This window comes from Ruditapes philippinarum, unplaced genomic scaffold (genome assembly GCF_026571515.1).
Source record: "Ruditapes philippinarum isolate M1 unplaced genomic scaffold, ASM2657151v2 ctg6021_1_1_1_1, whole genome shotgun sequence".
Taxonomy (NCBI): Eukaryota; Metazoa; Mollusca; class Bivalvia; order Venerida; family Veneridae; genus Ruditapes; species Ruditapes philippinarum.
Window position 1 is genome coordinate 13970 of NW_026856506.1, and position 144179 is coordinate 158148.

The 144179-nt window shown below is 34.1% G+C and overlaps 7 protein-coding genes, 1 long non-coding RNA gene and 1 pseudogene across 13 annotated transcripts in view; 3 read left to right on the plus strand and 6 right to left on the minus strand.

Annotated features, from left to right (window-relative positions):
* Positions 1 to 17253: 17253 nt before the first annotated feature.
* On the minus strand, positions 17254 to 19249 carry LOC132746796 (uncharacterized). Its single transcript, XM_060736046.1, has 2 exons — positions 19187 to 19249; positions 17254 to 19007 (listed from the first exon to the last, which is right to left on the minus strand). Exon 2 carries the CDS (start codon positions 18987 to 18989, stop codon positions 18045 to 18047), a length of 945 nt encoding a protein of 314 aa, XP_060592029.1. The 5' UTR covers positions 18990 to 19007; positions 19187 to 19249; the 3' UTR covers positions 17254 to 18044.
* Positions 19250 to 31054: 11805 nt separating this feature from the next.
* LOC132746797 (uncharacterized) lies at positions 31055 to 32138 on the plus strand. The gene is made up of 2 exons (XR_009628034.1): positions 31055 to 31162; positions 31792 to 32138. It is a non-coding gene; the product is annotated as an uncharacterized LOC132746797 (long non-coding RNA).
* A 4238-nt stretch (positions 32139 to 36376) lies between these two features.
* On the minus strand, positions 36377 to 45766 carry LOC132746798 (uncharacterized). Of its 3 annotated transcripts, none has more exons than XM_060736049.1 (7): positions 45677 to 45766; positions 43911 to 43990; positions 42594 to 42732; positions 41570 to 41707; positions 40476 to 40561; positions 39190 to 39628; positions 36377 to 37490 (listed from the first exon to the last, which is right to left on the minus strand). In XM_060736049.1, the coding sequence occupies exons 2-7, from the start codon at positions 43926 to 43928 to the stop codon at positions 36790 to 36792; spliced, it is 1521 nt and encodes a 506-aa protein (XP_060592032.1). In that variant the 5' UTR covers positions 43929 to 43990; positions 45677 to 45766; the 3' UTR covers positions 36377 to 36789. The 3 variants fall into 3 exon arrangements, with proteins under 3 accessions (XP_060592032.1, XP_060592031.1, XP_060592033.1); XM_060736048.1 differs by having other exon boundaries at positions 45637 to 45766; XM_060736050.1 differs by lacking the exon at positions 45677 to 45766 and adding an exon at positions 44310 to 44371.
* Positions 45767 to 54748: 8982 nt separating this feature from the next.
* Positions 54749 to 87257, plus strand: LOC132746799 (uncharacterized). Of its 2 annotated transcripts, none has more exons than XM_060736052.1 (6): positions 54749 to 55049; positions 76311 to 76437; positions 77025 to 77162; positions 80590 to 80675; positions 83029 to 83479; positions 83928 to 87257. In XM_060736052.1, the coding sequence occupies exons 1-6, from the start codon at positions 54933 to 54935 to the stop codon at positions 84626 to 84628; spliced, it is 1620 nt and encodes a 539-aa protein (XP_060592035.1). In that variant the 5' UTR covers positions 54749 to 54932; the 3' UTR covers positions 84629 to 87257. The 2 variants fall into 2 exon arrangements, with proteins under 2 accessions (XP_060592035.1, XP_060592034.1); XM_060736051.1 differs by having other exon boundaries at positions 54751 to 55100; positions 83928 to 87256.
* On the minus strand, positions 56677 to 58003 carry LOC132746795 (uncharacterized). The gene has a single exon (XM_060736045.1). It carries the CDS (start codon positions 57970 to 57972, stop codon positions 57124 to 57126), a length of 849 nt encoding a protein of 282 aa, XP_060592028.1. The 5' UTR covers positions 57973 to 58003; the 3' UTR covers positions 56677 to 57123.
* Positions 87258 to 94403: 7146 nt separating the features above from the next.
* On the minus strand, positions 94404 to 96596 carry LOC132746801 (glutathione peroxidase-like; annotated as a pseudogene). The gene is made up of 3 exons (XR_009628035.1): positions 96222 to 96596; positions 95506 to 95649; positions 94404 to 94899 (listed from the first exon to the last, which is right to left on the minus strand). The product of XR_009628035.1 is annotated as a glutathione peroxidase-like (transcript).
* Positions 96597 to 103311: 6715 nt separating this feature from the next.
* LOC132746800 (protein CDV3 homolog) lies at positions 103312 to 110344 on the minus strand. Of its 2 annotated transcripts, none has more exons than XM_060736054.1 (5): positions 110032 to 110344; positions 107278 to 107354; positions 106479 to 106636; positions 104461 to 104683; positions 103312 to 103746 (listed from the first exon to the last, which is right to left on the minus strand). In XM_060736054.1, exons 1-5 carry the CDS (start codon positions 110227 to 110229, stop codon positions 103635 to 103637), a joined length of 768 nt encoding a protein of 255 aa, XP_060592037.1. In that variant the 5' UTR covers positions 110230 to 110344; the 3' UTR covers positions 103312 to 103634. The 2 variants fall into 2 exon arrangements, with proteins under 2 accessions (XP_060592037.1, XP_060592036.1); XM_060736053.1 differs by having other exon boundaries at positions 110017 to 110344.
* A 4445-nt stretch (positions 110345 to 114789) lies between these two features.
* On the plus strand, positions 114790 to 134528 carry LOC132746803 (sorting nexin-4-like). The gene is made up of 14 exons (XM_060736055.1): positions 114790 to 114921; positions 118706 to 118812; positions 119448 to 119586; positions 121174 to 121251; positions 122122 to 122193; positions 122532 to 122579; positions 123776 to 123831; positions 125579 to 125651; positions 127977 to 128104; positions 128636 to 128725; positions 129822 to 129912; positions 130928 to 131085; positions 133412 to 133526; positions 134251 to 134528. The coding sequence occupies exons 1-14, from the start codon at positions 114829 to 114831 to the stop codon at positions 134296 to 134298; spliced, it is 1296 nt and encodes a 431-aa protein (XP_060592038.1). The 5' UTR covers positions 114790 to 114828; the 3' UTR covers positions 134299 to 134528.
* A 4352-nt stretch (positions 134529 to 138880) lies between these two features.
* Positions 138881 to 144179, minus strand: part of LOC132746804 (kanadaptin-like) — a 6788-nt gene continuing 1489 nt past the window's right edge. The window contains exons 2-4 of the mRNA XM_060736056.1: positions 142097 to 142910; positions 141291 to 141465; positions 138881 to 140940 (exon numbers count right to left, since the gene is read on the minus strand). Coding sequence (XP_060592039.1) covers positions 139528 to 140940; positions 141291 to 141465; positions 142097 to 142857 — 2349 coding nt within the window. The 5' untranslated portion in view covers positions 142858 to 142910 and the 3' untranslated portion in view covers positions 138881 to 139527. The remainder of the gene's footprint in view (positions 140941 to 141290; positions 141466 to 142096; positions 142911 to 144179) is intronic.

The following is a 144179-nucleotide window of genomic DNA, read 5'->3' on the forward strand; positions in this document are numbered from 1 at the left end:
TAATTATAATAACATGCTAACTCTCCGTATAGTACCAGTATGATGAACCTTGCTTTTGTACCTTTTGAGTAATAGCAGAATTCAGATTTCATTGACATAAAGAAAGGAGTGAGCCTTTAGTCCCCTCTTGGTGAAAACAGAAGGGGACTAAAAACAACAATTTATTCTAGTTTCAATTCTCAGGTTTATTACTATTCATTAAACCAGGCAAGCTTAGATACATGTAATAACTTATACAGCATGCTAGCTCTGAATGTATGTCATTGCTAAACATTACACAATAATTTGATAAATTGGAATGTGCAGTCATATGTTACACAAGTCCCAGGGAAGCTTTTGGGGATATCAGTCAAAATTAAGTTTAATCGGTATATCAAAGTTACCAACTATCCTGACATCCTGACAAATGGAGTCAGTTAGTTCATTTTAAAACAAACAAAAAATATCAGTAACTTTGTATATATGGAGATAATAAGTTATATAGCAGGTACAAAAGCAAAGACATAGATATTATCTAGATGTTATCTTCATCTCTGACGCCATTTAAAATAGAGAAATAAAGAATCCCTAAAGAACGTACAAAACGATAAAATTGAAAATGTTGCAGACTCAGTATGATTGAGCCTGTTCATGGACGGTAATGGAATGTACAATATAAACGTCGCCCCCGAGCACCGGCTTAAGCAGTATTCAACATTTTACATGAACTGGTAAAATTTGGAATTTTGAAACATCCGCTGATGTGTTCATATGGCGGTTATCATGGAACCTTCAATGTGACACGTTAGTGCCATTCCATGAAAAGCACCCTATGGTCCTCAAGTAAAAAAAATGCGTTTGTCCTAAACGAGAAAACAATGGGCGTAACTAAATAAAATGGAATTTTAATTGGGGATCAGAGGTTATGAAGCCTGACTATACCACAATGCATTAAAAAAGGAAAAAGTTTAAACAAATACTAATCCTTCCTTCATTACTTTTATGTCAATTCATAATCACATAATATATTATAAGGTCTGATATGACATTTTTGTTCGTTCTTAGCATACGAGTGTCAATAAAATGCTGCAGTAGAAGAAAGAACTTTCAAATAAAATGAGAGAATATGCAATGAATATTTTATGTGAAATTATCCTACCTAATCATTTCATTTCAATGAACTAAAGTTAAATATTTAGATTCATCTGCTTCTATAACATGCCTGATCACGGTTTTAATTTAAAACTGAGGTCTCACCGTCTGGTGTATGTGAAACTTATTTGGGAGTGAACAATATTGCGTTTTATCACGAAACATATCTAATGTACAAATATACATCATGTACATATATTCAAATATCATACTTTAGAGTTCCGCAAGGCCAATTTTCTCATTCAATTGTAACAATTTATGCACAAATACATTATATATAAGTGATTTCGCACATAAAACCCTAAAAACATTTGTAATTGTTTCTGTGTTAATGATATAATTTTACTATTTATATGTTCCGCTACTTCAATTTTAACTATCTTTGAATTTGTAAACTAAAATGATTTTTTGTCAGAAACATCTTCCTTGAAGGTAACGAGAAATATAACAAGATCTTTGCCATACGTTTTATTCAAAATTAATGCATGAATGCAGTTAGTTGTTACTTTTTTTAAATACCATAATACGTACATTGAACTATCCAAGAAAAGCATTTAAATTTTATACATACCCTTACTTACACTCCTCTGTCAAATCAATCATAAAAAGCATCTTGGTTAGGTTTTCAACACACACACTTAATTATTTCTATGTCTGTCTGATTCTTGACTTTTCACTTAAAAAATCAATGAAATAATAATTTTCTTAATTTAAAACGCTCGATTATCGATGTATATGGGTCTACAGACAAAACTACTGAATGATGTCATAATTCAAAATTTCTTTTGCTTTTTATTTACAAACGGTTCTCAAATGAATTTTTGATTACGAATAAATTAATTCATTTTATCCTTTCATATCATGTTCATAATTACATTCGTATTTTTCACATTCGAGTTGCATGACAATCTCCACGCAGTGATCACCCCTTAAGAGAAACGGATTTATACCATCGATATTTCAAAGACAGATTTAAACGATAGAGGCGAATACAGAGTAAATTGCGGTAACACAGTGTCGAATTCAGTATATTTGAATATTGGTAACTTTGTTATGTTGCTATAACATTATTCTTAAGATAAATTGTTAAAGTGATTTTTTATATCCCCCCTCCCTCCTAAGGAAAATGAATAAATACATAAAAGATCAGATTCAGATTTAATGGGCCAGACGTAGACCATAGGTCAGCCATTTTGAAAACACTATGTCATCATCTAAATCAAGGAAAATGGTGTTACACTCAAGTTTTTACATGTTTTGGTTAAAATTACTTAATGTTGTAATGCCCAATTTGAAATATTTAAACTATCCTTACTTTTGTAACTCAAAAGTATTTTTTCGACAATCAGGAACGTTTATAAATTGATGATTGTTTCAGACATATACATGCATATTTATACTATTAGGACTTTATTGCAGAAATTTGTAAATTGTTGTTCTGTTTTAAATTTAATTGCAAAACTGACATACATAATAGTTCCTTTGTAAACTATGCGGTAAGATTATTTTCCTCTACATATTTAACATTATTGTAAATATGTTCTGTCATAATTACATTTACCAATATAATGAACAATAATGATATTCACATATATATGTAGTTAATGATTTAAATATTTCAGTTCTACCAGTACCAGTATTTTCCAACGTTGAAAGCAAGTCTTATTGCAAACCTGAAGGATGTATATATAATCAGGTTAATAAAATATTGAATTGAATTAAAAATTGATATACCTGAATTTTCTTTCATTCTTTTCTTTATACCTAATTTGTTTGTTAATATACTTGCGTCCAGAAAACTGACGTTTTATGAACGTATTTTGTGATAATCATCTAACTACATAAATTTTAAACAAATTGCATGAAAATATTAGATTCCGGTCTATACATTTTCTCTTTTTCTAGGATGTAGATTTTTTTAACAATTATTTCCGAGAGGTCACACAAAATTTGATTCTTTTTCTTTCTTCGCTTTATACAGCCATACAGTACAGACTTTCTCGGAGAAAGTGTACGCAGTATCTGAATTTTTAGAGTGTTCGCAGTATCCTATGTCGATTTTCTGTAAATAGTGCGTTTCAAGTCATGTTTCGTATAAAGGAAAACGGACGAAGATGTAAAGATACATTTTTGAAATAGATTCTACAATAAACCTACTTCCAGTCGTCTGAAACATAAAGTTTAATCGACAATTGCTTTAACATTTCAACGCCGGATGTACGTAGTATCCAGAATCAAAATCGCATTCAACGCGAAATACTGACGAGAAAGAGAAGAGTTGTGTTCATGCGTTTGGAATACAAAAACTAGACGTAAGGGCATCTTCTTTGCAAAAGAAATCAAAATCAAATCTATTCTGATTGTTTTACATGACTCTGTTTTGTTCAAAATACCGGATGATAAAGTGTTCGCGGTTTCAGAAATTTGGGGATGAGCGCGCATCGTATGACCCCCTTGATATAAGTATAAACATTGCAGTAACTTTAGATTAGTTGGCACGAAATGCATATACATTTACACTGTACTACGCAGGACAGTAATTCATTATTACCAGTTTAATTATATATCTTAATTAATAGATAGACAATATAACAAACTTACTCATGTATGACACTATACGTCTGTTGTAATATTTAAAAAACAGACCATTTGTGAAACCCGAACTTGTGACAAGATATTTGAACGCAAGGAATCATTGTAGGAGCACATTTGTCTCGGAGCACATTTGTCTCACGAAGTGTGACCGATGTGTTCGTACACATTCATATATGCGACAAATTGGAAATGAGACAGATGTGTTCGACACACAATAGAAAGGACACTCGAAGCACATTTGTCTCACATTTTTCCATAAAATTCTTAAAAGGTAATAATTATGCCCGTCCGTTTACCGGCAACCAGCCATTGTTCTGTGTGTTTTTCTGTATTTATAAAACCGTTTTTAGGTCACTTCCGGTCAGTCAAAAACTTCCTGCCTCTGCATAGGAGTCATATATTAAATTAAAGAATATCCCTGTTCTGCATTTCTACAAGTGCAGCATCCAGAACCTAAACACATATGAAGCAAGTCTATTGTTATCGTTATCAATTGTGATACGTTTATTTTCAATGCTTAAAGTTTTATAAATGATTTATGGCAATAGAAATATTCTTAGCAAAAACAAGGTAGTATCTACTGTGGCATAAAGGGGACATACAATTTTCTTATTTATTATGTGCGCACACGATAGCTTTTACGTGGCCACGCGATACTATTATGTGCGCACGCGATAGCTATGACTTGCGCACGCGGATATGTATTCCGCATTTGGACACTGACTGGGATCCTCGCAAAGTTCGATGAATAGTTCGATGCCCCGTGTATATGTCGAACTTACAGCGGTTAGGGACAAGTGTTTTTTTTAGCTCACCTGTCACAAAGTGACAGGGTGAGCTTTTGTGATCGCTTTTCGTCCGGCGTCCGTCGTCCGTCGTCCGTAAACTTTTACTTTAAATGACATCTCCTCATTAACCACTCAGCCAATTTCATCCAAACTTCACAGGAATGTTCCTTTGGTGGTCACCTTTGAAAATTGTTCAAAGAATTTAATTCCATTCAGAACTCTGGTTGCCATGGCAACCAAAAGAAAAAACTTAAAATATCTTCTTCTAAAAAACCCAAAGAGCTAGAGCTTAGATTTTTGGCATGAAACATCTTCTGGTGAGTGTCTACCAAGTTTGTTCAAATAAAAGCCCTGGGGTCAAAATTGGCCTCGCCGCAGGGGGTCATTGATTTCCCCTATATGCATATAGTAAAAACTTAAAAAATCTTCTTTTAAAGAACCAAAAGAGCTAGAGCTAAGATATTTAGCATGAAACATCTTCTAATGGGTGTCTACCAAGTTTGTACAAATAAAAGCCCTGGGGTCAAAATTGGCCCCGCCCCAGGGGGTCATTGATTTTCCCTATATGCATATAGTAAAAACTTAAAAATCTTCTTTTAATGAACCAAAAGAGCTAGAGCTAAGATATTTAGCATGAAACATGTTCTAATGGATGTCTACCAAGTTTGTTCAAATTAAAGCCCTTGGGTCAAAATTGGCCCCGCCCCAGGGGGTCATTGATTTTCCCTATATACATATAGTAAAAACTTTAAAAAATCTTCTTTTAAAGAGCCCAAAGAGCTAGAGCTAAGATATTTAGCATGAAACATCTTCTAATGGGTGTCTTCCAAGTTTGTTCAAATAAAAGCCCTTGGGTAAAAATTGGCCCCGCCCCAGGGGGTCATTGATTTTCCCTATATGCATATAGTAAAAACTTAAAAAAATCTTCTTTTAAAGAACTAAAAAAGCTAGAGCTAAGATATTTAGCATGAAACATGTTCTAATGGGTGTCTACCAAGTTTGTTCAAGTAAAAGCACTGGGGTCAAAATTGGCCCCGCTCCAGGGGGTGATTGATTTTCCCAATATGCATATAGTAAAAACTTAAAAAATCTTCTTTTAAAGAACCAAAAGAGCTAGAGCTAAGATATTTAGCATGAAACATCTTCTAATGGGTGTCTACCAAGTTTGTACAAATAAAAGCACTGGGGTCAAAATTGGCCCCGCCCCAGGGGGTCATTGATTTTCCCTATATGCATATAGTAAAAACTTAAAAATCTTCTTTTAATGAACCAAAATAGCTAGAGCTAAGATATTTAGCATGAAACATGTTCTAATGGATGTCTACCAAGTTTGTTCAAATAAAAGCCCTTGGGTCAAAATTGGCCCCGCCCCAGGGGGTCATTGATTTTCCCTATATACATATAGTAAAAACTTTAAAAAATCTTCTTTTAAAGAACCCAAATAGCTAAAGCTAAGATATTTAGCATGAAACATGTTCTAATGGGTGTCTTCCAAGTTTGTTAAAATGAAAGCCCCGGGGTTTAAACTGGCCCCGCTCAGGGGGGCCTATGTACAGGTGAGCGACTTCAGGGCCATCATGGCCCTCTTGTTTAATCAATCGGCCACGGAGGCCCTTAAATGATCTATGAAGACCATTACACACGTATTTTGTTTTCATCAGAAATATATGTATGTAAAAATCGTCATTTTCCAAGAATTGCGGCTTTCAGATTCGCCATTGAAAAAGCACTTACAACATGTTTGAGTTCCTAAAATAATCCGGGTAATGCCATAATTACATTGTATGGAATATCGGACCACTCAGAATCGTGCGAGACGCGACATTCCGATGAGACACGAAGCGAGGCACGATATTTTTACACGAGATCTCGCAATGTCGAAGTATCCCCCGTACTACGAGATTTAAGAAATGGATAAATTTTTACTTCTTTAGATAGAGCAAGTATGAATTTATTAATATTCAAATAATGATTTCTTAGGAGGTTAGATGATTGTAATCTAAAGAAATTCGCGATAAATGTGAAATAATGCGTCATAAAAGTAGCAAAATGTAAACAATGTAGTATTTTGACTTCAATACAAAATTCTAAATCACTTCAACTGTACAAACTGCAAAAGAGCAGCAGATGAAAAATGCTTTAGGTAATTAGCCAATGAGTAACTTTTTGGAGCTATAAAAGTATACCAAAATACAAAGCTTTTAAGGAATACAAATAAAGGCATTTGTCAGGCATAATGGGCCTTTTAGTGATTTTATGTAGACTATAAAGGGAATACTACTTAGCGGTATATGACCTGGAATCAATTTCTTGTCTCGCGTCGACGAACGGGATGCGAAACGAGACGCGAGATTTCGGCAAGATGCGAAACGAGTCACGATATTGTATCATTCAATATCAACCTATTACGGTGTTCCGTTTGGACATAAGTAACATTTTTGACTCCCTGAACAGCTATGCGCAACGGTACAAAGGTGAAATTGAGATGGTACGATGATTAAAACACGATGACACGATGGTGAAATCACGATGATGTGATGACACGATAGAGAAAATAACATCGCGTTTTCATCATCATGCCATCGCAGTTTCATCAAATCGTACCATCGTATTTTCGCCATCGTAACATCGTCTTTCACCATAGTATCATCACGTTTTCATCATCGAACATTCGTTGTCTCACCATCGTACAGTCGCTGTTTCACGTTCGTACCATTATGTTTTCATCAACGTAACATCGTGCCACCGCACTGTCACCATTGTACCATCGTGAACGGGATTTAGTTTGTTTCAGTGTACGCCTTCAGGTTAAGCCAATCAATTACTTGAATTAGAGATATTAGGATTAATAGTTCACTTTAGATTTTCATAAAGAAAGCATAAGCAAACCTATTGATGATTACACTTGACATGAGGTAAAACGGCGAACCTCGATTCTAAAAAAGAATTTCTGCCGTGGGAATAATGTGACAAAATTAATAATAATTCATAAAAATGACATGAGACAAATGTGCTTTCTTGTCCCTTAAAAACACATGAGACAAATGTGCTTTTTTGTCCCTTAAAAAACTTGATCGGAGCACATTTGTCACACAAATGAGTTTTTTGGGGTAGACAATTGAGGTCCCATTTGTCTCATGTGGGACAAATGCGACCGCATTGGTCTTACGTAAGACAAATGTGCTCCGAGACAAATGTGCTCCTACAAATCATGATTACTTTACCAAGTACATCACCCTGACGTTTAACATTTAGGTTCAAACTAAGTGTTATTTTTGACTATGTAAGACCTGTTTAAACGCTTTCAGTCGACGGTTGTTCGTCTACTGTTTACACATTAAATGAAGCTCACTCACAATATCATAGACAAACAGTACGTCGCTACTTTCGAGTTGTTTAAATCATTTTATGTTTATTTTATTTGTATTATTCATATAAAACGTCTATTACATGATACTTGATATTTTTTTTATTTTCGGTTTACCTGAGGTATTTTTCAAAGTGTCAGTGTCATATAAAATTGAAAGGAATCAGGCAAATATGATTGTGGCATATTTTATAAGGTTATTTATTGTATATTTTTACTATTGAAAGAAATGTCAGAATAAACCAGTATATATCCTCCATTGTGAATACACTTTGGAAATTATTTTTAATTAATTTCAAACCGGAGATATTACACACGGTTTTTAATACAGAAAAAAACCTTGACCTACACCCTTTTTATACGCACGGACGGGTGGACGGGCATCGTCCAATTTTTGTCCGGAGCATATCTCCTGCACGCATGGAAGAATTAAAAAAAAACTTCATAGAAATGTTTACTACTATGAGAAGCCGTGTCGTGCGCATAAACCAGGTCTCTAGGTCAAAGGTCAATGTCACACAAAGAGGTCATTGAAAACGCTTGTCCGCAGCAAAACTTCTACATGCATAAGAGGGATTTAAATTTAACTTGGTACAAATGTTCAACATTGTTAGGCTTAGTGTTGCATATAAAATTTAGTTCCGCGGTCAGGGTCACATATAGGGGTCAAAGTTCAGATAAAAAATGAAAATGTGTATTTGGACCTTTTAGTCATCATTTATTGAGGGATTGAAACACAAATGTTCAATATCATAACTTCTTGTGTGAAACATGTGTTAATATATGCAACATTAAGAAAGATAATACAATATAAAGATTTTGTCCAGAGCATTTACTCCTCCATACATGGTGGCATTCTAGAAACGTTCAACACGTTCACCACTATGAGAAGCAGTGTCATGTGCATGAACCAGATATGTAAGTTAAAGGATAAGGTCATTGAAAAATGCTTGTTCGAGGCCGAACTTCTACATTCATCGGGGGATTTAAATGTAACTTGGCACAAATGTTCACCATTGTGAGCATATTGTGCAGATAATCCAGGTCCGTGCTTACAACAAAATGTGTGTATTTTTTATTGTCTATAGAGAGAGAGTGTAATCTTCGATAATGTAAAACCACATATATAAAAACAATATTTAGTCCATGGTAACCAGGTGCGCAGCTAGCCTATAAAGAATGTGGATTCAAAATAATCTAGGGGGTTTCAGGGGGCATGCCCCCCCCCCCCCTGAAAATTTTGAAATAAATGGTGCAATTTGGTGCGTTTTGGGGCCTCCGGAGAGCTTTCTTGACCAACGAAAATCCATTTATTTTAGCATAAAAATGGAGATGAATAGCTTTACTTTCGTTTATTTCAACTAGTCTACATTTCACAGCAAGTCTAACTTGCGGCCCTTGCTGGCCGCAAACTCGTTAATGATAATATCAATATCTATTTCCATGTGTCTGTAGGCGTGCAACAGGGCTAGTCCAGACATCCGTTCTGTGAGCATCGTTGATCTCATGTAGAATCGGTTCACAGACATGGTCAAACATGTCATTACTCAACAAACAGACCGAAACAAATAAACACTAGGCATACATAGTAACATTTTAGTTATAATTACCTCTTTTCTATCGCTGATTCTGCTGATGACTTCTTTTAGAACTCGATGTAAACATTTGTTTACATTTCGAAAATACGGCGCGTGCAAACTTTTCAAAAAAATACTACGGTATGGTGTACGATTTAGGCTATATGATTTATAAAGTATTCAGTGTGGTAATTATCAGATCTGGCGAACGCGGCTGAATTTCAAACCACATTTTTTTTACTAAAAAAATTTTTTTGGTCAAAATAATGTGGATTCAGCTGCGTACTCGCATATAGGCAGCTACGCGCCTGGTAACACGAATGTAAACATATAATTGACATCATCAAAGAATTTAATTTAAACATGACCACTAAACAAATATCCTACAAAATATCAACAGGTTGGTATTTTGCACTTCCGGTTTTAACAACCATACAGTTTGACTATTTAAGTTGCTTTTAGACTATTGCTAGAATATAACTATGATGCATGAGTTCAGATGATTTGGTTATCATGCTTTCACTTGGACTCCTAATTTATTATACAAGCATAGAGTGCTAAATGAGAGACATTTTAAGAAAATAAAACGTGTTTGGACAGTGTAATTTCGTAACAATATCAGCAAGCACTATTAAACGTGTACCAAAATTTTGCTGCTCCTTTGAATTCGGAACGCTTCCCCGATTATTTCTAATTTCAGTTTACCCAGAGACTGACGGGAAAGCCGATATGTTACTATTGTTCGCAAATGCAATTCGACCAATCAGATTAAACAAATCTTCAACTGCTGCAAAAAGACCTCATGCATGCATCTTTTTTAAAAAAGCAAACTTGTTCATAATGATCTCGGAGTTTGAAAGTAGTTCTGCCAAATAGATTTTACCAAAAACAGTGTCATCTTTGATAATGTATGACGGACGAATATATATTTTTGACTTCAAAAATAAATAGTCTATTTCGGTAAAATTATGATTGAAAATAATTTTATGTCTGACAATCATTGCCCAGTGATGCAGAAAAAAAATCCGAAAAAATGTCAACCGGAGACCGGAAATGGCCGATGTAGTGAATGTTTGCAGATCAAAATGTCTTTACTTTCCTGCCATTTGAACAATTTTAACAACAATTCTTCAACAGCTGCAGAAATAAGCTCTCGCATGCTTCTTTTCAAAGAAAAACACTTGTTGTACATCAGTGGTCATATTTAAATAAAAAATGGTTGTCAGACATATTACATGTATAACTAATGTTTAAACTTTTCTCTATTTTAAGCAAATTTGTTGGAAAAGTTCCAAATTCTTTAAAGTGATCTAAAAACAGTTTTTAAGGACGGACTGACAGAGACAGACATAGGGCAAATCTTTTAATATCTCTAGTTGTAATCATGATACATGTATAACATTGTTTTCTGTCAATTTTTGTTGTTGTTGTTGTTGTTGTTGTTGTTGTTGTTGTTGTTGTTATTCTTGTTATGTTTAGTGTTCTTTTTTGTCAACTTTGATAATAAGGAATTAACCTGGGGTATTCATACAAATACAAACTGGACAAAAGAAGAAAACAATAGATGGTCAATTTTTAAATCTTTAACTTGTGTAACTACATCATATTTGGATAATAAGTACTAATATAAATGAAAACAATTTCAACACATACGTGATATTATTTTAAGATGATCTTTCTTTTTATAAATTAAATAAATGATATAAATATTAATCTGATTAATAACATGAATATGTGTAAACTCTTAATTATTATGCAATGTGATCCAATAACATTATTGCATGTACATTTATATGATTTGATTGATATAACTGTATATACAATACATTATCATTATTATTATTATTATTATTATTATTATTATTATTATTATTATTATTATATACAAAACCTCTTAAGCACTTTTTTCATGCAAATTGACACGTTCAAAAGTACTGTACAGTATAACCAAATAAATGATACAATATTTAAAAAAAAACCATCAATATTGCTCAAGTCACACATTCAAATCAAATCAAATGTAGTTTAAAAAAGTTAAAAAGACACACATAAATAATAAAATTCAGGTAAGAACCTGAAAAAATAATCAGTCCAAATAAAACCTCTTTAATAAGTGAGTTTTAAGTGCTCTCTTAAACACTGTTAGAGTTTCACAGCTTTTAAGTGTTCTAGGTAGGGCATTCAAGAGTTTAGGGGCTGCCGTCGTAAAAGCACGATCACCATAAGTCACAGTCCTACTACGCGGTACAACAAGAGCTAAGCAATCATTCTGGGACCTAAAATAGATAAATACAGAATCCCTAAAGAAAAGCCCAACACGGCAAAATTGAAAATGTTGCAGGCTCGGTTTGATTGAGCCTGTTCATGGACGGTACTGGAAAGTGCAAGTTACCGTCCACGCCCCCTAGCACCGGCTTAAGCAGAATTCAACATTTAAACATGAAATAGTAAAATTTTGAATTTAAAAACATCCGCAGATGTGTTCATACGGCGGTTATCATGGAACCTTCAATGTGACACAGTAGTGCCATTCCATGAAAAGCGGCGTATGGTCCCCAATTAAAAAAATACGTGTGCCCTAAACGAGAAAACAATGGGCGGAACTAAATAAAATGGAATTTTGAAAGGGAATCAGAGGTTATGAAGCCTGCGTATCACAGATAAGACGTCAAAAGACAAATTTAAAAAGCAGGCAACATATCCTAAGGGTGATTCAACATTATTCAAGTAGGAATATTGGAACCACCCAACTAGAAAATGCCGAAAAGTTGAAACTAAAAATACCACAAGCACAACAATATGTTGTCTGGATGGGGTATAAATGTCTAGCATGTTTCGTATGTTTGTAGGTGCCTGTCCATGAAGCGCCATAAAACATATGTTAGGAGTTTGTACTCGACTCTGATGTGCACAGGAAGCCAATGTTGTTCCTTTAAAACTGGGGTTATGTGGCAGTTTCGCAGTGCCCTGGTAATAACACGAGCAGCTGTATTTTGAACATTTTGGAGCTTGTTGAGAACGTACTTTGGAGATCAATATAGCAACGAATTACAGTAATCTAATTTTGATGTCACTAACGAGTTTATCAAGGTTCTGGTTGAATCAACAGTCAAGTATTTCCAAATTTGACCTATTTGTCGTATTTTCATGAAGCATGAACGAGAAACTATGTAAGGTATGATGTGGCTGCCCTTCAGACCTATTACAGGGGGGAAAAAACAGGCCTCCCAGTTAGGGCCTCAACAAATCTTTATTTAAAGAGTTATCTCTTCTTTGGCCAACTGAACATAAAACGGTTGATGTATTGGGACTTTAATTATCAAGCATATCTGGGGGTGGTCGTGCAGGTGGCCTTGGAATTTGTGCCTGTATTCCCCTTATAATGCTTCTGATTCTTGCGGCAATACTATTATCACTTTCAAAAGATGTTATGTATTCGTTATATGTATAGTCACTAACATTAATCATATCATGCAATCGATTTAAAAGCCGTCTACATCGTTCAAAAAATGAATTTTGGACCATCCTTAAGGTTCCTGTTTCATTATTTACTTGAGATGTTGATGTGCTGTAGTCAGTATATCGAATTGGCGACAATGGTCTGTGTAATCGGTGATTCCGTCCGGATGTTGAAATTTTATTCCCAAATCTATGACAATTGCTTTGACCAGTCATTAACCCATTGCATTCTGTACGTTGTTGTTGAAGTCTTGACTGAAAACTGTTTTCTTCGTGACGTTTTGATAAAGTGTCAGGGACATATCGATCGTTTCCTGTATTTACTTGTCCAGTACCATGTTCTTCATAACAATAAGTGAAAAGTTCACTTGACTGTGATATCCTTTCACAGACCACAAAAATGCCAATGATCATTGCTATGACTACTGTACATTGACATGTAGATGTGAAAGTGACAATTATACTATCTTCTTGCCACAATATAACCATGCAAGTAAATGCTGTAAGCAATAAGAATACAGAAATGTAAGCAATAAGAATACAGAAATGTACTGCAAAGTCCATCGCCAACACTCTGACCTGAAAGGTTAACAATAAACCTTATTTGTAAAACAATATAATTTATTCATTTATTTGAATAATCGTGCAAACCTACATAATAGACCCATTGTTCCTTACTGATGGCTTTCTTTTCAAAAGCTTTTTATCTTTCTAGTGTCATTATGTTTCAAAATAAATACTCCAAGACCAAATAAAAAAAATATGTGATCCGTTTTAGCTCGATTATTCGATAAAATTCGTCGGCCTTACCACTTATGTTGAAGTTTTTGTAACACCTCAAACATTGACATTTGGCTTTGTAATCATTTATAAAAAAAGCTCTACTGAGGTCAAAAACCCTTTAAACATTATATTTGATATTCTAACATGCTACCACCCCGGTACGGAATAAGACCCGATCCGTTGTATTCTAGAAAAGAGGAAAAGAGGACCTCATTTCATGATGGAAAGAATGAGATGTACTACCTGCCATCAGACAGGATTATTAAAGTACGTGTCACAACAGAATGAAGATTTATGAAAATATTAGATGACAAACATAATGTTTCGGCCTCATATGGCTTATATAGTGTTGATGACAGTATATAATTCATCAAGGATAAGTGGAATCCAAAATAAAGCCTCAATGCGACTGATTTACTATAGAACATAAGACAACGAAATTTGACTAGGCCGAGACCACATATATAAACTTGGGAAGTTCAAACGGACAGATTTTCAAAAGATAGAAAGAAATATAGCAGTGTATAAAGCTGTATATATGTTGCAAAAACTATTGTTTGAATTGTAAAATAGACTACTTCCAAAATGTTTGTATATATGAAATAAACATGGTGGATAATGCCTTAAAAGCGAATGAAGCATGAACAAAATTGCTAAACGGATAAAACCCTTCTTAAAATAGCAAATAACATTTTGTTCCGGAAAATTTATTCTGTTTACGTACAATATTCATGTGTGTTAAATAACAGAGACATTCTATGTTACATTTTTTTTCGAAAATAAACCATATAATAAAAGAAACCAAAATAATTTTACTGTTGATAAATTTTATAAAAATATTTCATAAGATATAATTTTTATATCAATACCATCTAAATTGCAAATAATTTTTAACGCAAACTCTAGTCCAATTTGAAAGAAAGCGGTTCAAACGCATTTTTTTCTTTTTTCTACAATTAAAAACGGATATTCTGAAAAAAAGGCAAATGATTGGATAATGAGGCTTCGCGGTGTCTCATTAAGAATGACAATTAGTAAAAAAACAAATACGAATATGGAAGTCATCCTATCAGCTCAAAGGCAAATGAGTTTTACTTCTTAAAATATATTAGTATCCCATATACCCTTTAGTCGTGGTTGACCTCGATCCAAAGTATTATAAATTAGTTGTGAAGTGTTTTATATTATTTTAATTTCGCGAGCTTTGATATTAAATGTAGATCTATTATGTTTACTGGAACTCAGTAAATTTCATTTGTTTGATATAAATTAAAGTTAGTGAAGACGGAATGGCAGAGTATCTAATTGTTACTACATTTCGTGATGAAATCGTAACGCGGGGATTGTTCCCTAAAATAAAGTTATGCTGAACTTTTTGTTGTTAATTAAATTGCATGTCACACGGGGCTGTCTCGATCTTTTCTTTCCACTCTATATATACATTATTAAAATCGAGTTAAACGGCTGTGTGATGGATGAATGATGGTCCAATATGTACTTCAGTGTTCGAAGATGACCCTACGAAATAACAGTTTAGCTTTCTTGAATGTTTTGTTGTTACTGAGTTCATTTTCATATATTGTTTATTTTGATAAATATTCCCAAAGACGCTTCGTCATTGAAGAACTCTTAAAACCTCTATAGCAGTGTCACGAACTTTTTTAATGTAAAGTTTCAGAAAAAACTTACGAACGTTTTGTGAAACACACTTACGATTTACATTACTTTAAACGTAAGCGTAAAGTTTCGATATAATACTTACGAAACTTACGAAATGTTAGTAAATCGGGCCACATACTAATACGTTTTAATGGTACACAATTTTTGAGAGAGAGAAATCCAGTTCCGCCATTACAGAAAAAAATAATTTGAGTCCTTATAAGAAATATTTGCAGTTTCAATTAGCTGAAAAACTTGAAATGACTATATTGTAAAGGGCCAAAACTGTGCAATTTAGTAGTGCATTGTTATCAATGAACCACTTACTTGCTTTAGGTCTCCGATAAATGTATTAATCATAAAGAATAAAGCGTTTATCAGTATGTCGCAAACATTTAGATAAAATTATCTCACTCATGTATCTTGATGATATTTTCTAAAGGAAGCTTTCAATGTAAAAATGTTAGACTTTACACTTTGCAAATTAGTATTTGTGTGTAAAGTGTATCCCTTCAATTACAAATGAGGGTGTGCCAGTGTTTATTTGAAGGCAATTTGAAAACTTGCAGTGGTATATGCAATTTAGAAATACGAGTTTATTTAAGTATATACATCTATGTAGTAAAAGGATCATCTTCAATACTGTCTTGACTCAATATTTCAGGTTGATAAGTACCCGGAAATAAGATGATATTTTAAAGGTTGCTATTCTAACATTAAACTTGCAAATATATATTAAATGAAAAACTTACATTTTATTGTTTTTTTTTAAACAAATAAATCTGGAGAGAAATAAACACGATATATCCTACTAATATATATCACTTAAATGGTTCAACTGCGTATCAGTGCATGGTGTCTAAAATATGCAATGATAACATCCGGTACCCGGTAAACGGATATGCTGGCGTGTAATGATAAAAATTCTTCTCCTTATTAATATAGTATTATATAGTACAGTTAAAGTGATTTCGGAGAACCTGACACGGATTGATATCTTCTCTGCCAATTTAAATTCGAGTGTTTTTATACAAATATCGTTTTTTTTTTCATATTATTATATTATTCATAATGTCCGGGACATAACTCTGAAAACACAAGAGATATCAACAAGAAACTTTGAAGGTTAAGTAGAAGGGCAGCACTCTGCCTTGCCTATTTTTTCTTAGTTTAAGCCCTTTTTCATGTTTGAACTTTGTCTGGAACATAACTCTGAAACTAAGATTTTTACTTATTTTCTTTAAATTTATGATGACTAAATTTATCAAGAAACTGTAAAGATAAAAAAACTAAATGCCTCAATATGCTTTACAGCTAGCGGCTTTGCAAATAAATACATGTACTGTGTGCAAGTGGCAAGTGCGCTGATAGTAAACGCTTAAACATTTTCCCCAAGTCTTTACGGTTATTATGGTCCATGAAACTATTTTACATAATAGATAATTTAAATATAACAAATAATTCAAAAGAGGCATGTTAATTATTTTTATCCACATTAAATAAAAAATAGAAAATGTGTTTTCTTTCTGTGGAAAAGTCAAATGTGTTGTATAATGTTTTATTATTAATAGCTATGCTAATTGCTTCAAGAAAATAGCGCAAAATGAGAAATAATTTGTGTAATAGAAATCAAAGTGTAAAAAATGTTATTTTGACCTCCAAGCAAGATATTAAATCACTATAACTGTATTACTTGCTATAGCGCAAAATAATAAAATAAGGCTCAGAAGTATACACAATAAACAACTTTTTGAAGTATATTAGGTCACCAAAATAAAAAGCTTTTGAAGGGTCAATATAATAATAACATTTTGAGGCTTAATGGGCCTTTAAAATGTTCTCTCGGTATTCTACTTCAAAACACATAGATGAATATACAAACCAACAAACAAGATTTGCTTAGAACATTTATTTGCAATAGAATGAAAAAAGAATTAGGCCAAACAGTCAATGCTTTTGGTCGCCTGCGGGAAAGATTATATAAGCCTACTATTAAGTAATTAGAATAGTATACTTATAAGTACGACAACAAAAGATATAAAAAATAATGAATCACAGTACTACCACACATATTATATATTCTATCGTTCTTATATCATTCCAAACATTCCTGTACTTTTCGGCCGAATTCAATTTGTCTTCATCTTGACTTCCGGTAAATTACTGGGCTATTTGCCATCTTTACCCAATACGGAAATGTTTACCACGACCGATAATCTCTTGTAAAGACAATTCTTGTTTAGAATAAGCAGCATAACGACAATTTATTGAACTTTTATCTATTTAATTGTACCTTAAAGGTAATTTCACCTTTCCATGTATTTCAGATGTTCAAATTCTAAATTTGTTTCCACATTACAGTTACATTTTTCATCTGAATTGAGTAATTAAGTGTTTGTTAGATACATGTCATGGTCACTTTTAACTACAATACCATTTGGTTTTGACGCTTAATTTGGGTGAAAGAGAAAGGTATGCGCTTATTTTCAGATACAAATTTTCCATGTGAAAATGATATGCGTTTATTATTTGGTTACGGGAAATACTTAACTATCAAAGTATGCTCTTATTTAGGTATTCTCTTGTATTCATATTTTCGAGATTCTACGGTATTTTTTACATAAAGTCACAAAGGAAGTAACGAAAAGAAATTTGTTATTGTAAGGATAGATAAAGGGGCTCCATTCACATTTGTTCTGGAGTGTTCTTGCATTTCTGCCACATTGTGTATTTCTTGTATCCCGTATAGCATCCGCTGACCGTCGATTTCGGGTTACATGGGTCCCAGGGCTCGCAGCATCTACCCCAATTTTTATTGTGATCTACGTAACACCAATAGTAACTTGCCTTTCCGATCTCCTGGTGCATCCCACAGGGTACTGATTCTAAGCATTTCCTACCTTTCGTATCTATAGAGCCAGCATTGCCACAATATTGCCATTTTGAACCAGACTGACACCACATGTAGTTGTAACCATGGAAATCGCATGAGCCCGAGCAGCAATAGTCCCAGTGATCCTGAGCGTCGGTGTAGCACCATCTGTATGGCTGACTATGATAACCGCATGTATTATCTTGTCGGCATCGTGTATTACCAGCAGTGAAGCTGTTTAAACTCCAAACTGTGCATAAAATACCTTCAGTACGGATATCCCTGCAAAAGGCATTGAAATCTGGTTCTTTGTAGTCCAAAAGCTCTGATAAATCAGAGAATTGCCCTGGAAAGTTCAATGGGTGATGAGGATTCAGTGATTGAGACATGGGCTTTCCTTTACACCTTGCGGTACATTGATTGATCTGTTTCTTCACGTTGTCTTTCATCGTACAGTTACTTGCACCGCCTCGTTCGACGTTCATCCATGAAGTGATCCATTGTTCCGTGCAGTCAGAATCGTCTGCTTCTGGGCATGTCTTAATAAAGTCGTTGATCATCGCAGCATTCATTGAAAGTTTGGCAGATTCCTTGCAAGAGCAGCACAAGTCTTTGTCTATGCAACGAAGCATACAGCCTTGGAACGTTTGCTCAAGATTATTTTCGACACGTAAAACATCGTCGTCTTGATCTTTGCGGTAACCATGAGTAACCGTACAAAGAACAATTACTAAAAAGATGTGTGCAAATCGTGGCATGTTGAACTGCAACCAAACCTGCGAAGAAAATGAAAAATATTTGATAGTTAGTATATACATAAATATTTATAAAGATTTACAGTTCAAATGACAAAACTTAATTAATTAATTTAAGATAATCAAACAAATAATCAAATCTCGAGTGGAGCAGTTTCTTTTGAATCAGAGGTGTTTTGCATATTAATATTGTAAATTACTTTTTGATAATTATTTATAGTATTTAAAAGATTCCAACTAAATTCATCATGATAAACTGTCAAATGAAATACATACCACTGCTGCAAAGCAATGAAACTGTGACTTTTTTTTGCCGTATCAATATAATATATACAAAGACGACCGTATCCGCATAGATTGGCCGTGTGCAACTTCCTGATGCAAATGTAGTTGTTGGAAAGAGATAAACTGTTATCTGTTAGCTAGAATATTAATATCTCAATTGTCCTTAGTTATGAAGGCTTCACATATTTTATTGTTTTAAAGGCGTTTTTGTCTTAGAAAATAATATGTTTTTCTTCCTCAAAAGGGGTAGCATGTGTTCGATAACTTTTAATAATGTGCTAATAATGATTCAAAGCATATAAGATGCTTATCACTGGTAGAAAGTAGCGCAGAAAGTGAAATGATTTGTAATAACGGTAGCAAGATGTAAACGAAGTCGTATTTTTACCAAAGAACAAAATATACAAAATATTTTATGCTTCAGTTTGTGTAGTTGCTAGAAGATTTGTTGCTGTTTTTGTTGTTGTTGGTGGTGATGTTTTGTTGTTGGTGGTGGTGATGTTTTGTTGTTGTTTTTTATCGTAACCAGATAACCTGAAAACAAGGAGTTTTAGAGGTGGTTCTTTAGTGGTATCAAACTTTCTTATTATTATTATGCAATATTTCCCTACTTTCAAACATGTTAAGGATCATGAACACAGTGATAACAATTCACCGATTAGAAGCAATGTAACGGTTGTAGCATACGGTACAATTAGAAATGCATCGTTCGGGGATATGATCCGAGTTTTAACATTTCGTCTGTCCCCCGGATTACTGGATTTGCTATGGTTTTGTTTTGCGCTAAAATAGCCTCGCTCTTCGTGGGATTGGGAATGGAATAGCGAACAGCCGGAGCATAACATCGTGAAGAAATTGCTGTAATTTGTCGAACCATATTAACTTGTGCATCGTGCATAAAGTTTGCTGAAATTATTCAACTTCAAAGATATGAAAATAAACTCGCTTATATATAACGCATATATGATTAACATTTGCGAAAGAAGAAATGACATACATACGTACGTGTTCTTTATGTTGCCAGGATATTGTCGTAAGACTTTTAAAAAACTGTTTGTAAATGACAACATCTTGCAGTGATAGCCTGCTTCTTATATTTCATAATAATTTACATTCAGGCAGAATAAAATTAGCTAAAACAGAGAAAGGTATGAACAGTAGTCAGATTTACTAACACCACGGTTGTATAAACAAGACTTGACAAAAAATTGCAAAACATTTAATAATTGTGATTGATACTCATAGATCATAGATCTATATATATGACGTACTTACTCGTAACAATTGTTTAATCAAGTTGTCATTGTTATTAATTAAAGGAGGGGCATCCTTACTAGAATCCTGCTCAGTTAACGTATATATATGATCAAGAGATTACGCCATGTGTTTGCGATATGATTGTTTATTGAACCCGGATTTTGCAATTATACAATTAGATTTCGAATAAACGATATACATCCGTGTTTGAGTATTTATTAATAATTTATTTATTTATTTAAAATTGTATTTATTTATTTTAATTTTACTTCTATTTTTATTTAAATTTAGTTTAATTCATTTAAATTTATTTATTTTTTTTATTTATTTTAATTTATTTATTTATTTATTATTGATTTTAACTAATTAATAAATTAACTAACTAACGAACTAACTAACGTACATATTTCTTTCTTTCTTTTTTTCCTTCCTTTATTCTTTCTTTCTTTTTTTCTTCTTTTTTTCTTTCTTTCTTTCTTTCTTTCTTTCTTTCTTTCTATGGATTAAATTTACTTCTTATTACATAGTATATTTACATTTCCAAACATAATTGCCAGCTATATATTTTAACCGGTAACAAAACGTATGACTTGACAGAAACCTGTCTATGACTTCCCTTACACTGACCTTAAACCTCAGAAGTGATAAAATGAAACAGCGGCAAGGGAAATAAAACAAACAAAAACTTGCAACTTGCTTAAAATGGAAATACAATATACATGTATATAGCATGAAAATCTCAATCAAATTGAACTGACGCACTTTAACTCTTCTTCTATTATACTAGAGGCTTCAGCTTAGATATTTGGTAAAATTGATAAATTTTGATAATTTGATAAAAAATTTTGGGCCTCTACAAAAAATATTCAAATTATATACCCCTTGTTCTTTATTCTTTTTCTATTTTCCTCAGGATGTTGATAGCGCTCTGTGGTCACTTAAAACAAACAAAGCTTTAGGTCCTGATGGAGTCAGTAACTGTATATTGCGGGAAACTGCTTCAGTTATTAAATTTCCCCCTATGTTCGTCTTCAGACTTGTAAAATACCATTTACATGGAAAAAATGCCAATGTTTGTGCTGTCTTTAAAAATGGTGATCCATCTCTTCCAAATAACTATCGTCCGATTTCCTTGTTGTGTTGCGTCGAAAAGGTTTTTGAAAGTATTATATTTAAGTGTGTGTTTAATTTTCTTCAAGATAATAACTTCCTTTCTTCCCTTCAGTCTGGCTTCAGACCAGGTGACTCAACGGTAAATCAGTAACGTAATTGTACAACATATTCTGTAAAGCTTTAGATGACGAACTAGAAGTTAGAGCTGTATTCTTTGATATACATGTATAAGCAAAGCGTTCGATAAAGTTGGCCATAAAGGTCATCCCTTTAAGCTGCCTGAGTAGACGGACGGTTGTTTGCTTAACTGGTTTTATGACTATCTTACTAACAGACACCAGGCGGTTATCCTACCTGGTGTCCAATCAGACCGGTCGATAGTAGAGGCTGGTGTCTCCCAATTAAGGCTCTATCCTTGTTCCGCTACTATTCCTAGTTTTCATTGATGACATCGTGGAAGATATAGGCTAAAGAATTAAACTTTTTGCTGACGATACCAGTTTACATATTATTGTTGACTACCCTGCTTCTGCTGCTGAAACACTACAATCTAACATAGACAAGATATCAGCTTGGGCTGGAAAATGGCTGGTTACCCTCAATCCATCCAAGTCTGAATCTATGGTTATCTCTCGTAAAAGAAATAAACCCTTTCATCCTTCATCTCTTATGCATAACCAACAAATAACAACCGTCAATAGTCACAAATATCTTGGCATCCACCTTTCAGACGATTGTTCGTGGCATTGTCACATTAACTTTATTACCGAACAAACCGATCTCTTGAAATGATATATTTATTTTTCATCCGACCAATTTTGGAATACGCCGATGTTGTCTATCTAAACTGCACACAATATGAGAAACTCGAGTTTGACAAGATTCAAATTGAAGCCTCTCGTATTGTGTGTGGTGCTACAAACTTGTATCATTAGTTAAAATCCATAATGAAGTTCCTTGGGAATCCTTAGACTCTCGGAGAAATAATCATATGCTTATCTTACTTTATAAAATGAAAAATGGCTTAACACCACATTACTTGTGTTCTTTACTTCCACCTACTGTAGGTGACAATTCAAGGTACAATCTACGCAATGCTACAAATATTCAGACTATTCGAACACGAACAACTCTTTATCAAAATGCTTTTCTTTCAGTTGCTCTGATTAAATGGAACGCCCTTTTTAATGAACTGTCTTCTTTCAAATCCCATTTGAGACGAAGCAGCTCTGGTTGTCCGACTTATTTCTATAAAGGCGATAGAAAATGGCAGATCTATTATGCTCGACTTCGTACTTCAATGTAGTTCTCTAAATCAGCACCTATTTAAGAGAAATATTTTTCCATCTCCTCTTTGTCAGTGTGGCATAGTGGAAAGTAATTACCACTTTTTCTTTGAATGTCAACGCTATGTTGACAGCAGGGCCTGTTTTCTTAACACTTTATTTACCATTTGTTCAGCAACTCTCCAAACATTATTAAATGGAGACCCAAACATAAGTGATGATTCAAACAGAAGACTGTTTGAAGCCGTTCATACCTACATCCGAGAAAGCAGGAGATTCTCTTGAGCATATGCACATCAGGTCAAATCGCTGTATGCTTCCTATTCAAACCGTTAAACTACCCGAATGGTCCACATTTCAGTTATTTCTTCTTTTCTATTTTGCTGAAAGTTTCTTCCTTATATATTTCTTTCTATCTTAATTTATGTTATTTCTCTCTAATTTTATATAACAAAATGATGCAGTCTTGTATTCTCATTCTTTTTTTGTATACATGTATATTTTTGCTTTATATTATTACTAAATGTTAGAAACAATTTTGACTTTAATAACTTAAAAAACATGTAAAATCAGATATATTTCAAGCAAGTCACGTATACTGTCATAACATTATTTTATGCACTATAAATCTATAAGGAGAAGGCCTTTATCTGTATATATACTGTGAATTTGTTCGAAATAAACTATTTTGAAACTAAACTATAGCCCTTGTATGATTTGTTCTGTTGGCCACTAATTAAACAAATAAGATTTTTTAAGATTATATTATAAATCATTTTGTAATTCTTTTTTGTCAGGCGCACAACAAGTATTTCTTGTTATTTTGGAAAAGTTAAACTGTTTGCAATTGCGAAAGCACTTTCAATAATTAAGCGAGCTTATTATGCATAAAAAGATTTAAAGCATGCATTTTATTAAATCTTTTTTAGATTATCAGTGAACAGTGGTAGGTAAAATCAATAAGTGTAATATTTGTAATTGTGTAACTGGGACATACATTGAACAATCGAAGGAAAGTGAAAAATTATATATATACAAATATTTTTTATACATTTCAACTAAGTATTTGTTGCTAGCTCAAAGACATTGTCTAATGCAAACTCTGGCCAACTCGATATCAGTTGCTCCTGTACTGAAATGTGCGTAATCAAGAGCATGGTCAACAGAGGCCAACGCAAATACTCACCCTTTAATGAAACCAAGTCATTAAAGTTTTTGACTTATTAATTAACCTGAACAGCAGGTAAGTCTTATATAGGTGATGTGATGTGATGTGATGTGATGTGATGTGATGTGATGTGATGTGATGTGATGTAATATAATATAATATAATATAATATAATATAATATAATATAATATAATGTTACCTTATATATTGGTCGAAGGTTTTTTTTATAGTTCTCTTTTATGTTGGAACTGCAAAAACACACAGAGACAACAAACAAAATAAAAAAATGAACACAAAGGCAGGAGTTAGGTTTTCACTTCAACAACTATATTTCAAATCTGCAGCGCATTCCAAAAAACCGTCAAAATCATAAAACAAACGATAAATGAAAAAATGAAGAATGAATATATATCAATACACTTATATGAGTAAATTACCTGCAAAAACACACAGAGACAGCAAAATAATAAAATGAACACAAAGACAGGTTCAACAAATATGCCGTGCGCATGCGTCCGTAAATTATGAGCGAAAAATGAGGCCCGTCACCATAGTTTAGTTACTATAGTTAGTGTACGATTTTTGATGAATGATAGAGATTATGGGAGTAAATATGAGAAGAATAGTAGAAGGATAAGGAAGAATATATTTATAAGAAATGCACTATATATCATACAGGATATAATAATGGTAAGGTATTTATATATAGATCTAATGACAAATGATCCTGTGACATAATATAATATGAGATACGATACCATACAATACAATATAATATTATATATTATAAAATTGCGCCAAACACCAACTATTTATGCATAGTATTCTAAAACTTAAGCTGGAATCTAACTGAACGACTCAGAAGTCATGTTCATCCATCCAAAAATTTTTATTGTGTAGCATGTATCGGATATGCATAAATGTTTCCATCCCACCTTTGTGTCATTTTAATAAAAATAATTTAAAATAAAGGTACACATACTAGATAAAGTGACGCGGATGACCCCTTCGCCGAAGTAAAGATGGATGAAATTATGATTTTACGTTCAGCAGTTTTGTCTATAAATTAGACTGTATCTTCTTTGACTGGTTTTCATATATTGCCCTAGGCTAATATTTTAAACCAGTAAATAAGTAACACAGTCAAGGCGACGTGGATCATTCTCCCGGAAGTTAAACAGTTGAAAGAAAGCTGCCAACAAGACAGGTATTGCATTATTAAACTTGTATAAAATTGTCTTCTTTCAGTACTTTTATCTATTTGACTGTTTCTTTTTAATTAAACAATGTTTCAATTGTGTTTAGATAATTTCTACTGAATTGAACTGTAAATTTATTGCGAAAGTGAAAATTATCTGATTATTATGTGGGTGGGGTGCAACCGGCTTTTCTTAAAAAAAACAGGCTTGTTTAAATCACCAAATGTTACTGAATCTTACCAGACTGTTACATTTAATCTGATAATAAGGAACCTTATTATCTTTAACCAGCGGTTTCAAAAATAGTTCTGACTTCCAAAACTTTATTTTAACATTTTTTAATTATGAGAATTTTTATCATATGTTTAGGTCCATAAAATTCTATGTACATTGTACTTATATTGCTGTAATTATGTAGCAATGTTTTTATTAGATTGTTTCATTTCTGTGTTAACGTTACGTTAAGCGTTTAGTTAAATGGGAATCCGGGTCAACTCAGCCCATAACAGGTCTAGGATTTCATGATTTTTATGGACTGTCAGTAAATTTATGGATAGTCTATAAATTTAAAGATTTATCAGTCCATAAATTTACAGATCCTCAATGTTAAATTTGCTGTTTTTAGTTTTATACTAAAATCCGCAGCTTAAAACAAGTTGTTATATTGATTGCTTCTATTAACAAAGGTAATGAGATAAGTTTCATCTTTGTATGATGACTTTGAAATTTTTGTTAAAAGTGAAAATTGAAAGTCATCAAATTGTTCTGAATCTTATCATACTGTGACATTTAATCATATAATCAGTAAATTTATTCTTATTAAACTGCGGTTTTTAATTTTAATACAACTTATACTATTTTCGCATTTAATGTCTATAAATTTACAGATAGAAAAATCTGTAAAATTATAGATGGTCCATAAATTTACAGACTGTCCGTAAATATCATGAAATCCTAGACCTGCATAATTATAATTTAAATACAACTGGTATTACTTTTTAAATATTTTCATCATATCTTTTATTGCTCAATCTATGTTGATTAACAATATGTTATGTTCTCTTCTGTTCTGTAATATAAATAATGCAAAGCCTCAAAGCGTGCTCTTTCAAGTATGAAATGGGGGAAGTTGGTCAAAATAATAATTTATTTTTATTTTATATTTTCCATTTAAAGCAGCACGCCTCCAGATTCATTCTAATTTTCATGAAAATTTTGAAAATGTAGTTAAAGGTAAAATATTGTGAAATGAACAAAGAAAGTACTTAACACATTACAATCAGCACTTAAAATCCACGTAAATTACCAAAAAGAGGTCAAAATATGCATAAATAGCCCCTACTGCGTTAGTAACGCAGTAGAAATATGGTGATAAATACTACAAAATACAGTCATTAATTGCACATAAGATATAAATTATCACTTGAATCTTTATTTTGTTTACTTTTCTCAAAGAATTATTATGGTTTTTCCAAGTTTAATTTTCTTGAAATATTTTGGGTCATCTGGAGGCATGCAGCTTTAAAAGTGCCATTCAATATTTTTTGCACTGCATCCGTTTATTCTGGTTCCCTGTACTAATTTGGTTCTCACAGAAATGCGCAGGAGATCAGTCTACACATCCGTTTTCAATCAGTATTCCTTGACTGTTATCCTTTTTTTGTAAGTCGAAAAGTTGCGATTGATCATAATAGACCCATAATTTTGCAGTACTTACGGCGAAAGTTTTCATAACCATCACTATCTAGCAGGTACTCCTGTTAAAATGTTGCCATTTATTGATGACTAGAATTACCAAGCGGATGGTAATGCTTTTAACTTCAATTTCAAATATCTTTCATAATCTGTTCCAACAATTAATTTTGTCAAACTACAGCAAAGACAATTTGATTTGGTCCACTTCATTGAAAGTGGTACTGTGAAACGCCGAAGGGCGTAAGTCTATTGAGTACTGTCAAAGCATGCCCACGCTTTCTGATTAACAGCTTATGTTGCATAATTTCCTGGGTTTTTTTTCCCACTAATAGGGATTTATGTTTTGACGAGTTTAAAATATCTGGGTTTTTTAAGCACTAAATGAATTGTAAGTACATCAGATTTTCTTATTCGGAAATTAAAGCACATTGGTGTTGATGCACAAAAAGCTTCTGCGGAACTCCCTGTGATATCTCTTCTTAACAAAGATAATTTCAAACAATACACTGCCAACTTCTTCAATTTCTATAGTAATTTCCTCCTTTAACAATCTATATCCTTAAAGGTTTTTAAATATAGGGCCGAGTTAACTGGTGTGAAGTTGGCTTAGGGCCAAGTTGACCCTTTACCATCAAAGGGATGCTGCATCATAAGTTACTTTGTAATTGTCAATTTTTTTTATGGAGAGAAAACGTCAAAAGCTTTTGCGTTTATTTTTATTTAACTGATTATATAACTATCATGAAATCCAGGACCTGACTGTTCAGACCTGAATTTGACATGATGGCGCAAGAAGCTGTTGATAAGCACATCATTTTATTTCCGTTGCTCAGTCATACAAACCTGGGGCCCCATTTAGTCATGTTTATCATTATGTCAGGTATTTTTACCTGAAATAAACAGTTCCAAGAACAAAAATATATTTAACTCTACTTGCATGAGGTTTTAACAGTGTTTGTATTTTATTATTTATGGCATGAAAGCTCTTTATGACTAAGCCACATTTTGCTTATGATACATCTATTGTTTGTAAAAATCTTGCCATTTATAAATTTCAGACAAAATGGATCAGGTTATGCAACTAGTTGACCCAGCAAAACAATTTGCCAAAGATTCTCTAAGATTAGTGAAAAGATGTACCAAACCAGACAGAAAAGGTAAATTAAATTTTTTACTCATTCCTTTCCCAATGAGTATGAATGCTAAAGGGAGTGATTACAGTATCATTAGTAGAGTGTTAGTTGGGCAAAGTCTGTATCAGACCTTTTTTCTGCATATTTGAAATCTTAAAACAGTGTACAAATTCAAACCAGCACAAATTAATGTCATAAAATTAGTGAGCTAAAGAAACTACTTGTGCAATTTCATCAAAACTTAGGGGGAATGATCAATACCATATCTAGTTGTGCATCTCATCAACATTTTTCGGTTCATTGATTTTTTGTCAGAGTTTTGGTCTTTCATTGAATTTAATTTTAAGATATCAGACATTCTGAAAAGTATTTTGACATTACTGGACATTATATATTATCCTTTCCTTTGTCATGATTTGTCTGCACTTCATTATTCATAAATAATTTAACACCAACCCTTTCAACTGATGCAATATTCTTTGAATGATAATCTTTAAAAAAAAATATTTAGCCCAGGCTATAGTTATTCTTGGCAAAAAACCTTAGTTGGAAATTTAATACTCCAAATTCAAGTTGGAAATTTAATTGTGGTATTTTCATACACAAGTTCAAAAATGGGATATAGTACATCTGCATCATGCTGAAAATTCTTATCTGATTATCAGTTGGCATTTAAAAAAACAAAGACAAAATTTCAAATCTTCAGTTGAAACTTGTAAGTATGTTCAACACATTGGAAATCATGCATAATATTGCATATATTACAAGAAAAGCCTTTTTATTATTTGTTTCTATAAACAAAAATACTTAAAGGAACTCGTTCCACTGAGGTTTTTTGACATGATTAGACTTGGGCACTTCGTTTTTCCTAAATAATTATTCAAATTGGAAAAAACGACCCAAAATGAAAAGCGTTTAAACGCTTTTCACTCAAATTGGACTAAGAAAAGCATGAAAATACGATTTTCAATTTATTATGCCCACTTCGAAGAATATTGTTTTGCTAATGCCGGTCTGTCTGTCGGTAGACCAAATGTTAGGTTTCAGAAGATATTGGTCACTTATGATGAAAGAAAACTGCAATGAGTATTTAATAAAACAAAAAAAACAGTGGGGGAAATCTGGGGACTTTTATTATTGTCAGGTATATGGAGTAAAGGTCACAGGGCAGGGGAGGGGATGGGCCTACAAGTAGTAGTATGACAAAAATCTTAACACACCAGTAAATCTTGGAATGATTCAAATAAGTACAGCATTAACTGGGCTAAAATTTAATTGGAAAAAAGCAATGATTTTTAGCTTAGCACATTACATGCTAAAAAAAAGTATATAAATGACTTCTCACTTTGATTTGATACTGATAGCTTTATTTGTTTATTAGCTCGACTATTCGAAGAATACGAGAGCTATTGTAGTCGCGTCGGCGTCGGCGTCTGCGTTGGTTAAAGTTTTTTGTAAAGTCAAATATCTCAATCATTACTTGAGATATTCAATTGAAACTTACAATACTTATTTATAGTAACAAGGTACATCAGATTGACAAGTTGGATAACTCTGCCTACAATATTGACAGAATTATGCCCCTTTTTAACTTAGAAATTTTGGTTAAAGTTTTTTGTAAAGTCAAATATCTCAATTATTGCTTGAGATATTTAATTGAAACTTACAATAATTATTTATAGTAACAAGGTACATCAGATTGACAAGTTGGATAACTCTGCTTACAATATTGACAGAATTATTTGCCCCTTTTTAACTTAGAAATTTTGGTTAATTTTTTTGTAAAGTCAAATATCTCAATTATTGCTTTAGATATTCACTTGAAACTTACAATACTTATTTATAGTAACAAGGTACATCAGATTGACAAGTTAGATAACTCTGCCTACAATATTGACAGAATTATGCCCCTTTGGAACTTAAAAATTTTGGTTAAAGTTTTTTTGTAAAGTCTCAATTATTGCTTGAGATATTCAATTGAAATTTAAAATACTTTTTTATAGTAACAATGTACATCAGTTGCAAAATTGCATAATTCTGCCTGCAATATTTGCAGAATTATTTGCCCCCTTTGAAACTTAGAAATTTTGGTTAAAGGTTAAAGGTCTTCAAAGATATTTACTTGAAATTTACACATGCACTTAGGGGTCATAATTGGAGGGTCATGAATTGTCACTGACCAAGTTCCATAACTCTTGTTTGCATTAAGGCTGATTCATATCCCCTTTTCTACTTAGTCTCTTGGTTAATGTTTACATGCAAGTTTTACATATCTCAATAACTATTAAAGATATTTTATTTAAAACTTCACATATGCATTTAGGGTCATAATTGTAGGTCACTGACAAAGATCCATAATTCTATCTTGCATTTAGGCTGATTTTTCTCCCCTTTTTCAACTTAGAAATTCATGGTAAAGATTTGCTTGTAAGCTGTTATCTCAATTACTACTGAAGGGTTTGTGCCTTTTTTTGGGACAGTTTTATGCATTCATAATAATAAAGCAGTGATTTACTTGATAAAACATCTTAATTAGAAGCTTTTGTACCTTTTCTGTCAAATTTATGTATTCATAGGTAATTAGTATTATTATACTCAATAAAACACCCTTGTGACATTACCTTCTGAATAGTCAAGCCAATACTGTATAATTAGACTCTCTCTAAGGCCTATAACATGAATTTATAAAAAAAAATTAGCCCTTTTGTGATCTTAAAAAATTTAACATTATTAAGGCTCTTTTACTATCAAGCACTTAGAATAGTCGAGCGTGCTGTCCTACCGACAGCTCTTGTTTTGAAGCACAAATCTGTCTTGTTATAAATATTTTTTTTGGAAAATGTTTGTTTAATTAAATAAAACTTCCTTTCATCCTTGTATTGTACTGAAATCACTAATGTATAATTTAACAGTTAAATATTGTGATTTTTTTACAGAGTTCCAAAAGATAGCCATGGCCACTGCAATAGGGTTTGCCATCATGGGCTTTATTGGATTCTTCGTTAAATTGATCCATATACCAATCAACAACATAATTGTGTAAGTATTAGGAGGTTAAAAAATAGAAAATATCTTAATTGTTTAATTGTTAAAAAGTATATAAACTTCTTTAAACATATTTAGCAAAATCGAACCCCTCGCTCTTAACCTGTATGTTATAACAAGTATGAACAAGTAATTTTCTTGAAGTCTATAGATAGGTTGTTGAAATACAATAATTTTCTGGTAATTCACTATATTTAATGCTTTTATTCTGTACAATCATGTTGTAAGTTAGCTTACGGAAGATTGTTAGTTCTACCACAGTCAGTCAAGTTGGACTGCCTCTGTGGTCAAGGGGTTAGAGTCGATGACTTCTAATCCAGTTACCTCTCTGGCGTGGGTTTGATCCCCGGGAGATGCAGGTAGTCTAGTACTGGTGTAACTCATTAGGAACTATGGTTAGGAAAGTATCTGCCTAAATGACTGAAATACTGTTGGGAAAAGGCGTAAAATGAAACAAACAAACCAAAAATAATGCACAAAAGGTCCTCCTCTGCCCGTAAAGCTGGAAAGTGGCCATATAACTTTTACTATGTTGGTTTTACTTAAAACTTGGAATACATAGGGAAAAAAAAACTTATTTGTTAAAAAATTTGCTGAATAGTCATTTTCTTTTCTATTTTCAGTGGGTCATGATTGTGTCAGCCGAGTGTGTTTCGTCTCCATAGTCATCATATTTCATCAAACTTTTCCATACTCTCATTCAAAATACCACTTGAAACATGGATTCTGCATAAAAAAATAACTGGTTTTATAACAGCTATGTGCCACAACACTTCCACATACATCATGTTTTTTTTTGTTAATTTAAAAAAAAAGTTATTGAAAGAAACAAAGTTCTTAAGATGTAAACGAATGTTAAGATATTCAGGAAGAAAGAAGTATTCAGTACTTGTTTTTTTTATTATTTTATTTAGAAAACTGTATATTTATTGTAAATTTGTGTTCTAAAAATAAAAGTTTTATCAGACAATTTTGTTTGTCAAATTTCTGGTGAATTTCATTGCATGTTAAAGCTTTGATTGATTGTTTTCCTTTTTCTGGTCGTAGTTTTTTAGCTTGTCTGTTTCAAAGATGAGAAAGTCAAGCTATTATGATCACTGTGTGGCTTTTATGTCCTGGTCATCATATAACATAATGATGATCATACAAAAACTATAATGTAGCCCATTACTCAAACAATTTAAAATATATCATGACTTGTTATGAAACTTGGAATGCTTATCATGATCAGAGGCAGTTGTAAGACAAGGGCGTAATTCTGAAAGCTACATTTTTGGAGTTCTGCCCCTTAACTTGGAATTTTTGTCAAAATTGCCTGTTAAGTTTAATAATTTCAAAACAACATTGGAATACTTCTTTATCTTGACAATGGTTTAATTATGTAAACCATGCAGTTTGGAGTAATGCTGCATTGTAACATAGAATTTTTGTCAAAATTGCTTATTTATTTGAATGATTTGAAAGATATCAACATGAAACTTGGGAAACATATCATGAAAAGGCACAGTTTTATAACAAGGAACATTATTCTGAAAGCAATTTAGAGATATGCCCTTTTTTAGCTCACTGACATGTACCTTGCAAAAGACGAAAGCAATTAGAACCGATAAACTGTTTGACAGCCAGCCCAGGAACAATGCTGCTTTATTATGCTCCCCGAAGGAATAGCATATAGTCGCCGCCTTGTCCATCTGTTTGTCCTCAGAATAACTTGGAAAACCCTTGAACATAATTTGCTTAAACTGCACATAGTGGGTACAGTGCAGTGCCAAACTAGAAATGTGTCCATAGGACACGGATGCCCCCACACGTCACTGTTCTGTCAATCTTATGGCTCTAGGTCAAATATTTTTTGGAATACATGTGCCACAAGTTGAAAACTAAAAATCAACAGAGGGCCATAATTCTGTTAAATTTAGTCGCAGCAAAAATTCCTTCCTTTACTACCATCTACACATTAAGGTTGTTAATCCCTGGAAGTTTAAGCAAAATCTGCCATCCGGTTTAAGAGGAGTTGCGTTCACAAAATTTCTACATAGTATATTGTGAAAAAATCAACAAAGGGCCATAATTCTGTTAAATTTGGTCGCAGCGAAAATTCCTTCCTTTACTACCATCTACACATTAAGGTTATTCATCCCTGTAAGTTTAAGCAAAATCTGCCATCCGGTTTAAGAGGAGTTGCGTTCACAAGATTTCGGGACGGACGGACAAGTGCAACGCTATATGCTCCCAAATTGTGGGGGCATAAAAACAATAACTCTATTTTACCCCGTTTTTGAATTATCATAGCTCTGAAACCATAAGAGGTATCAACAAGAAAATTTGTAGGTAGATAGATCTCATTAAATAGAAGTGCAGTGCAAAATAACAATAACTCTGCATTGTCTAACTTTGAAATTATTATTATCCCCCGCAGATGGAATCGGGAGGGCATTGTCCATCCGTCCGTCCTAATTTGTTTCCGCACTAGTTCTCTGCAACTACTGGCTGAAATTCAACAAAACTTTATGGGAATTATCAATATCAAGAAGAGATGCGCATATCGTCGGCTTGTTCCAGTCAGACACTTTAACTCAGAGTTATGGCCCTTGATTAGTTATGCACTATGCATATAGAACATTATTCATTTCCGTGCTTCTTCTCTGCAACTACAGGCTGGAATTCAATAAAACTTTATTGGAACCATTAATACCAAGAGGAGATGTGCATATTGTTGCCTTGTTGAAGTTGTTCAGACCAGACCCTTCATTACAGAGTTATGGCCCTTGATAAGTTATGTAGTATGCATATAGAGCACTATTGCTATTTTTTTGCAACTTATATATTGATTGATTAACAAAACTATACTGAAACAAAAAAGAAACTTTCTCCAAGTTTGAATGTAAATATGTTAGGACAGTTTTTCAATCCTTTTGAAACTCGATTTTTACGTTGAATAAACATATCGGGCTTTTATACGGGAATTAGCTGACCGATTTTGCAAACAAAACGAGTTTTACAAGCTACTACATGTATATATGTGTGTACATCTAAGTGGTACCCTTGAACAACTGGCACATACTTTGCGAAAGTTTCTTTTTTGGTTCAGTATATATGGCAACCATGGATACAAAAAGGCAATTCACATCTCATTTTGCATGCCCAGATATTACTTTTTAACATAAGAGTTATGGCTCTGTTATTGCCCTGAATATTTATCATGTACAAAGAATATTACTGTTTATGCCATGATAAATAAAGCCTTATGTCTTCAGTTGCTGTGTTAGTAATAACTAGTACTCGGTGGGGGATATAAACTCAAAGAATTTGCTTGTTATAATTCATTTTTACACTTTGAACTTTGTCAGGGACATAACTCTAATACTATTAAGAGATATCAACATGAAACTTTGTAGGCAGACAGATCTCATTGTGTAGAAGTGCATTGCAAAAGAACCATAACTCTGCCTTCCCTAATTTTGGAGTTATTGCCCTTTGTTTATTTTTCACTTTGAACTTTGTCCGGGACATAGCTCTGAAACCATAAGAGGTGTCAACATGAACTTTTGTAGGTATATATATCTCAATAAATAAAAATGCAGTGCAAAAGAACCGTAACTTTGCCTTCCTTAATTTTGGAGTTATTGCCCGTTGTTCACTTTTGCACTTTGAACATTGTCCAGGACATAGCTCTGAAAGTATCAGAGATATGAACAAGACATTTTGTAGGTAGATAGATCTCGTTGGGTAGATGTGCAGTGCAAAAGAACCATAACTCACTGCCTTCTCTAATTTTGGAGTTATTGCCCTTTGTTCATTTTTAAACTTTGTCCAGGACATAAATCAGACACTCTAATAAGAAATATGAACAAGACACATTGTAGGTAGATAGATCTCATTTGGTAGAAACTAGGCCACACAGTCGAAATATGGAACTACTTTGTTAACACTCTACATGTTACAATATCAGCTGAAATATATTGAATATTGGTCAGAAAGGCTGTTTAGAGGGTTTCTTTATCGCTCTACAAGGTACATTTTTAGCCCGAATATCCTGACAATTTGTCAAGGTTTTTGGTTCCTGGTTTGTTCGTTTGTTTCTTTTTCTTTTTTTTTTTCTTTTTTGTTAAAACAAAATACTACTTTGTTTACATTTTGCTACTTTGTGATTCAGACTACATTTTTGTACTTCCTTCTGGTGATATTAATAAAACATACAAAATTCATTGTAAAACCTTTATAATTCAATATGGTTTTATTTGCCATGAAATGCCACCAGCCCTAAATATAAACAATAAGGGAAAAAACATTTGTAGTGCATGTCTATGGTATTTACGTGGCTGAAAAAGAATTGCATGGGAAACTTGTTTTACATTCTAAAAGATATGCTGTACATGCATTCTTTTAATGTATCTTTTTTGTTTAATATTTTTTAACTAAGTCTCTCTGGATAAGTCTGAGTTCCCTGACAAAAAATATAACTTCGTATACATTTTGTTAAAGCAAATCTGGTAGAATCTAATATCTCGCTCGAACAGCGAAAGTTAGACAGCGTATGTTTTTTAAATGTAGTTTTTTGTTTTTGTTTTGGGACACAGTATAGGTCATATCGCGACGTTCCAGCATTACTGGTGGAGGAAGACCTCAGGTGCCATTCCGTGCATTATTTCAGGCACGAACGGGCACCGGAGTAGAACCGCCGACATTCCGTAAGCTAGCTGGATAGCTTCCTCACATGGGAGAATCCAAAGTCCCGGTCGGGATTCGAACCCACAGCGGTAAGGGGCAAGTGGTTTGAAGTCAACGACCTTAACCACTCGGCCGCGGACGCCCCTAAAATGTAGTTAATGTATATGTAGTTAGTATAGATAAGTAGGGTTAATTTTGTAAAGTTTATACATGTACGTTAATGTCTTAATTAAGAGATGAGTTACTATCCGCTAGTATTGATTATTGAGCACAATCTTCCATTGCGTTTTGACAGGTACTTTTGTATAATTGCTAAAAGGCAGAATATAGTGTCCAGCTTGTGTCTCATCGATACAGCATTTCTCTCTGTTGATTACTAAGAATTTTCATAAATAGTATACCAAAACTATTTAAAACAGAGATTGCCCTGCAGTTAATCGGGTTATTTTTACGACCCTTTTTGCGAATCGGCGTGGTTAAACTTTAAAACCAGTCAGGTGGAAATTGTCCGGTGGATAATAATAAGTTCAGATACGGTTACTCAGTACATGTACTTGTTAATAGTATATTTAAACATTTCCATACAAGTAAGAGGCTACCTTATGTGTACCTGCGAGTAAGAAAATAAATTGCTTTCGTTTTGCGCATTTCTAGCATCAAATACCTTTTTTTCAAATGCTCCGACAAAAACAAACATGATACTGTGGGATAATAAAAGATAGGATACATGCCTAAAACTGTCCAATAAGTTAAAAAAAAACTAAAATATTGCATTCCCTTCTGCACTTTGCACGTCATACAATTCAATATTTTACATATTGGTCAGTTTTTTCGGCTTATATCTACTACTTATTCTACAAATTTTTGAATGGCCAACGAAAACTGTACTATCATTTGTGCTTCAAGTCAAGGTGAAACCACATCTGCCTGCAAGATCGTAGTGAATGTATTTAATGCAAATAGTATTTGCCGGCCTTCACAAACTCTCCAAATGTTGTTGCGTATTCAGGATATGTACCAATCTCTTTACTTCTCAGAGAATATTTCCGGCGTATATCGTCTTCAAGTTCATTGAAAGATAATTTTGCCTGCAGCAGAGCGTCTGATGATTTTCCCGCCAAAAGATCGTATCGTAAAGACTGTTCTGCCATTTCACAATCCGGAAACATATACATAAGATACGGATTGGCATGAAAGAAATGTGGTAATTTTTGTTCCTCCAAACATACCTTAAGAAATTCAAGAAAGTATACAAGACTCTCCCTAACCCCCGATATCTTGACCTTGTTCATGATAGTGAGATACAGTATACAGTAGAAAGCGATGTGCTTCAGGTGGTAGGATCGTAGAACTGTTACTACTTGTAATGGTGAATTGTTCCGTCTGTATTCTTTCCGTTGACGAAACTCATTCTTCATAATTCGTAAAGCTGTAACGATATAGCTTTGTTCTGTTGAGCCACGTGATGCATCGAGCACGTGTTTCTCGTAGCCAGAGCTGCACATGCGCCACAGGAAACTTGGCTGACAATCATATAAATGTGCTGACGGCTGGTTTTCGGTGAACCATTTGAAAACAGCGTATCTAGGACATTCCATTGTCTTTTGCCAGTCGCTTGGATCAGGCACAACGTCTCTACACAGTTCCAAACCTAAATGAAGTAAGATATCAAACACAAAACAGTTAGCAAGGCATCAGTTACAATGGAAATGGCTTACGCAGATGCCACATATACATTGTACAAAACGTTTCTGCGAGGAATGCTCCAATGCCGTTGGGATTAATCAATCTCTTGCACAAAAGCTTTGACGAGTGTGATTACGTATCAAATTTACTATATTATCGACACTTAAAAGTGCATGAGGATAATAATGTTAAAATAAAACAAAATTGACATGTAAAATTAAAATTATATCAATTTTTACGTCTTAAAAAGAAACACCAAACAAACAAACAAACAAACAAACAAAATGCAAAAGACAGAAAAGCTGCTTATATGACTGCAGCTTGCTTAGTATATTACTTTGTAAATTGATTGCACAACATGAAATTTCTCCAAACATTCCCATATGAAATACTGTATCCATAAAACAGACTCATCTTGTTTTCAAATCATATAGGTCGTAGTCAGTCAATTGAGTAATACATTTGCAGAAATATCATCGAACAAGATGAATTATTTAAAAGTTTGCAGTGTGTCCAGTTATTTTAAAGAAGCCTTATACTATATTCACGGTGTGTATCCATATCGATTCCCTCTGCGAAATCTACTGAAACGGCACCCTTTTGCACATGCGCGGTCCACCGGCGATTGGCATGAATCCAATAATTTTTCATTCCTAATATACTAGTAACAAGAGATATATCATATGGAAAAGAAGAATACAAAATGTACTTTGGAACACTATAATGTCATAGCCATGTCTTTTTTTTTAAAAATAAATGTCTAATTGTCAAATACCGCAACTACAGAAGAAGAAAAAAACACCTACAGAATATCGCTGTGTTGCCTCGCTCACCACCTCGGTGTATGTTGTGGGTTTTAAATGGACCAGTGGCTTGATGATGTACAAACCGTACATGTTAAACGTATACATTTAAGTAATATCGTAAGAGTGCTGCTAACGAATAGTATGGATTATTTGTAATATTTCGCAAGAAAACCCACTATATATATGCTTTTCGATCCGGCAGCGGCAAAGATTAAGTATTTTCTATTACTTTTTATGTATCACATGGTTTTCCAGCACCCTGTTTTTAACATTTTCAATATTCCTCTTCTATTCTGTTTCTTTACCTTTCTGACTTTTTTGACAAGCAGACATGTCTACGTCCCCGCGAGGGGTTTGACATTATTGAAAGATTGATGGATGGATGGATGGATGGATGGATAGGTGGGTGGCTGTGGTTTGGATGGATGGATGGATAGAAAGATACCCTATTATGACGGTACGTAAGCCAAAAATATAGGATATGACTTTATATGATGTCGGGGTTTGACCGTGATTGTTCAGCTTGGCTTTATTTTTAAAAAATAAATGCATTATGTGTGGAAATATTACTCCAATTCTATTCTACGTAGAGTTATTTTTTCTAATATCCGCAGTAACGCCTTTGCAGCAAAGACATAAAAATCGTTATTGTTTCTTTTTCATGTGATATATCTCATTTCATCTACTGAATTATTCAATTTTATTTCAGTCCTTTGCCGATTTGTTTTCAGCGGATAATAGCCCTTGCATGTGCAAAAAGGATTAATTTCGCAATAAAGGTTGCGATATGGATATGCGCACCGTTTTGACTGAACATTATATGTTCGTTCGGAAATTTCCTAGACTGAGAATATTTACCTGGAACAATGTCTACATCAATTAAAGTGTCCACTCCCGCACTCTGAGACTCAATCCTACTCTCATTTTTCATGAGACTTCGGAAGTGATTGTTGTAGTCAAAATAGCCGGTTTTCTCTCTTAGTCGGATCTGGATATTTATCGATGGTGGATTTATGCTGAACTTTTGAATAGCGAAAGAAAACTCTTGTTTAATGTTAGAGGTGTTGACCCTTTCTTCAATGGAATTTGCAGCTCTCATAACGATGGATTTGAAAACCTTTTCGTGTAAGTTTCTAGAGTTTAGATAGACTGTGCCTTTTTCGCTTTCGAAAGAAAACACACCCTCTCTGTCAAGCTCCGGGTATCTTGACTGGATTTGACCTACTGAGAAACCTACAGGAACAAGAAGTCCAAATTCAGGTAAAATCCAATCATTTTTGTCTTTGATATGGGAAACCTAAAACAGATATAAAAATAAATCATGAAAGAAGTCATCGAAATTTAAATAAAATGAAAACAAAACTCGTGGATTTATACAAGATCGTCTATTTTTTTTTCTTCCATGCAATTATCTTGTCCAGTGTTCAAAAATTTTAGTACCAATACTTTGTAATTTGTCCTTAATATTAAGCCTAAAAATCCATTTGTCTCTCAACTCAAGTGGGATTAGTAATCGGTCACTTGCGAAATACTGGACAGTTTTCGAGGAAAGGCGTTTTTATTATGAATATAAAGGGTGAAATTAGGACTTTCATTTTACTTCGATACATAACGAAAATTGCAGTTCGACACATAAGTGCTTCTTTAAATACAATGAGACATTTAACAGCATAGAACACATGAAGTTATTTCCTAAAAGTGGTCATTCAAAGCCTCTCCATAAATGTTAGAGTTTTATTTTGTGACGGGTTATTTTTGTGACTGTTATCTTTGAATGAATTATTTGTATAACACGGACCGCTCACATTATCATCTCTTAAACAATAAGGTCCTACAAAGGTCCTTAGAGTTCAAGTATTTGGATGCAACAAAAATGCCATTGGCTGCAGCCTGACTGCTTACAATTAATACAATGTATATTCAAACACAAGTTGCATACATATATATTCTTTGTACATTTAAGTTACTTATTCTTAGATATAGATTTCTAAAATAATAATCTATTATAACATTTAATAATAACAAGTTTGCATTGCGTTAAGCGTGCATTTTTTTTATTTAAAGTAGATACTATATAATACATATCAAATAGAGGGTTTTACTATTTGCAATTCTTATTTTGTTTTATAAAACGAGTTTCTTACATTAAATGTCATGCCTTTTATATCAAACAGCAGAAGAGCATCGAATTCGTCGGCCTTGGATACCTTTAATCCCTCCCTGGAACTTCCTTTAATTAAATCAGACAAACATATATTATATGACAATTATATTGAAATCAAAGTACTGAAGTGCAGATGGACTGGCTAACTTAAATACTACAGGTCTCACTCACCACGTAACGTATTGTTTGTATGTCTTTATTTAACACTAGGCCTATATCATCGATCTGGTTATAATGGATAATTATGCGTAAAAACAAATAATTTTTTACTTCTTTGAAAAGGGCAAGCATTAATTTTATAATGTTTAAAATGGTTTTAGAGCATGTAAGGGGCTTGGTAACTGAAGAAAGTCGCACTAAATTTGTAATTATTTGTCATAAAAATTTCAAAATGAAAAAAGTGATATTTTGACTTCCATACAAAATACTTTATCACTATAACTGCCAAAAAGCTACAGATGGTTCAGCTAACAGGGCAATGAGTAACGTTTTCAAACTACATGTATAAAAGTACATAAACAATTAAAAAGCTTTTGAGAAATGAAAAGAAAAGCATTTTTATGGCATAGTGGGTCTTTAATACAGTACATGTATGTGCTGCCTTAAGAGAGAATGGAAGGGAATCTTGTCAGTTTTGCATAAGAATGATCATTTTAATAACCGATAACTTAGTTTAGTTTAGAAAGCTACATTTTAACAAAAAGAGTATTTTATTATTAATTACTCTCGGACAGGGGATATACACATTTCATAAAATATGCATTAGGTTCAATCTAAGAAAAGAAAAAACAAGACTCGTCTTACTGCTTTCTAGTTACCACGGTGCATATACCACGTGACTTAACTCAGATGTGCGTAGCGCAGAAAACCAATACAAAAGACGGTCCAGGTTCTATAACTCTTCAATTATTTTTTCTTACAGAAAACCAACTATACAATAAGCTCTCGTAAGGTCTGTTGTTATACTTTGGTATCCCGAAGTGTAATCGGTGCTCAAGTAATACTCAATGCACCTGAACAAAAACAGGGATGTCATTGATAAAATAGGTAAAATTCATCATGACTAAACTGTACCTTGTCTAATAAATTTATTGATGTGTAGTCCAGAAAAACGGGTTGCTTCTGTCTGGAGTTCTTCTAGAAACATATCCAGTACAGAATCTACTGCTCCTGTCGCCCTGTCCCAATCTTTCCTCTTAATATCAAGATTATCTGTAATTTGAATTTATGATCTGACAACCATTGATAGTTTCTATTACAAAGTGTTTAGACAACCATTAATAGTTTCTATTACAAAGTGTTTATCTATTCGTTCTATACTGAATTCGGCGTAAACTTAGTTTCTATAAATTCGGCCATCTACTGACATCTCCTTCAATACCGTGCAAACACATTTTAATAGCGGCTAATCAATTTTGTTCCTTGTAATAAATCGACGCTTATTTGATCATGTTAAGATATGGAGAGTAGCGAAAAATGCCGTATGAAGAAACCGGGTGACTTACACTGATTATACATGTATATATATATATAGTATCTACGCTGTGATAAGTGTGGTATGGTGTCTATGCCAGCATATTACAGTTAAACCTGTTTTAATGAGACTCTCTGACTGATTAAAAACTGCATATATAAACTCTCTCAATCATTTATCTATTTCACCGTTTGTTTTTAAAAACTATATTTTTTTCTTTTTTACTTTACTTGAAGGAAAGGCTGCAGTTTCAAATATAAACACGTTTGGCATTTAATCTTATCAAATGTTTTTCAATTTTCAACATGAATAAGGTTGGTACATCTATTCTTGGGATTCATATTGTCAAGACAGGGAAAGTGTTTTTAATTTTTGCATATAATACTAAAGACTTAGCAATCTGATTTACCCCTTCATACAAATCAGACTTCTACAATAGACAAATTTTAAAATTAAAAAAAATCCAGCCTTTGTTGAATCACAACACGCACTTTGAATGAAATAGAGAGTTTAGCAGTGATATTGTCAGCTTAAGCAAAATTTCATAACAATGATAAAAACATTTTTCGGAATATTTGCACCCAAAATGAAAAAAAAAACACTGTAATTGTCAAGTAGACTCACCAATATTCGCCATCAGTGCTCTAGGTTCATCAATTCCCCAGGTGGCCACAGGAATTCTCCATTCATTGCAGCGATCACCGATGGACAGATGTGCCAATCTTTTAGAAATGTCCCAACCTGATTTTCCTGGCGTTGAAATCTGGATTTAGACATAAACAGTATCATGACAGAGCAAATTTTACATTAATTTCACAGATTTAGTGAAGAAAACATGCATAGACTAAAGAATCACAAGTACGTCAGTCATTTGCCAACGTTACACCAGATCTCTTCCCTTTGTGGTGGATATAGCTGTGGAAATGTCTATGTTTGTATAAAACCCTTTTAACTAGTATCTCAACTTCAATTCTAAAAGAATTTAACAAATTACTGTATAAATGTAATAAATGTTTAAATGTACAAATACATAATATATATATACATGTACTTATCAGATACCAAGCTCAATAATTGTTTAAAAATATATTCAAAGACAATTAACTACTAGTAATTATCTTGCAGATCAAATAAATTTAATCATAACTATTATACTTATGCATGCATATATCTGTTAAATCGGGGCGTCATGGCCGAGTGGTTAAATGAAGGTCGTTGACTTTACACCACTTGCTGTACATGCTGTAGGTTCGAATCGCGACAGGGACTTTAGATTATTTTATGTGAGGAAGCTATCCAGCTTGTGTACGTCAATGGTTCTACTCAGATGCCTGTTCGTGTCTGAAATAACGCACGAACGGTGAATCCGAGGTCTTACTCCACCAATTAAGCTGGAAAGTCGCCATATAACATTATACTGTGTTCGTGCGACGTAAAACCAAATCAAAAGAAAAAAATGTTATATCATTTGTAAATTAAAAATAGTATAAATGATATTTTATATTTAAAAAAGTGTTTATTTAATGTTGTTGATTTTTGTGGGTTTTAAAGGCCACATTTTAAATCAAGATATGTTTTGTATACGGTTGTATATCTTCTTAGATAAAGGCATTAATGAACAATAAATAAAGGCATTAATGAACAATAAATACAGGCATTTATGAACAATAAATAAAGATAAAAAATAAACTGTAATTATTATTATTATTATTATTATTATTATTATTATTATTATTATTATTATCTAACGCTGCAATTTACAACCAAATTAATACCTCATCCGATCAATAATTTTGTGGTGAAACATTTTGAAATAATTTTTGCCAAGTGAAAATAATGATCACTATGGCCATCAATCTCCCACGCAGTGATCTCCCTTTACATTATTACGTAACTGGTGCGCGGAGTTTGTATGACACTATAACAAGTATAAGAACTTACCTCTCGAAATGAAGCCATATTTACGAGCGCCTTTTTTACTAATTTACTAATGAACCGTTACAACAAACACTGTGCTGCTTCTGAAAATGTCAGATACAAACAATGACGTCCTCTTCATAACACTATGACACTTGAATCAAAACTATATACAGGTTCTAGTATAAGGTCAAAGTTCAATTTAAAATAATTAACATGATGAACAATCATATGATACACTGGAGCAGTTGCCTATTGTATGACACACGCCTCGGTATAGAGAAGTCGCGGATTCGAATCTTTTCTTGGACGCTTTAAAAAAAAAAAATTGAACAGTTAATTTACACTTTATGCCGATGACTCAGTACAACACACAGTTTACTCCAGTTTCTAAAATGAATATAATTTGTTTTTAATCTATACCTTTTAATTATTTATTTTGTTTTGTATCATGTTAAAGGCCCGCAGAAACGTTTGTATTAAGTCATTTAAATGTGGATTTTGTAATCTAACCAAACATTCATCTTAATTGCTTTAGACATGTTCACACAATAGAAAGAGACACGCAACTACATTTGTATTAATGTGATAAGTGGTCCAATGTCCAACTGGCAGCCGATCAATCGATTAGCGTAGATTTTAAACCTTTTTTAAACACACACGCTCTAAAGATTTCGCAACCCTGCACGTTTTGCAACCTGTAAACTGACGATTTTCCCTAATATGAAATGATATATATGGCATTTTGCTTAAAATATGCGGCAGAGAATTATATCATAGGTTATAATACTTTTTCATGCTTTTATATTAATTGCCACGAAAGAAATTTATATGACCTCATTTACTATTATATTTATGTACAAGCAGTAAGGGATGGGCCGAGCAAGATCGTTTTCCACCAAAGTAGCCATTGTGTACTGAACAGAACAGAACAGAACAGAACATATACTTTATTTAGAATGACACAGATTACAATATACAAGTATAATGTAATAACATGTGAACAAAGTCAGTAGACAAAATCAAATCAAATGGGTGTGAAGAAATGACAGTAATATTATGTAATGCAAATAATCTTTGAAGGTATTTTTGTTATATGGGTATTGCAGTAAATAGTTTTATCAAACTGTAAAAGCATAAGAAAACAGGTATAGAGATTTGCACGAAAATTTCATTTTCTTGATGAATGTGTAATACAGCCGCGCGGTTTTATTGGATAACGAAAATCATGATTTGATACTGACCGATAGGGCCTACGCGTGTATATATTGCCAACGTAGTAGAATAAATTGTTTTATGCCTTTATAATAAATGACAATGTTATTGTCTAAATTCGCTGCATTTTCACATTTTAAGCTTAATCAATCATTCATTACAAAAATGAATGATTATACGTACATGAACAAAATTATCTCAGAATCTAGACTGCGAATTAATCAACAAAATATGGTATTAGTCTATAACACGTCATCATTTCTATATATTTTGTTTTAATATTATTAATGCTCTATAAAATCATTAAAATGTTGTAATTTTTGAAGATATACTAAGCTCATCCTTGAGGAAAAATATACAATAATAAGAGAAATTTGTTAAAAATTTGTATGTGGGCAAATTCGTTATTAACAAAAGTTTATTTTACTTCCTGGTTCCTGGGAATACAGTTTTATCCGTATGCAATCAATAAAAATTACGTACTGTTAAATAATACAATATTTCAGTTGTAATTGTCAATATTAAATATTCTTACCCTTTTCACAATGCATATTTGTTGTCTAAAGAGTACCTACTTGAAATAAAATACGATTCCTTATTCGCTTGCTTAAATTTAAATGATCTTCACAATCCGTTCTTAATATGAATTTCAACACTTTCCGTCTATTAAGGCGAACACCCCTAAATTAGTACGGTTGAATAGGAATAGTACTCAAGAGGAACATTTACTAGGTGCACATTTTGAAATTGCTTTTACGTGTTTTAACATAAACTAGACGAAAAAATCAGAAATGCATGGCTTCTGCAAATAGCAAATATTTAAACGTTTGAATGGATGCCAATTAACTGAACTATAAGGCATCAGTTAATCACAGACGCTCAAGCGTCGGAATCCCACCCCCCATGTGATACGCCCCTGTAAACACTCTATCAAAAATATTTTAATATTTAAATACGGATGGGACATCTGTTACAACGATTAAACTGGTTTTCAAACAATTTTTACATATATGAAAAATATACCGTTTACCTTAATGGTAAATGAGAACGGGAAAAAATGTTTTGTTAGTTTAAAAAAAGAAGTTGCTTAAAAATCTATCTGCCTGTCTCTCTGTCTGTCTGTCTGTCTGTCTGTCCATCCGTCTCGAGAAGGAACAAGGGCCATCTAACTGTAAACATAACAAAAGAGGATAATAGAGTTCATTCAGTAACAATAGAATAATGGGCAAATAGGCCTTTATTTAACAAAAGAAAATATCAAAAGAAATGGTCCCTTATTCCATTTCGGGCGCGTTCATCCATCCATCTCGGTGAAGTTAAAATGATCCTAAGAGCTTCCTTGGAATTGCACCTTGAATTGAAATATTAAAAGCTCTTTAACCTCTGCCAATATTGAAAGAGCAGGAGCATTCAAAATAACTGAGTTTATGTAAAATTGGCGTACCATACGACAAAAAGGAACCAGATAGGGACATCACACCCTCGCACGCTTGCCTTTTGATAATACCATAAAAAACAAAGCTCAATCATAAATGAACATGTGAAGGTAATTTCGATATCAAGGTTTTAAAATTTTGATAAACATGATGTCAAAAGTAACCTCAATAATGTCAAAAGTAATCTATCACCTTAAAATTCCCAGGTCGACATATTTTGTCCAAACGAAATTTCCAAAATATACCACGAGTAAACATACGTATAGCTGCTTAATTGCCATTGGTGAGAAAGTATTCCAAACAGATTTAAACATCAAATTCCAGTACAATGACATTGTTTGGAATATTGCGTTTTTAGACGTAGAAAATTTAACGGGGACTCGTTGCACGGTTGTGACCGATCTAACAAAAATACGATATTGCATCCGAAATATCGGTTTGTTGTTCAAAAACGATTTATGTGTGGACAAAATCTTAATGTCAACGTCTAGTGATGTCATTTAACCGCAATTAGGTACATGTATATAGCTTTATATTAATAATGTATGATTTACGTAAACATGACTTTTTGACTTATACGGGAATAGTGACATTCGGCCGATTTGGCGTGTTGTACGGTTTTTACAGTATCCCTTGTCTATATATAATATATACAGTATATATATACGGTATATCTTTTTACACCATCCCAAAACTGTGCCGGGTCCCTGGGATCGTGTCGGGGGAATACCCTTCGGTATATTATATTTTATACAGTAAGCGGGTGCTGCATAATAATTTTGTTCTTGATGATCAAGGCGTGATTATTTTATGATAATTTGACCATTATTGGCATGGCAAATGTGCCAAACGCCTGTGTTTTCCCCCAGGTTTCAACGATTTGCTGGAAAAATATGTAACGCTTGCTCAGAGACTTTGATATATTGCGCAAACAGCACGCTAGTAGAAAAGATCAAACGGTGCTGTTATTATGACTTATTCATTAAAAATTGTCCGAATTATAAAACTCAAGGGTAAGTCAACATGATGTTGAGTTCATACAAACACTATAATAATGTTAGCGGCACTGTATCGAAAGTTTTTTTAAGACCAGAGCGGAGCGATCTCGAAGTTTTTGATCATTAGACGCGGGGACCCAGAACGCAATATCGCCTAATCGGATTCCGTAGCAGTCATGCAGACGTTACTAATTATCGACTCACGGTTTAGTGGAATTGAGGCCTATTGGTGCTTTTCGGTATCAGCATAGAGGTGAGCTATTTTCTGTGTTTGTAGATAGAGCGTCGTTTGATCCACATCATATTATAGCAAGTAATTATCTATTTAGGGCTTTGGGGAAGAAAACACCAATGAAAAGGCTGGCAGGCGCATCCTTAAAGTAACAGTTAGTGTGGGGAAATGTTAAAGCGCAGGCGCGATGAGAGACAGACATAGCCCGCGTTTAAATAAGATGCAATAACGGAAGAATCTCGTTTACTTTGCTATGTTGCACAGATACATACATAGGTAACTGTAATGTTACCTACCGGCTCCTTTGTTAAAAGCGTCTACGTAAATCACTTACGCCGGACCGGGTTAACAGGGTCCGCAAAATGAGATTACCGACGGTCATGTCTATTGTTTCTATACAATAAAAAAGTATTGAAGTCGAGAAAACTCGTGCAACAGGTAAGACAATAGGTCACGTCAAAATATCGCATATGTGGGGAGGGGGGAGTAATGACCAAACTTTGAATAGGGAAAACGGTCGATATATTATTTTAAAGATTAATCGAAATAAAGTTGAGCGCATACGCTGGAAGTACCCCTCATCTACTTAATTCCAGATTATTTGCGAGCCAAAAACGAACTGGCGGATGGAGGTTTTGGTGCTTTCGCCGATATTAATGAGTATGATGACAACGGCACATTAAGCCGTTTCTTTAAAGTTGCTTGTCGGTAACCTAACATATTGCCGAAACCTAGTAATAGAAATGTGCACCGACACACGAGGCTATCGATTTGTACGAGGGGGCGGGGTAGCCCCCGATAGTGATAAAAGTCAGTAATGGCCAACGTGTTTTGGTTGTTCTTCTCTGGTGTGAGTCATAGTCAGACATGGACAGCACGGTTCGCCTTGTGTGTCATAATATAAAACCCCGAGAAAATAATAACCAATGATACGACGATTGAAGATGGATAGTCTCTGCCCCTTCCCTTTCCCTGCCAGTCACAGAATAGAAACCCCGGCAAAAATGAACCAAAGTCCACGTGCATATCTGGAGTCGCGGTAAGCTGATGACCTGCAGATGCCAATTCCGCAACTGTGCATGGTAATGTTAGAACGAGTTTAACCTTTGACACTTTTTCAACAGAAAGCGTTAGGGAGTGATGGTTGCGGCCGGTTTTGTGGGGGCGGTGGAGGTGTTTCGTGGTCTGAGGTTGCTGGGGATCGTCGGTGCTGGTCCCCTAAAGCTATGATACAAGATAGCTTCATAAGTAACTAGCTTTCGAATTATTCCACAACTATCTGAATTTGCCATCCCCTGCCATAAGTTTAATTCTGCATTAATAGGATATATAGCGAAGATTGATACTTGATTGTGCATATCGACTCAAAAGTACAACTTCTGCATCTTTTTCCAAATAATAGTACTTTCATGAGAGATAGTTCATCCTAAGTATAAGACCGTGTTTTAAGTGCAATCTTTTCCCGAGTGTATTCTTAAGATAGTGACATTATCATTGTAGATTTGGAGTGTATACCGCAAGGAAAGAATACGGAACTTTGCAGCTCAGTGCAACGCGGTTGCATTAACAATGGTGGATGCCTACTATGAATGGCTAGTAAGAAATAACGAAAGAAAATTTCTCAAACATGGATGAAAGTGTCTAAAACATTTAAAATGCCCATCGATAAAAAAACAACCAACAAAAACCCAACTTAACAATAACGGTGTAACGTACATGGTATTAACTAATATTGTATTCGATAGAAACCCCGTTGAAAAATAATCGTATATTTTCATTTTATAAAGAAATTGAGCTCTGATCGATCTATTTCCATGAAATTGGTAGTTATAGTAATAAAGATAAGTGTGTCGCGTTTTTATGATTAGAAACATTTTTATCTTCCTCAGTATGTGTTTACTATATTAATAAGGTTATGTACTCATAATAAAATAATGATTTCTTTACCGTTTCCCTACTCGTCACAAGTCTGTTTTCAGTTCCTTTCTGTGACCAACCACAAGTACATTACCTAATGAACCCACGAACAAAATACTGAAGAAATATTCAAATACACCTGATTTGGTGACGAATGAATTACAAGAGCGTAGCGGGAGGGTATCTTGCTTGGCTTTGAATGGCCTTGATCTTAAAATGATAAACGTACACTAAGTAATATGTGTTCTTGTGAGTATATTAATAAATACTGCGCTAAAAACGAATGTATGGATAGAATAAAAAAAAGAGCAGTGTAGTAAGATAGTTACCGGCACGCGAATAGGTCGTGCATAGTATTTACAGACCGGGTGGCGACTTTGAAGACGAGGAGAGCGTACGTAACGTTACTATTGCAAGTCCACAATCGATATACTGTAGCCTAGCACATTCACTACATTGTAGGCCTATATACGGGCGAAATCTGTTATTCAATATTCATGAAAAAATTCAACTCGTTTGTCCGTTTAATGTCACATGATGAGTTACGCTAAATAAAAAAAAAAATTTGCTGTACGTTTAGGATAATTATTTAGTGACAGCAGTCAAGTCCACTATAACAGTGTATAACGGTCTTATCGGTTTATTATCTTAAGTCAAGCAGGCTTGCCATATAAATTAAGATATCGTCAAATTATTTTACCAACTGTCACCGTAACCACCGGAAATTGACATTCTTTAAGCAAATAATTAAAAAAATAACGGCAAATACACCCCTCTTTACTATATATAGTATAGAGGGGGTATATTTGCCGTTTTTTTTAAATTATTTCCTTATAGAATGTCAATTTCCTGTGCCGTAACGCAGTAGCCCAGTTGGTTTAAACATATTTTTATTCAGATAATATATACATGTTAATAATTTAAGCAGAAAGGAATTGGACCGAGAGCTACAATAGCTCATATAGTAGTCCTCTCCTTTAACAAAAGCAATATGTTTACATAATACATGGCTTATCATAATTTTAATTAAACCCTATAAAGAAAAAAAAAACGAAGAAAGAATAAAAAAATAGCCCAGTTAAGGTTGTCTGGTAATTTTTCTAGTAAAATATCAATGCATGACAGCCAGGTTCGGGGTGTATTTTTTTTCTTTATTATTATAATAATCATATAAGTAATAGTACGAGGAATAGGTCTGCATATTATTTACAGACTTGGGCCGAGAGAGCGTAGCGATCGAGGTTTTTAAAAGGCCACCGGATCTGTAAATACTATGCAGACCTATTCCAAGTGCGGTAACTATCTTACCTACATGCTTTGTTGTTTTTCTTTCCATACGTCAGTTTTTGACTCGGTATATATTTATTAATATTACTCGCAAGAAACATATTATTTATGTGCTTTATCATGTTTAGGAAGCATTCCAAAGCCATGCAAAGATACCATCCTTTTCGCTCTTGTAATTCATTATTTACAAATCAGGTGTTATTTAAATATCCTCGTGTTTTTCGTAGGGTTTCATTATGTAATAAGGTCAGGTAATGTAATTCTTGAGTTGACATGCCTTGTCGATAAGGCACAGGTAAGATCATTATTTTGATATATGAATACATAACATATTAATAATATATACAAATACTGAGGAAGATAAAAAAGTTATCTAATCGTATAATAAATTGCATGGTAAATGGATGATCAGGCTATTTCTTATGTAATTAAAATATACGATTTTTCAAAGGAAAGTAAATAAATATTAGTAATACATGTAGATTATTCATATGTTTGATAAGATCGCACTAGAATGGAAGCGCAAGTCGTATTCTTGCGAAGAACAGGCGAGTACTGGTATGAAAAAATCCAAATTGTAACTTAAAAAACTGGAAAAAATGAGAAAATTAAACGGCCTTATTCTTAAGATGGACTATATACTCTCACTGAAAGTAATATTTCGGGAAAGAAAGATGCAGAAGTTGACTTTGATTCGATATGCACCAATAATATAATCGTCGTATATATCCCATAATGCAGATTTGTTATAATAATGCAGAATTGTGCAAAATATCAGACATAGTTTTGGAAATAAATAAATAAACAAGCTAGTTCGTTCCCCCCCCCCCCCCCCCCAAAGAAATGTGTACATTTCAAAATTTCTGCATTGTGTAATGCACGAGTTTCTCGACTTCACATATTTCCTATTGTATAGAGAACAATAGAACAAAAACAGGTCGGTATATATTTGCAGACCTGTTAAGCGGTCGGCAAGTGATTTACGTACTAGACCGCTTTTAACAAAAGAGCCAACAGATAAGAAAAGAATATGTTGTATTTTTTCTTGTAAATATTCTAATGTATTATTTTCTATTTTATTCTCATTTCTTTTTATATGCCCGAAAGGGCATATTATGTTATACCCGTTTGCGTCCGTCTGTCTGTCCGTCCGTCCGTTAGAAATTTGGTTTCCGTAGCATAACTTAAGTTCCATTTGGCCCACAATGTTCAAACTTCATAGGATGATTGTCCATATTTGGTAAAAGACCCCTATTGATTTTGGGGTCACAAGGTCAAAGGTCAAGGTCACTATTACCTTGATACTGAAAACAGTTTCCGGAGCATAACTTAAGTGCCAATTGGCCCACAATGTTGAAACTTCATAGGATGATTGTCCATATTTGGTAGAAGACCCCTATTGATTTTGGGGTCAAAAAGTCAAAGGTCAAGGTCACTATTACCTTTAAACTGAAAACAGTTTCCGGAACATAACTTAAGTTCCATTCGACCCACAATGTACAAACTTCATAGGATAATTGTCCATTTTGGGTAGAAGACCCCTATCGATTTTTGGGTCACAAGGTCAAAGGTCAAGGTCACTATTACCTTGATACTGAAAACAGTTTCCGGAGCATAACTTAAGTTCCGTTTGGCTCACAATGTTCAAACTTCATAGGATGATTGTCCATATTATGTAGAAGACCCCTTTTGATTTTAGGGTCAAAAGGTCAAGGGTCAAGGTCACTATTTCCTTAAAACTGAAAACAGTTTCCGGAACATAACTTAAGTTCCATTTGACACACAGTGTTCAAAGTTCATAGGATGATTGTCCATATTGGGTAGAAGACTCCTATCGATTTTGGGGTCACAAGGTCAAACGTCAAGGTCACTTTTACCTTAATACTGAAAACAGTTTCCGGAATATAACTTAAGTTTCATTTGACCCACAGTGTTCAAACTTCATAGGATGATTGTCCTTATTGGGTAAAAGACCCCTATTGATTTTGGGTTCACAAGGTCAAAGGTCAAGGCCACTATTACCTTGATACTGAAAACAGTTTCCGGAGCATAACTTAAGTTCCATTTGGCCTAAAATGTTCAAACTTCGTAGGATGATTGTTTATATTGGGTAGAAGACCCCTATTGATTTTGGGGTCAAAAGGTCAAGGATCAAGGTCACTATATCCTTAAAACTGAAAACAGTTTCCAAGAATAACTTAAGTTCCATTTGGCCCTCAATATTCAAACTTATCATAGGATGATTGTCCATATTTGGCAAAAGACCCCAATTGATTTTGGGGTCACTAGGTCAAAGGTCAAGGTCACAATTACCTTTAAACCAAAAACAGTTTCCGGAGCATAACGTTAGTTCCATTTGGCCCACTATATTCAAACTTCATAGGATTATTGTCCATATTGGGAAGAAGACCCCTATTGATTTTGGGGTCACAAGGTCAAAGGTTAAAGTCACTTTACCTTAATGCTGAAAACAGTTTCTAGAGTATAATTAAAGTTCCATTTGGCCCAAAATATTCAAACTTCTTAGGATGATTGTCCATATCAGGTAGAAGACCCCTATTGATTTTGGGGTCACAGAGTCAAAGGTTAAGGTCATTGTTAATAACTTAAGTATTAATCAACCTACAGCTTTAAAATTTTATAGGATGAACAGCTAATTTCCATTTCTTACAAATGCTTCATCCTTACTAAAAAAACACTTTCGGGCATATAATGCTCCGCCTAGCGATGCTCTTGTTTCTTTTGTTTTCCATGTAGCCATATCTGGCACGTTGATGTAACATTATACTGAATACTTTACGGATATAGAATAATATACACAAATTGTTTCAAGTATAGTCAAGTTGGCACTAAATACTCCTGACATGTACAAGTTCCATGACTACAACATAGTTACACAGGATAAAAATCATTATCACCGGTATATTTAAATTATTATATGTTAAAACAAAACCCCCTTACCTTTATCAGAGACATAGATAACAGAGATAAGCATGCAGCTCCTATATATACCATTGAAATATCACTCATGCCTATCAAAAAAGTGAAAAATTAGGCATTTTGTAGCAAATAAAACTTAATGGATGTACATTTGATCCTTTAATATTATATACCATTTGAAAGGTAAATCTTTTATCTATTGCTGCATGTTAAAATATTGGTAACTTTCCATGCCTTTCACTTAGAAAAACATAGCAGAACTGAGCCTGTTTTTTCGTCATATCAATAGTTTTGTAACAAACATTATTAAGTAGGCTAGTTCTCTTTAAAAATTGATGTAGAGCTCTATCATTTAGGTGAGAACTGAAATATTTGTACCTGCAGCCATAGAAAAATGCATAAGCTTTCAGAAAATGTATTATTTTACTGATTTTGATATCTGGTTAATAAGTTTTATTTGCTACAAGTTTTAAGTTTAGCAGGCACTGGCCAGGAAGTTGCCAATCATAACCTGAATCTATGTATCTGCCTTTATATTCCATTTCACTTGCATCTAGGCCTACTGTAAAAATTTAAAAATAGGGAAAGAAAAAAAGGTTAGACAATTAGTGAGATAAAATTTAAGTTGTAGGGCATCCCATTGACTTTATCAACTTTGCCATCGAGACTTCAAATTCTATTTCTTATCTTGTATTAGATCTATATTCGCTTTTAAAAACTGTAAACTTTTGTGCACTGCAGTACACACAAAAATGCAACGTCACTCACATTATCATAGCGGTTTACAAACTCCCCGCAGCGGTTACTTCCCCTGATCAGTACGTAGCAAAGCGTGACGTAACCACTTTGAGGAGTTTGAGCGGTTTAGTATTAGAATTTTAATATTTATAAATGCAGCATTAAATTAATTAAAGCATTTCCTGTATCAAATGGACATAATTAAGGTCATTTTACACGACGGAGCTAGAATTATCTTTTCAAGATTTGTGTAGATCTACCATTTTATTTTAATTCCAGAGCAATGGAGGCGCATGGATATCTGGTACCGTTAAGCATTTCCATCCCCATAGCGACAGTCACGTTTGGGTTACTGTGGTATTGTCAGAAAAAAAATCATGCAAAACCAAACTCAGACAAGGTACACCATGAGTTGAAGAAAAGTCGTTCTCGTATTACAGTAGGCCTAGAGGTAACTTATAACGAAAGAAAAAATGTAGAAATTATAGATTTACTATGGAACGCCATAGCTGCCTCATGATGTTAGGGTAAATCCGTCAAAATTCGGACAAAATTTGGACTCGTTCATTCGATTGCTGATTTTTCACTAACCGTTCAGCCGAGAAAGGCAATGTCGGCTGATATAAAGTTAAAAGCCATCCGATTAGAAGAAACTATAATGAAATCAGCGATATTAACCGAGAAATCCCGGTAATAAACGGTTTTATGATCCTATGTAGATTCGCTAAAATTCGGACAGTGTCGTATAAAGTCGGACACGATGAGGTGAAAATTCGGACAGCATTATTTTAGTTGTTTTAATTCGGACATACATTTGTTTTTTAAAATAAAATGTACATTTTAGATTCCATTGCGTAAAAGAGTTTAAGAAAAAGAATACACACACTTAACTCCATTTAATTCATGAGATTAAAATATATTATTGAGTGAGTTTTCATTCAACACGTACAATTATGTACATGATGATGTAACATTTATATATAATGCATCATTTTACTTGTTTTCCTTTTATTAGTTTTAGCAGCCTTTTTGTTTGCCTTGGTTATTTTTTTTTAATTGAACAATTTTTTCCCGTTGTAGTATTTCGTCACTTGTAAGCAGTGTATGACTTGTTTTTTTGACCGGTCTTTCAGTTCTATCATGATTTGGTCTTGATTCAAGTTTAGGGGGCATAAAGGCACTTTCAATGAGATCTGACGTGCTGGGATTGTTAGAACAATCAATTTCCATCAAACTTATATCATTTGTGTCATTTTCATGAAAAGGTTGTGGTTCAACAAAAAGATCGCCGGAGGTTATAAGTTCTAGTAGCTGTGCAGGATCACTTAAGTCTAACACAGGAAGCGCCATTTCTTCGACAGAGTCGCTCGTGATTGCTGTGCTGGAAATATCCACATCTGTTGAAAGTACGGGTTCTGTATATGATAAACCTGTATGCAAAAAGAAATATGTGATTTCAGGTTTGACATGTACCGTTTGAGATCTATTTCTTTACTTTTTCTAATTTCAGCAGAATATCATGAAAATAAGCAGATTGATTAATATTTTATACCTTCTAATGCCACACTGTTATCAGCGGTAGAATAAACTTGGTTGGCTGTGGAATCGCCGATCGGCTCTTCTCTATTTGAAGTATCTAAAAATGTTGAAATAAGATTGAATTGAGCCAGATTTCAATGTAAACAATTACAATATTAAAATAATGTAATAGTCAAAACAGATAAAATATATTTTTAAGATTGGTGTCTGAGTGTTAATTGGTTTTTTTAATCCCTTGAAAGTAAAGTAAAGCTACCCTTATTTTATTCATAAGGCTATTTGATATATTTAATAGCAAAAAGCACGAGTTGTCTGCAAATAAATTGCTTTTAACACTGCTGTTTGAAGGGTTAGGGTTCGAATTTCAGTGTGAACTTAAATATTTAATGAAATTTACACAATAATACAAAATGCTTACTTACTGAATTGAAACTATAACATGTATATCAGGTTAAGAAATATTTTGCATGGACTGTGACTCGGATTTGAATCCATCATATATTGTATAAACATTTTAAGCACTTATAGTTATTCAGTAAAACGGTTACTGAGCCTATCAAGTCTATGTACCAAGAACATTTGACTATCACCTACCGTTTGTAAATGCTACGTCAGTTGGCGAACTCGGTTTGAAGGCAGCAGATGGCACAGCGTCTTTGTTAACAGGACAGATGCCACACGAAGCAAAACCACTTTTGATATTGCTTACGGTTAGTGCGGCATCCCATGCATTACTGAAAAGAGCTGGAAATGACCACTTGTTGACAACATGCAATGGGTGTTCACTCATGAAGTTGGAGCATTGCTCATTATAAGCTTTTTTCAGTGGCCCAAACACCGTTCTGTCAAGTGGTTGAAGATAATGGGTGCAATAGGGAGGCAAAGAGAATAAAGTGATGTTTTCCTCAATTGCTCTTTCAATGATGGCCAACGACTCATTGTGACGAATGACCGTCAAAAATTAAAAGCTGTGGTCGGGTAGGGCCACAGTATTTTAGAAAAACCTCATCAAACCATTTTTCCCCAATGTCATCAGTTATCCATCCTTTGTCCTGGAATGTCCAAACTGTGCCATCAGGAGCGTCGCTGGTCTTGTACCCGTGAATTGACTTGACAGTTTTCCCTTTTGTGATTATAAGCGGAGGCATGGCCGATCCTTCTCCGTTTATACACGCCATAACTGTCAAGTTGCTGGACTTCTGGCTAGTCTTACTCACGACGGATTTGATTCCTTTTTCTGCTACTATCTTGACTGGTGAGTGCTCGAAGTTAAACCCCGTCTCATCACAGTTCCAAATAGTACAATATTGGAACTTGAAGTCAGACACAAGCTTAGCAAGATCTTCAAAGTACTTGCTCACCACTGTCTCGTTTAACATTCGAGCCCTTACAGAACTAAGCCTCTCTGGTTTTCTAACGGCAATTTCTGGGTGGCGCCTTTTGACCCCCTCCCACCAGTCTTTGCCTGCTGTAAAGTTTTGATAATTGGTTTGAATTTTTGTGCGTCTGCAAAGAATGTTAGTCCTTAAGAGAATTTGTTTTCTGCTTAAGCCTACACCCATACGTGCTGCCATTTTAATAGACTGCACAATCTTGTTTTCTATTTCTAGCGGTATTGCTGGAGGACGTCCGTGTGTTACAGGCTTCTTCACATCAAATCTCCCAGAAATACGATCGCCGATCGTACTTCTTGGTATTCCGTACTGTTTTGATGCTTGTCTGATTGATTCACCAGCTTGCACAGCTTCAACGGCCTTTTCCAGATCTTCTAATTTATAATTCATAGTCTTTCCTCGTTTGGTATGTATGTAGGGCATATCTAAAAACCAGAGGATGATGAATGATGATGATGAATGATGATGATAATGATGATGATGATGATGATCATTATTATTATTATTATCACAATGATAATGACAATGATGATACTTATTATGATACAAGACTAGGAGAAAATTAGATTGATATACATTCTGCATATATATTGATATTGTAGTAGTATTTCTAAAGTTTCAAGCAATGCAGAATAAGTATGTTTGGCTCAAAGGGCGCTTGGAAATCCGCTGATCAAATTTAATGTACATAAAGTTTTAGTCTGAAACTGTCTTAGAAAGCTACTTGATGGTTATTTGTTTTTCGTAAATAAATCTTAATGCATGATTATTATATGTGAATAGAACGGGAATTCTTATTTTTCTAATAAGCTTGATTAAAGAAGACAAAGAATGGCATATGGAAGTCTAAATGTAAATATACTATTTCTTAACCCAGTCATTAAATTAAGTAATCACGCACCTTGCAGGTTAACTTATAAATACACAAATGTAATTAGCTACTGGCCTGTGCATACGACGAATTGATATACTTATGAGCAAGCTGATTTTCATATTACATTTTTTTTTACTTATTAAAAACTTAATACTTAATAAATATTGATTACGAAGGCTTTGAACAAAATGCAAATAATTATAATAAGTATAATGCACTAATGTATGCAAGTAAAATGCATTATATATCGTCGCTTTGTGTGTCTCGTGTTTTTGACGAACATTTAATTCAAATAAATATGCATGTGTGCAGGTTACTGTCAGAAATTGCCAGAAGCCAGGTAAACCATATTTATTTTCCTAGTAAAACGTACAGAAGAAAAAAGCCGATATTCAAAACATCACTACTTTATTAGATTTTTCGTTCACTAGGAAACTTTTATCAATATAAAACTCTGTATTTGGCAACGATCACATGCACATATATTAACACAGGTACATGTATACGAAATGTTCAAGTTAAAATATTTTATATGCAGACTTTTCCTCATGAACAAAGTTCAAAAGTTCGTCTTTTTTCCCTTCAGGAAATAAGAATCCAATGCTGACATTTTGCATAGGGCCTGTCCGTCTCCCAAACTTTTCTGGAACACCTTTTGCCCTTAAGTAGCAGTGTGATGCGATAAATGACTTGTCAAACAACTGCCTTACAACCTTTGCGTCCTCTCTGCGGAGATAAGCCACTTTGTGTAACAATTGTTTATCATCAAAAATGGCTATTGCATTACGGTCATGTGGATTTGATTCCGGGGAACAATAATAAACAGGGCCTATTTGTAAGTCTTTTCTTCCCCAATGATGCATGCCGACGGCAAACAGGTCCCGCAAAATTATGTTCTTCATTTTTGTTTTCAGGTCAAGACTGAAATAAATTCATTCAATAAATTTTCTGTCTATGTTCAAGTTTTATCTTCTGTAGGGCTGTATACATAGGGGGCCTAGCTATTAAATTGTTTCTAATTATGTTGAAACGATAGATCTATATAAACTATATTTATTTGTTATTGTATTGCGGAACTTCTCATCATCATTATCATCATTATCATTATTTGCAGAAGCAGCAACTCTTCGTTGATAGGCATAATTGATTTTTTAAAATGTGATATTAACGGCCGTTCTCAGTTAGAATTTACACCCTTAGTTTTTACTTGTCGCCACCGTCTATCCTCATTATTGCAGGTTATTTGCCTGTAAATCTATGCTGGTTTAAGAAGGTAGATGTTACCTTAAATAACACACAATAACTCGCCATTTGATCATGAATAATTGTTTAATAATATTCACCTAAAGTTACGAAAATGACAGGTTCGTGATTGTCGCCGTCCAATTTATAAAAAATAAACGTGTATTTAGATGCTTTAATTGTATTGTTTTAATTTTGTTTCATGCCGTATTATTTTGGAACAATTCACGACTATAAATTTGTAAATTAGATCTCAGTAACAATAACTCATAAAAAATGGTAAGGGGTTAGTGTTTTGTCGCCGGATAGTATGAAATGTTCGTTATCCTTTTAACCATATATTGCAAGTGAAGTGTTTTTATCATTGAAACAACATTACATGTTCATTTTTGTATTAATATCACAATATAATACTTTCATATTATCACCATGTTCATAGTGTGCACAATTTTGTTATTATTTATGTAGAATTTAACGTTGTGATGTGGTTTGGGTTAAAATTGAAAGGTTCGTTATCTGATTTTAAGGTTTTATGACTGCAATATGTACTCCCAGCACATGAAATGTTCTAAGTTGCGTAAACATTAGTATATTATGCCAAAAATGAAACATTTTGAAGCTGTATAAACAACATTATTGAATCTGAAATATGCTGAGAAAAGGTTCGTGATGAAAGGTTCGTGCGGTGATATATTTTACTCGATGCCGCATACACTATATTTGTTTGTAAACGGCTGCGGTTAACAAACATATGTACTATAAAGTCATTTTGAGTTCTTTCTATAATGGTTGCTTATTATTCGCAGCGCATGTTATAAACATGATCGAAATTCCCATCAAAATCCTTTGGCAAGTGATATTGATACTTTTCATGATTATTAAATTTCAAGAAAATTTTCTATTGCCTACTGAATCACAAACGATGTTGTTTTCAAATGAAATAAGCGAATTTATACTTGTATGATGTTAATCAAAACCATGTCGGATTACAAACAAGGAAAGGTTCGCGACCATTTGTCACGAACCTTTCCTATCATAATTTATATGAATAAAATAATATATCTTATCCTGTAATGTATATAATATTATTTAAGAAAAATCTTGTGAGTATATCTTATTTATACAGAAAAAGAACATCAAAAGAATGTCTGATTTTTACAAGACGTTACAACTGAAAAATATTTATGTAAAAAATAAACCTCGTACTCGCCTGAAAGGCTTGTTTTTATAAAAAAAAAACAAATAAACATTATATTTTTGTGATTGTAAATTCAAAATATGAAGTGAATTTAAAACAATTATATAAAGATAAATTATCATGATGAGGGAAACATGATAAAATAAACATTTAACTCAATGAAAGGTTCGTTGTATTGGGCCACGAACCTTTCAATTAAAAAATCCCGTCTTTTTCAAGCTAGACGAATGTATCTTTGGAATTACTTTTAGTGCAGACAATTATGCTGAAATCTAAACCTGAAAACATGCGGCAATTCAGTAAATTAATAAAACAAGAAGATTCGAAAAAAATATCAAGAATATATTATTACAAGCATGAAAAAATTCGTTGCTTCTTCAATGTAGTGAAATTGTGATTAATCTTTTGAAAACTAATATTTGCGTGACATATTGCAATGTCCAGTAGGCGAAGAAAAGATATGGCTGAACCCAAGGACACACCCTAAAAGGCTATGAAGCCAAGAGAAACAAGATATTCGCTGAGGTCATTTAAATAATTGGGAGGTGACAACATTGAATTGGTCAATTCTTTGTTTGCTGCAAAAAAGCAGTTTCAGCCAATAACGGACATATCATTAGCGAAATTGACTCTGATCCTATAATTTGATATGCTTGCGTTATATAGCTAGTATTTTATACTAGCTGAATGTTTCTCTTTGCAAAAAGCTTATGTTTATTTGTTTTTAAAGTAGAATCTAGTATTATTACGATATTGATACGTTTTCATTGGATTGAATTAGTTGTTATAGATTTCAAAAAACATTTATAAATTGTTTTACTACAGATGCCATATCAATTTAATATCTTTTTTGAGAAATGAAAAGATTACTATAGCTATCATTAGGTAATGAATATAATTGTATTCGAATGTCTAAATCCGAACTTTATATCTGAATATAAATGTATCTATATTAGCATCAAAATTTTGATTTGACAATGAAAGGTTCGTTATTTTATATACCATATCTGAATTGAAAAAGTTAGTGAATTTATGATTAAATTCTTAGCACCAGCAATGTATTTGATCTGGTAAACTGTTCTTGATACATGTTTATCTTTTAATTAAGGAGTTGTTGTTTCAATTGTTTTAGACTGATATGCTGTATTGCTATGTCTTTAGTTACTATCATGTTGCATTAGATACTATTCGATGCTTTAATATACTACAAATTGTGAACCAGTATACTATAAAGTCAAGAAAGATAATGGGTTTATACTAAATATCATTGTCTGATGTCTATATGTATGCTTTGGGGTATTAAGTGGGCTTCTTTTTTGTTTGCGTTTATGGTTGAAAGGTTCGTTAGCTTTACATAGTACTTAAATTTTAGCAAGGTGATCATTTACCTAATAATAAAGCATATACATCGCATACAATTGCAAGCAGTGATACAACGGTTTTTATTTATGCCAAGAACTATACTAATTACACTGGGTCGTAGCTTTTATAATAATGAGACAAATCGTAATCACAGTTGAGCAGTATATCTTGATTTGCACTTTTTGCATATGGGTTTTTAAAAAAGTATATAAGCTTAATTAGGCAAGTAATTCGTGATATCAATTGTACAATTAGAAATCTATGTATCATGTGATATTTAAAAGTAAAGTCCAATAAGATATCATCAATGCAATTATAAGCAGCCCTTTTTAAAGTAAAAGGTACTTTGTCACGAACATTTCCGGCATTTTAAAAAGGTAAAATGGATACACTTTTCAAACCGCCGATTTACAAAATCTACTTATATGATGTTGAAAAAAATTTCAGTAGAACTTCACAGATGGTTTTAGTTTGTAAAAAGACTAACAGTTTTGCGTTTTTGCTAATCTGCATTTTTTATCAAATTTTGACAGGGGTGTAAATTCTAACTGAGAATGGCCGTTAAATCTAAAAAATAAAATAAATCTTAATTTTCTTAAAGATACGAACGGTTTAAATGTCATATCTTAGAAAAAATACAGAGCTAGCCAACGGTAGAAATAATTAAATGACTTTTACTATATTATTTGATCAACGGTATATTTAATAGAATCCAGGCCTTAATAGAGCCTGTTCGTCAAATCATTTTCAGAAATGAATGTCCGAGTTAAAGTGACTTGTGGAATTTAACAGGAAAAATTCGGACACTTTAAATATAGTTTTCTAAATTGTTTTTTTTAAATAGTTAACATTTTTCCATATAGTTGCATATTTCTCATAAAGAAAACAAAACAAGATCAACATTTGAAATAATCATATGATTTGCGATCGAAATGATATGTTGAGTAGCATACATTACCGAAGGATCGAATGCTCCCGCACGTTGAAAGTCAATCGGATTGGAGAGATCGTGCGTAGGACTGTGTAATACGTCATCAGATAGATTCTGTGCTGACGTATTAGTTACGCACTGACAAGTTGGCACGCTTTTTTCCGCGAATTATTCTTCTTTTTGGAGGGTGTAACACCTATGTACATGGATAACATGTTTGGGTAGAAGATTAAAGACACGCTTAGTTGTCCGAACTTATGCGATGTCCGAATTTTGACGGATTTACCCTACATTTCGTTTTATTTTTCCCTAAAAGCGTCTTATTATATAAAATAGTAGTGTTGGCTTGCCAACGTTTTATGAGAACCTGTCTTAACGAAGTTTTAGTAGGTCAAATATTTATGTTATTTTGTCAAAACGTAGTGCTGATCGAGTTGTCTCACATTTCAAAAACGTCATGTTATCATGTCCAAATCCGGTGTTAACATGCCTAATGGAAGTAGTAATATGTCTAACATGCACGCCATCTTTTCGGATTAAGATTTCAACTTGTCTAAATACAGCCTTGTATAAATGTGGTGTTGAATAATTGTCTTGAAATTGTCTTATTATGTGAAACAAAAGTGTTATCTTGTCGGAATTTGTTGTCATCTTGTCCAAATGTGTTATATGATGTTATACTGTCGTTTTGTCTTGTCCAAATGTGGTATTGACATGTCTACACAGTCGCAATTTGTGAGACTGCCATGTCATTGTGTTAAAATTCGGCGTTATCTTTCCTAAAGAATGTCTTTGAGGTCAAAATTGCAAGCTATCTTGTCCAACTGTGGTGGTAAATTGTCTAGAAATTGTAAACAGTAGTGTTATCTTGTCGGAACTTGGTGCCAACTTGTCAAACTCATTTCTAACCATGTCTGCTAGTAGTGATATCTTGTTAAACATTTATATTGACTTGTCTGAAAATTGTCTTGTTTTGTCAAACTGTTATGTTGCTTTGTGTGAGTTGGTGTTATTCTGTCTTATTGTGCCAAACATCATGCTTTCTTGTCTAAAACTGTTGTTATTCTGTCTAAAAATATACTTATTATGGGAAATACTAGTGTTGACTTGCCAATAAATTATGTTTGTTTGTGTAAACGTTATTTTATTATGTCAAACAGTATTGTTGACTTGTCGAAATATGGCATTGACATGTCTAAACACTGCCTTAATTTCTCAGGTCACCATGCTATTTTGTCCAAACTTTATGTTAACCTGCCTAAACACCGTCTTATTATGTGTAATAACTGTTTAAAAACAATTTAGTATGTCAAACTGTCACGCTATTATGTCCAAATGCAGATTTAACTCGACTAGATTCGTCTTATTATGTTAAATAGTAATATTATCTTGTCGAAACGGGGTGATGACTTGTCTAAAATTACTATCTTTTTGTCAAAGTGTCATTTTATTTTGTCACGGTTCGGTGTTAATTAGACATAACATCGTCATTTTATGGCGAAGTATCATTTTTCCTTTTCAAATGTGGTATTTACTTGTTAAAACACATTATCATTATAATGTAATACTACGGAAACACGGTGCATATCCATATCGGTACCCTCTGCGAAATCTGCTGAAACGGTACCCTCTCTGAACATGCACAGGTCATTCTCTGCTAAAAACAAACCAGCGATGGATACCAATCCAGTAAAATTTCATTGTTATAAGGAAAGGAGGTATGTCACGTAGGAAAGATGTATACCACGGAACACTAGGATGTTTTATTTATGCGCTGATTTGTCATGTGCCCGATTTTCATGTACTGCAACTTCACAATAAGCTACAAAAAATCGACATGTCTTGCTTCGCCCATCACCTCGACATATTTTTCGGGCTGAAATGAACCTGTGGCTTGATTATATATGCATCATACATATTTAATATGTCCATATACATATCATCTTCGGACAAATTGCAGTATATGGTCAAAAATAAATATAAAATTCATAAAAACACCCTACTTTCGATTTTGCAGCGGAACGGGCTACCTCTCTTCATTTGAATTTTTATATCACAGGTACCCTCTCATTTTTTTAACACATAGGTACCCTCAAAGCACGACATATGCTTTTTGTGTTAATCGTTAAGTATGTAATATTTACATAAAAGTAAAAAGTATTACATACACACTTAACGATTAACGCAAATAAACGCATATATGTCGTACCTATGTGTTCAATAATGAGAGGGTACCTGTGATATAAAAATTCAAATGAAGAAAGGTAGCCCGTGCTGCTGCAAAACCGAAAGTAGGGTGTTTTTATGAATTTTACATTTATTTTTGACAATATACTGCCATTTGTCCGAAGATGATGTGTAAATGAACATATTAAATATGTATGATGCATATATTATCAAGCCACAGGTTCATTTCAGCCCTAAAAATATGTCGAGATGATGGGCGAAGCAAGACATGTCGATTTTTTGTAACTTATTGTGAAGTTACAGTACATGAAAATCGGGCACATGACAAATCAGCACATAAATAAAACATCCTAGTGTTCCGTGGTATACATCTTTTCTACGTGACATACCTCCTTTCCTTATTACAATGAAATTTTACTGGATTGATATCCATCGCTGGTTTGTTTTTAGCAGAGAATGACCTGTGCATGTTCAGAGAGGGTACCGTTTCAGCAGATTTCGCAAAGAGGGTACCGATATGGATATGCACCGTGGGAAACGTATATCGGCCTCGTCATATTGCCTTAACCTGTGTTCATTTCGTCTACAAAAAGGAAAGATCATTTGTCTAAGCCGTCAAATTTAAGTCGTTATTTAAAAAACTCGTTAGAATTTTGCCAAATATAACAATAAAAAGAAATTTTGAACTCGCTATTTTAATGTTAAGGACGCCTTATTTATTGCAACATTCAAGAAAGAAATCTTGTTTGTACAAATTGATAAAAAGTAGTCGCTCAAATTTTGACGACGACAATCAAATCGCTTAAATTTAGGCGTCTTTGAAACTTCTATGTATGACATCATACGCAGTGGCGCGGTAAAAATGGCCGAAGGTCTAATGAGTATTTTTCTTTAAAAAAAAAAGGTAAATAGCCTGCCTTATGTGACGGAAAATCATGCATGATAATAATGTTTGTGGGTTGTAAATTGTTTATACCAGCTTCAATATTGCTTTGAGCATTCAAATTTAGTCTGAAAAATGATGATATAGGGACATTAAGGCCAAGACTGGAGGGATATGGTTTGATACTTTCGATCTTGGTAAGCTGAAACATTGATCCTTATAATACAACATACATTTTGCATATACGTATTAATGTGTAGCAAAATGCAACAACACAGAGCACACGTAAAGAGACCAACCCAGATAGCAGGCGGAAGTTGGCCCAACCTTGGACCAACTGCATTTTGTTTGTTAGCCCAACAACGAACTAGTATACCAACGTCGGCTCTATGCCAATTTGCTAATCGGGGCAATGTTGGCCCAACCCTTGGTACATACATCTGAACAAAGATAAATAATTAAGATGAAGTAAAAAATCATAAACAGAATTTTTATACTAATTTAATGAAATAAAACCAACAAACATGATGCATTGTACATTGGAAGATAAAGATAAAGACGATCAACAATATAAGCACATGTTCAATATCACTATAGCACAAAGTCAAATAACATTCTACAAAAGATATACATGAAGCGCTACATCGACAAATCAATTTAAACTGACGATTTCAGTTAACTTTATAAAAGAGATTCGATTTTGCATATCACGTTTAAAAAATCCTTATTTATAAAACACGAAATGTCATTATCGCTAACAGAAATACAGAAAAAATAAAATAGCGATTCTAACTTTCGCACATGAATGGCAATGATCATTTTACCGTTCATTTTTGACATCTTGAGTTCGAGCCATCAATGGTATGTTACATTCGACATACACTCTAAAGACCGTAGTTCGAGTTCGGGCGTTCCAGCCATTGTAATTCTAGCGAAGTGTTGTCTTTTTAATTAAAATATCTGGGAATTTTGCCGGGACCTGGAAGTCAGTTCGAGCGAAACGGGGTGTTCGAGCCAACCGAGTTAAGGCCAGTGAAGTTCGGTTCGTGAAGTTGCCCCAACAACTGATTTGCAGTTCTTATCGTTGGCCATCAGTTGTGCCAACCGCAGAAATGTTATCATCGTTGGTCCTCAGATGGACCAACCACACACATATTATTATCATAGTTGGTCCAACATCAGACCAACTGGATATTCTTTGTTGGCCAGCCAAAGGATGCCAACATTATGGCAAGGCCTTTTAACTACATGTATATAATCCATTTATCCCATCACCTCCAATTAATTAGACTTCAATCTACCGTCTTAAATGTTATAAACAAGTTTTGGAGACCGCAAGTTTAGTAGGTTTTGTAAACTTGTACTTAGCTTTAAGGTAAAATGTGGAAATAAAATATGCTTGTCAAATCTTAATTGAAATATTGTCGCACTAGAAATGTGTAAGATTTATCTACATTATCTCATTCAAAGCCGCCTGTTCACAGACAGCCGAAAATACAAAATAATAATAACAATAATAATAATAAAACGAGTCAAAATTGATAAAAACCGTAACCAATTCTTAAAAACCATTGAGCAATGGGCGCGCATTCACTACTTTTATGATATTGATGTCAAATAAAGAATTTACAATCAAATATTTGAAGGAGTTTTCTATACCGTTCGTAAGTAAGTAAGTTTATAAGGACATCACACACCGATAGTCTAGAGGCTTTGGTCTGCTGCACGTGCCCGTCCTTGATATGCCTTTCCGTGCATATCAGTTAATCCAAATTTAAATCAAAAAGGGAAGCTTAAATGCATTTTTCTAGCCAATGCGACTTGGTCTAATTTTGATGGTTATTCGAAGTATTTGATTTTTATTTACTAAAAAGAATAATCATGCAGCCAAGATCTTGGAAGCGCAGGCCCCTAGAAAGCAGATCCGCTGAGTCAGCAGGTCGACTATCGGACCAGACGTGACAAGAAGCGAAAAAGGAAATCCTCTATCCTCCCACTTGAACCCTACAGCACCTACTTTTACGGCAAACTCCACTCATTTGCCTTAATAAAGTTTTTTAGAGTTCTTAAAATTGATGTGGAGCTATAAAACAAAGGGGAAAATTGGAAAATTTGGGACGCCAAATGGTCCGAACCACGCGGCGGAATTACCGGTATTTTTATATTGGGGGTCCACTCACTGTTACACTTAACGTGTTTGAAAAACGCGACAAAAAAAATCTAAATGACATTTAAATGATCGCAAAATCAACAGATATTATTATATTTTTAGTATGTAGCTTAAATTTATATCAGCATTCTTCATTTAGCGAATTTCTGTTAACAGGTAGCTTTGTCGCGACGCAGTATGCTAAATGCGGCAGTATGCTATGTTTTTTTTTTCAGTATGGCTTAGTGCTGATGGATGTATGCGGCAATATGCCATATTTTTTTTTTCGTATAGCATACTGCCGCTGTCCGTCGATACGTATAGACGGAATAGGGCAGTTTGTGAAAACCTTTTATTTCATTTTATTTGTCTCTTATTTGAAATCAACCAATTCGATGTTTTATTATAAATATCTGATAATTGTCTGTTATTCTTTTTATACTTGTTGTTCTGTTTAATCCATATATCAGCTCTTACTTTGTGTTGTGACACACAGAACAACAGCATACATGCTTATAAGGCTACAGATCATTTGTTATCAGCGGACATTTAAAAATACTGGGCTCATAAATTCTTATAATGGTGGCTACAAAATTTCCGCTCAGACTGAATATTTTGCCTGATGTTTGATTTGCAATAAAGATTATTAGGAAACTTATTGTTTCCTAAGTGTTTTGTATACATCTTGCATTAAACCTTTTACTTAACTTAAAGTTGTCCAAGTTATAATAGTTCAGTACCGTAAGTTAAATGCATTAATGTTTATATAGCTCAAGGCTGTGTCATAATTTCAATTCTTTCTATATAAGTATGACAGATTATCTGCACACTTTTGCTAAAGCGCTGAACTTTAAATTGGGCGACCCGGGTTCGATTCCTGGACGGCGCAGGTCACTTTCATTGTGATTGATCATGAAATCCTTTCTACCGTGATTCCAACTGTACATCTATGCTTGCAGCTACATAATGTATTAGTTCCTTGCGAAAGTGAAAGCAACTAGTACAGGTAAAGTGCCTGGCAACCTGCCTAGGAACGATGCTGTGGCTGAACTGTACTCTGGTTAAATCATAGTGGTTTAGTGCCGTGATCCGGAGTGTGTACTAACATTTGCATTTTGCATTTTCAAGTTGGGCAATACCCTTCGGATTTCTGAGGAATATATTGCTTAGACTCCAAGCTTAGTTATTACTCTGATACAAAATTATGGTAAGCATTGGAAGTTTTACCTGCACTGTAGATTCGATAATTTATTTCAGAATAATATAATATATGCAAATAAACCAGTTTTAGTTCGGCTGAGTATCTGTTTTGAAAAATGCTTCTTGTTTATTTTATAATAGAAGTTAATTCTGTGTCTCATCTTTTTAAAAGTTTTTCCATTTAGCTTCGTTATGAATATCTCTGACTAAGTAAGATTCGTAATAAGAATTCTATCTAAGCTAAAAGATTTAGGGCGATTAAAGTTTTACATGTATCTTTAACGGAAATTTATGGTCGGTTCAGCGTTGGCCCGACATCTTTTTCAGTACCTTTCTAATTGCTGTTGGCCCAGTTCAGATATTCGCTGGCGGAAAGGTTTAGTGACATTGGCCCAACAGCTGTATTCACAGCACTTATTTATCGTTGTTGGGCCAACAATGGTCCAAAACGATTATCCTTTGATGATTTTCCGCTGACGGACCAACAACTTATGTTAACAGGGAATGACATGAATCGCATTATACTTATCTGAGATTTGATCGATCAAATTTTGTAAGCGTCGCACAACACATGAGGCATGTACCACTCCACGATCGAATGGTCATCCCAGAGTAAAGATATTGTATGTGGACTTTGAGAAGTAGAGTTGCAAACCAAAACTGCTTTGCTGATTTCCAGTATTTTTAGGACTTTGATTACAGAACATTTAGAAATCCTCTATGATCTCTAATTGTTATGTGCAATATACCACGAAGGCTTATTTCATGTATATTTGATTGCGATATGAGTTGTACATTAATTTGTCCAAACCAGTATCTCAAAATGAGACAATTTTAAAGTTTTTTGCACAAGGAAACAATCTTTGCGAATAATAGACACGTAGTACAAGTCAGACTGACCATTCGACTACGCCCCTGCTCAGTTCCAACGACTTGATTTGAACATGCAAAAATGAGTCGCGTGTAATTTTGATACACATTTTTTAGTATTCGTATTCTCCTAAGACTCCCGATAAAGTAAGGTATATGATAGACGTAGTGTTTTAAACCTACCTATTGTAGATACAGTCATATTTATTAAAATCTTGCGGTAATTCCTTTTCTTTTTATATGATGCCCACCCACTAAATTTCAGTAGGCAAAGCACTGTGTATTAACACTGGACAGGAAATATGCTCTTAAATCCCTGGGTTAAGCGTATATTTTGCGGTGACATTTGATTTTCTTTTCTCACCTTTCAAATGGGATATAGCCACTTGGAGAAATCGAAAATTTCCCTTTAGACCCTTTATTTTACATCGATAGTGATACAAGTTCTTGCAAATAACATTCACAACGCTCTTTAGGAGAATTTTGTCCTACGGTGAAAAATAGGAGGCTTTTTGAACCCTTTTTAACTAAGAAATTACACTCTATATTTGAAGCAAACAGGACATTATTTTTCCTGACAACAAAAATTGTTCAAAATACTTATAATATGTACTTTTATACCTAAATACTCTTTAAGCAAGAAATTTGTAAAAACTTGGGAATTTTATAAGTTTTTCCAAAGCAGCTTTGTGAATAGGGGCCCAGAAAAGCCGTCAACGTCGAACGACCGCTGAGATACGACAAAATCGATGCAACACCACTAAAAAACAAATTATGTCCACTTCCTCTCTGGGGGAGACTGTATTTGCCCTGTCCGTCTACCATACCATACCATACCATACCATACCATACCATACAATACCATACCATATCTTTGTTTGAGTAGGTTCGGGGGGGGGGGGGGGGGGAGACATGCTCTTTTCATAAAAAAACATCTAGTTCATTCTATTATTGGACGGGCACATGGTGAAAAGTATTAGTAGCAGTTTTAGTGCTACAGTTAATTATAGTAAAGACAGAATATATGCAAAACATACGGGAAAGAGTAAAGAATTATGTTGAGTAGAAAGATTCAGAACCACCTATGCAGTTATAAAATCACCGTGTCCAATTTTAATGAGGTGTTGAGTACAATTTACAGGCAACTACATGTGTATATATAAAATATTCAGAGTCAATACAATAACCCTAGTTGAAAACGTAAGAAAAACACTAAAATGAAAACAAGTTGACAACTCCTTAAGTGACACTGCAAACATATCCTCTACACAGAATGTCTAACTAATCTCGATACAATTGCTGCATACAACTGATGTACATGAGATGTTGATTCTGGAACGGGTAAACGTGTCACTATTGTCCCAGTAATATTTTCCACTATTTAAAGTTTGATACTCATAGTTGCAACAGCGAAATGGAATGGGAAAGGTTGTTTCTCTACGAATGAAACGTATATCATCCTGGCTAATATGCAAACGAAGACCACAATTCAATGCACAAAACACTGCCGATGTCTATACATGAACTCTGGAATTCCCGTAGGAACATCAAGTTTGCGTTGCGCACGTATTCTATGATGATTCCATGCCATTTTAAAAGTATCTTCTAAGTCTGCGCTTTGACCTTAGATGATCACCTTCATGGTCAATCTGTATTAACATACGGCAAACAGTTTCCTGCGTAATGGTTAAATTGTGTTTCAAATGAAGCAGTTTCCGCATACTTTTATAGCCAACGTTTTTATAACCTTGTTGCTGGAGACTGATAAATCAGACTTCAGGTGGACTTTCGTTCATTCTTCTGAGAAGACCTAGTCTTTTGAGGAGTTTTCCAAGTGTGCGATGACCTATACTTATGTGGTGCGTAAAATTAAGAAAACCAAGTTTATCTTCTCTGAACATGCGCAGGGAGAAATAATAGCGATCAAGTTCTTCAAGTAGGGCGGTGTCCCCCGGGTAGGTAAGAGTTCCGTCTACAACACATGGAAGCAGCAGAATCTGAGAAAAAAATGGACAGGTATATAGTTTAGTGGTTGAAAAAAATAAGTAAACACATTACGCTCATAAAATTACTCGGTAGTCCAACACATTTGGAATCTTTATGCCTCCAGTTTTATCTGGAACGAGCCTCTAGAGCGATTGATATCAGTTGTTTTAACTAGTTTCCCAATATAGAAGAAATAATAACAGCAAATAAACAAGATAAATTTAGATGACTCGAAAAAGAGGAAATAGGTCAATCACTGAATGGATTTTAAACACAAACTGGATAAGACTACTGTAGTTTAAGTAACAGTGACTTTTTATCTCGCTGCATGCAGAGCCCTTTATGAATTCATTCAATGATCCTACGACAAAATAATAAAAATAATGAAGAAACTGAAAATGTCAATAAAAGTTAGGGTCATAATTCTTTTCCCTTTAGATATCTGCTTTCTACGTTAGTATGGCACGATTAGTCTTACATGTTTACAACAATGCACGATACAGACAAAGATTCTTTGGTAGAAATAATTAATATGTTTCTATAAGGGTAGCATTAATTTACAGTGTGATCTCAATAAAGCCGAAAGAGACTTTAAGACTTAGTCTTTACAATTTGTAGTTCGATATTGGAAGAAACTTTCAGCTAAAAGAATCATTCTCGAACACGTTCCTGGGGCAAACCAGTACTTAGCAATGAGGAGAATGATTTTTTTTTCAATTTTTCAAGGAAACAATGGGTTACCACTGAAGGGGGTTCGAACTCACGCCTAGAAGCGATCCAAGGATTACATGTCCGATGCTCTAACCATTCGGTCACATCACCTCTTAAGACTTAAATTTTCATACTTCTGTCAATTTAAGAATAAACAGTTGATAAATCATTATAAACATACTACTCGATGTCGAAATATACATAATTTACCAGTAAATAAAAAGTAAAAAAGAGTATTTACCATGAAGAAAATTGTTTGCAGCATTTTAGTCCAAACGCCATCCATGTGGTGGTTAAATGTTGGTTCAGACAAAATAAATCGCGGTACCTTGAAACATGTTCTTTTTTTGGACACATTGCTACGTTGGTTAATAAAAAGAGTCTGAAAAAAGGCGAGTTTTACAAATTAATTGAAATGATACCAACAAACTGGTGCACGAAATAATAGCATGTTGACATAATTTAGACATATAAAAAAAGGTAATTGTATTAAGATGCCTTTAGTAAATATGCATTGCCGTTATTTAGACGAATTAAACAGGATTCAAGACAACATGACGAGGCCGATATACGTTTCCGTACTAATACAGTGGCGTTGACTTGCCAATTTATTACGTAAACTTGTCTAAATACTGACTCATTATGTCAGATAATCGTGTTATCCTGTCCAGATGCGATGTTGTCCAAATTTAGTATCACGTGACCAGAGCCCGCGCGAATAGAGAGGGCGGGCGTGAAAAAGGGACAGTTTAACAAAATCAGACAGCGCTTTTTCAAGACAGAACTTAATTTCAACAAAATAACACAGTTATTAGACATAATAAAGAAAACGTCAAATTTTCACAATACAGCACTTCTCTTTTACATTTGTAAGACGGAGTTTTAACAAGTCAAACCGCTTTTTGACAATAGCATACAGTTTATCATGATATAGTATGATTTAGTACAGTCAATACTCTTTTTCGACAAGGTAATGCGAATATTTGAGATAATAAGACTATTCAGTAGTGTACGCTGGCTAATTAACACTTGACTTCTGTTCGACACAATAAGACAATGTTAAGGCATTTAAACGTCGTATTTTGACAAAATAATAGCAGTTAGATAAAATAAAGCAGTATTTTGACAAGTCTACACCAAATTTCGACAAGAGAACACTACTGTATCAAATGATCAGACAGTCTTTAGGCAAAACAGCTCCACAATTTGACTAAATAGCGCGACTATTTGACATAATATGACACATTTCAGACAAGCCAGAACGACATTTTGACATGATAACACTACTGTTTGAAATAAAGACAAGTCAACATCACATTTTGAAGAGATAAGACTACTGTTGCGCAAAATAAGGCAATGTTTAGACAAGTCGACAAAATACTGTGGGAAGACAACACTAATATTTGACATAATAAGACGCTTTATAGGCTGCTGCAAGATAAAAGCAATGTTACAACATGAGGCAGCTATGGCGTTCCATATATTATAGCATAAAATCGGCTATTTTCCCCTATTTTGCCCATGTTATAACGGGACCAAAACCATGTGTTAACATAGTCACGCGCTCTTGTTATAGCCCGGTTTCACCTATGCGCAATACATACAGGGCCCAGTAAACAAACAAAAAATGACGATTTTGCCTGTTTGCCAAAGAGTCATGCGCTCTTGTTATATTGAAATTTATTGATTCGAGGGCCTCAGTCGCATATTCAAGTAAATATGCCGGAAAAAACGGCGTATAGACATCGGTGCTAATCTTGGTTGTCGCCCTTTCTAAGAAACGGACAGTTGTCAATGTAAACAAATACAGTACAGTAGAATCTACCTGTCATTCAGTTTAAAACTCCGATTAACTTACAAAACTAGATAACACAAAATTAATATGAGAGAATGTTTTTTATTTATGTTAATGTTGATAAATGCTCTTTATATTTCTTTGAGAGAATAATGCTTAGTGCCTAATTTTTTTATAAACTTGTTTGCTTAAAAAAAATAAACCGATTCTGATGTCACTCATCAATCTGAAATCATTCTAAGAATTTCTGAGGGTCATGTTTTGTCTTGGGTAGAGGGTAGAGTAATGTAACCTGTTTTTTTCTTGAGATAATAAATCTCCAAAGGCAAAGCTTTGTTAAATCAATTAAAATTCAAAATTTCGTTCGGTTCCGAGAATTTTCCAAGTTGTTGGCCCCGGAAAAATGAAACGCATACGTAAAACATAGAATTGGATAAATACCGTCCAAGCACAATAATTTAATGTAATTGTGTTTTGTATAAACTATACATCACGAATCTGTTTGAAAATTTTATGCTATAATAGCGTCAACGCACGTTTATTTCGTGTAATAAAGTCTGCAGAGTCCCTCGGAACTGTTGGAGCCCTCGCCCTACCGGGCTCGGGCACCAACCGTTCCTCGGACTCTGCAGACGTTATAACACGGAAAAACGTGCGTTAACCCTATATACTAGTTATGGACCTTCACACTGCCGGATAAGTTACGTCATCGTGCACCTGACTGGGAGATAAAATAATTATGTTTTAATTTAAAGAAATCGTTAGAATATCAATAAATAATGTAGCGCACCACAAATTGGCTTTAATAGTACTTAATATAATTTTTAAAAAACGTTTAATGTTTTAAATACTGTCCGGATTAAGCCTGAAAACGAGGTAAATTTTATTTGGCAGTCCGAGTGGAAGGATTTAGGGAAAAAAACTTTACCCGTTTTCAGGACTAAACTAAGCTGTAAAAATTTAGAATAAAAGATCGGAATATCCATCCATGGGCGGGCCGCTATCCTCGGAAGAGATATTCCAACCCGAACAGCAATGTTCAGATCAATAGGAAACCACTCTGTTATTTAGCGGGAAATGATTTGCACGTGATATAAGCTGTATGAGCAATGAAGTTTCTTGAAATTACGATTGTCATACATTAACATGTGAAATCTTACCTGTACAGTAAATGCCCACTCATTACCGATGCCTGCTGTTACATGTACATACATTTCATACATGTATGTCTGTTGATAAAAATCACGACAAATGATAGCTTATAATTTGTCACGGACTCTTTTTTTTTTTTTTTTTTAAAGTGTTTCACTATTTAATGACGGCATGCAATCTTTTTTTAGAGTAAACCAAGGAAATCTGGATGGAAAATATCCAGTGATTTAAATCTGTCTGAGGTTGGAGTGAACTTTAACCAATGGAGGAAACCGGTGAGCAGATGGGGCCCGGATGAAGACGACATGAAATCACGTAAGACTATCTTTCTTTGTTTATTTCATTTTGAAACATGTGTTAGAGATGCAAGTTAAAGATATATTTTAGGAAATACATGAGTTGTTAATAATATTACATTTTTTCCGATTCGGTCTATCTTTAATGTTTACAATATGAATAAAGCGGTAAAGTCTGAAAACGAGCTCTTTTGTAGAAATTTTTCTAAAACAGTACCCCACAGTGTATATATAAGTAACAAAAACATTACTCAAATCGAAGAAACCCTTCGGAGAATGCGAACCCACCAATAACTAAATCTCGGGAAAAGGATTCCCTTTCGTGAAATGTGTACTGAACTACCGAAATACATGTAATGACTCCGAGTCCATTTCTGATTATTTTATCATACGACATGTATGAGGAAAAAATATAGTATAAATGATTCAAATATAACTCGGTAAACATTGTATAATTATATTACATACATGTACATACGGAAATTTTGGCGGTCTTCCTAATCGAACCACATTTAACTGATCATTTGAGCGTGCGTTACCATAAAGGAGCATTTAGTTATTTATTTGTTCACATTTGACGAACGTTTTTCACTGTTTTTTCCATAGTGTACACACAACTGGATATCAATGAATCCGACTGGAAGCACGCGACATCAACCGTGGATAGTGTCCTTCATATGTTACTATGTCAGATGAAAAAACGCCTGAACAAAGATGTGATCATTAAAGAATATATTAAACAAGGTATTTATATTTTATAAAAAGAGCACATGCCTTTCAGGATAATAGTGCATATTAGCAACTCAAGAACTGAAATAACACCCGACAGGCTATATTATTGTGGCTGATTTGGAACGCTTTTGAGCGTCGTGTTGGAGAGTGACAAAGCGCCAAACGGCGCATTTTCGGACTTTCGTCTTGTCCTATCGCTAACGATACACGCAAAACGGCGTGTTGTCGCGATGTCACATTTTCGCTCGGTTCAAATCCAAGGATTGGCTTATAAGTCAAACGATAGGGCGACATCGCGACAACGCGCCGTTTGGCGTGCTTCGCTTGAAACAAGACGACAGTGCGACAACGCGCCGTTTGGCGCTTTGTCATGTTGTCGCTAGCGACAAGACGAAAGGCAATAACGATATAGGTTGTGTTGTCGCTATCGACAACGCAACGCGCAGTGTACCAAATTAGTCACCATACTATATAGATTAATCGCCCCTGAAGAATATTGCAAATAAATATTGACCGGTGATATTCATTTCCAGTCCGATAGTATCGAAAAAAACACCATGTGACATCACATTAGGTTATATAGTACGTGACATATAGTAAAACCTGTTATCAGAGCTTTATTGGACCTCAATGGTCCGACCGGTTAAAGATCCTGTAACTCAATTTTTTCATGGTTTTATATTCAAATGAAGATTTATCAATATTTTAAGTTCCAAAAAGCATTTTTTTAAAGATATTACCGAATTTACATTTCATGTTAATAAAGGGCTGTAATTAGAAATTTATTTTCTATTAAGTCTAAGTCAAATTTTGTAATATATATATATGCATATATTTTAATGATTACATAAAATGTGGACAAATATTTGCAGTACATACTTTACATATTCTTCGATGATTGAAAATTGTTTTAGAAGCATAATTATATACATATATAAAATTTCACTTAAGTATGGTATCAACTTTAATTACAACATACAGGCTCTTTAAGAATTTCGAGTCACTTGCCCGTCAGTGTTGTGAGCTCAATGACTTTGTATATATTTGTGTTATAAAGACAATCCAGCCAGTTTATTATGGAGTGACAATTAGTTTATTATGCCCCCATTTCGAAGAAAAGGGGGTATATTGCTTTGCACTTGTCGGTCCGTCGGTCCGTCGGTCCGTCGGTCCGTAGACCAAATGGTTTCCGAGTGATAACTAAAGAACCCTTAGGCCTAGGAACTTCAAACTTGGTATGGTGATTGGTCATGACCAGTAGATGACCCCTATTGATTTTGGGGTCAAGGGGTCAAAGGTCAAGGTCACATTGACCTTGTAAGCAAAAACGGTTTCCGATCAATAACTAAAGAACCTTAAGGCCTAGGAACTTCAAACTTGGTATGGTGATTGGTCATGACCAGTAGATGACCCCTAATGATTTTGGGGTCAAGGGGTCAAAGGTCAAGGTCACATTGACCTTGTAAGCAAAAACGGTTTCCGATCAATAACTAAAGAACCTTAAGGCCTAGGAACTTCAAACTTGGTATGGTGATTGGTCATGATCAGTAGATGATCCCTATTGATTTTGGGGTCAAGGGGTCAAGCAAAAACGGTTTCCGATCAATAACTAAAGAACCTTAAGGCCTAGGAACTTCAAACTTGGTATGGTGATTGGTCATGATCAGTAGATGATCCCTATTGATTTTGGGGTCAAGGGGTCAAAGGTCAAGGTCACATTGACCTTGTAAGCAAAAACGGTTTCCGATCAATAACTAAAGAACCTTAAGGCCTAGGAACTTCAAACTTGGTATGGTGATTGGTCATGATCAGTAGATGATCCCTATTGATTTTGGGTCAAAGGGTCAAAGGTCAAGGTCACATTGACCTTGTAAGCAAAAACGTTTTCCGATCAATAACTAAAGAACCTTAAGGCCTAGGAACTTCAAACTTGGTATGGTGATTGGTCATGATCAGTAGATGATCCCTATTGATTTTGGGGTCAAGGGGTCAAAGGTCAAGGTCACATTGACCTCTTGGGTAAAAATGGTTTCTGATCAATAACAAAAGAACCCTTAGGCCTAGGAACTTCAAACTTGGTATCGTGATTGGTCATGACCAGCAGATGACCCCTATTGATTTTGGGGTTAAGGGTTCAAAGGTCAAGGTCACATTGACCTTGTAGGTAAAAACGATTTCTGATCAATAACGAAAGAACCCTTAGGCCTAGGAACTTCAAACTTGGTATGGTGATTGGTCATGACCAGCAGATGACCCCTATTGATTTTGGGGTTAAGGGGTCAAAGGTCAAGGTCACATTGACTTTGTAGGTAAAAACGGTTCCGATCAATAACGAAAGAACCCTTAGGCCTAGGGACTTAAAACTTGATATGGTGATTGGTCATGATCAGTAGATGACACCCTATTGATTTTGTGGTCAAGGGGTTAAAGGTCAAGGTCACATTTACCTCTTAGGTAAAAATGGTTTCCGATCAATAACTAAAGAACCCTTAGGCCTAGGAACTTCAAACTTGGTATGGTGATTGGTCATGATGACCAGTAGATGACCCCTATTGATATTGGGTTAAGGGGTCAAAGGGAAAGGTCACATTGACCTTGTAGGTAAAAATGCTTTCAAATCAATAACTTAAGAACCCTTTGGCCTAGGAACTTCAAACATGGTATGGTGATTGGTCATGACCAGCAGATGACCTATTGATTTTGGGGTCAAGGGGTCAAAGGTCAAGGTCACATTGACCTTGTATGTTAAAATGGTTTCCGATCAATTAACTAAAAACGCTTAGGCTTAGGAACTTCAAACTTTGTATGATGATTGGTCGTGACCGGCAGATGACCCCTTTTGAGTTTTGGGTCAAGGGGTCAAAGGTTAAGGTCACATTGACCTTGTATGTTAAAACGGTTTCCGATCAATTAACTAAAAACGCTTAGGCCTAGGAACTTCAAACTTTGTATGATGATTGGTCGTGACCGGCAGATGACCCCTTTTGAGTTTTGGGTCAAGGGGTTAAAGGTTAAGGTCATGACCACTAGATACTAGATAACCCTTATTAATTGTTTGATCACTGGGTCAGAAGTCATGCATAACAACCTTATCACATGACTAATTGGCTGCTGATAGGGGGCATACATGTTTTACAAACATATCTTGTTATCAATAGTATTAGCTTGTGCCTTAAATAACCAGCTCAGTTTTTTTTCTTCAATTAGTAAAGACCAAAACGTGCTTTATATAAAATTCACGATACCATCCTCAATGATTGTCAATATATCTGAGAATTTGATAAGTGATTAAAAAACAACTAATGCCTCGATTTAAGTTTGACCATTACCTTTCTAACACATTTTGTTTGTTTTCCCAAAAATACAAAGGTAGACAAAAAACTTATTAACTGGAGATAATTTATTAAGTAATTATAAATGTATTTTTGTTTATATTTAGGTAGTTCAAGAGAAGGTCTTAAAGTGGGTAAAGCTGATGAGTTTGATGTCCTGATGCTGTTTCATATAAATGATTTGCCCTTAGAGGTCTGTATATTGTTTATCAACGGTAATGTAAGGAATGACAAACTCTTTGATTTAAGAATGATAATTATTATGTCCAAGTACTCGCCCAAAATTTGCTTATTGAAGACGGTCCATGATTTAGCTTTAAGGCTTCACGCCTCCAGATGAGCAAAAATATTTCGATAAAATCAAACCTGAGAAAAACGTAGTAAGATTTTAGGAAAGGTATAAAGATTCAAATTCTATTATATAATTTACATGCGATTAATGACCGAATTTTTCAGTAATTATAACTATATTTCTACTGCGTTACTATAAGCAGTAAGGGCTATTTTTGCATATTTTGACATCTTTTTGTGTCGCCTTGAAAAGGCGACATATAGGGGTTACTTTTGTCGGCGGTGTCGTTGTCGGCGTCCCCTAAAGCTTGTCCGGAGCATAACTCAGTCACCATAAGTCGGATTGACTTCAAACTTGGTATGCATGCTAATCTGTTCAAAACCCGAAGTTGCTAGTGATTTGTTAATGTACAAAGATATATATTACCCTTAAATATAACCTATTCTTAGTGACTAATTATGGTTATTTATCCATTCCCTGCTCCATATGAATTAATACGATAATGTCGTACTTCGCGTGTAGAAAACTATAAATCAAATAGCAAATGATTGTTTATACTTGAAATGAGTTCAGTTGCACAGATATCGCTAGCTTCGCATCTCTATGGTATATAATTTTCTTTACTGATTATGTGCGTCCGACTTGCTTTTTGTACTATGTAATTCAGTTATGTCTTGCTGCGCGATTTCATACACTATCTATCTCACATATGATCATCTCAGATAGGCCGACACATCCCGACTTGCCGGTCAACCCTGGTAGCCGTCTTGTTAGTGCTCCCTCGACTGAAGTGCTGTAAAATATCATTCTCTTATCAATGGTAACTATCACACTAGACCGGTTGGTTCTATCTGTTAATATACTTTTACTTTAGAATGAGATAGAAATAAATGTGCTGAATGAGAGGTGTGCTGCCTCTATATGAAATAATCACTCAAATCGCCGTCTGATGACTGTATAACTCTATCGTGTGGATAATACTGTTTAAACACTTAGCGTGCTGTGTCTATCGATGGAACTCTGTAAGATGTACATCATGAGAAAGTTGAAGTCATGACGCGACTACTTTTATGGCAGTGTTATAATTGTGGATCCGGCTTTGGATATATATACGTACACACCGCCGCTCACATAAAATGGGCGTTTGTTCTCTACTAATTACATCTCTCATCCGTAGTGTCTCACTCTACTACAATACGCGTCACATGTAAATATGTTCTCACGAATACAGATAGCTCATATGTATTCTCTGTCTCGGAGATAAGACTTGGATCTATTCTTATTATCTATGAACCGCATTTCGTGCTATTATATACAAACAGAGAACTAATGCTAGCGACCAAAGATTGGTTCTTAATACTTGATTATAATAAATAACATTTAACAGATCATTTACGCTCAAACGGATGAATATTTTAGGTGGGAGTCCAGAGTGCGCCGCACACTTTATCCTCCGTATTCATGCGCAGTAAATCTGGGCTGTAAAACGGGAAAAACAAGGTAAATGATTAAGCACTAATGTTAATTGATGTACAGACTTATATGTTCTCCCGATACGGTCCACCCACTAACTCATCCCCTACTTCGAACTTATCTCTTATAACCAGTTTCAGTATTCAAATGTTCCTAATTTTCTGTATATTTATCAATTAATTATGAATGATTTTTATAATATAAAATAACAATATATAGAAACACACTAGATTATAAATAGTAAATTTCGGTATATTTATATCCAATCGTCATGCTTATTTCAATCTCATATTCTGAATACAGTCTTGTTGATAATGGTTATATTTTGTGCATTATAATAAGAGTCGAGGAGCGTTCTCTCGATCTGCACTATATAATTATGTATAATCCTCCTTGTTCAGTTAAGAAACTAGCCGTTGATATGTTTTTTGATGCTGCAGCTCTCATGTTCTTATATAAAATAGACCCTCATAGCAGGTTATAAATTTCTAGAACCCAAAATATGCAACTAATCAACAAACGGCAGATGTTTCTTACTCTATACAATAGGGAGGGACTGAACCACCGTAAGAGAACTGTTAACAAACTCTATCTCCTAAAAATAAAGAATACGTTAATAACTAATCTTATGATAAATATATATGAACAATACTTTGATATGTAGACATACAAAATATATTAAAAAGGAATTTTTGTACTGAACTGGTTCATAAAATGTTCATTATGTTGACTTTCGGAATGAATTTTTTATATGATATCATCTTACTTGTTTTTCCCTCAGACTGAACATCTAACTGATGCATATAACAACATGTTACCAGAATTTGGTCGCCTAGTCGTTGCAGACGATATAGATCCAGAACGATACAAATGGTTCTTCAAAAACGAGTGTATCGAATGGGATGACAGTTTAGACAAATTTTGCTTAAATTCAAGAAAATTACACGAAAAATTGTTTATTTCTTTAATTCAAAGTGCATCACACGACATTCAGGTAACAGTAAACGATTCTAACAAAGATCTTTATAAATTTACTCTAAATAGAATTCGGAAGAATCCACCGGCAGTGAATATTGAAATCGAAATTATATTTCCACGGAATATAGAGGAAAATCATGTGATTCAGAGTCTTAAAGAAGTGAAAGATCGCCACTATCGTTCAGTACTAGAATCAGCAAATAGAGATTTACCTAAAATATGTAGAAGAGTAATAAATGTGGATATTGTCCCAGGTTTGTATTACATTTGGTCATGAAGTTAACATTCAAAGTAAAATATATTTTTTTATTCATATACATGTACTCGTATGCAGTTTGAAAATAGTTCGCATTAGTTGTACGGTAAAACCTTTGCAGAGCAACACCCTTTTAAGTTTGGAAAATAAGAATTATGTTGGTTGCTAAGAGATTTCGTTATAGACAAGTGACATTTTTTGCGAAGTCTTAATTTTGTCTGAAAATATTTTACTACTCCAAGCCGGTCTGCATTGTATTGTACTTATTTATTACATGTTTATAAATATTTTTCGATGTGATGGCGATTAAAGTTATATTCTTAGAAAAAAATTAGGTAAAAATGTATTGTAATACATGTACATGCTTTACAATCTTTTGCCAATAATTGTCCGTGTATATGAAAATTAGTTGTGTAGCTTATTTTATTTCCCGAATATTTCTTCAGCTATTCAGATAGGAATGGAAAAAGTCCCTGATCCTACAGACTGGAACAAGACAATGGAATGCCCAAGATACGCTGTTTTCAGATGGGTTGAAACGAATCAAGCTGCTGCAGGAAAATATGCCTGTCCACCGGAATTAAGATGGCGTCTGTGTAGTTCCGGTTATGAAAAACACGTGATAGATGTTGCGCGCGGATCAACAGAACAAAGCTACATTTTAACCGCGCTGCGCATTTTGAAATGGAAATTTACGTCCTTACAAGAAACATGGGAGCCTCCTCAACTTGTAGCACATGTGCGGTCTTATCATTTGAAGCATATAGCATTTTACTGCATTTTGTATCTCACTGTACTGAACAAAGTTCATTTGACAGGTGTCAAACAAGCGCTAGCATATTTACTTGACTTTTTAAGCATTGCTTTAACTGAACGAAGACTTCCCCACTTTTTTCATGATAATGAATTCATAGTTTACATGTTTCCGGACTATAATGTGGCAGACAACACTTTAAGATATGATTTATTCATCGACAAGACAGATGATTGTTTGCTACAAGCAAAGATGTCCTTTAAAAGGCTAAAACTGCGGGAAGAAATGTGTGATAATGTATTTACTTACCCAGAATACGCAAACACGTTTCAAAAGTACATTCAAGCTGGAAAGTATTACACGGGCAATTATTGTCGCGCGTATGAACATTAGGAGATACGAACTCGAAGTGCAAATGAAATTGACAGACGTAGGACTAAAATTTAATTGCTAGAAATGGTGCTCAAACTTTGATAACTCTGTGATTGTCAGAGGGTACATGAGAGGATTTGACGTTAGTCACCAGTCAATATTACCAATGACCTTCATCTTCTAGATGATTGCAATGGATAGTGGGGTTATCTTTACGTCTATTCCTGCACCGCCGCGTTAAAATATTGGGGGGATTTATCCATCTTGCTGTGTGGTATTTAAGTGGATATTTTACCATTTGACTATAACTGTAGGGCGATGTCTTTAAACAGGTGTTTTATATGCCCGAAAGGGCATATTATGTTATACCCCCTGGCGTCCGTCCGTACGTCCGTCCGTCCGTTAGCAATTTGGTTTCCGGAGCATAACTTTAGTTCCATTTGGCCCACAATGTTCAAACTTCTTAGGATGAGTGTCCATATTGGGTAGAAGACCCCTATTGATTTTGTGGTCACAAGGTCAAAGGTCAAGGTCACTATTACCTTGATACTGGAAACAGTTTCAGGAGCATAACTTAAGTTCCATTTGGCCCACAAAATCCAAACTTCATAGGATGATTGTCCATATTGGGCAAAAGACCCCTATTGATTTTGGGGTCATTAGGTCAAAGGTCAAGGTCACATTACCTTAAAACCAAAAACAGTTTCCGGAGCATAACTTAAGTTCCATTTGGCCCACAATATTCAAACTTCATAGGATGATTGTCCATATTGGGTAGATGACCCCTATTGATTTTGGGGTCACAAGGTCAAAGATCAAAGTCACTTTTACCTTAATACTGAAAACAGTTTCTAGAGCATAATTAAAGTTCCAATTGGCCCACAATATTCAAACTTCTTAGGATGATTGTCCATATAAGGTAGAAGACCACTATTGATTTTGGGGTCACAAGGTCAAAGGTTAAGGTCATTATTAATAACTTAAGTATTAATCAACCTACAGCTGTAAAATTTTATAGGATGAACAGCGAATTCCCATGTCTTACAAATGCTTCATCCTTACTAAAAAAAAACACTTTCGGGCATATAATGCTCCGCCTAGCGGTGCTCTTGTTTTATTCTTCAGTGGTTAGTAGCGGAGATACATTTGACTGGTGCATTAACGTTAGAATAGATTTGTTACAGTACAGTTCTGCTCAGAACAAAGTTGAATTATATGGTATATCAATTAATTAAATCATATAGATGTTAAAACCCGCTTTATTGCATTTAAGCAATTTTCATCATTGTGTGTTGTATAAATGTATATAAAACACATTGTTGTTAACAGGTTTATATACATGTACATGTATATATTTTGAATCCCCTTCCGCAAAGCGGGGAGGGGATAATAGAAATGGCCTCCGTCCGTAACACTCGTGTCCGCTCCGTAACTTTTAAACCGCTGAAACAAATTGAAATAAGTTGGCACAAGTGGTCAATATTGTTGGACGATGTGCAGAGCGCAATAATTCGGTTGCTACCCCTAAAGTCAAGGTCACACTTAAAGATCTTTTGAAGTGTTGAAAAGTCTACATTTCGTGTCAGCTCCATAACATATAACCCCTGCAATGTTTTTAAGACTATTTTGGCAGTAATGATCACCATCATGCCACCATGTGCAGAGCACAACAATCAAGTCACTACCCTCAAGGTCAAGGTCACACTCTAAGGTCCAATGTTAAAACATCTATTTTCCATGTCCTATCTATAACTTTATTGACAATTAAAATATTTTTAAATTACTTGGCACAAATGATCCACAGCATGACACAATCTGCAGAGTACAACATCAAGGTTACTACCTCCAAGTTACATCCAGGATGCTACTCCCAAGGTCAATATTAAATGTTCTCCATATCTTTTTGACTTTATGGAAGATTTTAAATAAACACCATCGTTAGACTATGTGCTTTTGATATGCATGACACATCATCGAGGGCATAGTTGGCTAAAGGTCAATAAGTACATACTTCATGTCCGCTGCGGAAGGGGATTTAGATGTAATACAATTCTGGGGAAGTGACATTTCCTTTTTATTTTCATTAATATATTTTTGATTTGGCCTTAACTGTACCTCCTTTGATAAATTATTTCTTCGCATTGTACCTGATTATTGAAAGAATAATAGCAGTTGTCTTGATTCAGAAGTTTGGAAAACGGTCAGAAGTTCCGATTAGTTAATCTGTTAGACCACTTCCGTGACAAGATGTATTTTGTTTAAGGCACTCTAATGACCATCTAGCGGCGGGTAGCTTAAATTCTGACTGTATATCTTAAATACATGTAGGTGTTGCATATCTTTCTGCTGTAAGTGCAAATGTTGATTTTAGTAAGAATTTCAAATTTTATGTTTGAAGCCTTTTGTACCTTAGTAAAGTTTCTTTAACAATAATATTTATTGGCGGGAACATCCGCCAGTGCATGCTTGTTGCTACTTTTTAATCACACGTTTGTTAGATATACATTGTTTCATAGTAATGTTACAAATGCTTACCTGCTTTTGCTTATTTGAAAATTTCATCCTAATTTTATAGATTAAAGTGTAAATGTCTAAATACACTGCTTTCTGGAATATCACTAATAAAACTTATTCATGTAATTTTCGCATTATTTCTATTCTTCTTTGCATATTATATTACTAAAGTTATTGTACCATGCTTGAGAAAATGTGCCTGTTGATTTTTTTGACATGTTAAAAACATTTCATACAAACTTTACACGGTACGATTCAGAATTATTAATTATAACGCTTATCGCACAATTAACCCTCACCACGCCTTATATCAAAAATGAACTTGTCCATATTTCAATCTTGACAAACCTATTCGTTACTTTTATGGGAATTTTCAAAAAAAAGTGCATTAACCTGGAGGCTCATATTTACATATAAAGCACTTGACGCTAGTAGAAGAGACAGTCGAGAAAAAATGACAGTACTACTAACGATATAAATTTTGTGTAACTTCGTAATAAACACACCATTCTATAATGAGCCCACCGTCATTAACCCATTGATCCGACTTTTTCTTACTACATTGTACATGTTTACTGCAATAGGCACATTGCGCTAGTCTAGGAAACATGACCGCCAAATGCCTTATCGGCAAAAGCATATCCTGATACTTCGAGAAAGGCGAACATCGCGCCATCGCGTTTTCACCTTCGTACCATCGTGCATCGCGGGTACAGACTAAATAAAAAATTGCGATTGTCCAAAGCTTCCCATTGGTACGTTTTAGCTCGACTATTCGACAAGAATAAGTCAAGCTATTGTAGTCACCCGAGCGTCGGTGTCGGCGTGGGCGTAACCACTTATGTTAAAGTTTTTGTAATACCTCAAATATTTTCAAAGTCCATTGACATATGACGAATTTTGACGAATCATGCCCCTTTTCAACTTAGAATTTATATTTAAGTTTTCATACCACCTTTGATATTTTTATTTTCTATTAAAATCTGGCTTTAAAGCAAGTTTATTTGTTTGACTCTTCTTTGAGAGCATAATAGGACTCTCTCCAAGGCCTATAACTGTAACATGGATTTGAAGAAAAAAATTGCCCTTTTGTTAATTTAGAAAATTTTACATTATCAAGGCTCTTTTACTATCAAGCACTAAGAATAGTCGAGCGTTGCTGTCCTACTTTAAATTGGTTGTGATTGAAAGCACTGTCATGAGATGACGACTCAATTGAGCTAAGAAATTTTAATGTGATAAGTAGCGATACCAATTTAGTAATCATAAACCAGTTAATTTATGAGTTTAGTTCAATTCTTTACCCAATTATTGAAGCATAAGCAATGTGTTGTTTTCTACCAAAAATGTAGGTGTTTATAAGTATGGTGTCAGAGGTTTACAAAACATTAACCGGTGGATATTTTTGGTAAATGTTGACGATTACGTAACCTAAAATGACATGGTGTAGCCAAATTTTAATCACGTGTGTAGCCGCCACGTGTCCGAATGATAGCCCCAAACCTTCTCATGCTGCCGGTAAGACGTCTAATGCGATTTTGAGATAAAATTTGCCATTCTTGGTGCAGAGCTTGTTGCACAGGTTCTGATCATGTCAAAATTGAGGCAAAATGCCGGGTGTGAGGAGAAGGGTTGTGTCTGTCCTGAAATGTTCCGTTGTTATCGATCCTTGTTTTCGTTTTTCTGTTTTTTTCCTGTCTGTTCTGTTAAGTCTTGCATGTTTCGTTGATTTTCTTGTCTCTTGATTCTTCTTGTGTGTCAGTTGTTCTCGGTTTTTCTATGTCTTGTTGAGAAGTTTTCCGTTCCGTGTCTTGCAAAATGTTTCGTTAAGTTTGCTATTTTACCCGTCTTAGACATTCCTAATGAGGATTTACAGTGTTTTCTGTCCTGTGTGTGGTTGTATATTTATTTGTCTCTTGATGTTTTTATCAAGGTCATCCTGGCCGTTTACTGTTCTAGTTTTTTCTTGTCTGGTTTTTCTCTTGTCTGCTTACAAACTTATGTGTGTTACGTTGTAGTGTTCTTGTTCAATTACGTTTGGAATGCTGTATCTCCGGTCTTTTGCTGCGTTACGTCTTTGTTATATGTTTCTATTTGTATTTGTTAACATTCCGTTGTTGCGTATTTCGTAGTAGTTCCTCTGTAATCGATACTCGTTTCAGTTCTTCTGTTTGAGGTCTTCGTTCCCTGTTGTTCCGTTGTCAGTTCCGTTAAGTATTGTTTTTGATGTTGATATACTTGTGTCTTGTTCCATTAAGTCTATTTTGTCTGTTCCGTGTCATGTCCTGTCGTCATTTATTTATTTGTATTTTATTTATATGTTAATTTATTGTTTTGTAGAACGCTGCATTGCCTTTGTTGTTATCTGCCTCTGTTATCGGTCTCCGTTTCGGTTCCTGTTTTTGTGCTTTGTTTCATTAAGTCTCTTTGTGTAGTGTCCTGACATATGTATGTTACATTCAGTAGAAGGCTCTTTTATCTTCATGGTGATGTCCCTTTGGTGATGTCAGTTTCTGGAAGTTAGTCTGTATCTGTAGGTTTTAACCGTTTACTGTCCTGTTTAGTGTTATCGTATCAATCATATCTTGTTCCATCTGTTTAATTCATTGTTTTGTATAATGTCCCACTTTTATCGGTTCCTGTTCCGTTGTCTACAGTTCTACTAAGTCTTTTCTTGTCTGTATTGTTGATGTGCGTGTGTCATGTTCCATTAAGTCTCTTTACGATCCGTTTAGTCTTCCTGGTGAGATCCCTTTTTGTATGTCTTTTGCTGTCTGTTCCTTGTGTATATTTAGGTCTTTCGAATTGAATTCTGGTCAGTTCAGTCTGTATCTGTATGTTTTAACCGGTTACTGTCAGTTTGTATGCTCTATTCGTTTAGTCTCTATGTTCTGGCTTTGACAGTATTGCTGTCATTTCATTCGTTCAGTGGAGTAGCGGGGATCGAACTCACGACCCCTTGATTGGTAGGCAGACAGTGTAACCACTGCACCATAGCGCCCGGTCTGAATAAAAACTGTTTTTGAAAGCCCTATATACATAATTATTTGAAAGGCTAACACAAAATGCATTGCAATTAACTTTTAACACCTACTTAGGTAGCAAACCCACGTGACTTTTTATATATTGTCAAAGAGAATATTACTCGATTTAAGTAATATCTTTATAGATAACTTTGCTGTTATTTTAAGATACCTTGGAAATTAGGTGGAGGGTACCCAGAATTTATAGGTATATCAAATGGTGTGATAATCTTTTTGTAGAATTTTCCTAATACCGAGACAAAATTCCGAAATTTTCAAGAGCTGCTATATGGTATCGTAAGCACATGTACCAATCTACCGATTTCATACATTTAAAGCAAATAAACGGGCTATTTTGCATTATGAAACGTTTTAAATTCCATGAGAAACTTGTCATTGAATTTAATTTGATGATAAAAGGAAATGATGTGATCGTAAACACTGCAATCTAGATCAAAGCGCTGAAAGCACTGCATGCAACGTCTGAACTTCGGCTATTATAACACAAATTAAACAAATAAAAGAATTCGAAATATCATTGCCTCATATTAAATCAGTGGCTTTTACATCTCAACAGTTAGATTATGTAATTTAAAGGTCCCTTGAAGGTGATATATTTTATGCCGTAATCTTAGAACATATTTAACCTTTTCATACACAAATTTGCATTTTAACCGCAAATTATGTTTAACATGAATGTTTACATTGTACAACTTTATAATCTAAAACTTTCCATTTCCCGTTATTTAAATGCTTCTAGCTTTAAAAAAAATAGGCGCATGCCACTCAACTTTAAAATTTACCTTATTACAAACTACTGTTTCTACAAAAAAAAAACACCGCTTCTGGAATCTAGATAATTTTCTTGCACTGTCTTTCAAAATCTAAAATGACTATCTCATACTCTTCTGGAGTATTCGCCCATATAGGCAAAGGGTGGCGAGTATAAATACTCATATATACATGTACAATACATACTACAGTATTCTGTATAAATTAACAAGTACAATTGTATAATATTTTCCTTTTTCCACTCATATACATGTATCACATAGCACATCTGCTATAATACTAGACAGGAGCTAGATGTAATGTTTATCAATGATAACTATGGCAGGTGGTCAAGTCACGGATTTACTATATATCTAAAAGAATTCCGGATTCCGGCTATTCCGAATTGCATGTGTTTACTTTTTACATAATTATGACACCGTTTCACGGGAGAAGTCATTCGCCTCATAGCGTCACCTGGTATCCAAATATGACTGACTATATTCGTTTCTGTCTGATACGTATAAGTGCTTGCGTCTCAATGAACATTTTATCGATTTTGAAAATGCATCAATTTTATGAAAATATGCTGTTAGAAGGAAAAGGAGTAGTAAAATAATGAAAGAAAAATTCACTAGGCAGTTGCCTTATTAAAAGATCTACTTCATCCCGTAGCTATAATTGTATAGTCATGTACACAAATTCTATTTAAGTGAGAAGCAATGTGCAATTAAGTAATAGTACACATACAAATGAAACAATGATTTTGTTGAAATTATAGAAATGTGCAAAGAAGCAATAGCGTATATTATACATGAATTTTAATAAAAAAAGAAGCAATTGGTGTACAGTCAGAGAAATAGATAACATATTTAAGACAATTGTACATGGAAACAATTTCATGTAGTTAATTTCATGTAGTTAATTCAGTTAAATAAAAAGCAATGTGCAATGGAGTAGACTTATAAAGGCAGTTTGACATATTCAAAGTTCAGTTATTAAATCAATGAATAAGAATGCAATCAACATACATGTACATGGATTAGTAACATTCAGATATAACATGTCATCAAGATACATATATTTTTGGCGGATATTTCCCTCCATAGTCTAATGGCCAAGAAACATGGTTTCCGAATGCCCGCAACGCCGATTGCTTTTTAGCATGCGTGGCGATTTTCTCTGATGGTATAATCCTTTCAGCTACCATGGCATACTAAAGCGTATTCGCTAAGTTGGCACCTTTCCTCTTCGGAATCCGTAGATTGCATTTATTTCTATCATATGTTATAATACAGGATGCTTCGTGGACCAGGTCAAGGATGAATTTGAAAAAAAAAACGTGTTTCTGTGCGAATTAAACACAATGAAAAAATCAAAGTCAGTTAAGAGTGTACAATCGATTACAGGTGCCCAAGCTATATATTGATCAAGGATAAAATGAATGAAATTAAAGCATCCATTTCAAGTGAGAATTTCATTTGTCTTACCTTTGTGCCGGGAAGTTTCAAATGTCTGTTATTTGTAAAACCTTTGCATAAAATGTATGAAGACATTAGGGGGGGGGGGGGATTATTTTATAGCCGATATTGGGTCATATACCCAATGGAAAATAGTATATATCATTTTCCAAATTCACGGGGGAAAATCCCAATTAAAAGTTACAAGATCAAGATTATAAAGTCATTGAAAGTAAGGGCTTTTTCATGTTTGCATTCATGTACTCCCTGTAAAATTTCAGTTATGAATTTTTCCCCAATTTCTGAAGAAAACATTGCTGAAATCCCTAATTCCATGGGTATGGGTCATGTTCCCCAAATTCTTGACAAAATTCTTGGAAGTTTTGCATTTGAAATGAGGAGATAAATATTCATCTGTTTAAATTTGAAAACACTATAGCGATATGGTTTGGCTTTTCCTAGTGAACTCCCAATAACGTAACTGTTACTTTTATAGACAAAACTAAATTATAAATTTATTTTCCATTTTTGTGCCCCCACTTTAGGGGGAGGGGGGCAGTAAGATTTACCCTTGTCCGTCCGTCCGTTCTCATTTTTGTGTCGCACGTAGCTCAAAAAGTATTTGAGTCATGAAACCTTACAGGAATGTTGCTCAGCGTGTGAAGTTGTGCACCTGGGTATTCGTGTGGATATATTTAGTATTGTTAGAGTTATTGCCCTTGATTTAATAGAAATTTGCAATTTTCAACTTGTGTCGCACATAGCTCAAAAAGAATTTGACATAGGGTCATGAAACTATACAGGAACGTTGATCAGCATGTGTAGTTGTGCACCTGGGTATTTTCGTGTAGATTTATTTAGTGTTTGTAGAGTTTTTTTCCTTGAATTAGTAAAAATTGCAATTTTCAACTTGTGTTACACGTAGCTCAAAAAGTATCTGACATAGGGTTATGAAACTTTACAGGAATGTTGATCAGCATGTGAACTTTGCATCTGTGGTTCGCTTGTGAATTTATATGTTTTGTCAGAGTTATTGCCCTTGACTTAGTGAAAATTTGCAATTTTCAATTTGTGTCGTGCGTAGCTCAAAATGTATTTAACCTAGAGTCATGAAACTTAACAGGAATGTTGGTCAGCATGTGTAGTTGTGCACCTTGGGTTTCGCTTGTGGATTTATCCAGTATTTGTAGAGTTATTGCCCTTGACTTAGTAAAAACCGTTTCATTATGTTGTGTTATTTGTTCCTTGAGTGCTTGAGTTAGAATCAACCAACTTTACAGGAATAATGATCAACATCACTGTGAAGCTATGCACCTGGGATTTTGCATGTGGATTTTTTTTCAGTTTTGTTAGAGTTATTGCCCTTGACTTAGTATAAATTTGCAATTTTCAACTTGTTCATGCATAGCTCAAAAAGTATTTGACCTGTAGGCCTGAAAGTTTACAAGAATGTTGGTCAGCATGTGTACTTATGCACCTTGTGGTTCGCTTGTGGATTTATTCAGTCAGTTATTGCCATTTACTTAGTAAATAATTTTAGTTTTCAACTTGTGGCACATGTAGCCCTAAAAAATTTGACTCCAATACCGAATCAGATGGATTATTTGAAACTAATAAAATGGGACGCTTGGCAATGACTCCGAATATGATCCTCATATTTAAATGTTTTCAGTTAATATGAAAAATGTTTGACTACCTGAAACGCTCTAAAAATCTTCAATTTCCAATTTTTCCTCTTCCTTGTGCACGCGGTTAAACACGTGTATCTATAGTCGCAATTCAATTTCCTTTGGGCCCGACCACTTCCCATGGAAACAGAAATTCTTAATCCGCCCGCTGCATACAATTATTTTATATAACTTTGAAGAATATGCACACGCATGACCATGTTTTAACAAATCAACATTTGGATAAGACTATTTCATTTGTAAATGTGTATATTTGTCTAATATAAACTACGTTTAGACCTAGGCAGTCGAATGCATGCAATGGCCAAGAAAAAATAATGAAAAGAATAACAGCACAGCATATATATTAATGTTTATTTTAGTTATGTTTTCAAGATACATATCGAATGCACAAGAAAATGTATCCGTCAAACAGATCATTATCATTCTACAGGTAAACCCTGTTTACGAAAGACAAATCATATAAACTAATTTACAAAAATATATAAAAGAAAATGTTAAGTTTTCGTTTGTTTTCTTTTTTGTTTGTTTTTTATGTTAATGTCTATACATGTATTTGTTTGAAAATGTTTATGGAACTCTTATCCCACAACTACAGAACCGGAAGCGCCACCTCCAGTTGAAGATGCTGAAGATTTTAGTTTTGCTAGTTCCAGTTTAATGTCTGCAAGAAGCTGAACATCACTTGAAGGGTCAACTGTCTGGGCATATCTATAAATAGGTCTGCCATCTGGACCAATCAGAAACTTTTCGTAGTTCCATCGGATGTCTTCGGTGTAAACCGGACTGTACAAGATAGGCGTGTAGATCTTACGGTACACCGTCGGACAAAGAGACTGAAATATCAATAATGGGTTTGGTGCAGAAAGATACATTTTTAGTTCCAGGTTATTCGAAATAATTTCAGAGGGAGAACCTAAATGTGATTGTCCGGTTGCTTTAGGCGTCCATAGTTTTCTAAAGCAGACTGACCTTTAGTATATATATCTTGTTTTTATTTTTGAAAATATTATCAAACATACAAGATGTTCGCTACATTATCTTAGGAACCGTAAAGGTTACTATATTTCGGCTTCGTTGACACTCAAACATTTTTCAATACATTTAGACATTATGAACTTTATCATTTTTACAGAGTAGTGAATATCACGTATTTGTAGGAATAGGTAAGAAATGTACAACGCGTGAAGTGTGTTATAAGCCCCTATATATAAGATAAGATTCCAGCCTCGCTGCTACTTTTGCCAGTTAGTTAGAAAATAGCATATGAAACATGCCATGACCTTAATTAAGCATGTATTTTAAAGAAAACAGGCATCGAAAAGAACGGCGCCTCTCAAGACGATCATGGCGCTCCATATAATATCGCTGATTCTTGAAATGTGCGATTAAATCCAACAAGAATTCTTTATATAATATTTTGCTATTTGAAGAAAATATACCTTAAGATATGTAAACATTTTGTGCTCCTTGTACCCGTTTACATCGACAATTTCTGTCAGTGGAAAGTTTGGAACGAACCCGTTGCCGGGACGGACGTATTTCAGTCCATTCATCAGCTCCACACCATTCCAAGCTGGCTCTTGCTGTAAATAAAATAAGAATATTTGATCAGGATCCATGCTGTTCGCTTATCAACCCTTTTACAAGTCGAAAAACTGATAGCGAACAGCATGGATCCTGATCAGACTGCGCGGATGCGCAGGCTGGTCTGGATCCATGCTGGTCGCAAACCCATTATGTTGGTTTTGTCGTGACACGGCTCATTTATTCATTTCTGAGGTATAATGTGCCTTTTACTGATCCCGACTCAAACACCACAAAAGCTACACTTGTCTTGAACGTTTTTTTACTTTATAAGCGCAAGAGGTTAGTAGTTTCTGACAGAAATATACATTTCTTTATACAACCTCTGTAGAACAACACCCTTTGGGAGACAAATATTTTGGTTGTTGGTGAGAGAGGTTGTTCCAGAAGAGATGATAATGTTGAAAAGAGGTGACTGCTTTACAGAAGGCCGCATTGCATGGGTTTTACTGTATGTCGTGGATATCATATAAATATAAATAGCAATTTTTTTTCAGAAGCGAATTGAAAACTGACAAATGTCGGTTTCTTTTGTTACCACGATTTTATCAATGTCAAAAAAATAACTTACCAAGTAAAACTGGTTACAAGGTACACCAAGAGCCTGGAAACCTTCAGCACCATGGGTAGACTGTAGTGCATTCAGTCCATGGTACTGTACAACGTACCCTCAGTAGGTAGCCACGTTGACAATCAACGTTACTTTCCCACGAAGAGACGACAGATCGATAGATTCATTCCCGTAAACGTTATTTATAGAATAATCAAAAATAGTGCTGTTGCTAAGAGACGGATCGCACGTGCTCCTTGGAGGCGTGTCTCCGTCAACCTCGCTTGCTCCAGCAAGCGCTGCTGTAAGCGAGAGAAAAGCGCCGATGACGCTACCTCCCTTCATGATTTAAGGCAAGCTTGCAAATGATAAGTTAAGAGAATAGGAACTCTATAAATGCTAACTATCTCTTATCTTGTGTATTTTTAACCTAACTCTTATCTTGTCCTTGTTGGTGTAAGATTGACATATGATGTTGTTCACTTCAAATAGGAATTATGTGAGAATTGGAGTAGTCAATGCATGTTTGTCGGATCCGACAACAGTGAAAATAACTGATAACGAAGTTGAAGGGTCTAACATGTAGGTTTAGTACTTTTGGATATATTGAGTACTTGCAAAGATAGCAGTTCAACGATAGCAGATAGCCTTTATTGGACACTTACAAAGATAGTAGTTCAACGCTCGGCTTGATTTAACAAGAGCGATCAGTAATCACATCGCCTCATGATGGCCAATTTCATGTTGGGACAAATTTTGTGACAGACGGACAGACAGCCCGGACAGTGCACAACTAGACTTGGTACTGATCATTCCTGTAAAGTTTGGATAAAATTGCACCAGTAGTTTATGAGGAGTAGTCCGGACAAGCTTTTGTGTATCTGGCAACACACAGAAAAAAACACCTTTTTATCAAAGGGCCATAACTCGGCCAAAAATCATTCAACCGGAAAACCCGTGCAATATGCGCAAGGACTTGAGCTACAAATCAATCCTGTAAAGTTTCATTGAAATTGCATTAGTGGTATAAGAGAAGTAGTCCGGACAAACTTTAAATTAAAAATTATTAAAGGGCCATAACTCTTGACAAAAATCATTGAACCGGAAAATAATGACAATATGCACAACTAGACTTGATACTGATCATTCCTGTAAAGTTTGGATGAAATTGCACCAGTAGTTTATGAGGATTAGTCCGGGCAAGTTTTGTGACGGACGGACGGACGGACGGACAGACAGACAGACAAACGACGAAGAAGTGATCCCTATATGTCGCCACTACTCCGTAGAGGCGACACAAAAATCTTTTCCATTTTATATCGAACTAAATTTTGTTAAGATGGAAGCTAATTGATTGATTTTGTGCAATAACGTTGGGTATTTTCAAGCTTTTAACATCGAGATCAAAAGTATGTAAACTGAAAAAAAGCCGAGGATCCTGTATTTTCAGTGAAAGCTGCTAAGACCCGAAAATTCAGCGATACCATGAATAAAACTAACAAGCAGATAATAAATAACCTGCTGTTTACTTTCGACGATAACATCAAATTCTATGCAACGTGCCAAATGATCCGAAGTTATGTCCACTACCTAATGCATTGGTTAAAAATAGGAACAGTGCAGGTCTGCTTAAAATTCAAATATTTTGCAATGTGATCGGTATCATATACATATAAACATAGGCAAAATGAAAACTCAGAATTCACTTAAACGTTGCATGATCTAAGAATATGATAACCAACAATTATAAGTGTAAAAAAGTTTTTTGTTGGTTTTTTTTGTGTGTGTTTTTGGTTTGTTACTTATCAATAAGGACACACTTTGCAATTATATTATCTCTGAGAGGTGACAAACTTATATACATGTATAAGATTTAGAACATGGAGTAGAGAAAATATAATCACACATAGATAGTTGTTATCATTAATTTATTTCATTTTTTTTTCTTTTATAGCACTATCTTTTCAAAATAACTCATTTTGTCAAAAACACAATAAATTATACCATCTCAAAATTGTTTTTCGTTTACATTTCACAATATTAGCAAGATGAAAACCATGGTATTAAGGAATAAATTCTCTTTTTTTCTGTTCCTTCAACACAAACATAATTATAATTCAATTACATACTGAAAATGTAAAGGTCAAACAGGCTTTCCACTTTTATTGGCGGAAGAAAACATCAGGTACCATTTTTACATTATTTCAGAAATGAGGTTTCACAAAACAGACCCACCCCGACACATTTTTAAACTAACTCCATAGCTTCCTCACAATTTCCCACACATTTAAGAATCCAAATTTCTTATACAGGATTTAAACCCGCAGCAGTAAGGGTCAAGCGCATAATTACCATATGTAAGGAATACAATATATTTCATATCAAATGATAAAATAAATTACCTATTCTTAAGCCATTTATTATTATTATTTTTATTCATTACACTAATAATTACAGATAGTCATTATTTCAAAGGAATATTGTAAAATTAATAAAATCCTTGCAGGTAAATGATAATAATCCATGATCTATTTAACACACATAATTTAAATCTAACTTAACCCTTTAATTTCCTGCCTTCCTGAAAACAATAATTAAAAATGTATTAATAAAGCTATGAATTAGAAAAACAAATCCTAAAGTATTCCACAAGATTCTCAGGAACCCTCATTTAAAAAAAATGAACTATGAACATAACACAGTGATCAATGCACTTCCAAGCATAATTACACTGTCGACAGTGAAATAAATTCTCAACAGTAAATAATTTACACTTCATATATAATGAGATCCATGTTTATAATCTGAATTTGCAAATGAACATTAGAGCTTTTTCTTTCTAAATTTACATTACATTACTGGGGCTTTTTTGTCAATATTTACTAATAACATGGGGCCTTTTTTCCAATCTAAATTTATAGTAGTGCATCGGGGCTTCTTCTCCCTAAATTTGTTAATAAGAACATCAGAGCTTTCTTTTTATCGAAATTCACTTTTGAATATCAGAGCCATTTCAAATTAAGACAGAGTAACATGTAACTCTTCTTTTCTTATCATTTGCCCTTTTTTTAATATTGTACGCTTTATACAGATTGCCAAAATATTGCAGACAACATATTAAAGAATTTTAAGGGCAGAATTTTTTTTGTAAATGCTGCAAGCTATATATCTGTGCATTGTCTATATGGGAATGCAACAAAAATGAGTCATATGTCCAAGATGTGTAAAACACATCTTCCCCTCAATAAATGAAAAAGAAAAATGCACCAAGTATGACAGTAATGAGAATTTTAAACAAGAGGGCCATGATGGCCCTAGATCGCTCACCTGAATTATCAAACTCATCCAAACAATTACCTAGACAAGCATTCTGACCAAGTCTCATGACAGGTGAGTCAAAAATGTGACCACTACAGTGTTAACAAGGATTATCCATATTTGAGCAGTGCGACCTAGTTTTTTACCCAGGTGACACATATTCAAACTTGACCTAGAAATCATCAAAACAAACTTTCAGACCAATTTCCAGGATACTTGGATCAAAACAGTAGCAACTAGAGTGTTAACAAGATTTTTCTATTTTTAGCTCCGGTGACCTAGTTTCACATGCGATTTCGAACTCATCCAAGCAATTACCTAGACAAGCATTCTGACCAAGTTTGATGATAATGGAGTCGAAAATGTGACCACTAGAATGTTAACAAGGTTTTTCCATATTTGGGCGGTGTGACCTAGTTTTTCATCCAAGATGACCCATGTTCGATCTTGACTTAGAAATCATCAAAACAAACTTTTCAGACCAATTAACAGAATATTTGGATCACAACAGTAGCCACTAGAGTGTTAACAAGATTTTTCTATTTTTAGCTCCTGTGACCTAGTTTTTCATCCGAGATGTCCCATGTTCGATTTATTCCCCAGCAATGACCTAGACAAGTTTCCTGACCAAGTTTGATGACAATTGAGTCAAAATTGTGACCACTAGAGTGTTAACAAGGTTTTTTCTATTTTTAGCTCCTGTGACCTAGTTTTTCATCCGAGATGACCCATGTTCGAACTCATCCGAGTTATTACCTAGACAAGCATCTTGATCAAGTTTGATGATGATTGATGCAAAAATGTGACCGCTAAAGTGTGTTAACAAGGTTTTTCTATTTTTAGCTCCGGTGACCTACTTTTTCATCCGAGATGACCCATGTTCGAACTCATCCAAGCTATCAACTAGATAAGCATCCTGACCAAGTTTGATGATGATTGATGCAAAAATGTGACCGCTAGAGTGTTAACAAGGTTTTTTCTATTTATAGCTCCGGTGACCTAGTTTTTCATCCGAGATGACCCTTATTCGAACTCATCCGAGCTATTATCTAAACAAGCATCCTGACAAAGTTTGATGATGATTGGGTCAAAAATGTGACCACTAGAGTGGTCACAAGGTTTTTCTATTTTTAGCTCCTGTGACCTAGTTTTTTCATCAGAGATGACCCATGTTCGAACTCATCCAAGCAATTGACTAGACAAGCATTCTGACCAAGTTTGATGATGATTGGTTCAAAAATGTGACCACTAGAGTGTTCACAAGGTTTTTCTATTTATAGCTCCTGTGACCTACTTTTTCATCCGAGATGACCCATGTTCGAACTCATCCGAGCTATCACCTAGACAAACATCCTGACCAAGTTTGATGAAGATTGGGTCAAAAATGTGACCTCTAGAGTGTTCACAAGGTTTTTCTATTTTTAGCTCTTGTGACCTAGATTTTTACCTGAGATGACCCATGTTCGAACTCATCCGAGCTTTCAACTAGATAAGCATCCTGACCAAGTTTGATGATGATTGAGGCAAAAATGCGACCGCTAGAGTGTTCACAAGCAATTGTGGACGGCCGGACGGACGACGGACATTCATCGATCCTAAAAGCTCACCCTGAGCAAGCTCAGGTGAGCTAAAAAAAATCTATGGTATGCAAGTAACAATAAGTTTAGAAGAAAATATTAAATGTTTGGTGATATAAACTGTTTTCAATAAATTAATACATGTACTTTAATCATAATACAAAAATATTTCCCATAGATCTAAGTTTGAAACTTCACCCACGAAATGCTGGCCACATCAAAACAGCCTGAAGTATAATGCCAAGCCAGCCTTCATTATGACCAACCTGAACAAAATTCATTAAGACCAAGCTTAATTAAGACCAACCTGACCAGCATTCACTAAGACCAGTCTGGCTAGTATTCAGAAAGACCAACATTGACCAGCTTTCATTAAGACCAAACTAACAAGCCTTTATAAAGACCAGCCTTCATCAAGACCAGTTTAGCAAGACTTCATTAAGACCAGTCTGACAAGACTTCATTAAGACCAGTCTGACAAGACTTCATTAAGACCAGTCTGACCAATCTTCATTAAGACCAAGCTAACCAGTCTTCATTAAGACCAATCTGACCAGCCTTCATTAAGACAAGCCTGACAAGCCCACCTTCATAAAGACCAGTCTGACTAGGCTTCATACTATTGGCTGCAAAATTTCACAACTTAGAAACCTAAAATTCATTTATATTATTAACAGATACAAGCATATTATACTCATGGGTTAGAATAATCAATAATCTATATGTATCCATAATTATTACATGATTTAATATAAAATTGAACTTCCGCCTTCAAATAATAATGTTTCAAGTGAACAAATTCACACATGCATTTATAAACATTTTAACAAATGTAATTAAGAAACTAAACTTTAAAACTAACTTATCTTGAAAGTAAAATTTCTTATCAAATACTCAAAGTTTATCTTTAAAGGAACTAACCCACATATAGCATGTCTCATTGCAATGGTTAAAAATTGAAGCAAGATTTGAAGATAACTTATAATAAAGAGTTGGTAGAGAAAGTGGGAAAATGGGAGAAAGTAACATATAATTTATCTAGTATCATGTAAATGAGCAACATAACCACCCCCCCCCCCCCCCCCCCACACTCAAATATCTTTAACTGACTTATCCATCTTTGAAAATAGTCCAGTCGATTCATTACTTTTAGGGAAAATTTCAAAATAAAGAAATGTTAAGATTGTAATCAACAAAAAAAATCTACATAATTTCATAGATATTCTACTTACAAATGCAGAAAAACAAAGTGCTATATCAGAAGGAAACTTAGATTATACAAATTCAAACATGCTTTATAACTCAAATTAAATAATTTAATTAATCTCAATTCAAAAATTCTACTTATAAAGTTATAATAATTTTTTTCTACGAGGTTCTCAAGATATCCTGCTAACAGCAGCAGCATCTAGATGGAATGTTGTTATAAATAACCTTAAAAGAGTACCCAAAACTGTATGTAATTACAACCTGAGACATGAGAATTATTAGAGCATTCTCACTAAATGAGGTCAGGTTTCAGACTCACTGTTCTAATGGTACAACAGAGTTGAAAATGGAGATTACTTGAAACAAAAATAACAAAATGTTAAAGATACAAGACACCCAAATATTTAGAAAATCATTTTAAATCTCAACAAATCAATGGGAAATTCTTACAATATTTTCCCAAAAAATTACCCACAAGAGTGAAGAATTGAACAAAAGTAATTTATATAAGCTAAAGAAAGCAAACACAAAATATCATTTCAGACACCAGTCATTCATCCACGCATGTTACGGAATCATATAGTCACCAAAAATTCACGACACACTTTCTATCACCTGTTATTCATCCTCCCTTGAACTGTCACTCACTAAAAACACATGTACTATTAAAACAACAAAAACTGCTGTTTTACATCATCATAATTAGTACATAAAATGTAGTATTAATTCAATTGACAATGACAAGATCTAAATGAAAACAAAACTTCCAGGCAAAATGAATCAATGGAATATTTTGCATACAAAAATCAACTGCTGTATGGGAAACAAAAATATTGCCCTATATCCATGCATTACTCAAAATTTTGTCAGGTCATAAGATATTTCGCTTTCAAAATTTTACGAATGTGAAAATGCATGATTACATGATTATAATAGTAGAAGTAACCAATAGTCTTCTTTCTCATTCAGTTTAAATATTAAAGTAAGGTGAACAAATTTTTTTTATAAAAAATTTATTAAATATTTTAGTTAATCATTACCCTAAGTTTGTTGTTACATTACTCAACCTGTATTTCAGTTGTTAAAGTATAAATTCAATATTAAAGCAATATATCTTCATGTATGAAATTTAAATCCATGATCGTCTCATTAGCTTCAATTATATCCAAGAGATAAATTCTAATGTTTAATTAAATCCGTGATCGTCTCATTAGCTTCAATTATAACCTAGAGATTAATTCTAATGTTTAATTAAATCACTGATCGTCTCATTAGCTTCAATTATAACCTAGAGATAAATTCTAATATTTATTTAATAAGAGGACTATCATCAATCTTGTAGAGCTGAGAATTTATTCCCTAATGATAGTTGTTGGGATGATTTTGTAGGATCGTCTAGCTGTCTACCCCCATGCTGCACTCTCTCAAAACTTCTTGGATCACTGAAATACATAACATATACACGTGTGTGTTTTACTTTTAATCTTTCGTAACCCTTACCATGCTAAATATCAGAAATGGACTTGCCCATCTTAAATTTGGTCAAAGCCATTCATCATTTTAAGGAAAAATTTCTGACTGAAAAGCAAACAGTGCAGACCATGGTCAGATCGCGATGATGTGCTTGCTGATTTTGGTCTGACTTGTCACATAAGTAGATTATGTTGTAAAAAGTAGGATAAAGGTTAAGGAAAATATCGCTAACATGGATGGATGCTTATTTCCCCATATTTGTTTATTTGATTTGGTTTTAAGTCACATCGACACTGTATAGGTCGTATTGTGAGGTTCCAGCTTTACAGGTGGAGGAACACCTCAGGTGCCCTTCTGTGCATTATTTCAGGCACAAACGGGCACCTGAGTAGAACGACTGACGTTCCATAAGCTAGCTGGATAGCTTCCTCACATGAAAGAATCCACAGTCACTGTCGGGATTCGAACCCACAGCGGTGAGGGGCAAGTGGTTTGAAGTCAATGACCTTAACCACTCAGCCACGAACGCCCCTTTATTTCCCCATGATGCTTCTGAAAAGCATTATTTGAAGGCACTTTATGCCTCAGAAACAATTAAATTTTCCTCCTTAGGGCAAAACATATGTTTTGTAATGTTTTGATAATTGACAAATTAAAAAGGCTTAAAATTCCTGGCATCATACCTGTCTTGTTGAACTGGCATTGGACCACCACCAAGTGTTGGAAAGTCTTCTTCACTCCTTAAATTGGGAGCTGCTTTTTTCCTTCTTAAATGAGCAGGAATTGTTGGCCCTGGAGTGGCACCCCCTCCACCGGCTGCTGCGGCCCCACGCTGACTGGGCGGAATATATTTGCCAGTAGTCGGTTTTGATTCTTCTTTAGGGGTTTCTTCTGGCTGAGGTTCTCCTACAAGAATAGCAACCAATTCTATATTTCATATGAAAACACAATATAAGGACAATTTGAGGAAATAATTCAATCACCCTTACGGCGAAATACTGATTAATGAGGACTGTGAGAAAACTTGAAATATTCACTGTCTTACATGAATAGACTCAAACTTGTCAGCAATTTTTTTGTCATTATTTAAGTAATATGCTACTTGAAGCTCTCTATAACTTGAACACAATGACCGGTTTCCTTTTTTAGCAAGCCTTGAGTACATGTAGTACTCTGCAAACAATTGCAATATTTCATGGTATACTGCTGAATTTTCCATAAAAAACTTTCGTCAAAAAAGTATAACTATTACATGTATTAAAAATTTTCAAGGATAGGGATTTGTTACCTGCCTCAACTTCTGATTTCCAAAGACTAAAGGGAATTCAACTGGGGTTCTTTTGACATGGCTGAACTGGAATCTATTTTTTTTTTTTTTTTTTTTTTTAGATTTGTGTACTATATGATGTAGGACCAAAAATTGTGTGCAAAATTTCAGATCATTCGCTTTATCTGTTTGTTCAGTATAAAAATTGCGCTAAATGACCCAAAAACAGACAAGAGGGCCATGGTGGCCCTAAAATTGCTCACCTGTATATAGACCCCTGGGCCAAGGCCAATTTAAAACCAGGGGCTTTTTTCTTTGAACAAACTTGGTAGACACCCATTAGAAGATGTTTCATAATAAATATCTAAGCTCTAGCTCTTTGGGAATTATATAAGGAATTTTTTTTAATTTTTACTATACACATATAAGGAATATCAATGACCCCCTGGGGCAGGTCAATTTTTACCCCAGGGCTTTTATTTGAACAAACTTTGTAGACACCCACTAGAAGATGTTTCATGTTTTTTATCTAAGCTCTAGCTATTTTGTTTTCTTTTTAAAAGAAGATTTTTAAAGTTTTAAAGTTTTTACTAAATACAAATAAGGAAAATCAATGACCCCCCGGGCGGGGACAATTTTGGCCCCAGGGCATTTATTTGAACAAACTTGATAGACACTGACTAGATGATGTTTTATGCCAAATATTTAAGCTCTACCTCTTTTGGTTTTCTAAAAGATATTTTAAGTTTTTTCTTTTGGTTGCCATGGCAACCAGAGTTCTGCTTGGAATTAATAATTTGAACAATTTTTAAAGTTGCCTACCAAAGGAACATTCCTGTGAAGTCTGGATGAAATTGAATTAGTGGTTTATGAGGAGATGTCGTTTAAAGTAAAAGTTTATGGATGGACTGACGCCAGCCAGACGCCAGACAAAAAGCAATCAAAACAGATCACCAATTCACTTTGTGACAGGTGAGCTAAAAAACATTTAAATGCTAAAATTGGCTAAGAATTGCACCAAATTTAATTTAATTCTGGCCATATGTATTATATCTGACATTTATTTTCCATCGTAAGTGATTATCTATGTAAGATTTTCAAATTTTATGTTTTAGGCTTTAGGACCTCAGATTTTTGTGTCTGCCATTTTCTAGGTAGCGTCTGTGAACAGAACTTTGTTGTTGTTTTTTGCCTAGCCTGAATCTCCATACAATCAGAAGGAAGGGCAGGCATAGAAAAATATTTTCAGAGTCACTCGTCCTGCATGACGAGTAGCTTCTTATTCTAATTTGCAGGCAACATTTATCTACTCGTCCTGCACCAAATTCTCTTAAATTCTACTCGTAATTACGAGCAGACGAGGGGAATTTTCAATCTCTGAAGGGTTAAACATAAATGCACAACAACAAATAACTATCAACTATACTAGTGTACCTGCTGGTTTGGGGGTTACAGGAGGTTGTTGTACGTTATCAGATTTTACCCACGGCCCCTGTTGACCAGTATCCCTCTTCTTTTTTCCTTCACCATCATCGTCTTCCTCTTCTACATTCTCCTCTGTCTGTTCTTCAGTCTCCTCATTTTCCTTTTCTCTGTAAGAAACAAAAATAATCAAAATATATTAGGTAAAATTATGTATCATGTACTAAATAAGGTTTGAAGCAGAACAGAACAGATTGTTAAGTTGGTATACATTCAAATGACTCAAGTTTTGTATAAATAAGTCTTGTGATGTAATTTATCAACAACAAAAAAAGAAGAAGTTGAAGCTTATTAACACTGAGACACCCATTTGTTGTTATTCATAATCAATGTTGGTGAAAATAAAGAGTTAGTTTATTCTATCTATGTATTAAAAAACTTCTCGAGATCTGTTAATGATAGTTTGAATCTTGGTTACCTGTTTTTACCAACACCAACTTGCATTCTTTGCAATTAAACCATTTTAAAATACACTGCATCATTAGAATTGAGCTAAATCAGGTTTAGCTACCCAATTTATATTGGCACATTTACATCAATGACACCTACCTATGAACAAATTCATTATGATATGACACAATCACTGTTCTCAGACAAAAGTTCAAACTTCCGTGTTTGGTTTTGTAAATGCTTGTCTCAGTAACATCAACTGATAAATGTATCTCAAACTGATTTTAATAATCTTATGTGATTGAACAAGTATATCATTTCCCAGATTTCATTATTTTAAATCTGAAGTCCATCAACTTACGTTACTTGTAGATTTGCTATTCTTAAACCAGAGTAATCTTTTTCTGCCTCTTCTTCAACTTCCTTCCATTCTTCTTCCTGAAGTAAGAGACAGTTCAAAGGTAAAGTATATCTATTCATCATACATATACAAATGTACATGTAGTTGGAAACATTGCAGTTGTCAACAATTGCTTTGTTTTTACTTACAAAGCAGGATTTTGCAAAATATTGCCAGTATTTATTTGACACACCCCTACCTGCCAACTTTGCACGATCACCCTTGATGAAATGAAATACATTTGTAAATATTGTTGAAATTAGGGTGTAAGGTACATGTTATGATGTATTTATGATTGAAGTGCAATTTCCTAATTACTTATCAAGGGAGGTAATTATCAACAACCAAAGCAATGACCTTCAATTTGTCTAAACTAGACATGGACAGCAGTCATGTCAAAAATAAATTCTTAACTTTCTTTAAAAAATGACTGTGTTGACCCATAGCCTGCAGTCAGCAACAGATTCTACCCCTGTGACCAGTGCAGTTCAAGTGCAGGCAACACATCCATACTGCCTGATCATGGTTTGCACTGTTTGCTATTCAGTCTAAATAATGCTAAAATTTGGTTTTGTCAAGATTGAAAGATAGTCCAATTAAGATAATTAGGCATGGTAGGGGTTTAAGCTTGCATTTACCTGCAAATAAAAAGTTTGTAACATTACCATGGAAACTGTAAAGTAACTATTTTTCATTGATGCAAAATGTATCATGAGCCTTGTCTCTTTGTTAAACATAATGTTATCCTTTTATGTTCTTACAGCTGTATAAAATTAGATCAGAATGTTTTTTTGAATACTGATGCATTTCATAGTCATTATAGAATAAGATACATGTATATATCCTGTCATCATTTCAAAATACATATATTTAACATTTTAACATAAATACTGGCAATAAATAATCTGATTCTGAAGAACCATAAATTTTAACCATAAGTACAGTTTTGCATGCATATTAGATTTGAATTTATATAAAAAATGTTTTTATCTATCTGGCATACTTGTACCATAACTGAAATCCAAGGGCTTTTAAGTGAAAACTTATTAATTCAAATATATTAGAAAAAGGCATGTGACCAGGAAAGTCTGTGATGTAACACTAAACACATACAAAAACAAGAATCAGGAATACATGTCGCAAACAGACTCAGGATTTTAGTTTTTACAGTCAGGAATTTTAGCAATCAATTATATTCAACTTTGAATTTTTTATCTTGAACTCAGATTTCTATCTTGGTAAATGAAGCTTACATCACAGACTGCAAGAGGATCCAAATAGAACAACATGTGAGTGACAGTGCTATTAATTCAACAAACAAAACAGAACTTTGACAACATGCAGAAGACAGTGAGAACTGAGAAAAGAATGTCTGAAATAACTCTGTCATAAATGAATATATGCACTCTTGACATCTAACTTATTTTATTGTATCTGTTCAATTTCCAATAATATACATGTATTATAAATAACACTTTCATTATTATGAAAAACTTTCTTTTATTTCAACCTTAAGTAAAACAGGGGGAGAGGGAACAAAATAATGTCAAGAAAAATATTTGGTAAGTTGTAACTGTCACTTTTGTGAGAATTATTTCCCCTTTTTCATGTAACTGTCACTTTTGTGAGAATTATTTCCCCTTTTTCATGTTTATATAACACATTATTTTCAAAGTCCTTAAAAAATATGTTGTAATGTAAAATTGTTAACAGAATTGTGTTCAACATCTTCATTTTGCTCAAAATTATTGCGCCAGTACCTTTATTCTATATATTTGGATTTAATATTCTGTTTCTGGCATAAATACTTTGACAATAAATTCTTTGACACTGAACATTATACTTTGAAAACTGAGTGAAATGTATGCTGACAGGTGTTGGCGTAATGATTTGGATCATAAAGAAGTCATTTAACGTATTTTGTTTCATACTTTTTATATGTAACATATTTTTTAAAGACTTTAAAAATTATGTGTTATATAAAAATGAAAAAGGGGAAATAATGCATACAAAAGTGACAGATACCAAATATTTTTCATTCTGATTATGTTATACATTATGCTCAATAAACAAAGTTTAAAAGAAATCTCTTCATTATTTTTCTAGAAATATAATTTTTGATGTCATAAGCCCGATCAGGCATTTTCACCAGCCTGTTAAAGTGAGTTTAAACATAACCTTTTAAACAAGCTTACTTTTTGTTTAGTTTCCAGTTTTCCATTTATAAGTGTATACAAACTGATTATGAGAATTCTAGCAGTCTAATGTGCCGGCGAAGTTCATCTTGAAAATCATGCACAAAATGCAGGATGAGTAGAAATTTGAACCTACTCATCCTGGCTTTGAAAATATTTTTCGATCATTTACTGTAATTTACGGTAGTTGCTGGCCATACAGTACAGGCCTATATTGCTAGCTAAACATAAGTGACTCCAAATGGCTAGACACTTCCATAATTTACAGACGGTCTATAAATATATTAGACCTGATAAAAGTATGAAAAGCGACTGGACAGCATCATTTACTCCCATCTCAATGACATAGACACTGTAGGCCTTTGATAAAAAATAAGCTTATTAATTATTATTAGGCTTAGAAATTTATTTATTTCAATATTGCCTGCATAAAAATTACAGCAAAACTATTTCAGACATGGAAACTGAGAGAACAGAGGAGTGGATCATAAACCAAATCCAAAACCTCTTCTGGGTTTACTGTAATTCCAATTGTGTTGCTGTCAGATTTTGTATTTGTAGAAGTTTGTGTCTTTTCTTTCACTTTCTTCTTTTTGTCTTTTTTAACCGGCTCATCTGTTGTTTCAAGAATGTCACTAGCAATGACTTTTGAAGACTTTGACTTCTTCTTGCTTTTGTCTTTCTTAGCAAAAAAGTCGTCTAAACTAGCTTCTTCCATTTTAATGTTTATTTAACCTTTAAAACACTGTACTTATGCTCAAAAGAACCACAAAATGTTACTTTTGCGCAATAACATCTCAATCTCTCGTGTACCGGAAACGGAAGTATAACATTTGGTCTGGCTAAATTTCTTACGAAGAAGGCAGAGTTAACAGAAAGCGACACTCGCTGCACCCGAATGTGTTTTAAAAAAATGGTAACAACAACAGCTGAAGTAGAAGCATACATTTTAATACGTTACCACAGAAAAAATGATAACAAAATTTATTGTGATGACTTAATCAGTGGGTAGCCCATGGATACAAAGATTTTAGATTTACATTCAAATTGACATGTGGACTATCTTTCTGTGAACTGATTTTTTCCTTATTAAATTGTAAAAACGAGCTTCATCCGAAAGAATTAAAAGAACGGGAAATCAAGTTGAATACCTTCTCATTTGTCAAGGGTACTGTAGTTTATTTGTTACTTTTAAAGTTCATTTTGCCGTGCGCCGTTTGTCAATAAGACGCGAAAATTTTACTAAATGTCCGCGTTTTGTTTGTTTCGTCTGCTCCTGTATTTTATCGGATGGTCCCACAACGTAGGCTTATTAACAGAAACTAGTGTGCATCTCATGCAATTTTGTGAATGCGCGTACGTATTAAAAGAGGGATTTGAGAGGAAGTTTAGCTTTGGTTTTTAATAAATGTACCTGCATTACATTTGGAACCTAAAAATTCCTGCGAACTACCCTTCTTCGCACCCCTTTTTCATTAGTCGCCGGTAGAAACCGGCGACTATATTTGTAACAGTTTAATATTATACCTATGGTAGGATAAGCCTTTAAAATCTGAAAATAGAAGCATCTCAATTATTGAACAATTAAAGACCACAATTATATCAAGTAATCTCAAAAATCCAAACATACAATATTGTTGCTCAATGAAATAAAATATACAAATATTGACATCTTAAAAAATTACAATTTTCATAAAATGAATCAATAATGTATCCCTTAGGATCAGTCATTGAATTTAGGGATATTTTTACTTTTTACATACAGGTAAGTTGTTAATGGTTGGCAAAAGGTATGGATGCTGATAAGATGCATATCATTGTCATTTTGTATAAATAATTACAAAGTTATTTTTCATTAATCAGTTTCATATTTTATATCATAAGAAAAACCTGCATACTCATATTTTACACATTAAAAATAGATTTTCAAAACCTTTTCCTTTTTTCTTGGTAAAGGGTTAAACTTTCTGTCAAACTTTTGATAGTTTAGTACAAAATAATTTGATGCTTAAGAGGCACATTATTGAAATATAATGGTAATCGTTGATTTCGTTATATTCCGTCGGTTTCCGTCGCGCAGGTTTCCAATACGGTATGACGATAGGGGCCCAGAATCGTATTAGATACATAGAAAAAAATAATAAAGGCACTGAAAGGCAATTAAACGTTAATTGTATCGTATGTAACGATAGGAATACATGTATTGATTTCAACTAAATTTTTTTTTTCGATAGCGCATAATAATGATGGACAACACTTTTACAGTAGAATTGCATTGTTTCATGCAATAATAATTAAACAAATATATATTTAATAGACACTTTGCAAATATTCGATGATCGGTAATTATTAGATAATTTTGTCGGTAAATATCGGATTATTAACTAGTAATTAACCATATGGATTTCAATGTATGGTACAACAGTTTATGTATAAAGTAGAATTAACAGCATATCACTTGCCTTACAAGCCTCGGTGGCAAACAATACTCAACATATTGTTCCTCTTTTTTAATACTTGAACCCTTACACCGATATTTTCTTATGATCTTTATGATAATAAAATCATTTTTCTATCCGGCGACTTGATGCTTTAGCAACAAAATATATCTACTTGTTCTTCTTTTACGCGTTAAGATGTTAGTGTAGGTAAATTGAGCAATACTGATTTCCTAGCAGTTTCCGGCCCCTAGCAGTTTCTGGCCCCTTTTCATTCGTCCTGTACGGTCTATTTTCAGCAATAAAGCCCCTGTGTTACTTAATCAAATGAGAGAAACAGCACAAAAATAAAAACAGCAGTTCATATATTTTGAAGAGTTTTCGGCTGTTTAAAGCTGCCTTAAATTAGGGAACTTGGTACATAACGAAATCCATAGCTACTCCTGGGGAATTATAGATAAATGCCCAAGTGCAAAAATTAATGTCAAATTCAATGTGCAATGTTACTTTTTGTTACTTTACCTGCATAGAATACAAGGACAGTATTTTCATATTTAGATATAAATTTCAAATAATTTATAGCACGGCAATAATTAACATTGAAAATGTAAAGGTTTGGTAAATTACTATGAAATTTTGAATAAACGCAAGAAAAGTATACAACTGTCTTACTCTAGATCTACTTCTATTTGAAAATAAAGTTTAAAAGCAAAATCAAATTAAAGGAAATGTTGGCCAGGTACCTAGCTGTACTACTATTAAAGTAGATTGATTCTCAATTCATTTCTTAAAAATAGCGTAATTAAAAACCGGAAATTGTTAGGAAACCAGTATAATTATATTATAATAAGTCAAACTCAAAGAAATGAAATGTTGCAAACCGTTGTGGAGACATTATATTATAAACGCAATTAAAACATTTCCTCTATTTTTAGGAAGACCTGTCTGAATTTGTGCAATATTTACAGATTGTTCCTTCCCAATTTTAATCTCATTAATAGATCAGTAGTGATACTTCGTAAAATCGTAGGAATATTCTTGTAACAAGTTGGCTTAATACCAATCAAATTCATTGAAATGTAAATTTTCATTAAGAAAGATACAATGTATGATGTTAACAATTAGATAATTGTTTGTCTAAATATTGTTAATAACACCTGGGATAGGTATGTGTTGTTACATTATTTGTATGTGTTGTTACAATTTTAATTTGAACGTGTATATATATACATTGGTATTTGCTTTACTTTTACAATTTACAAGAAAGAAATATACATAAGCCTTTGACTTCCTTTTCAATCCTGTTTTATATAATGTTGTTGTATCCTGATGGTATATGTTTGCATTATTTGAAATAAATACTGTTTAAAGGCACATTATGCGTCAGAAATGTATAAAATTTACTTACTTATGAAAGGGCAAACATGAGTATTATAAAGTTTAAGAAATGGTTTAAGTGCATGTTAGATGCTTAATACCAAAAAAAAAATAATATAAGTCTGAATGTAAATTTATTTGTCATAAAGGTAGCGGAATGTAAACGAAGAAGTATTTTGATTAAAAAAAATACTGTATCACTATATAATTATGCTAATTTCAAAAAGCAACAGAAGCAAAATATGGATAAAGTAACTGGCCAGTGAGTACATGTATCTGTTTCGAAACTATAACAGGACACCAAAAATAAAAAAGCTTTTTAGAAATAAAAATTAAAGCATTTTGGGGCATAATGGGCCCTTTTAATAAACCAATACCTGGGATAGGTAATATTTATTTTTGTATGAGTTCAAATGGCGATTTCATTTGTGAATGTATGAACATGGTATCTTGATATTGGAAAAAAAAACAACAAAAAACAATGTAAATGATCAATAACTTTGTGTTTTGTCTCAAATCATATTAGTTACCTCTCGAAAGAGCTGTTCGCAACAGCCCTCTTGAAGATAATGTCTACAATGTACCACATATATATAAACAATATATATATCTTATATTTAGCTCCATAAATGTACAGACAAAAATAGAAAGGATTGACACAGAGGAAGAAAATGAGTGAATTGGTGGTAATGCTTGACAAAAATTAGCTGTTCTTATTGTAACTATTTCATTGTGCCTCTATAGAACTTATGGACAGTAACATTTTGGGTGTTTTTTGAGGTTTTTTTATTGATTGTTTTTTATATAAAAATAAAGGTAATCATCTTAAAACTTCTTGTTTTCTGTTGTTTTTGTTAAATTTCATTTTCTTTCTTTGTAAGTGTTTATATTTTAAATAAATAATAGAAAATGGGGCGACTTTACCAAAAATCAAAATGGTTTTGGGCCGGATGATGTTAGCCTGGGGAATTTTCTTTCTATTTGTTCTATAGTAAATCAGTCACATTTGAGGCTTAATTCTGGATTCCACTGTTCTTGATGAATTATATACTGTCTTCAACTTTAAACATCAACACTATTCAAGTCAAATGAGGCCCAAAATATAATAGGTTAGCCATCTACTTTTTTCAGAAATCTTCATTCAGTTGTAACACAGTTTAAATTCACCACTTTAAAAACTCCTGACTGATGCTGGTGGGTGGTACATCTTTTATCCTTCCGCCAACAAATGAGTTTCCGGAGAATACACAAAAACAACTTTTAAACTCATCATATAACACACAAAAACTACACAAATGCAATAAATACACTTTAATTATGACTTAAATTGGGCCACTTCAAAATTTTAAAGAACTACTTTCTAGACTTCAACGGGTTCGGTCTAATTCTGTACCGGTTGACTAATTTGAGACCGGTTCCGGGAGAATAGTCTGTCATTCGTACGGAACGGTACGGTAAAATTCAACAAGGGGCACAACTCTGATTAAGAAAATTTATCCAAAATGGCCGACGATAACTCACCCACATATTCCCCTGACCATTTTCCAAGTTCTCCAGAAGAGGACTCTGTAGAGGTTGCCAAAAAGATGGGGAAAGTAATGAATTTTAATTGCTTCCTCAAAGATCGTAACGGCTTGTTGTGATTCAGTGCAGATAAGACAGAAGTTTGCACTAATCTATGTGAAAATAATTTTGTCCCTGTCCCCCACATAGGTCCTCCTCCTAGTCCAATATATTAGACGTTACAGGCTTGTTGTAGTTTTTGTCGGTCAAGCCTGACGTCTAATAGTTATTGCTCAAAAACGCATAGCATCATAAAAAATTCCAAAAATGTCTAGTGTCCTGCCTTGCAAGCTTTATTCAAAAGATTATCATATTTTCTTTCAATTTCATGCTCAATCATACACAAAAACTGTCAAACGATGTACTTATCAATTTAAAATAAAATATAAACATCAATCTGTTTTTGTCTATCAGCCATACTGGTTAAACAAGGTGCTTTACAGATTGATTTCAAATTTTTGAACGGAAAAATATATTCAAACACACTGACGGTGCATGGGCAATTATTTCGTTCAAAAAATATTCCGTTAGATTGTTCTGACTCAGTTAAACGCTTGCATTTGAATTAGCCAATCAGATTTCGCGCACTTTACGGCCGCCATTTGTTTATCGGCTGTAAAAGGAATTGAAATACATGAGAGGATTTAATCATGATTTTTCGGATGTGACAGGTTAATTATTTTGACAAAAGGTATTTATTTTTTAGTTTTGTTCATAAATAGGTAAAAAAATATGTAAATACACGCTGTCTTCATTGTTTTTCGTTCCGCCCGATTTTCTGGCGGAACATGCTATGGGTTTTTGAGCAATTTCGATATGACGTTGCTTTGCCCAGAAGCAAAAATATCTCAAAGCGACGTCATATTTATAGGACTAGTCCTCCTCCCTGTCCTCGCCTGTAGTGAGGTACGATTCGATAATTTATTAGACTTTTGCTCGTTGCAAACCGTACAAAATATAATTTTAAAGAGTCATCATGTACCCTCTGAAAGTAAATATTTCATTTCAAGATTCAAATCAAAATTTATTTTTGGTTTATATAATTTTCTAGACTTCCTGAAAAATGTCTACGTCCCTGTGAGGGGGTTGACATTAATATGCAATATAGATGAATCTGTAGAAAAACGTCAGCACAGCAGACATAACTAACATATTTTGCACAGATGATTTTTAAGCTAAAATCGGTCCGACTGCCTGACAGTTTTTAGGGACGAGGGCAGTTAATGTTCATTATTATATTGACGAATTCCTCAGTTGATGCTAGCGAGATTACTCTTCTTGAACATTGGGTTATGTAAAAATTCAGTGTCTATTCTAGGAATTGAAAAATAGGGGTGATTTTCCCCCCTCTATTTCAAAAAAGGGGGCGATTTTCAAAATCAAAGGGTGCCAATATAAACTGCCAATGTTAAAAAGTCTGCATTAAGTTTACACTGAGGCGTTCAACCGATGACATAATTAAAACAATAATATTTATTTAAGGCAGCAGAAGTTGTCCCCCCTTAATTTTTAAACGAAAACAAATTATTACAGAACTGCCGCGATTGATTATAAAGGGATTGGCAATACAAATAATCGAACTATCTTTCACGTCTAGATCGTAGCCAAGCTAGGAATTGCCTCATTTTTCTTGATTATTTACTACACTAAAATGGCGCCCAACTGTCAGACCTAGCACACTAGTTCCGGTCGATACGGAACATTCCGTTAATTTCCGTCAACTCACGTAACCAGTACCATACGGTACTAAATTATTATAATCAGCTTACAGTTACCTCCCTTCAGTTTTCGGTGTAAATGTAAACAAAACAACCAAATATAATGCGGGATGGAAGTTTTACGGTTTTGTTAACTTTTTTTATAGATGCGCGATTTTCACGCACATGATTTTCAATTGTGCGCGATCTGTTAAATACTAGCGTGAATCGCGCAATCGCGCGTCCTAGAATAGACACTGAAAATTATTTTCATAGGCCAACATCATTAATTTAGTCGAAAGCACACAGTAAACATCATGGCGTGCTTAAAGTATTAAAAAGGCGGAGTGCCTGGAATAAAAGAAAGTTAACGTGGTCAGAAAGAAGTGATAAGGAACAAAAAAAAGGGGGTGTGAAAAACCAGTTTAATTTAACGAAAAATGGAAGAAAGGGCAAGAATGGCTCAGTGCTATAAATTTAAATTTAATATGCAAATATCTGTCATAATATTATTTTGTTGTTTTGTTATAAATTAAGACATATTCAACACAGACCTTTGAGGCTGAGCTTTGTGCTGTTTGTTTAGCTTCTTGAATCAACAAAGCATCTTTTGTTGTTTTTTTAGACTTAATTAGCAGTCTACCATTTGCTAACTCTTAAGTGGTCAGGATTTTTGTTTTGGTGTCTGTCAATTGCACTATGTTGTAAATTTGTGCTACCACCATTTGCATAAGGGTTGTTCTTTTTTGTATCGCGGCACCATGTACAAAACAATCTATATTGTCCATCTACAACTTTCATTTCCAACCATTTGAATTCTTCTAACCAATTTTCTCTGAACTTTCTTTTTGTTTTAGACTTTGGTGTTTCTGGATTATTGTCATTTTTGGCACGCTTAGTTGGTGTGACACTCAAACTCTCAACATCACTTTCACGAGTACGTTTTGTACCAGCAAATCCTAAGTCAAACAGGCTTTTTTGAGCCATGATAAAATGCTTATTAAGAGCACATACACTAAAAATTTTAATGTAATATAGGGTTCGAACACGGCGACGTTAACACTAACGGTACATCAATTCAAATAAGCTGAGAATATGTAAGTTTATAAATACAGTTGCCTAAAATTTTGAGCAAAAACATTATTATGTTTTTAATTTTAATTTACTAAGGTGTTGAAAATGAACAATACCGGTAGACTAAATTAGCCACCTGCAAATATACTTCAAAACGTTCATTCCTACTTACCGCTGCAATTACAATTACCGCAGTCCAATCTTCATACGAAGTGTGACAAACCCCCACCCATTGTAAAAGCGTGTACAATATTGTTATTGTTTACCAATTAATGAAAATTATTATGCACACATGATATGCCGCGTATATTGATTAGCGACAACTTTCAATATCAATTCTCGCTATCAGACGCTAACCACGTGCGTATCAGTCAGTGATTGGCTTAAACCGCTTTAATGCGGATAATTCGTCACGCCTACTGTACCTGTAGGCGGGGCTAATAGCTCTGTCTAGCGCGGTGACGCAAATTGATTGACAAACAGTAAAGTTTCCATGCATCCATCGGAAATTTCCACGGGTCAAAAATGACACGCGAGCTGATTTTATGACGGGACAAATGAGTGCATTTGAGAATTTTCACGGGTCAAGACCCGTTTTATGACAATGTAAAAAACGAAATGTACTGTTCCTCCTGTATACTTGAGAAAGTTATATATGTAGTGAAAGCCAGGCCTGCCTGACTTTCACAAACGCTCTCAAACTGAGATAAATCTCAACTTAAGATTGTCTCAATATTGACTGAGATTCTTACTCACCTGAGAAAAATCTCAAGTTGGCTTTCTCTAAACTTTTTCTCAACATCATAAAGTTTTTCCTCCTTAAACAGTTAAATAGTAAAAAATAAGTAATAGAAATATCGCATTGTACTTCATTAGGTGTCACTACCCAGAGCTAAATCTGTACTGGAATTTTTCTTATTTTTTTTTGAAAAGGTCAATATTTTTTATTTAGTGATATGCTTTTATTTAGAAAGATATTATTCAACTCACCTTGACAACATAATGCTACTTTATCATACAAATCCTGAATTTTCATTTTTTGCAGACAAACATGTTACAGTGGATGGAGATAAGAGTGTCAGAACCTGAGAAAAGAACAACAACAGCCATGAAGATGACAGACACATATATGGTGTATCTAGTTGAGACAAGGTAGCTTCATTTTTTATAATAAAGAATCTGGCTAGTAATGTTGCATACATTTTCGCTGACCTCTGAAAATATACATAGAAGTGGCAGAGTGGTTATGGCCATTGACTTCAAACCACTTGCCTCTCACTGTTGTGGGTTCAAATACCTACAGGACTTTGTATTCTTTCATGTGATGAAGCTATCCTGCTAGCTTACACAATGTCGGTAGTTCAACTCAGGTGCCTGTTCTTGCTTGAAAGTGTAAAATCGCCATATGACCTATACCGACTGTGTTGGTGCGATGTGAAATCCAACACAACAACAAAAACAAGCTGGTTATGAAGTGATTAAAAAATTTTCTGTTCCTTATAGACGCAATTAGGAAGTATTTTCACAAGACAGAGAGAAAAAATTTAAAATTAATTGATGTTCTAAAATGTAATGAAATGGTGAATTGATGTATAATTAAATATTGAATATTGTTGATATCGTGATATTCATGGCATGATATTGAATGACTGTCATACTTTAAGTTCTAGCAGCACAGATTACAATACATGTATATAGGAGTAAATGTATGACTTAAAAAAAGTTGAAAGATTGAAGCAACTGTAAGTATTTGAGTTGTTTAATCAGTTCCTTGTTTCAATATTCAGGATTATGGACAACAGTGTTAAATGTAAAGGTGATGGTACAACTTCTTTATGGAGACGATATAGTGAATTTGAAATACTCAGAAATTACCTTGATATAATGCACCCAGCATTAGTTATTCCACCATTACCAGAGAAAAAAGTAAGTGCCATTTGAGTTTTATCATTCTTCTGGTAACTTTCATGGTGATTACAAGATCTAAATGGTAATGCAAGGTTTTTAGCCATGGGAAATTCTATAGAAGATGGAAATTCATGACATTCACAGTTATGTGTTTGGTCTTTATTATCCCCCGCCGAAAATTTTCGGCGGAGGATATAGAAATAGTCTCCGTCCGTCCGACCTTCCGTTCGTCCATCCGTCCGTCCGTCCGACATTTTTGTCCGGAGCATATCTCTAAAAGTATTAAAGTTATCAACTTGAAACTTCATAGGTGGATAGACCTCATTGAGGAGGAGTGCAGTGCACAAGAATGATAACTCTACCTTGCATGATTTTTGAGTTATTGCCCTTTGTTATTTTTCAAAATTGATTTTTGTCCAGAGCATAACTCCAAAAGCCTATGAGATATTAACATGAAACTTCATAGGTGCATAGATTTCACTCAGGAGGTGTGCAGTGCACAAGAATGATAACTCTACCTTTCTTAATTTTTAAGTTATTGCCCTTTGTTATTTTTCATACCTAATTTTTCACCTGAGTGGAGCATAACTCAAAAAGTGTTTGAGATATCAACATGAAATGTCATAGGTGGATAGATCTTATTGAGGAGGAATGTTGTGCGCAAGAATGATAACTCATCCCTTTACAATTTTTGAGTTATTGCCCTTTGTTTTTTTTCATGCTATTTTGTCCAGAGCTTATCTCAAAAAGTATTTGAGATATCAAAATGAAACTTCATAGGTGCATAGATCTCACTCAGGAAGTGTGCACTGCACAAGAATGATAACTCTACCTTTTATAATTTTTGAGTTATTGCCCTTTGTTCTTTTTCATACTTAATTTTTCAATTCAATTTTTTTCTCAAAAAGTATTTGAGGTATCAACTTGAAACTTCATAGGTGGGTAGGGATGCAGCACACAAGAATGATAACCTACCCTGCATTATTTTTCAGTAATTGCCCTTTGTTATTTTCAGCCATCAGTATTCACATAGGTTTCAAATCTGTAATAACTATAGCCATCAGTTTTCATTACCAAAAGACCTCTTAAAATGGAATTATTCCGCTCTACTACATAAACATTCTTCCAATGAGCAAACACATTCGGCGGGGGATGGCCATGTTGACATGGCTCTTGTTCTAATCCTTATTATGCTTAATTGTATAAGGAACTTGTTTTCCTTTGACATTAGATCAGACTATGGTAAATGTGAGGTATTTAAGCCAACAAGATAGAAATACTGTGATCTGTCCAGCTTTAAATTTGGAACTGTCCACTGAAAGTTTAAAGGATTTCAATATTGAATACAAAACATTGTCCTAGCAAAAGTATTAAGGATGGTCAGACAACAGAGAACAGAAGTGCAGACTGACCTTGCTATCTACTAGTGGTGAAGGCTGATAACTTCTGGTTCCTGTAGTCTGCAGGGTATGGGTTAAATCAGTCAGAATGCCAAGTACAATGTACTTTATTCTATAACAGTTGACAATATTGATAGAGTTGCAGTTACTGTAGATTGGAAAACATTTCGAATTTTAGTTTCATTGAAATGCTATTTATTTATAGGCTACATACACATGGCAGAATATGGCTACAGACAAATTTGAACCAGAATTTATTGAGCGTAGAAGAGCAGCGCTTGAAGTAAGCACATTATTTATTCCTTAAAAACAATTGTGTATGTTGTTTATATGAGTGAGACAACATTAATGATTACACCAGTCAGTAGTTGCCAAGTGTTGCAGTATCTGCCTTGTATACAAGAGGTTGTAGGTTTGTCTTATCTGCCATATTTACAATAAATTAATATTGATGTTATTAGTTATGTATGATTAATTATGTCATAAAGTTTTATTTCAAGTGTGTGTTCAAGAGAGAAATATATTGTTTTATTACTTTGGAAATATTGACATGATATACATGTATGAAGAATAATATATAAAAAAATAGAATAATTTAAAAATTGTCAAATATTACTGTCTATCAGACTTGGACTGTTTCTAACTTTCAGTTGAAGAAATATGTTTAGAATAAGTGTTATGCCCATAACTTTTGGTTATTTACTCTTATGATAAGAGTAAATAGCAAAAAAAAGCATGAAAGGACTCCAACAACATTCACCTCTAATGATAGACTAATTTTTTTTTCATGACTGTAAAATTTCATGTTTGGTAATTTAAACAGCAATATTCTGTTTGTAAAGGAAACTGTCTTCAGTAACCTTGTAAAGACAAAATAAAGGAAACTGTCTTCAGTAACCTTGTAAAGACAAAATAAAGGAAACTGTCTTCAGTAACCTTGTAAAGACAAAATAAAGGAAACTGTCTTCAGTAACCTTTTAAAGACAAAATAAAGGAAACTGTCTTCAGTAACCTTGTAAAGACAAATTAATATGTTAAATAAATTTTATAATCAAGAGTATTTTATATTTATTTTGACTGTGCAGTTAGTCTGTCACTTTCAACTGTATTGTGAATTAAGCGTAATAATAATGCAATAATAACAATTTTCCAGATATATTTGTTGAGATGTGCAGCCCACCCCATTCTGTGTTTGGATAAAATCTTTATCGGTTTTCTTCAAAAGGTATGAATAATTATAATCTGCCTGTCAGCTGATTGTTATATAACTTCTGAAAATTTGTTTCTACATTCTTATCTTTTACTCTAAAGTAATCATGTACCCTGGCACTCAAATTACACAAGCCTCTAAGAGTTGTTATTGAATTTTCCAATTTTGCTTGATTAACTTTTTTTGGTCAGGTAAATGAGACATCTATTAAAAATTATATGTTTTTTTGCACATTGATTAATATTTTACATAGTCACATATCTATTTTTGCTCAATAAATAACTTTTAAACAGGCATTGAAATGAGATTTTCAGCAGAAGAATGTACAATCAATTTTATTATTCATTTTACAGGATGAAGGCTGGAAAGATTCTGTATATGCAACAGAGTTTCAGAGTAAGGTAAGATTTGGTGTACCCGATATCTAGTGACAGATATCAGCAACTACATGACTGTATGAACTATGATAGCTTATATGTTCAAATCTAGCTATTTTATAAATTATTTTACTCTAAAAGTGTATAAAGCTATATATTTGCTGTCTGTGAATTGTAAAATTATTGTTGTTTATATTGTGATTTAAATGATAATTAAAGAATAACTAGAATGAAAGAAATTTGTATTTTTTATTGAAAGCGAATAGAGCATGGGTGAAATCATTGCCAACGGGCAACCCTACCAAAAATAGCAGCAGAATATTTTGTTCCGGAATATTTTATTCTGTTTACGTTCACTTAATATGTATATTGAACTGCACAGACATTCTTTGTTACATATATTTCAACAATGACCAAAAGGTTATGAAAACAATAATTTTACTGTTGTTAAATATTCATAAGATATGTCCACAGATTTAGCTTTATACACTTTAACTACCTGTTGTGAAAGAAAAAGTTTTTTGGTTAAAGAATACATGTATCTCTAAATGTGCTTGTTTTTGTTTGACTATTTGAAACATCGGCTTAACATTTTACATGTGGAAATCAACTTTGGCAAGCACAATATTATCTTGTAATATGCTGTTAAGCTTTCTAACAAGTAATTGCTTTATTTTTTTCTTAATTTAAGGCACATGAAGCCTCCGAAATGAATGAATTTTTCTTTCCCTAAAAAGGGCAAACATATGTTTTAAAAATTAATGTTGTAATAATTGATTTAAAACATGCAAATTGCTTATCACTAGAAGGCAAAAGCCCTGAATGTGAAATAATTTGTAATCAAAAAGGAGCAAAATTTATGACTGCCATACAAAAATCTGGACTTAATTATTATACGTATTGCCAAAAAGAAAGAGAAGCAAAAGGTGGCTCAACTAAATAGCAAATGAGTAAGGTTTGGGCATCAAAAGTAAAAAGCTTTTGAAAAATAAAAAACATAATTGAGGCTTACCCTGTGATGGGTGTTTACGAATTGAGTCAATAATAGTAATTGATACATTCTATATTTAATTAAAAGAATAAGGGGTAAATTCTGTTACAACATGTTAGATGGTACTTGGCTATTTTGCTTATTCTACTGTTTCTTGCTTATTTTCATTCTCCATTCTTAGGCTGTGGTATGTATGCATATTTTTATTGATCCCTCTGTTTGTTTCCAGGCAGAATCTAGATTGAAAGCTATCAGCGCATCATTTCGTCTCAAGAAACCAGATAAGTATGTATTGACAAAATTCCTTTTCTAATGCTTATTAACTGCAAAGAGTTTGTTAGCTGATATTCTAACCTTTTCAGCTTCAACCTGCTGAAACAAGTGATGAGGCTTTGCCATCAGCATAAGGCCAGGCCAGCCTGCACAATTGTGCAATCTGACTACAGTCTATACTGTTGGCATTTCTTTTTTTTTAAGCTCACCTGAGCTAGCTCAGGGTGAGCTTTTAGGATCGTTGAAGGCTTTTCGTCCGTCCACACATGTTCGTTAACACTCTAGCGGTCACCTTTTTGCCTCAATCATCATCAAACTTTGTCAGGATGCTTATCTAGTTGATAGCTCGGATGAGTCTGAACATGGGTCATCTCGGATTAAAAACAAGGTCACAGGAGCTAAAAATAGGAAACCTTGTTAACACTCTAGCGGTCACATTTTTGCCTCAATCATCATTAATCTTGGTCAGGATACTTGTCTAAGTGATACCTCGGATGAGTTCGAACATTGGTCATCTCCGATGAAAAACTAGGTCACCAGAGCTAAAAATAGAAAAACCTTGTTAACACTCTTGTGGACACATTTTTGCCTCAATCATCATCAAACTTGGTCAGGATGCTTATCTAGTTGATAGCTCATATGAGTTTGAACATGGGTCATCTTGGATGAAAAACTAGGTCACCAGAGCTAAAAATAGAAAAACCTTGTTAACACTCTAGTGGTCACATTTTTACCTCAATCATTATCAAACTAGGTCAGGATGCTTGTCTAGGTGATAGCTTGGATGAGTTTGAACATGGGTCATCTCGGATTAAAAACTAGGTCACAGGAGCTTAAAATAGAAAAACCTTGTTAACACTTTAGCAGTCACATTTTTGCCTCAATCATCATAAAACTTTGTCAGGATGCTTGTCTAGGTGATAGCTCGGATGAGTTCGAACATGGGTCATCTTGGATTAAAAACTAGGTCACCAGAGCTAAAAATAGAAAAACTTTGTTTGCACTATAGCGGTCACATTTTTGCCTCAATCATCATAAAACTTTGTTAGGATGCTTGTCTAGGTGATAGCTCAGATGAGTTCGAACATGGGTCATCTGGGATGAAAAACTAGGTCACAGGAGCTAAAAATAGAAAAATCTTGTTAACACTCTAGTGGCTACTGTTTTGATCCAAATATCCTGTAAATTGGTCTGAAAGTTTGTTTTGATGATTTCTAGGTCAAGTTCGAATATGGGTCACCTGGGTAAAAACTAGGTCACACTGCTCAAATATGGATAATTCTTGTTAACACTCTAGTGTTCACATATTTGACTCATCTGTCATGAAACTTGGTCAGAATGCTTGTTCGGATGAGTTTGATGGGTCAGGTGAGTGATCTAGGACCATCATGGCATTCTTGTTTCATTTTGATATCAAAATCTCATAAAGTTTGAATGGACTGGTCCAAATTTTACTTGTTTACAGGAAATTACATAAATTACAGGTATTTCAATATCAAAATGTTATGATAATTACGTTGATTTTCTTTTACTGAAAAGCAGGATGGCATGGCTGTATTATCAGAGGGACAGAGTTAATAATCTCAACTCAAGATTTGTTTTAGGTAAACTTGTGCAGGCCTCCATAGTTTTTGATAACCATGGCATTTATATTTTTACTTTTTAAACTGTGTAACCTTAACTGGCTAGAGTGTTAAATTGATACATTGACTTTGTTGTTGGTTCACACATTCATTATTAATAATGTCACTAATTTCAGACGATTTGAAGAAGTAAAGAATTACAGTGGAGAACTACAGAGTAACATAGCCAATCTTCTTAAAGTTCGAGCTGTAAGTCTACTTTTACTCAGTACATTTTTATGCCCCCTTTTGAAAAAAAGGGGGTATATTGCTTTGCACTTGTCGGTCCGTCGGTCCGTCGGTCCGTAGACCAAATGGTTTCCGAGTGATAACTAAAGAACCCTTAGGCCTAGGAACTTCAAACTTGGTATGGTGATTGGTCATGACAAGTAGATGACCCCTATTGATTTTGGGGTCAAGGGGTCAAAGGTCAAGGTCACATTGACCTTGTAAGCAAAAACGGTTTCCGATCAATAACTAAAGAACCTTAAGGCCTAGGAACTTCAAACTTGGTATGGTGATTTGTCATGATCAGTAGATGACCCCTATTGATTTTGGGGTCAAGGGGTCAAAGGTCAAGGTCACATTGACCTTGTAAGCAAAAACGGTGTCCGATCAATAACTAAAGAACCTTAAGGCCTAGGAACTTCAAACTTGGTATGGTGATTTGTCATGATCAGTAGATGACCCCTATTGATTTTGGGGTCAAGGGGTCAAAGGTCAAGGTCACATTGACCTTGTAAGCAAAAACGGTTTCCGATCAATAACTAAAGAACCTTAAGGCCTAGGAACTTCAAACTTGGTATGGTGATTTGTCATGATCAGTAGATGACCCCTATTGATTTTGGGGTCAAAGGTCAAGGTCACATTGACCTTGTAAGCAAAAACGGTTTCCGATCAATAAGTAAAGAACCTTAAGGCCTAGGAACTTCAAACTTGGTATGGTGATTGGTCATGATCAGTAGATGACCCCTAACGATTTTGGGGTCAAGGGGTCAAAGGTCAAGGTCACATTGACCTCTTGGGTAAAAACGGTTTCCGATCAATAACAAAAGAACCCTTAGGCCTAGGAACTTCAAACTTGGTATGGTGATTGGTTATGACCAGCAGATGACCCCTATTGATTTTGGGGTTAAGTGGTCAAAGGTCAAGGTCACATTGACCTTGTAGGTTAAAAACGGTTTCCGATCAATAACGAAAGAACCCTTAGGCCTAGGGACTTCAAACTTGATATGGTGATTGGTCATGATCAGTAGATGACCCTATTGATTTTGGAGTTAAGGGGTCAAAGGTCAAGGTCACATTGACCTTGTAGGTAAAAACGGTTTCCGATCAATAACGAAAGAACCCTTAGGCCTAGGGACTACAAACTTGATATGGTGATTGGTCATGATCAGTAGATGACCCCTATTGATTTTGGGGTCAAGGGGTCAAAGGTCAAGGTCACATTGACCTCTTAGGTAAAAACAGTTTCGGATCAATAACTAAAGAACCCTTAGGCCTAGGAACTTCAAACTTGGTATGGTGATTGGTCATGATCAGTAGATGACCCCTATTGATTTTGGGGTCAAGGGGTCAAAGGTCAAGGTCACATTGACCTCTTAGGTAAAAGCAGTTTCCGATCAATAACTAAAGAACCCTTAGGCCTAGGAACTTCAAACTTGGTATGGTGATTGGTCATGACCAGCAGATGACCCCTACTGATTTTGGGGTTAAGGGGTCAAAGGGAAAGGTCACATTGACCTTGTAGGTAAAAATGCTTTCCGATCAATAACTTAAGAACCCTTAGGCCTAGGAACTTCAACTTGGTATGGTGATTGGTCATGACCAGCAGATGACCTATTGTTTTTAGGGTCAAGGGGTCAAAGGTCATGTAACATTGACCTTGTAGGTAAAAACGGTTTCCGATCAATTAACTAAAAACGCTTAGGCCTAGGAACTTCAAACTTTGTATGATGATTGGTGGTGACCAGCAGATGACCCCTATTGAGTTTTGGGTCAAGGGGTCAAAGGTCAAGGTCATGACCAGTAGATACTTGATAACCTTTATTAATTGTTTGATCACTGGGTCAAAAGTCATGCATAATTACCTTATCACATGAATAATTGGCTGCTGATAGGGGGCATACATGTTTTACAAACATATCTTGTTAATCTAAATTTGTAGTGGTTCTACACTGTATATTCTCTAGCATTAAACCAAAGCTACATAGTTGTATAAAACTATATTGTATACCAGCATTCATGACATGAAACATGTAGACTTATTGTGGTCTCTGAAAAAGGGTCGGTTTAAGATGTTCTAAATTTGAAACATGTCTTTGATTTTCCCCAAGTGTCTTGAGATGTCATGTATGCAATATTAAAATTGGATTTTTTCCACCTCATAATAAAATGCTTATATCAACAAATTGCTTCAACACAGAGGTTGTAACATATAGAAATATAGTGTAAAATAATAAACTTAAGAGTCTAATCATGGTTAGTCAAGAGTATATCAAGAATAGATTTAAAAAAATTGATTGTGTATTATAGAGGATGGCTGATCATCAGTATGGTATACATAAACTGCATGCAAACTATCACCGAGTGTTCAACGAATGGAGTGGTATAGAGAAAGATATGTCAGAACCTCTACAGAGTGCTGGGCATTATATGAATGTGTAAGTATTGCAGGGAAGTAAATGAATATTCAAGTATTGCAGGGCTTTGTATGAATGTGCAAGTATTGAAGGGCATAATATGAATTTATAAGTATTGGAAGGAAAAATATGAGTGTTAAAGTATTGCAGGGCATTATATGAATTTACAAGTATTGCAGGGCATTATATGAATTTATAAGTTTTGGAAGGAAATATATGAGTATGAAAGTATTGCAGGGCATTATATGAATTTACAAGTATAGCAAGGAATTATATGAATGTGAAAGTATTCTGGGGCATTATAGGAATGTGTAAATATTGTAGGAAATGATATGACTGTGTACAGTAAGTATTTCAGGGTATTAATGAAATATGTAAGTTTTGCAGGGATTTATATTAATTTGCAAGTATTTCAGGGCATTATATGACTGTGCAAGTACATCTTTATGAAAATTGCTTTATTTTCCCCATATCAACAAGGCCATGGTTCTAGTTTCCTCAAAGCTGCCTGAGTTAGATTTGAGCTATTAATTATGGTTAAGATTCTTACAGGGATTCACAGTCTATTGATGCTATATTGGAGGAGGAAGAACAATATGCAGATCAGTTGAAGGAGTATATGGCATTTGGTGAATCTCTCAGGTAAGTTGACTTTATTCTTTGATCATCTCCTTTGGTAGCATTATTTGTTTGTTATGCTTGTGTTATAATTAGAATTAATACACTTGTTACTATAATTTATATTTAACAAATAATACATGGCCTTGAGGGCAATATGCAAGTTTACGGATTGATTGGTCAGACTGAGGAAGGTATATGGCCCGAAGCGCAGCTGAGGGACATATACCTTCTGAGGTCTGACCAACCAGTCCGTAAACTTGCATTTTGCCCGAAAGGCCATGTTTTATTTGTTATATTATACCGAATCTAAATCCTTTCATCCCTTTTGTTGCTGACATTTTTACTATAATTTACTTTCAAATAATAATTTATTTGTTCAGTGTGTGAAATATCTCAAACCCTAGTCGGAATAATTATTATTATTTTCAAGTGATACAGCAAAAAATCATGCTCTTCTTTTGTTATTCAATTTTTGTTAATCAAATTAAACAGGCAAAAAAACCTGATCTTTAAGATTTAATATGACGTCATCCAGTCCATATAAGAATGATGGACCGTTAATACACTTGTTACTATATACAGTAACATAATTCCCCTGATTTCAACTGGTTATGAGTGTCACATGACTGATAAGGAGTTTGCGGCCTGGGACATACTGCAGATTAAATTGATATTATCAGGCTTAGTATTATAGCCTTACCTTGCTAAATTTCTTAATTGGACTTGTCCATCTCTTAGTCTCTAACAAAAACATGTATTAGTTTTTCCCATGAAAGGAAGAAACTACAAATAAGAGGTACACATCTATGCATGTTAAAATGTTAAAAGACCTTTCGTTATTTTCTGAACTGGGAATCTACCCTGCTTTACAACAGTCCATACCTTTTATATTGGAGAATTTTAGCATGGTGACCCTTTGGAAAGTAAAAGAATTAACCAGAACCTATTTAAACACGTGAATGGTTCTGTTAATAAAAAAAAAAGCCATGCAATTTAAGCCTAAAAGTTGAGTTTTGAGAATTTTCACAGTTTGGGGAATTGTCTTTAAATTGGGGATTTTATGCGAAATTTATTATTGAGATCCATAATAAAGCTGTTTATTTCTATTAATGAACAGGTCAGTATGTAGGAAGTATGAATGTATGCAGTATGACCATGAAAGAGCCGAGGATAGTCTTGCTAGTAAATCCAGTCAAAAAGAAATGCTGGTATGTCAAGTGTTCATATTTGAGCCGTGTCACGACAAAACCAACATAATGGGTTTGCGACCAGCATGGATCCAGACCAGCCTGCGCATCCGCGCAGTCTGATCAGGATCCATGCTGTTCGCTATCAGTTTCTCTATTTGTAATTGTGTTTGTCAGCGAACATAATGGATCCTGATCAGACTGCGCAGGCTGGTCTGGATCCATGCTGGTCGCAAACCCATTATGTTGGTTTTGTCATGACACGGCTCATTTGTTTTCTAGAGATTGTGCATGCCAGTATATGCATTATTTCTGTGACAAGCATGCATTAAACAAAAAAAAATTAAACCAAAGACATTTTGTATGAATCCCACTCATGACAGAATTAAATGTCAAGGCACCAACTCTTTCTTAACCACCAAGCACAATCCCCTGCTTAAGGTTATGTTTAATAATCAAGGGGGGATATAATTATGGTTAATGTTCTGAACAAATGCTATAAAAGTAAGTGCCATATTTGTTTTTCAAAGAATTCTGCTTTTAGTCATTTATAATTCCTAAACACCAAAAATTCATCTTTCGAAACAATCTGTGCCAAGTTAATATCCTTATAATTTCCTTTGATATGCATTACATAATTTATATGTGAACTTGTTTTAGAACAATAAGTATTTTTGTTTTTCACATACTGATTATTAACATCAGGTTACATTTTAAGTTTTTAGAACAAAAGCGTCAAGAGGAGACATAAATGAGCCGTGTCATGACAAAACCAACATAATGGGTTTGCGACTAGCATGGATCCAGACCAGCCTGCGCATTCGCGCAGTCTGATCAGGATCCATGCTGTTTGCTTACAACTCTATAACAAGTAGAGAAACTGATAGCGAACAGCATGGATCCTGATCAGACTGCGCGGATGCTCAGGCTGGTCTGGATCCATGCTGGTCGCAAACCCATTATGTTGGTTTTGTCATGACACGGCTCAAATAATGTTAAAATTTGTTTTGATAATTTGATTATTGTTCTATGTAAGGCTCAGGGGAAGACTGCAGGAGGATTTAGCCTAAGTGGAATGAAGAAAGCTCTGTTTGGTAACGACACACAGGAGCAACGGGAACTAAAGTTGAAACATCTAGATGAGCAAATCAAACTTACAGAACAAGAACTGGCACAAATTAATGAAGAAACACAGTAAGTTGTTTATCTTGTCACGAAATAATTTTCTATTTTATCTATTCTACTGTCGTTGTTTTTTTATCACTTTTGGGGGAAGGGGGTCGGTGCCCTTTGGAGGGGGGGGGGGAATGCAAGAGGAGGGGGAATTTTATTTGTTTATTTATTTTGTTTATATTGTTTTCTTTCCGGTAGAAAAAGGGAGCAGCTGTTGCAACACAAAGTTTAAAATATGTTGCTTTCTCTTAATATATGGAGCTAAAATATCAACGTGTCGCATGTTAAACTTGTTGGGATGCCAGGAGTAGCTCCCCTTACCTACCCGTGAACGATTTGTAAACAACCTTGCTTAACAGTAAGTCTTACAGGCATAAAATAAAACAAATTTCGGCAGTTAGTTGCAAAAAAAAAAATATGATATTCATTGCATGCAGATTCGGGCTTCTGTATAGGGGGAAATTTCAGCTTTGAGGGGGAAAAAACATACTATTTTGAGGAGGGAATGGGGCCAAATTTCGCCAAATATTGTGGTGAAAAAAACACTGACTTTATATGAATTGTTTGTGGTACAATCAGTCAGAGTTGTCTATCAAACTCCAAGGTTAGTAGGTCATTGTGTAAGGTGGCTCTATAGTTTTCTTGCGTAAAAGAATAATAATGGGGTGATTAGAAACTACAGTAGTGAGGGGCTAGTGGTTTGAAGTCATTGAACATAACCACTCAATTACAGATGCCCCTGAAATTTTACTTGTTTTGATACTTTTTTTAAACCAGGTTTTCAACGAAAACCGGGTTATTGTAATGCCAAATTCGGCGGGCAGGTGGGCGGGCAGGCGTCAACTTTTGGTTTCCGCTCAATAACTTTAGTTTGCTTTGGCCTATTGACACCAAACTTGGTGTATGGATAGCTTATATCAAGAGGCAGCTTGGGATTGCTACCCAGGTGTCTGTGATCAAGGTCAAGGTCACTGTTACTAAAAATAGAAATTCAGTTTCCGCTCAATAACTTGAGTTTGCTTTGACCTATTGACACAAAACTTGGTGTATGGATAGCTTATATCAAGAGGCAGCTTGGGATTGCTACCCAGGTGTATGTGATCAAGGTCAAGGTCACTGTTACTAAAAATAGAAATTCAGTTACCGCTCAATAACTTGAGTTTGGTTTGGCCTATTGACACCAAACTTGGTGTATGGATAGCTTATATCAAGAGGCAGCTTGGGATTGCTACCCAGGTGTCTGTGATCAAGGTCAAGGTCACTGTTACTAAAAATAGAAATTCAGTTTCCGCTCAATAACTTGAGTTTGGTTTGGCCTATTTACACCAAACTTGGTGTATGGATAGCTTATATCAAGAGGCAGCATGGGATTGCTATCCAGGTGTCTGTGATCAAGGTCAAGTTCACTGTTACTAAAAATAGAAATTCAGTTTCCGCTCTATAACTTGAGTTTGCTTTGGCCTATTGACACCTAACTTGGTGTATGGATAGCTTATATCAAGAGGCAGCTTGGGATTGCTACCCAGGTGTCTGTTATCAAGGTCAAGGTCACTGTTACTAAAAATAGAAATTCAGTTTCTGCTCAATAACTTGAGTTTGGTTTGGCCTATTGACACCAAACTTGGTGTATGGATAGCTTATATCAAGTGGCAGCTTTGGATTGCTATCCAGGTGTCTGTGCTCAAGGTCAAGGTCAATGTTACTAAAAATAGAAATTCAGTTTCCACTCAATAACTTGAGTTTGCTTTGGCCTTTTGACACCAAACTTAATGAATGGGTAGCTTATATCAAGAGGCAGCTTGGGATTGCTACCCAGGTGTCTGTGATCAAGGTTAATGTATGTGGTTTTCATGTTATAACTTGAGTTTGCTTTGACCTTTTGACACCAAACTTGCTGAGTGGCAGCTTTGGATTGCTACTTAGATATCTGGGAGCAAGTTCAAGGTCATTTGCTTTAGCTTACAATAGAATTTTCAGCTTCTACCCAATAACTTCAGTGCACTTTGACCTATTGATTGCTGTCACATAAAAACTTGGCCGTTGAAAACCTGGTTTTCGTCGCATTGCGGCGCTTCTTGTTTATATACTAGTATATTACTTATTGATATAACACTTGAATATTATAAAATATGTATCAGAATGTAAATTAGCCACTATGACAGCAAATAAAGTGGGGCTTTAGTGTCCTATGGAGACATTTGTAGTTACACATACGATCATACATTCTTTATTTGTTGACTGATTTGCATTAAAATACATTGACAAACTTCAGGGTCAGGTGAATCCTCTGATTTGAGAGAAATTCTTGTTTTCCTCTGAATTCTAGTGTGTTGTAATTAAATTTCAGAAAATTTGTAGAAGCTGCCTTGCGTGATATAGACAGATTTAAAAGACAGAAAACAAAAGACCTGAAAGAGATTTTCACAAATTACGCCATCATGCAGATCAAACAGTGTAAAAAGGTAAGAAAAAAAAGTATATTTGAACCTTACCATGACAAAACCAACCTAGTGTGTTTGCGACAAGCATGGATCCAGGACAGCCTGTGCATCTGCTCATCTGCATAGTCTGTTCAGGATCCATGCTGTTCACCTACAAACCCTATTACAAGTAGGGAAACTGATAGCGAACAGCATGGATCCCGACCAGATTGCACGGATGCGCAGGCTGGTCTGGATCCATGCTGGTCGGAAACGCACCATGTTGGCTTTGTCATAGCGCTGCTCAAATTTTTATAATGTGAATACAACTGAAGATTACTCTTTCAGAATGTAAGTACCGTATCTATAATGAATAGGATATAGCGGCAGTTTAAATTCTTGACAAGTGGGAGTTGAAGCAATGCAATACGGGTAACTTACAAGAATTTGAGACATTTATAACATTTGATGACAAATGTTTGTTTTAGACAATCGTAGTGGACTTTAAGGTCATGTCAAAGAGAGCACTGGTTATTTCTGCATGTCAAAAGCGATATAGAGCTTATCTTATACTGTTATATATATTTCAACTCTAAATAAATATTGACTTTACTTGATTTGACTTTTGGGGATTCTCTTAAGCTGGTTATATTAACTTACCCAAGTGCATACTTTGAAACTATTTTCTTTTTTTAGGTGCAAACACTCATATGTTATTTGTTGTATAGAATTGTATTTCATATATAAACTTTAATGTTTTTTTCAGGGCATTGCAATCTGGACAAGTGCTAAAGATTGTTTTACTAAAATGTAAGAAATAATTAATATGAGTGAGAAATTACAGCAGAGTTACGGAATGTTATGGATGGAAACAGTTTAAAGGTGGTTGCTCAAGGATAGGTCATCTTGTTCACAGACAGTTTTGTTTTGTACACCATGTGTATACATAATTACGTGTTGTGTGAATACACAACTCAGTTGCATAGAATTTGATTTGCAGTGTTTTACAGAAGTGTACACGTTACATGTATACATATATATATATAATGTATATGTAGTTGTATTGTTCAACATTCATGATATCAAAATTCATGATATTGACATTGACAGTCGGGACAGATTTAGCTGTGTAGCACAGTGTGTTCATTATGTGTAAACAGTTATCTTGTATGGCATATACAATTATGTTGCCTTCAGCCGTGTTGTTTGCTGTGTACAGTATTATTGTATGCAGTTTTTGTCTTATTTAGTACACCAAATCATAACATATATTGTAAAGTTTGTGATAGCATAGTGCAATTAGAACCTACTCATTTCGCCTATATGACTGAAATACTGTTGGAAAAAGGCGTAAAATGAAACAAACAAACAAACAAACCTACTCATTTAGAAGCTAGTCAAAACCACCATGTTGGATAAAAATTTGGAATAACTATTTTTTATGTTTTTAATGTGTAATAGGTAAAGGAGAAATGTACAGCAAAAATTTAAATTCAACTGAGGTTTTTTGACATAACAAGACAGGATTTTTTTTTTTTTTGATACCTTAACTATTTTTTCATTGTTCAAAATGTCCTTAATTCTTTGAAAAGAGTTAAACACTAAATAAAATAATGGCACTATATATTGTTTTTTTTTAGTTTATATTTATTTATTATCATCTGTTTTATTTGCCATGTTGATGTAAGATTTTCTAATTAACATTTTTAAGCTTTGGATGACCTCAGTGGAGTTCCTTTAATAAGCATTGTTTGGCAGATGAATCTAGGAATGTTTAATACATTTGTAGTTGTGTGTTTTAGTGTAATCTGGATAAACTGTAGCCATTTTTGTCAATTACACAGATCAAGTAGCTCTCTTCTGAATCAAATTACATGTAATTAAATGTGATAAACTGTGTGAAATAGTTTAATTGGTTGAAGGAAATTTATGTTTGGAAACATAATGTGTATGATTAAATTATTAGTAGGATAACTTTGCTACCATTGCATCTTAAGAATATTGGATGTTTTTTAACAGTTTACCGTCTAAAGAATCATAATAGGAGGTCACTATTCAAGGCCCATAACTTGTATTGATTTTGACTGAATTTTAGCCCTTTTTGAACTCAGAAAAATTCTTAGTTAAAGTTTGCATGCAACATCATCTTTATAGCAATTGAAAGTTTTTACTATTTGAATTAAAATTCAAGGTCACTGTCAGAGACCCATAATTCTGTCATGGAATTTTGAGTGAAATAAGGCCTTTTGTAAACTAACCAAAATTCTTTGATCAATAACCAAGGTTCGAAACTGTGTCATGTACATTATTTGTATATTATTTTTAATGAAATCTTCCTCTTAATTTAATTCTTACATTATCCACTCATATTTTGCTATCAAGCACTGGGAATATTGTCGCAAGCTGCTATCAACATTTCTTTTTTCCTCTTTTAATGTGTTTAATTTTCTTTTGCAGTTTAGATGTTTATTTTGTAAATTTTGGAAACATCCATTCTAGATTGTGTCACAGTTTTTTTGTCATTGCTTTTTTTGCCTAAACACATTTCACCCCATGTTCAAAATGGACCATTGTATATTAACATTCCAGAGTTGTTAGTAAACTGCATTTGTTTATTGCAGGGGTTGTTTTTAAGCTACATAGTCCTGTTACTTTTTATTTACATTTTTCCACCGTATACAATGTTTTTGATAATTTGCAGTGAAACAAAGGACCCCCCCTTCTCTATACAAGTAGTTTATTTATTTCACCTTTGTATTTAAATGATAAATTTGTTGTCATGCATTTAAATAATTGGATTGACTATAATAAATAATTTTGAAGCTTTTAATTAAAAAGAATTATTTATCCATTAAAATATGAAGATATGTTAATATAATTACTAACCAGAAAAAAGAAAAAGGCCAAATAAAAGTTCCATTGTACATTTTATTTGGCTCCTGTTGCTCTTTAAGTTTAATCCTTCATGAAAATATATTGATATACATGTACTGTATAAATAGATCATTGAATGTACTTTTACTTCAAAAATTTAGGTTATCTGCCTTTACTTTTCTTATGGATGAAAATTGTTGTAAATATATTTATTTGTGATTTATTTTAAAATGTTGCTGCATTTTGTACATATAGTATTGTATTTATAAATATGATTCACAGTTTTATATGTAAAGTTGTAAAAAAACATGAGAAATTAAAAGGGAAATGTGCAATACATACAAACGGGTTTGTTGTTATAAGCTCATCCAAGTCAGTGCAAAATGTGCTAACAAGTGAGCTTTTTATGAAGGCGTGATATATGTTTTGTACTAATCTGTGCGTGATTATCTGAAATTTCTTTTAATTCTCTTAAACCACGTGGTAGATAATGACCACACTATCTTCTCTTTAACCACATTGTACATTTTGACCACACTATCTGCTCTTTAACCACATGATAGATTTTGTCCACATTAACTTCTCTTTAAAGCTGTAAAGTCACCATATGACCTATATTGTGTGTGTGTGACATAAATTCCAACCCCCACACAAACGTTAAAATCCAGTGCTAGAGGTCAAATTAGCCTACCCTTTGGGTCATTTAGTTTACATAGACTTATATCAGAAAACACGATACATTTAAATTTTCTTGTGCAAAATCACATTGACTAAAGCTTAGATGAAATGTAGCTTTAGTAAGTTGATCACCACAAAAGTTATTTGATTCAGGTCCCAAACCTGTGTAACATATGTTACATTGACTTTATTTGGAAACTACACAGGAAGTTATTTGGGATGCACATATACCGGGTACCCTCTTCTATATAAATCACTGATCTATGGGTCAAAATTAGACCAACTTTTGGGTCAGGTAATTCACATAGACATAATATAGGTACCACAATTAAATCTGCTTGCATGAAACTATATGACCAAGAGCTTAGATATTTGGCATAGCATTGCCTAGTTAACCACTTAATCCAGACCCTGGGGGTCACATGACCCTGCCTCAACAGTAGATGTCCATTAAGTCAGATATTGATAAAGAAAATAAAGGCTGTATGAGAAAATGTAGCAAAATCTATTTTTAACCTTAGACCTAGATACCACTGACACAAAATCCCATCAAATGTTACATATCTACAGAAATCTGGCAAAAATAAAGGGTTTACGAGGACTTAGGTGAGTGATGGAAGGATGGACATACAAGCCAGTAAGTACCAGTATTATACATGTGATTATGCACCCCTGACAATTTTTTTCATGGAATATGGAAATTAATAAACTTTTAAAGTGCCAATTTCTTCCTGTCTCAATAACTTCATATACATGTGTTTATAATTTGACCTTTGTTGACACTTTATTATTTATACACATGTAAAGTTTGAACACTTAAATTTTGCTCACTTGATTGGGAGGGAGAGAATTAAATTTGTAAATTTGGAGTCGCAGATTCTATCCTTCCGCCACACCAAATTTCAAGATTATCCCGGACATTTCCTTTTAGGGCTTTATGATCATTTGTCTCTCACCGCTGATTCAGAAATAATGTGGGATAAGTAGTCAGTAACTTGAAAAGAATTTGTATACAGTTAAGTTATCCAGAAATGTCAGTTTGGTAGACTGACACCTCCAGATATGTTAAAATCAATCTAACAGGAATATTCAGTCAGCATTTTGTCTAGTAACTAAATACAACAATATCACTTTGCATTAAAATTAGAGCTTTTTTATATTGCAGATATGAAATTAAAAAAATATTTCTAATCAAACAACAAATTTCTGATTTTATCAAAGTGGTGTAAGGCTATATATCTGGAACCTGTAAGGTAGGTCCAAAGTTACAGTTAACTTTTGGGGGGAAAAAGAATCATTTCAAAATTACCATTTGAAAGAAAAATATGTTTGTATATATATATACTCTTAAGGGAAAAATTAATGGTGCATACAAAATCATTATTAAATGGTTAATGACTGCTTGAAATAGAGGTGTAATATTTTTGTTACGCGACAAATTTTATGTCACAACTCGGTTTCATCAATCCGACCATAAAATTGTCGAGACAAGATAATTTACTGTTTATTATTTTCATGAGACAATAATAGCTTTATATACCATTTTTAAATGAACACATTCAAAATGAAAACAAATTTCAAGTTCAGAGCCATTTTTCATATCTGAGCATTTCGATTGTATGTCATTGTTTATATAATTCATTCACAACAGTAAAAATATACCTAACAAGACATAATGTTGTTTTTTTGCAAATGAATCTTAGTTCCTCTAAATTAAGTTTTGCTTAACAAAATTTATTTGTACCGCAATTCACTGGTTATTTTCAATATTTTATCTAACATTGTCCAGCACTTTACAAACATTTTACGCATTAACAGTTTGAGATGACTATACATTGTATAACAGAAATTGTAATGAATTAGTTTGGTCCCTTATTTGATGTGCTTGTAGAGAGAGAAATGCAATCTTTTCCTCACATTATGTAAACCAAAAATAAATTAAAATATTTCAAACTGCATTCAAAGAACATGCCCAAGTCTCACAGAGTTTTACGCGAAAGAACAACAGACTTTCAGAAATTTTCCTCATGATTTCTTAAATTCCTTGATATGTAGTCCTAACTTCCTAAAATAAATCCTAAGTGGAAGGCAAACCTGTAATAAATTTCAACTTTTTTCTGATTTCAATTGAGTGACCAAGCGTTTTCCTTCAAGCAGAATGGTTCATTACTGAAATCAAGACTTGCTACATGTTTTTTTTTTAAATGTGATGTTTTCTTTCCCAAAGGTTGGATTACTTTTTTTCTTAATTTCAACCATCCATCCCTTACCATGCAAGACCTGCAGTTTGGCCTGATACCTGTATAGAGCCAGGCCCACATGCAAGTCTGTGCAGACTGACAAATCTTTAAACTGTTTGTGGTTCAATTTTTGTAAATTAATCTCCTTTACTTTTCAAATGGACTTTTTAAAATTAAAAATCATGACAACTCTATAACACATATTCAGTAGCTTAAGGAATAAGATCTTGTCTGGTTCCAATTATCACTTGTCAGTATCCTAATTTTGCATTTAGATGAGTTTTTCCATCTCCAGATTGGTTTTCAGGAGGTAACCATACAGCATAATCTGGATCATCAGTTGTGTAACTATCGCCAGATTTCAGTTTTTTACTGTCTGATGAAGAATGTTTTGATTTTCTCTTGTTACTATCTCTTGTTTTTTTCTCACTATTGTTATCATCATTCTCATCATCATTCGCATTTTCCTCCTGTAATTTTTCAAGCACAGCAGCCAATGGTAGCGATGGTCCTTTGAGTCTTGATTTTGAATGAACTTCTTGTTTCACTGGGTCTAATTGTTTTGTTCTTTCCTGAGCAGGTGGCAATGCTGGCCCCTTAACTTTTGGCTGATCATCAGAATGTTTCTTTTCAACTTTAATTTCAACATCATTTTTACTGCTGATTTCACTCACTTTCTCATTTGCCTTAATGTCAGCCCCACTATTACTAGCAAGGTTATCATTCTTATCATCATCATCTTCTTCTTCACTTTCATCAGATTTTTCTTCAGTTTTTTCAGGTTTAGGCCCTGGCACTATCTTTTTGTGAGTTTTCCCATGCAATGGCCCTTTCATTTTTCCAACACTTGCTATCACACTTGGTTTTTTAACATCCGTTTTTAGACTTTTATTTGAAATTTCAGGAAGTGAAGCAGGTTTAGCAATGTTTACAAGCTTTCTTACCTTTTGTTCTTCTTGTTTCAATTCAAGTAACTGTCGTTTAAACTTCATTTTTGTCTTTGTATCCATCATTCCTGACTTTATAGCACTCATGTATGCATCCAATGCATCAACATCATCACTTTCCATAGCAGCTGCCTCTGCCTTTGCTTGTTCAAGTTTTGCTTCAATCTCCTCAATTTCAGCAATAATGCTCTTATGTTTTTCTACAAGAGTATCGTAAGTTTCAGTTACTTTATCAGTCTTTCCAACTTTATTTTTCCTTAGCTCTCTCTTTTTCTCAATGGCTCCAGTTCTATCTAAATACACATCTTCATCGCTGTCATAAAAATCGTCATCTTCCCAATTTCTCTGCTTTCGTTTCCGACTTTCCTGGGCTGATTTTCTTAATTCCCCATGCCTATCTAATATCCTGCATGCTTCAAGAGCGCATGCTATGACTGCCTCACGTTTCTTTCCTGACACTATAACCTCAGCCACTATTGGTTCACCAGAAGGAGCATCAATTGGAAGTTCAACCGTACATTTCCATTTACCGAACCCAGCCTCATGAAACTCATATTCGGGTAGTTCTAAACCCTCCCTCTCGAAATAACCATTTAGTGACTTCTTTGGATCATTTATATACAAAGCCTCATTTTCAGGCTCTATGGCAGCAAATGGATTTTCAGCGTTCTCATCTTCCTCTTCTATTTCATCATCATCAATACCCCACGAGCATCCCTGAAGCGATATTAAAATAGTCAATCTTTTAAAATATTCAACTAATTTATCTCAGCTTGACAGTGAAAAAATGACCATAATGTCCCATTAATACACGGTACTTACATCTTCCAAACTTCATAATGAATTACAATAAATAATACAAAAATCAACACATGCAAACAGAAGGATAATAGGTTTTTTGTGTGACCTTGACTTATAACCAAGAAACCTATTTCAGACATACTGAATTTCAAGACATTCATTAAAAAAATATCAAATCTACTCACAAATTATTAAAATTCTCATGCTTTTTATCATGCAAAACTTAACAGTAAATGATAAATTTCTCTTTAAACAACGCAAATTACCTTTGACTCCTCCCTCTTTTTCAGTAGCTCCGCCTTCCTTTCTGCTTCGTCTATCTCAGCCTGCCTTATTAAGTCAGCCTCTTTCTTCTGCTTTTCCCGCTGTTCTTTCATTTCTGCTGGGGACATTTCAGATTCCTCTTCCCTGTCAGTATCAGGGCCTTGTAAAATAAACAGCCTGGAATATACAATAATCTTATAAAAAAAATCTATATCAAATATTTACTGTTTATAAATTGACAGTATCACTGGCTTAAAGAAATTAGTGTTAATATTAGTGTTCATGAATTATAATAAAGACAATGATCTAACATGCAAGCTTTGAAATTCTAATCTATGTATACATTTAATATAACCTCTTCGACTATCAATCAACAGAAAGAGACCAGCCTCTGCCACTGCCCACCAGTATAGAACCATGCCAGCGTGTTCCTCTGTGCAATCTAACCAGGCTTTATACTGTTGGTACCTCAATTTTTGTATTTTGGTATTTTTGAAATCCCTTAAAACTTTGAATGTACTGTTCCAGATTCAAATCTGGACCAATCCATTACACAAATTAAGCAGGTTAAAGTTAATATTTAATTGAATTACAATCATAGAACTTGCATTTCAACTATCAATATGTCAAACTAAATCCTATTATTCAAGAGTAGTACTAGTATTAAATAAAGCTCCTGTAAAAGAGAAGAAATAATATTGGTGAAACTTCTTTATTATTTAACTTCAAATTTTGATGTCAGTTTTTTTTTATAACAAAACTATAAAAGCTACTACTTGGAATATAGTTTTTGTGTTTTGTTAATTACCTTGATGATCCACCAAACTTTAGGACATAGTCCACATGAATCTGATGAAACTTCTGTGATGGCACTTTATTCTTGTTTATCCAAGTACCGTGTGTGCTGTCCAGATCATATAAGTACCATCCTGCAGGATATTGTTCCGATTTCCCGCCGGAATATTGTATCACTGCATGATGACGGGAAAGTGAAGGATGCTCCATGGGTATGTCACAGCTTGGTAACCTTCCAATAACATGAAAAGTTTTGCTTGCTAAGTCTATATTATCAATCACTGAACCATTTTTTATTACCTCTAAGGCAAATTTTTCCTCACAAAGAGCACCCCATGCTGGTTCTTTATAAGGTATAGAAGCATTTGCTTGTTTAAACTGTTCAGCAGGTGACAAAACAACTGTTTTCTTTGATGGGAATTTCTCATCAGTGTTTTCATATTTTTTGTGTGCTGTTTTTGTGGTTTCTTTGAGATCCTTTTCAGACTTCACGGTTTCAGTTTCAACTTGTTCAGTAGCTTCTGATTTCTTTATGTCATCACCATCATTTTTCTGTGGCAATATTCCAGGACTTTTGAACATAGCTGACGCATCTGTATTTGACTGAACTTTTTTCTTACTTGGGATAACAAAACTTGGAGTTTTAAATGTTTCAACTTTGTTACCACTTTCTTTCATCTCAGGACCTTCTACTTTCACGTCAGGTGCAGCACCATTCTGGTCATTTCCTGTATCACTATTCTGGTCTGCCATTTGGTCAATATTTTGGTCCATGATCCTACTCTCAGGACTTCTTCAGCAGAACATCAAAGATTATATGGCCAGGTCTGAAGTAAATTATAAGTTAATCTTAATAGTATGAACCTTGAATAAACTAAAAAAGGCTTACATTCGTCATTGTGTATAATTTATAGTAATCAAAATGAGGTAACTGGCCTTACATTTTATCTCTTACGCAATAACCACTGCATTTTTCCCTATTAAAACTAAGGGACTTTTTATAATAAGGCTCCATTTCCAATAAAACAAGAACCAGTTGAACCGGGTGATGCTTCCCGAGAAGGTTCTGGACACAGGAAAGTATAAAAAAAATGAACAAGGGGCAAAGAACTCCAAAATAAGGCAAAGTGGAGTTATGTTTTTTTGCACTGCACTTCTATTCAATGAGATCTATCTATCCTTAAAGTTTCCTGATGATATCAGAGTTATGTCCCGGGTAAAAGTCAAAGTGTAAAAATGAACAAAGGGCAATAACTCCAAAATTAGACCAGGCTTTGTTTAGGTTCTTAAGCACTGCAGTTCTATCCAATTATATCTAGCTACCTACAAAGTTTCATGTTGATATCTCTAATAGTTTTAAAGTTATGTCACGGACAAAAGTCAAAAAGTAAAAATAAACAAAGGGCAATTACTTCAAAATAAGGCAAGGCAGAGTAATGATTCTTAAGCACTGCACTTCCACCCAATGAGACCTATCTATCTACAAAGTTTCATGTTGATATCTCTTATAATTTTAGAGTAATGTCCCGGACAAAGTTCAAAGTGTCAAAATGAACAAAGGGCAATAACTCCAAAAGTAGGCAAGACAGTGTTACAGTTCTTGTGCACTGCAAACTTACTCAATGAGATCTATCTACCTACAAAGTTTCATGTTGATATCTTTTATACATTTAGAGTTATGTCCCGGACAAAGTTCAAAGTGTAAAAATAAACAAAGGGGGATAATTCAAAAATTAGGCAAGGCAGAGTTAAGGTTCTTGTGCACTGCACACCTACTCAATGAGATCTATCTACCTACAAAGTTTCATGTTGATACCTCTTATACATTTAGAGTTATGTCCCGGACAAATTTCAAAGTGTAAAATAAACAAAGGGGGATAATTCAAAAATTAGGCAAGGCAGAGTTACGGTTCTTGTGCACTGCACACCTACTCAATGAGCTCTATCTACCTACAAAGTTTCATGTTGATACCTCTTATACTTTTAGAGTTATGTCCTGGACAAACTTCAAAAAGTAAAATAAACAAAGGGGGATAATTCAAAAATTAGGCAATGCAGAGTTACGGTTCTTGTGCACTGCACACCTACTCAATGAG

What these genes read in the sequence shown, in the direction of transcription:
- LOC132746800 (XM_060736053.1), bottom strand. Translation starts at nt 110,229, where the DNA reads ATGGAAGAAGCTAGTTTAGACGACTTTTTTGCTAAGAAAGACAAAAGC. An exon ending in TTACAGTAAACCCAGAAGAG is followed by an intron (nt 107,355 to 110,016) that starts GTTTTGGATTTG and finishes CTCTTACTTCAG; the next exon opens with GAAGAAGAATGGAAGGAAGT. An exon ending in ATAGCAAATCTACAAGTAAC is followed by an intron (nt 106,637 to 107,277) that starts GTAAGTTGATGG and finishes TGTTTCTTACAG; the next exon opens with AGAAAAGGAAAATGAGGAGA.
- LOC132746795 (XM_060736045.1), bottom strand. Translation starts at nt 57,972, where the DNA reads ATGAATTATAAATTAGAAGATCTGGAAAAGGCCGTTGAAGCTGTGCAA.
- LOC132746796 (XM_060736046.1), bottom strand. Translation starts at nt 18,989, where the DNA reads ATGCCACGATTTGCACACATCTTTTTAGTAATTGTTCTTTGTACGGTT.
- LOC132746803 (XM_060736055.1), top strand. Translation starts at nt 114,829, where the DNA reads ATGGCCGACGATAACTCACCCACATATTCCCCTGACCATTTTCCAAGT. An exon ending in CACCATTACCAGAGAAAAAA is followed by an intron (nt 119,587 to 121,173) that starts GTAAGTGCCATT and finishes ATTTATTTATAG; the next exon opens with GCTACATACACATGGCAGAA. An exon ending in GCTGGGCATTATATGAATGT is followed by an intron (nt 128,105 to 128,635) that starts GTAAGTATTGCA and finishes AGATTCTTACAG; the next exon opens with GGATTCACAGTCTATTGATG.
- LOC132746798 (XM_060736049.1), bottom strand. An exon ending in CAATAAATTTATTAGACAAG is followed by an intron (nt 40,562 to 41,569) that starts GTACAGTTTAGT and finishes ATTTAATTAAAG; the next exon opens with GAAGTTCCAGGGAGGGATTA. An exon ending in TAAAAGGCATGACATTTAAT is followed by an intron (nt 39,629 to 40,475) that starts GTAAGAAACTCG and finishes TATCTGTTTTAG; the next exon opens with GTTTCCCATATCAAAGACAA.
- LOC132746799 (XM_060736051.1), top strand. Translation starts at nt 54,933, where the DNA reads ATGGAGGCGCATGGATATCTGGTACCGTTAAGCATTTCCATCCCCATA. An exon ending in TAAATGATTTGCCCTTAGAG is followed by an intron (nt 80,676 to 83,028) that starts GTCTGTATATTG and finishes TTTTTCCCTCAG; the next exon opens with ACTGAACATCTAACTGATGC. An exon ending in AAATGTGGATATTGTCCCAG is followed by an intron (nt 83,480 to 83,927) that starts GTTTGTATTACA and finishes ATATTTCTTCAG; the next exon opens with CTATTCAGATAGGAATGGAA.